This window comes from Heliconius melpomene, chromosome 10, assembly GCF_056956725.1.
Source record: "Heliconius melpomene rosina isolate 202511_hmr_F chromosome 10, ASM5695672v1, whole genome shotgun sequence".
Lineage (NCBI taxonomy): Eukaryota > Metazoa > Arthropoda > Insecta > Lepidoptera > Nymphalidae > Heliconius > Heliconius melpomene.
Genome location: NC_140398.1, coordinates 14898630 through 15015564, shown reverse-complemented (window position 1 = coordinate 15015564; position 116935 = coordinate 14898630). Strand labels below are relative to the sequence as shown.

Here is a 116935-nt window from a genome sequence, read left to right as displayed (position 1 = left end):
GATTTAAATATTTTGTTTAAACTTTAATATTTACGTTACAGTATGTTGCTACAGTTGAACATTGATTTGCAAAAGGAATTATTATGTAACTTAATGATCGATTTTTTACCTATGACTACTTCTCAATACTTTACAATTTCATAATATTTTTATGAAAATTGAGGATAAATTACACGCCGTATAAATATAAATACGGGCCGCATAAATATTTACAGGTTGAATATAATAAGATTAATTAATTAAAAATTTTAGTGGCTTTGTTTCGAACGATTAAATATATACGGCACAGTAGGGTAGGCATATAGAATATCAAGGAGGATCAGCATTACGTAATAATCCAGAGCGGGAAAATGAAAATCATAAATCCCTCAAGTGAATATCGAAGTGACAACCAACACGTTTACAGCCACATGTTATTGCACTGCACCACGCAGGCCTCCAGATACAAGAGAGTAGAAATAACATAACATTTTGAAAGTTAAAAATACATTTATTCCATAGCTTGAGCATATTCCTTATGAAAAGTAATACATTGTAATAATGTATAATTTAAAACGCATGATCATTATTACAAAAACATTATTTTTTCTAACATTTCTCTATGTTAATATTATTTTATTTAAAATTGATGTTGCTATTGAATTAGTTTTTAATTTATTTTATGAATAGCTTGATACCCTAACAGATATTATTTTTTTATATTAACCTATTGAAGAATTTAGGTTAATGAATATTGATCTTTCTATTAACAAAATAGTGAGAATCTTGCTTGCTGTTTTATATATCTGAATATAAACTATTCAGAAATCTTTTTTAGGTTTCTTTTTAAGGTTCTTTATAAACGCAATAAAACAGAAGTAAATCAGATCACATTCATATAAGACAGACAATAAACCAACCATTTTACTATTAAATACTCCTTAAGTCTAAGCTAATATTAAGCCTAGAGTGGTAACAGAGATTGAGAATGGAATTAAAAGTAGTTCATATGACATTTTTATCTATATGAAGTTTAAAATGAATGTTTTAAAATATGTGTAAGTAACACTAGTATGAAGTATATTTCGAATATATATTTTCTCTAAGGCTTCCAAATTAACAACACCCTCTTAAAAGAAAAGAAAATAATACTTATTACGAAAATAATAAGTATTAATATATTAATTAAACAACATTTTACTTTTAAATACATAATAGAAAAAAAAACTAAATATTTATTCTTTTTAAAATATCGATATACAATACAATATTCGTATTCAATCATATAATCAAACAAACGTCAATGGAAGTCTTAGCTGATAACAATAAGAGCAAGCAAGTGGAATGTTTAAACAATAATTTCATAGTAAACACTATTAACAACAGTCCTAGACAATAAGCTTTAAGATAACATTTTATATATTTTACTAGTTACTTTCCATATTGCTTGTGATGATTATTATTTTTATTTCTATAATATTTAAAGTAACGTAAAATATAATTCGATGATACAACAATAAATAATTAAACAAAAAATTGAGTAAATAAAAAAAAATTAAAAGATAAAAAGGTAGGAGGCAAGATAACAATATTCTCTTAGAAATTAATTTGTCATTTTCATTTCAATTGTAAAAAAATTGAGCTTTTTTTTATATGCTTGCGCTGTATTCCTCATATAGCAGAACTTAACTTACTCGCGCTATCTTCTGACCAGAACGAACCTACAACCGTATGTTTACAGTAAAACGCTGTGTCGCCGAGCCATGATGTCCTCTGTTATTAGATTCAATTCAATCATTAGTTTCTAATGCACGTTATAAAATAAATGCTAATTGTATGTTCGTTTCGATAATTTTAGTTTCATTCAATTTTAATAATCTGTTGCGTTACTAATCGCTTTGTTAATCAAATATGAAAATAAAACCGAAAATTATATGAAATAACTTATTAAAACATACATAGCTACAATCATTTTTATTTATCTAATAATGATATTAATAAAATAACAATTTAAAACAGTAAATCATTTCAGTCAGTTTCAAAATGTTATTTACTAATTCGCTAGTTGAGTGCAAAATAAATAAATAATATTTAATGTGAATTTTAAGCGCATAGTATAGCACCAGAGCCTCTTTAAAATGGAGTCCACAACTGTTAATAATTTTCTTATAAACTAATTATACATCTTTAAATATAATAACATGTATGAAATTATATATTATAGAAAAAATAATAATCTCCTTTAAAATTTGAATCCTAGTTCTCGCACTGTGAAACTAGTATCTAAATTCTAATATCATCAGTCATTGTAAAAACTTTGTTTGAAAAACTCATTTTTTCATAAATTGATTTAAAAGTTATTTGTGTAATTTTTTTAGAGTTCCATATCTCAAACCTGGAACCCTTATAAGATTACCTTGTTGTCTTTTTTCAAAAGCTCGTCAAAGTATCAAAATTTAATTTATTTTTCTCGAAAATGATATTTTTAAAAACATTAGTAACATAACATGACATAACCATACCATATATATAATATCTTATTGATATTTAAAATTTAAATAAAACAGCCATGGAGTCCAGTAAATAAAATACGATAATATTAATATAATTAATTAAATAATATTCGCTAATATCATCAGTCATCTTTATTTTTAAGGGGTTCAATTTCATCGGGATATTCATCCATGCTGGCCGCTGTGTCTGTTCGAGTTTTATCCACTGGATATAACCTGGAAATAATAATAAATCATTCAATTTGTATAACTTGTTACGATAAACATGACTTAATTACAATATTATATTGTTAGTTATCGCGGCACATCTGTTATTGTTATAGATTCACCTTCATCCCATGTATAGCAGGATAGGTTGAGGGAAGATAGTGTTAGGACACTGTATGTTTAGTGGCAATACACAATGCTGCGCTTTATCTTGTTACCAGAACGAGAAAATGACAATAAATCATTTCTTTGAGTCGGAATCGAACCTTCAACATGTTTACAGTCACACGCTATGTAGATGCGCCGCGACAGCCGCTATATCTATAGAAGTATATAAAAATTGTCTAATATAAAAATTATAGAAAATAGAATATCACTAATAATCATCAAATTTCTCACACTGACTAATATACAGTATTATTTCAAAGCTTTTTACATCTATTATTTTCTACCAACAAATAAACATAAAAATTAAAAAAAACTAACCATCTCTGATACAAGTACACAAGGAAGACCAAATCATCTCGGAAGCAGGCGACACGGTGGGCAGTCGGCATGGTGATGACAAATGCAAATATATCATCTATGAATGTATTAAATGCTTTATACATAAAAGCCCGCCACGGCAACGCCGCTACTGATCTCAGACGGTAGTTCACGAATAGTTGTGGCAGCATGAAGAGAAAACCGAACGCGTACACGCCGTTGACTATACTGTGTAACGCCCATGAGTACCAACTGTAAAGATTAATATGAGTTACTTATATAGATTTTATTCCCAAATTTATTTTATTTACTATAAAATATACATTTATTAGTCACACCTTGTGCCTCTGCACCACAACTGGCCTCAGCATAATATTGTTTAAAATAATAAGCTATTGAAAAATATTAGCGTTCTACACTTCTATATATAAACTATAAGTGTGCCAAATTTTATACTCCACCGTCCGTGAAATTTTCAGAAAATTTTTTTTTTTTTTTTTTGAGTATTAAAAAAATCTGCAATCAGTCGCAAGACTATAAGCAGATGGCCTGGGTGTAAATGGCGTTTAGGCGACGAGGCCAGCGACTCGTCTGCCTTTTTATAGCACACCCTTCCTTTTCAGCCTTCTAGGTAAGGGTTTTAAAAGATCATTTGCCAGGACATTTGGATGGATCGAGAGACGGTATGCGTACTTCTTCCTGTGTTTTTCAATTTCAGCCTGAACTGTGGGGACATTAAGATATTCGTGGATCTCGTCGTTTTTTGAGAACCACGGGGCATTTGCTATGTTACGCAGAATGTTATTTTGAACTCGTTGGATGCACATGATGTTACTTTTGCTAGCAGTGCCCCATAGGGGAATTCCATAGGTCCAGATAGGTTTTAGGATGGAGTTGTAAATCAGCAGCTTATTATCAACAGATAGGACAGAGTTTCTACCCATGAGCCAATATAGACCTCGGAACTTGTGGTTAATTTCATCACGTTTCTTCTTAATGTGATAATTCCAGGTGAGCCTTCTATCCAAGTTAAAACCCAGGTATTTTACCTGATCGCATTCCGGCAGTGTAACATCTCCAAAACTGACAGGAGGGCAGTTTTCCCTTCTCAAAGTGAACGTAATGTGGTTCGATTTTTGAGCACTAGCCCGGATGCGCCACTTTCTCATCCATCTATGAGTGCAATCAAGTACGCGTTGAAGTTTGTTGCTGGCCGTTGAAGGGAGATCATCACTAGCGAGGTAAGCTACATCATCGGCGTATGTCGCAATGGTTACATCTTTGTCTGTTGGTAAGTCTGATGTAAATATGTTGTAAAGTACAGGGCCAAGTACCGAACCCTGAGGAACACCGGCTTTTATAGGTCGAAGTGTAGATCTGGCATCTCTCTGCTTTACTTGAAAAAGCCTGTCTTCGAGGTAGGATTTGATAATTAGAAAGAGCGAGTGCGGAAGTTTGTCTTTTATTTTGTACAGGAGTCCCTTATGCCAAACTCGGTCGAAGGCCTGCTGAACATCAAGGAATGCCGCCGAGCAGTACAATTTCATCTCAAAGCAGCGTCTGATTTCGTTGTGGACTCGGTGTATTTGTTCTATTGTGGAGTGATGCTTCCGAAATCCAAACTGATGCTGGGGGATAATGTTGTAGTGGTCTATGTTTTCTTTCAGACGGGTTAAGAAAATCTTCTCCCATAATTTTGAAAGCACTGGAGTGAGACTAATGGGACGATAAGATGAGGCCTCATGGGGTGATTTCCCGGGTTTGTGGATCATAAGGATTTCCGACACTTTCCACATTTTTGGAAAATATGACAATCTTAGAGTTGCATTGAAGATTGAGGTAAGTAGTGTAATGCATTTTCGAGGTAGCTTTTTAACTATAGTGGGTGTAATTAAGTCAAATCCAGGGGCCTTATTTGAATTCAACCGCCTAATTTCGCTGGCGATTTCCTTTGGTGATGTAGGTTTGAGTGGCAAGCACAGCTGGAGATCCCGGCGGAGTAGATCATCAACGTCGTAGTCTTCGATACCATCATTAGGTTTAAACACATTCTCCAGATGATTCGCAAACACTTCTACTTTTTCAGCGTCCGTTCTCGCCCATGAATTTAAATATTTAAGAGGGTGAATATGTTCTTGGGGCTTTTTTAGGCTTTTAGTAGCTTTCCAGAGTGAAGTTTCACCTTTTCCCTGAGATGACACTTTTTCAAGGGTGTAACGGAGTGAAGAGTTAGCAATTTCTGGTAGTAGCAACTTGAGTTCTTTTGCAGCTTTGTTAAAGGCTGTTTTGTCTTTAGAGTGCTGAGATTGGTGCCAAACTCTACGTAGTCGTCTCTTTTCGACGATCTTCGCCTTGACATCTGCAGATTGGACACTCATAGCTGTTGAATGAGGTAAGTAAGGTGAATTTTTCCACGCAGACACTTGAATCAAATTTGTGAGGGACTCACAGGTTTTGTCAACATCTTCGGGGGTTTTCAAAGGAACATTTAGTTGAATATTTTCCTCTAGGTAGTTACGAAACCCTTGCCAGTCTGTTTTTCGATTACATAGCATGTCAGCTGGTTCAACATAAGCAATAGAGGTGCTCAACGTGAGGATTACCGGTGTATGATCAGATGATCCATCTAGGCTTGATTCAACGGTAGAATAGAGATGACTGATTCCTTTGGTAATAAAGAAGTCTAGTAAATCTGGAGACCGCTTTTGATCCGTTGGCCAAATCGTTGGTTCGCCAGTAGATATTGGAGTAAGGTGAAGAGCATCGAGACAGCTTTTAAGAGATCGGCCTCTTGGTAGAGTAATACGCGAACCCCAGAAAGTGTGCTTCGCATTCCAATCACCTCCAGATATGAATTTATTTCCAAGTTGAGAAAAGAAGTCGCAGAACAATTCGGAAGATATTTTGTGTTTAGGTGGGCAGTAGACGGCAGAGAATGTGATAGAGCCAGTACGGTCGTCTAATCTAATTGTAGTAGCCTGTATGTGCTGGGTAGCGTAGTTCTCCAATACAGTGTGCTTGAGATTTGATCTTATGATTATTGCAGTACCTGCATGAGCTTTGCCATCACCAGGATGGGGAGTAAAGTAAATGTTACAACCTTTTATGCGATACAAACTGTTCTTGGTAGCGTGGGACTCAGAAATCAGAACAATATCTAATTTATTACTGATAATCAATGCTTCAAGTTCCAATATGTTAGATGATAGTCCATTTATGTTCCAGGTTGCAATGCGTAAGGGAACTAAGAATGTAACTTGGCAACGACTGAGGTCAATAGGTTTAAGAGAGTACCTATCTGTTGAATGAGTTGATCTATCTTTTCAGATTGTTTTGTTAAGATAACTTCGATGCGGCTTTGTTCAAAATTGCTTTGAAATTCAGTGCTGGAGTTGTTTTGGTATCTATTTGCTGTGATATCAGAGTAGCTGGGTTTGTCACGTGGTTGAGTGTCAGGTTTTATAGAGGTCTTGGTGGCTAGCCTTTGTGTTTGACTTGCATTAATGTTTTCGTTCTTTGGAGGACCAGTGAGAGGATTTTTAGCGCGATTTCCCCTTCTGGATGAGATTTCCAAGTACACCTGGCAGCCTTTATAGTTTGCTGGGTGGTCGCGTGAGCACAGTGCGCATTTAGCAGGACTGTTGCGATCTTTCTTTGAACAGTCTGCAGTCTTGTGTCCTTCTCCACATTTGACACATCTAAAAGGCCTCATGCAGTTGTTCTTGGAGTGACCATACTGTTGGCAGCGCTGACATTGGACAATTGTTGTTGATTTACGAGGGTCTTCTACTTTGACTCTCTGGTGATAAATATACTGTATATCCTTAACTGCTTTGTTATTTACATTAGGTTCCAAATTAACGAAGAATGTAAAAGATGGAATTTTGTCTGGGCCATATCGGGCATTAATAATTTCCCCACGGACTTTATTTCCTGAAGATTCTATCGCATTGATGATTTCGCTGTGTGGAGTTGAGTAGTGCAATTTTTTAATTACTACACGATAGGCCTTCTTATCTTTTGGCGTGAAGGTGTGACCTATCAATCCTTTACTTCTTATTGTCGAGATAACATCTTTATAGGTTTCAGAGCAATCCACAAGGACTCGGAGTAAATTTTTGTTTACTATTCTTATTTTAAATAGCTTGGGATCGCATACTGATTCTATAAGTTTTGAGAGTTCATTAACATCTTCTATTCCATAAAGAACAATAGGAGGGGGCTTATTTGGCTTTGGGCTTGCAGAGTCATTATTTTGGTCTTCAGCTTGATCCAGTGGTAGAGATCTAAATCTGTTTGATACTGTTACAGAAGCAGCATTAGGTGGAGAGTCGCTAGTTCTTTTACGCTTATTGGTGTGTGGTACGCGTTGCCAAGGTGGTGGTGATTGCTGGATAGACACAACTTCAGTTGGTTCCACTGTGTCACTTGATTTTTCATCCCTTTGTTTGGTTTCGGGTTTGGGCATATCGCTTAAGGAAACCGATCGTGGCCTATTGAAAAGTGCTGGGTGGAACACTTGTTGGGTTAGTGTTTTTCGACTTGTTTTGGTTGAGGTGTTTTGAAAGGGTTCATTCATATTTGTTCCCACGAGTAGGGTCGATCTAAACGGTCGCTTATAGGGTGACGCCCATCCCTATAAGAAGGCACAATTCAACGATGTTGGCCTGTCACATCGAGGTTGGTGCTAGAAACTGGAATCCCTCCAGCCATTCGTCCTGTCGGCGCAGTCCTCACCTTAGGATTAGGGTAATTATTTTATTGAGGTTTTCTTCCTCTTGGTCCAGGCGATGAAGCCAAGACCCCCAGCCTCACGAAACATGACCGCAAGGACCGGGTTGTTGAGGCCATTTCCTACCATCAACAAGGACAAGCTTGTTAGGCTTGTTGGTTCAGGTTTATTACCGCCGCCCGAAACTCGGCGTTTTGCTCATTTGGCACCACCCAGGGGACACGTGTAGGGTGGGTCTTGAATGGACTAGATGGTAAGTCCTACGGACGCGAGCAAATTTTGTCCCCCTTTTCAGAAAATGGGGTCCAAAGTTTTTGCTTCACGTATTATTACATAGAACACTTTAATTACCTCTTGTGTGGCTCATAAATCAAGGAGTACACTGCACCAGCGACACAAAGCGGATACAGCAACATAGACAAGTATCTCATGGCCTCTGCGTCCGCGTGCGCCGTGCAGCGCTCAGCGGCGCCACTCGGGGGCTCCCCGCGGACCGCTCGTATGCGCCATACACGCCAGCTGGCCCATTTTATTTCAACATGGAGGATTTTTGTTACTTTCCATAGCTATAATGTAATAAATGCGAAAAGATTATTAATATTTTTAAATATGTGAATTTTTTTCATACTGAGGAATGCAGGACTCAAACCAGAACTTCTTTGCGGAGTTTTTCAAGAAATAATAAGTAAAAAAATGTATATATCTATATATATAAAAATCAATTGCTGCGAACAGCTGAACCGATTTGGTTAATTTTGGTTTTGAATTAATTGTGGAAGTCCAGGGAAAAAGGTTTAAAAGGTGAAAAAAATATGGAAAAAATGAGTGAAGGAGTATGAAGTGAGGAAGATAGGAAAAAACCAATTAAATTTTCCCATATAACCTGTTCTACCAATGTTCATATCAAACATTTGTCATTCATCCCTTCAGAACAATAGACAACAGGCACAATGGATTATATCAAAACGATTAAACTATGTAATATAGCCAACAGCCCATTTCTCAAGCAAGGCTATAGTCATCCACCATAAAAATAATTTATCAATTAGAACTACTAATTCCCAAGACACCTTCAACCAAACAAGATTTTCAGTTTTATAATATTAGTATAGAAGTTTTAATTACCTCAATCACAGCACTAACACCAGCTGGGATTAGAACTAAAAGTGACGTCTGTTGATCCATTAAATAGAAAAATATTACTGATTGGGAGAAAGCACGCCAAAATATAGTCCTAGCTGAGAGACCCGCGAGAGACTTCTTACGCCGCCAGAAGGACACGTCGTTTTTGAATGCCAAGAAATCAAATAGTAACTGAAATAATATTTATAATTATCTTAAGATGTATCAGCTTCACACTGTATCCCGCACACAGCAGGGTAGGCCGAGGGAACCTAGTGTTAAGACACTCAGTTCCCCACATTCTGCCAAACGAATACATCTTATTCGTTATATCAATTATCAATTTGTTAAAATCTTAATGTGCTATGTAAAATCAGTTTACTTATGTCGTGGTAATATCATTGTAATAAACGATTTAATTTAATCATAGACTATATAATTAAATCATCAACATTTTATAATGTCATCAGCATATGGTCATAATGTACAATAAGCAAAGGTGACTGGTAAGAAAAACTGGGTATACAAAAAGTATACTAATATTTATATTTGTCTATAGCATACTTTAAAAGAAAAAAATCTTAGCTTTACACAATCTAAGAGAGAACCCCACTTTTGCTTGTGCTTGGTCTTGTTATCAGAGCAATGAAATGAAAATAATTCACTTCTGCTACATGACACAAATTTTGATTATTTGATCCTGTTCTTCTCAAAACTAGCTATATTTGTGACTTCACTTGCCTAATATGACATCACATATTGCAATCTTACATATCATGAAATTTAGAACCCTACTCCTACTCAAATGATGTCTCTCTTGTCATGCGCCTCCCACATTTAATGTGTGATATAATTTACAGATGGCTTACAAAAAAAATACTTACATGACAACTAGCAATGAGCACAGTCGCAGACAACAAATATAAATTAGTATCAGCAAAAATTCCTTTGACATCATCAATATCCTTGTATGTGAATCCCAATGAGTACAATTGCTGTAAGGCTAACCGCACATGTAATGCCAACCGCAATGATCCATAAGATGCTGGTGATACATTTACAGTAACATTGATTTCAGTAGTACCACTATTCAATAATTGTAGATTAGCCAAACGTGATTTTAATACATTATGTTGTAGAATTGGCAGAAATTTTTCATCACGGATTCTGTAAACAGAAAATTATATATAGATTTGTTAATATAAGTGCTGCCACTAACCCATAACTAACAGTAAAAACAATTATTGGTGATTAGACTTCTTTACTCTTGCAACAAGACAAAGAGTGGTGTGTTCTACAAATCAGTGGGTTCTACAAATCGACACAATATTTCATAAATTTGTAAGTCCATGAGGAAAGGACTGTCTTAAGACTAGGCTCCCTCTGTAAGCCCTATATTTATGCTGAATATAGCATTAAGCAAAAAAAATGTAGACTTTTTTATAATATTACCTCATGTACGGATATAGCTCTCCAGGAATCTTATGCAATGGTATGTTTAAATTGTCTATTAAAATAGACAATGGTGCATTTGTAGATATATGAGCATATGGCTTTATATGTTTCTTTTTACTCATATCATCATTTTTATTCTGCAAAAGTGGAACATAAAAAGACATAAGTTTAATTATAAATTAAATACCTTCAATATTTACTAAGTATCATTATTTTGATGAAATACATACATTAGATTGAAGTAGGTTAAAAGTAGCTGCCTGAGGTTCAATATGAGTTACTAAGCTAAATGAATGGACAGCTTCGTTACGGAAAATATCAATAAAGTTATCATAGAGTCGCTTTTCATCAAGTAAAACAGCATGCATAAACAATGTTCCATTGTTACGAGTCGTTCTTGGAATTGTTAATGTCACAACTCTGAAATATAGTAAATATAACATAACTTTTCAATTACAAAAATTAAATGTATGCAAGCTGACTGTTAGACTTACATAGTTGCCGGATTCTTGTAATCGAAGTTCAATAATGTATGTACTTTATTTACAGAACCTTCATACATTCCATTTCGATAAGGATGTTCTTTAACTGAAGTATATAAAACTAGGTGCTGTTTTGGATTTGTGGATAAATAATTTGCAAAGCATCGATCGCCACGATTGCATTCCGGTGGTATAAAAATTTCAGCTAAAGTCCAAATTGTATTTATAATGTATCCAGCAAAAATTAAAGTTAATATTAAACTAAATGATATATATCTCATATTTGGGTATAATTTTTAGATGTTATTTAAAATTTAGTAAATATCGACGTACAGATTTAAAACAGAAATTGACAATTGACATTTGACATTGATTATAGAATAAAGATGCACGTCGGTGAAATGTTAATTGACATTGACATATATATGCTCCAATCCAGATAATCATAATGTATATATGTATAAATATTTTTTTACTTTAAAACAAAATAATAAGAACTTTTTATTTTTCTTTTATTTTATTTATTTGACAACTATCACATTCTAAAATATATATAAAATTTTACATATTAATTAAACTACTTGCCTTATCACACATTATCTATACTTATTTTTTTATATAGACAACACTTACACCTCAGGAAGTCGACGGTGTAGGAACGTAATAAATCGGTGTCTCCAAGGAAATAATATTGATGTTTTTGGTTTTTTAATATATACTGCGGGTAAGTTTGTTACAAATCCTATCCAAAAAAACGTTTTAGTGAGATATTTATTTTTCAATAACATATGGTCTATGTGGCACAGTGTTTTGACAGTTGTCACCTCTGATGTTTGATATTTTGTTTATATTTCAGAATGGGCGCTGTATTGGGTTCTTGGAGGTTCACCTATTATGAGATACAACAAAATACTTAAAAAATGAAACCAAAACAGCTTATAACTTATTCAAAAATAGTTAAATATGGATCCTAAAGAATTAAGAAATTCGTCTCTGACTGTAAACGTTAATGATGACAACTCAAAATATGCCCACAGCAGTTCAACGCTATCAGAAGGTAAAAATAAATCATATAACGATATTGGACCGAGTTCCATTGGCAAAGTGGATGCGTCGATCATACGGCCGTGTGCTATCATTGGCCCTGATAGAGTGCTGTCACATGCAACGGGAGAGTTCCACTTGAAAAAACCGTCAGTGGAACCTTGGCCGTATCCAGAAAATGTTTACCGTCAACCGCCTGATTACCCGACGAAACCAAATGAGTACCACCCCACCAGAAACATATCACCAAGACAAACATTCCAAGAAAATATGCAGCGGATCATGGTTTCACCTATATACAGTTCTGTGAAAAATAGTGATGATTCTAATCTAAAAAACTCTAAATTAAACATGCCTCAAGAGGCTAAATACTGTGATGTGCCTTATAATTTAAATACTGTGAATAATGATCAAAAAAGTGTCAGGAATTCAGACATTCCCATGTCTAGTGTTAATCCCTCTTTTAATAGAAGTGTTCCACCTTATGGTTGGCCTACACCTGTTAACATTCGGCCTCCAAAACCTTATGGTGCTTCTGAGTATTACCAATATTCAGAATATACTAATTGTGGTCCCAGGCCTATGATGCTGACAAGGCCTCTTAGGAGTCACCATGAAGATGCAACTCAAGCATATCCAGAGCGATTATATCAAGAAGCCAACATCAGGTTTAAACCATATCCTCCAATTAAAGATAAGCATCAACAGATGAGGTATGACTATATTAATAATTACCAAAATACATTTCATCCACCTGTCCCACCTATCCCACCACATAAATTTGATTTACAAAAGCCATTACATGGTCATCCTTATCCTGTTTATCCTCAGCTAAAATACTTAGAGAGAAGAATTCATGATCCTTTTGCAGAAAGTTATCAAAGACCTAATCATAATAATTTGAATGCACCATTTCGTAATCAAATAGTTCCGCCCCCATATGGCCCTCTATCGAGGAACTGTGTGCAAAACAAACCTTTTACTGATATTGCTTCAAAGCCAATGACAGTAAATAAACATTTAACATTTGATTCTAATAACAAAATATACCTTGATTTAGAACCTACTCGTAAAACTTATCCTGCACCAGAGAATATGTATTATAATGACATGAACCATATAAGAAGTGAAATGGTTTTACCTAATCATTCTACATTAAACATGCATACAATGCCTCAACACCAAATGTATCGGAGGGATAACCCTCACATCAAACCGTATGAGTATAATATTCACTATAGAAATGTAGATCAATCAATGAATTTAAACTATTCACTACAGAGGCTTCCCTTACAATTTTCACCAAATGCCATAGCTATTTCTCCTTCTGATTCAAACACTAGTATTGACACAATACATACCATGAATATGTCTCAAGAAGATTGTGGATACGTAAGCCAGTCCTCTACAACTAGTGTAAGGAGTTTAGATTCTGGTCATGTTCCACTACCTAATGACTTTTACAGAAGGCGGGAGAATTATGGAGCTTTAAATAAATCATTTCATACAAATGATCATATATCTCAGAATCAGAAAAATAAATTTAATACTTCAAACAAGAAGAATCTTGATGTTAGACAGTTTTTACAAATGTGGAATGAAGGCGAAGATGAAATAAATGAACCAACTAAAGATGTTTCACAAATTCAGATTAATAATAATAATTTGGTGGTTCCATCTGAGCAAGTTAACAATCAAGAGCAACTTTATGTTCTCGGATTAGTTAATGTTCCTAGTGAAGAATTAAGTAAATATGAACATATTCAAAAAATTTCAAAGCTACCAGAAAATATTAAAGGATATAACAGTATTGAAATACTTAACCAATATGAGAAGCTTGTAGAATCTTCTAACACAAATAACCATTTTACTCAAAACAAACATTCGGTACCTAAAGAACACAACTTTATATCAAAAAGATTTGACAAAGAGAATGCTAAATTGCCCCGGCCGTTATCACCTCTTGATGTTGAGGCAAAAATAAGCCAATCTGTAATTCATAAAGAAGTTGGTTGTAATTTTGAAATAAAGCCTTGTAGTCCAGAAATGTTAAATGTTGAAGTTGCGACTCCAGTGCACAATATATTGGGAGAGCGAATAATAGAAAAAGTTACTAATCCAACAGTATGTAAATCTCCAATGTTATCAACCAGCAATGGAAATAAAACACCAAATTCTTTGAATGATCATAATAAAATTACCAATTATAATATGGTTAATAATCAATACTCACTTAATAGTTACCCAAATTTAAGTAAACCTAATCATTATAATGCACAAGATTTTAATACTACTTCTGGCATTTCTTTAGCATCGTTGCCTCGTTTGGACAATGATATAGAGCTTAACTTTCCCGAAATTAATCAACAATTTATGACTGCTAACAAAATTGAATCTGAAACAGTACCTGCGAAAGATCTCCCACGGCTTGATATAGAAGTAAATACAGAACGTGATAACAATATCTTTCAACAGAATATTTTATCGCCTCCAATAGCTTTTTGTCATAATATTGAAAAAGAACCTTCTAAATTAAGTAAATATCGCAAAAATAAGAAATGTGAAATTATAACAAAAGAAGAAAATTTGAATGCAAGTGAATTAATAGATCCAGTCCATCAACGAATTGATAGTGTTATTATAAAAAATCCTGATAACATTAAATTACACGAAAATTTATCTGAAAATTGTGCTCCACACATTGTTGAAGAAAACTTTAATAATCGACAATGCCATGCCATGGAACAAAAATCACAAGACCGACCAGAAACAGAAAGCGATGTGTATAATTTGTCGTTCGAAACGGCTATTGACTTCAGTTTAAGTAAAAGTGATGAAACAAATGAAGCGTCTTGCGACCAAATAGTTGACACTAGTGAAAAGTCAAGAAAAATTGACTCTCAATTTGATTGCCAAGAGGCATTTGATCATAAAGATAATACAAAAAATGAACCTACTGTTACTATGTATAACAAAGAAAAAGAAACTGTGTTTAACTTTGTCGAAAAAGAAAGCTTACATAGAGAATCCTTGGAATGTCCATTCGAGGTAAATGAATATTTACAATCTAAATCAGTTGAAGAAAGTAATGTTCCTGTGATAAAGGAATTAACATCTGAATTAGATATTTTTAAAGCCGAAAATAGTAAAGAAAATGATACGTCTGTCATACGAGAAAATAAAGTCACTTCTCTGGAAAATAATCGAAAAGACTTCCTACAAGAGCAAATTCATCCAGAAAAAGAAATTGATGATAATGACGACTTGCTTAACTCTGATACTTATGTTAATAACGAAAGTAACATAAGTTCAGATAATGTAGAAAAAATAGACTTAGAATTAAAGACAATAGCAGAAAAGAAAATTGAAACTGATGATAAAATTGCAAAAAATAAACAAGTATGTAGTTACATTTCTCTTGAGGAAGAACACTTTTCAAGTAACAATATAAATCTTACAAGTTCGCATGAATTAGAAAATGATATTTTGGAAGAAATAAATTTGTCACACGATATTAATGAAATTTACGGTAAAGAAAGTACAATAAAAAACAAACTTGTATCTGATATCGATGCAACTAATGATACAATTGAAAATGACACTGTGTTGAGCGACAGTAGTAAACTTAATCAAGAAGACATGATACCAAAAGATGGAAATATAATAGATATATCAAAATCAGTTATCGACATTAATGAAGAAAAAATTGATATAAAAGATATCGTTTATACACAAAATTCAAATACGACATTTAATGATAACCAAATGAAACTGGATATTGTACCTGATAATAACATTAAAGTTATTGACCCTATTAGTAATAAGGACGAAGAAAATACCTCGCAAAAACAAAGTGATATTTTTGTCATTGGAAACGAATCAAATTTAGAAAGTAATGGCAATGCTGACAATGTATCATGCAGTATACAAGATGCAGTCCAAAACGATAAATACATGTTTATTACTCAAGATTTTCTAGCGAAAGAAATATTTAATGAAGAAATTTTAAAAAATACTGATGACACTTTTAATGCAACAAAAAGTCATCAAATAGAAATTAAGAAAACCAAGGAAGAAATCATTAATGAATTTACTGACACAAACGTATCATCATGTCCTCAACAATCTAAAGAGAATCTTGAATCTTTTGATATCAATATGGAGAATAGTTCAAGTTTGATGCTACGCGTTGCTGCTAATAAAATTACCCCTACCTTACGTGTTTATAAAGAACATTACTCCCCATGGATACAAAAATTACATTTATTCAATGAAGGGTATTGTAGAAGTACACCCTTCATACAAAAAGAAATACCAACTGAAGTGAATTTAATGCCATCTACAGTTGAAGAAAATAATGTCGAACATACAAATAACGAGACTAGTGTTGACAGCAATATTTTACTTTCTTACGACAATAATGTAAGTGAAAAACAAGACACATTTACCAAAAACGCCGCTGAGTCTAAAAGTAATCCTATGACTGTCGATTTAACTCATGATCCTGAAAGCACTGAGAAAGACAATTATATTAATTTGCTATGTAATAATTGTCCCTCTATTTTTCGAAGAAATACTCTAAAACGTTGTGTATCAGAATCTGCCATATATGATTATAAAGATGATGAAGAATTAAAAACAACACCAAACAAGCGCAAAAAAGGCGCAGATGATTTTATAGAACCTCATATTATTTCAGAAGATATTTGTAATATAATTCAAAATAATCGAAGGAATTCTGTATCAACATTTTATAACGATAATAGTTTGTATATCGTCATAGATAATGATTTAATAATAGCTGAAGGTAACGCAGAATCTGATAAAATATATATATCTGAAATGTCAGAAGACTTAAATATAACGAAAAGTGAAACTATAGATCGAACGGATGTTACAATAACAAATGATCTAGATTCAAATGAACATATCGAATGTGTATATTCCGATTCCATATATTCTACAGAAAAATCCTTAGAAGAGTCATGGGTAGAAGATGTGGCATGTATAGAAACAGTAGTTTCAGAAGAGGTTATAGAAGACTTTGAGATGAATGAAGAATCTCGAAAAGAGTACGATTTATCAAGTGAAATTGTTAACGATGAACCACTTTTACATTTTGATAGCGATAGTTTAAATAAAGTTAAAAATATCTACGGTACTACAATGTGCAACAATGTCCTTGAAACATTGCGTAGAACACCACAGATGGATGTTAACAAAACTCTTTTGTTTAATGAATCTCGTAATAACGATGAAGACGGATCACCAAAGCAGTTGGATAATGATGTTGAAACAGATTGTATATCTGCAGAATTAAATCTCAATGTACCATCTTATGACAGTTCTGAAATAATGGACGAAAAAGAAAATATAGCAGAAAATGTAGAATTAGATGATGTTTATGTTAGCCGAAACATTTATTCCGGTACTGATGAAAATCATGAGTATAGAAAATTACTCAATGAAGAAAGTGAGGGAGAAAAAAAATACACAACGCTTTCATGCCAATCACCAGATGAAAATTTATTAATCGATATGAAAAAAGATAATTCTAATTATTCCTACTCGAGTTCACCAGAGGTATCTTCTACGACTTCAGAAGAAAAAAATTCCAGCATTTTACTAAAAATTACTAATTATAATGGCTCTAGAATGTCGCAAATTAATGAATTTACCACTGGGAATGTGAACAAATTGAGTTATAAACTAACTGAAAAAAAAGAATATCGAAACTATAATTCCAATTTTAGATCATCACGAACTTTAATTACGAAAGCGGCTCAAAAGTATATACCACCACTAAAAAACACTATACGTGATCTTAAAATTAAGCTTCCTTTACCAGAACATCGCCTTAATTCTCTAAAGCATCTGAAAACGTCCAAAGTAGTACCAAAGATAGATGATATTGTGATTAAGATTAATGAGAAAAATCATAAAGAGACGATGTTAAAAAAGCAAAAGCCAAAATTTGAAGATGTTCTTAAAAGTATAGACGAAATCCAATTTAAAAAGCATAAAAACAAAATTAAAAAAAGTAAAAACGTGATACCTAAAGTTATTATTAAAAAAAATGAAAACGGGGCACACTACGCTAGCACCAATAACTTCAGTAATACTGAAGCGTATAACCCAGATTTGACTGGTAGAAAATGGCAGCCGTGGGTATTTATAGAGAAAAATAATTTTATTGATAGAATGGCCGTTAAAAACAAAATTAAAGCTGTCTATTGTCACAGAAAAAAAATGTATGTATTAGCTGAAAAATTTAAAAAATATAAATCGATATATAACGCGAATTTTGTAATTTCTCAGCCAAATTCGAGCAGTTGTAATAATGGTAACCTAAAGTATACAATAAGACTAAAGCATAATTAGTTTTAAAATTAAGATTCATGCAGTTCCTTGGTACAGGCGTCACTCAGGCGACTTTGTTTGTAGTTTTCCTTCAAAACCCACCATGTAATGGTCTCATGCTCCTTTATAGATAACATTCCTTTATTAGCATCAAAGACTATATTTATAGTTACCTTTGTAAGTTAACTACTTAGTTTTATTTAATATTATGTAAAAGTTAACATTAAAATATATCGAAGCCAAAATTGAATACAAAGTGATAAGTTATATATTGTTATTATATTATAGTTACAAGTACGCAAAATACGCAATCTTAGTAGATCTGTGTATTGTTAACTTGTTTAAAAATTCTATTATTGTTATTTAATACTGTGTCATTCCAGATTTATTTATCATTTTAAAAAATAAATTCATTTAGTTTATTTTATTAATTTCATTGTTACGTTAATAAAATATGTATCTTAGTAGTTAACGCACTTACTAGGCAGCCATAAAGAGTATTAATTTTGTTTATTTTTAAAATCTTATCGTGTAGTATGTATTTTCAAATTGTAAATAGATAAGACAAATTGTATTTACGTTAGATAATTTATATATTATATTTTGTATGTATATGTCATTGAAAACCTGTTCCATGCTTTGTGACATTCGCGGAGAGTTTTGTTGTTGGATTATTGAAAGCGTTATTGTCCATTCCATGTATATATAATCATTGTTTATGGTGTTTTCTATTGCTCACGTAACTTTAAGCACGTTATTGTAATCAGTTAAAAGTACAAACATCCGCACGGGTCCAAATTGGTTATAGCTATTTCGTTCATTTTATTAAAGATGACGATTTTAGCCTTTGACAGTGTGGTATAAACTTTTGAGAAATATGATATTTAAAACATACACAAAATATATACATTTTAGGAATAACCTATATTTATGATGATATTGGAACCGTTTACAAGCGATATATAACATTATAAAGAAACACAAGTGCCTCTGTTTGATGATATTAAATAAATATACAAAAATATTATTAAAGTGTCGGCAGGTTGGAGGACATAAAATCATTAGCGGTGTTAGTGCCTTTGAACACTAAAACTTCCAATCTTTTTTTAGCACCTTTACTAATAATAGATATTTACATTTTATTTGTTTTCGAAAGTGAATATTTAAATGATGAAATTGCTCATTGAATATTATATTTATAGCTTGTTAATGTGTAGGAATAATAGAAATAAAATTTGCACTTCTTTATTTAGCAGTGTAAAATTTCAACATAAAGTCCTGAAAGTCTAGTGATCTCAAGATGACCTGTTAACAGCCTTGGTGCAATCGCGCCGTGACCATGTTTCTATTAAATACTATTTTTATATTGTATACAGGGTGTTATTTAAATATACCAAAAATGTGCTTTTATGTGCAAGTGTTGCCTTCATAGCGTACCAAATAAGCGTAAAATAGCTCTTAGTTAAGTATAGATTTATTTCAAAAATATTTGTATATTAATAAATAATTGGACTGTTTAATTTATGTTAGATTTTATATAATAATAAGATGGGTGTTTATAAGCGAAGTTATTTTGATGTACAAAGATAACTAACTATCGGTGACGTAAAACATATTTTATTAGTGTTGATATATTATATTTATATTTAGAACGTGTATTGTAATAATATGCAAATCGTCACATTTGTTCGTACTCGGAGTACTCTAAAGATTATTTTTTGTTTACGTTACGTTTACGTTAGGGCCGATGTCTCCAATCATACAAGTGATGATATTTTTGTTTAATTTGTATGATTGAAACGCACCTCGAGTGGATTGTTGTTTCGCACATGTTGGAATTTTGTTATTGTATAAATATTTTACTGTGGTTAAAGCACTTTTAATTAAGGGTTACGGTTAAACCTAGTTTTAATTAAAACTAAGTATTTGTTTTGTCGTTAAAGTTATGCATATCGTATTATGCCAGTAACGCACGTGAGTGTTTAACGCGGTCCTACATTGTGTGCGGAAGTTGATTTTAAAGGGAAAATTTTGAGTGGTACCTAGTTTTGACAATTGTTTTAAAATTGACCAAATAAATGTGTTCTAAAGAAAAGTCTTTTGTTTAAAATTTAACCTTTTATTTATTTCAACTTATACAGGTATGTTCACTTTGACCGCTTCTTGTCTGATGGCGCTGATCAAGTCTTGATTTATCAAAAATACGAAGCGAAGTCCCGCAATCTGTACAGACAGAAATGTTATAAATCAGCCACACTATGTAAACCACCGCAACCGACAAACAGCTATCTTGATTGAGTTTTCTATATAAATATACGAGAAAGTCTTTTGAATTATATGTCTGGCGGGAGCTTTGATATATAAATGCGACGAGCATTAATAAAGTAAAATTACTACACAAAACTGTTAATAAAGTAAAATTACTACATATCTACTTAATTGAAAAAAACTTAAATATTTTCTTTTGCTTCCTTCAAATATCGTCTACTTTAAGCCACATATAGTTTAAAGAACTGTGTAATTTTTCAAACTCTATAATCACTAACAAACTAGGTAGTTATACGAATAGTTTTTGATAAATAAAATATTAAAATAATTTCACTTTACTATCAAAGTAAAGGACGTTTACGTATAAACGTGACGTTAAGTAATATACTTGTATCTTTATCGACGTGGGTGCTAACGTTAACATGACATTTTAAGCATATCTCTATAGATGAAATTATAGTACAGTCCGCAACCTAAATATTTTTTTGTATTAATCACCCAACTCGAATTGATAAGTAGAATAATAAAAATAATATCCTACACATGAAAAGGTAGAGTGAAAATGTAACAAAACGGGGAACGAAGCATCTTAGCCCTAGGCTTCCACTTCCCGTGTGCGGAATACAGTATGAAATTGAAAATATTTCTTAACGTCAGGTCCTAACAAAATGTATTAATGTAAAAAAAATATTTCAATAAAAAATTAATGTTTCAATACCTCGATAACACTGTTATGATTGAGTTTCACTTTATTCCCTTGAAGTATTGGACGTCCATCCACAAATATGGGCCGTTTGCCCTCCGATGACATGAAGAAATCCCCGCTATTCCGAAGACGGATTGTGGCTTGCTTCCTTGACACTTTAGCCGCAGGACCCTCTAAAGTCAGGTCTACGTCAATTGTGTGGTCCCTCGTACTACGACCGACGGCGATCTGAAACAAAAAAAAATTAACACGTTTTATGTAGAGTTTTTATAAAGGCTATTAATTTTAAATTAAAAAAAAAATCGTAACGCGAATTATAAATTAAAATCGACCGAATAATAATTCCATATTCAAGTTTTATTTATATTCAACTGCTAATTATTATTTCCTTCATTTACACAAGTGTTAATTATAATACTTAATGAATACCACATTGAACCGACGCAAATACACGACAAATTCCTTTATCGTACACAATATATTCAATGCAAGGTCGAGGAAAGATCACCACTGTATCGATAGACGGTGCTGACAGCTCTTATTGATTGTTATTATAATAAAAATACCATTCAGTTCGAAATATGTTTACATATGCAAGAAAAACAGGTCAATTGTTTAACAGACAACACAAATAATATTGACCGAGTATATAATATAGCATCACGTATCCTGCACACAGCAGGGTAGGCAGAGAGAACTAGGTGTGAACTTCGTTTCTCATTTTCAGGGGAATTGAACGCGAAGGAAACGTAAATATTTCCGTTCGTCAAGTGGAAATCGAACCCACGACCTGTGGCGAATACGTTGCTTTCACATTTTGTGACCTGCTGCCACGCCTGGCCTCAATAGTATATATAACAATGCCTCTTAATTACCTATACAATGTTATGATTTTCGACTGTTAACGTGCAAGTCATACCTTTTTTGTATAGATGAATAATATAATACTGATTCTCAGACACACATAAAAAAATTCTTTTGTCATTAATTTGTACAAATAGCTTTTTGTCATTTATTTGTACAACATGAATTATTAAAGTGTTCGTGAGAAAAAACATCAACAAGAAAAAACAAGAGTAAAGATAATGTAAATAAACAAACCGAATAAAAAATAATACATTTAGAATTTTCTTGCTGACAGTACCTCTTTATAATTCACATTTATAATTTGCATTTATTAAACAAACATGATAAGTTGTCAACGCCAATAGCGTTGATAACGTTATCAGCAGATACATATTGCGAGTTGTAGAGCTTGTACTTTTAGAATATCATACGTTTATTTTAATTTTGTGTCGACTCTTTCATATAGGTACAACATAATATTTATTGTATTTTAAAATGTGACGTGAACGTTTAAAGTTTTAACATGCCGTATAAGTGAAGTACAGTAAAAGAAAAAAAGAAAGTATAAAGAAATTTAATATAGGTACCTACGTATATTTACTTAATTTTAAATTAAAGGAACATAAATAAAACAGTGTGCCCAATCTTATCTCCTTTACGAAGTAACCTTTTAGTATGTAAGTCATAACCTGGCAGAAGAGATCTCAGTTAAATATAAAGTAAGAAGTCAAAAGGAAAAATATGTTAATTTGGGTTTTTTTAAGTATAACAAAATATATCATACATGTCGGTCTTACAAGAGTGAAGATAAAGAATGTAATATTTGCACTTTCAAATTTGTAGCACCGGATAGCACTTAGTTTTGAACGTTAAACCATAATATTTCGTTGATGCCTTTATAAAAGTGTAATTAGTAGAAAACAAATAAATTCTATAGAAATGTTTCAAAAAACGCATTTTTACAGATATCAGTTAGAAATGAAGACAACCCAACAAGTAGGTACAATTGCTTATATACAATATCATTTTGTCAAATGAGGTGAATGAGGGTAATTTCGTAAACTACTACAGATATCGGATATCGTAAGAGGCAAAGTAACAAATACCTAAACGTCACTTATCAACTCGTAACTACTTCCTATAGTTTTTTTAAATTTTTTCCAAAAAAGAAACTAAATTTACTTACAACTTATGTCATATGTGACGATTTCTGTCATACTCTAGCCACATTGCCATCTGGTTAGAAATATCACATTTTTGTGAATGAATTAAGTCTTATTATTACGACGATGATTATTATGTTGTACGACATCGCTGTGCTAACGTTTAATTATTCTGAAAAGCATTTTATCGTATTTTCCATACAATAATTTTAATTGTGGCGATAATACTTGCACGTTTTATGCATTAAAAAAAGGCATTATAATTTGCCAATTGGTCAAACTAATGCTTTTAAATTTATCATCATTTATATGACATAAGCTGAGATTAAAGAAGCACTAAAATTTTTGGATTAAGCAGAGCATCCACTCTCAACCTCCTGGAGGGTGACATTATACTTATCACCACCTCGTATCCAAACCAGGTAACATATCTTGAAAAACTTATTGTTCAAAATCCTCTAAGAATATTTTTTTTCTTCATAAACTAACAAATTGTTATATGACAAATGTATTTTGCGTGTTCTATATAATGTAAAGTATTGAGAATATTTTCTGTATTGAGAGTATTGTAAAGTATTATTACGTGGATAGCCTCACTAAACGAGACTCGCAAGTAGATACACTACTGGACTGCTTATAAATATTTACAAGAAAAACAACTTAAAATAAATGCCTTACCCAATATGCAAAGAAACCGATAAACCTAAAAAATTATATAAAAATAATAAAATTATTTAAAAGTGAAAAGAAAAATATAATATGGCATCCAACAGAAACATTGTTGTTACTTATTTAAATAAGATCTTATCATTTGGATGACGTCAAATATTTTTAAAAGAATTATTATCAAATTGTGTAATTGTTAATAATTCTGTATAAACAGGCATTATAATCAAGGTGAACGCGCTTACAAAATGAACGAATAACGACTTTAATACCTCAAGTAGGATGGATATCCTTAGAAAATTAAGTAGAATTTTTTATAGATCTTACAATTTTTGTTTCACAAACTTTTCGATTAAATATTTTTTTTGTAACGACGTACCAAGGTCTCTACCAAAGTTTGTAGAGCTCTATATAATACATTTTTTACGATATTTTGTTATTATTTCACTAACTTGACCAGAATATATTTGTTCTTATGAACGATTTTCATTTATTATTATTGCATATTTAATTTTCATAATAAGATATATTTAAAAAAAATAGTTTATTATAAAAATATTTTATAAAAACGTTTCATATTCATTAGAATATATTTTGATTGTTACAATGCAAATAAAATAAATTAGTTATTACTGTGTAAAAAAAACTATAAAGAATATGTAAAAATAGTAGGTATTAGGTAGTAGTATCCGATCGTTAGAGCTACAGAATCTAGGAAACTAATGTATAAGACACTTCCGTGCCCCAATATCCGCTTTTCCGGAGGTATTGCGTGTTGAAGGTGACATAGGTGACGGAGCGCAACAAATGAAAATATTAAATATTTAATACCCTCGAATGGGAATCGAACCCACAATCAACGCAAGTACAATCCGATACTAGTGCGCCTGCGCCACGACGGCCTCAAAAAACAGTAAAAATAATATATAATTTAACATAGCAATTTGGCAAAGTGAAGGCTATGTGTTAGGAAATTTATAAACAATTTATATTCATAAAAGTGTATATATATGGCAGGACGTTAACTTAGACGCTAATCGATTTTAAGCATATGAACAATATCCAAGAAAACTTGTCAAATCTACCACATTCAGAGTTTTCATACAAAATATTACTAATATGTGGGACTTGGTAATAATCCTTAGACTGTGCTGACTCTATGCATTACCAGATTACATTCTCTTCCCATGCGATTCACATTACGTGTAACATTATTGTGCATCAAATATAATAAATTTAGCTTCACATGGTATGCTTCATATAGCAGGATAGGCAAATTGAACTTAGTGTTAAAACACTAATTTCCCCACTTTCGGTGCAATATTTCCGTGACATTGCGGAACTCAACGTCGCTCTTAGTATTCCTACCATTGCAAGGAAATTAAATAGCAAGGTAAAACTACTAACAAAAAAGTAATGTTTTTGTTAGTAGGACCGTCCTTGTGTATATATTTCTTAAATAAACTCAGTTTTTCCAATCACACCAAAACGTAAATTATTCATATTAAACGCAAATTTCGCGGGTGGGTTCTATTCTCGCTCGGGGGAACGAATTAATATTTATTAATATTTTAATTTCCAATACCAGTCAACAAGCAATGCCTCAAAAATCGGCGGAGAGTGGTGAACGGAGTGCCTTAATATCCAGATTCCCTCTAACTACCCTTCTATATACGGGTAACTATACTTCTAAATAAACGTAAACACCTAATTAAAACAATTAACATTTACATAATATTCTTCAATCAAACAAGACGTCGACGCTGGAATAAGAAATGAAACGTGCGTAGTAGAGTGCCTACTTACGGAATAGCGTATTAATTGAATTAGACTCGCATTAGTCGAGGGCAAAAGTAAGCCCATTTTAAGCAAAGTAAAGGATAAATCCGGATGTTTGGTATGATATTTATAATTTAAATATTTTGTAAGATACTTGTAAGATATTTGTAAGTAAAATCAAATTTAAGCAAAGTAATTTGATTTTACTCTTAAATTTATAAAAAAAAACTTTTTGTAACAGAAGTATAATCCGTGATAGAGTTCAGTAGCTCTATATCAAAACGATCTAGAAATTATAATAACAAAATTATTATATGGATAAAGCATAGTTAATAGATATATTTAAATAAATTTTAATATTTATCAACAATACAGCAAGTAAATGAGGTAGTCAATTAGGTACACCAGCAGACCATAAAATTTTAACTACAAGCGTAATAAAATAATAAATTTTGACATGAGATTTTTGATAAAATCTACCAAAAATTATCATAACATAATATATCGTACTAAAACTCTAGTCGGTACTATAAAGTCAACTTTAAGGAAGAAAACTTTAATCGTATTATTTGTTGTTTTATTATAATTTTGGAATTTGGACTACCTGATTCTCAGCTATTATGAGGTCAATAGTGGAGCAGGGGCACAAGGTTATGGGTACAATTCCCATTAGATTTAATATTTTCATCTCGCTCTAGTTTCGAGGCAAAGCGCGGCGTTGAATTACACCACTCAACTATGCTTTGTCTCCAGTATGCGGCTGAAAGTGAGGAACGGAGATGCCTAAATGAGAACGGAGACTAATATTAGATTGCCAGGATTCCTTCCTGCGTATAAAAATACATTAAATTAAAACTCAAATTCCACGTCTACCTTCATATTTGGCTTACCATTATAAATAACAAACTTGAACTGAAATAAATGTTATCTCAACATAACGGGTTATCAGGGGAACATTCGTGAATTAGAAGCAACATCATAATAGATACTACAGTTACTGCCTAGTATTTGTACGTCTGTCAACCGTCACTTAGCGTTCTTGTGGTCTCAGATACGTGCTAATGAGTAAATGTTATTTTACCCGTTAGACACTAGGAAATATTTCTTTATAATAATTTATAGACAAAGTAATATTTATATTCATATATATAAATATAAACGGTGTAAGATGAGGTACTCTTGGATGAATTGGATAAAGACTTTATGTCAAAATAAGATGAGGAAAATGAAAGTAATTTCAAACGATTTTTTTACTGGATGGAGTTTCAATCTACCGACATTAAAATACAAAAGATTTCGATTAACTCCCTATTGGGCTAATTTGGTGTTAATAAAAATAGTATTTATTTAATACTAGAAATATTTTTATGATGCTCTTTACTTAAAGTCAAATATATAAAATGTTTTTCTTAATAAATATAAAAATTATCTAATAACCTTGTACAGTTTGTATACCTACTTGTAGATTTAGTATGTGTTAATAAAAAAAATATAAAATTTTATGGCAATTACGTTTACCTACGCTGGACTATATCCGTTTAATGAATTTAAAATTCACTTTTTACTCAATCTATCTCACCCCTGAAATAAGCGAAAAGAATATGATAATAATACATTCGGTTACTCAACTTTTAACATCCACATGTTGAATGACAGAGCCCAAAAGCTATGGTTTGAATAACTACGTAAGGAAAACGAAAATTGAAAATGAACTTAAATGTAAAGTAAAGTACATTTGGTAAATTGACAAATTACCTATTAATAAAAAATTACCTATTAAATTTTTTAATATTTTTAAATTCATATTACTGTAAAACTAATCTCCAATTTCAACAATTACTAAGAAAACAAAAATACTTAATTAATGAAGTAAAAGTTAATGAAGTAATATTCCAAAAAAAAAGTTAATGAAGTAATATTCCAAAACATGTAAAATTTTACTTCAATTCTTGATATCGTATATATCTACATTGTCAGCCGTTATCGGCTTAACCATATCCCCGAGTATAATAGGCTTGAAACATTTAATATTAAGTAGCAAGTACCTATCTATTAACGTCACGGTGTCGAAAATATCTGTTTTTAATTTAAAGAATTGAAAATAATTGATTTATTTACATTACAATACATCTAAATACAAAAGATAGATGGGGCCAAGTGTTAAAACACTTCAATCCTGACTTTGCCTCCAGGCATTGTGTTGAGTGGTGGAATTCAACGCCGCGCTTTGCTTCGATACCAGAGCAAAGTAATGAAAATATTCATTTACTCGAGTGGGAATCGAACCCACCACCTGTGCCACTGCGCCAGTACTGGCCTAAAAAATTAAACACCAAAGTGTATTGTACCTTGACGTCTGTTGGAGGCACATTGAATAAGTTATGGCTATGACAATATAACCTATTGATTTACTATTTAATGAATTCAAATTTATTTCTTATTAATTATATTCTGTAAAATTGGGCTTTGAAGAATAGTAATATACAAATTGTATTTGTCAAGGCGATATTATTTGTACCTTAGTTATGTATATTGAATCTAATAGGATAAGTGTGCGCAAAGATTTACTATAACAATTCAAGAATTACACAGTTCTAAAAATCTCTCGCTTCTAAAATAAATAAAGCTTCTCTAAAAAAAAGTCCATCCATTTATTTTCATATCCAATTCGAGCTGTGGACAAATTCTATAGAAAAAAATTATCATCCTTTATCTTTACCATTACAACGCCAATAGCTGGCCTTCTGTTGCAACGCATTATTCTTTATCAAAGTCATAAAATATTTTACAACACGATTTCGACAATTTCAATTTCATGAAATATGCACTGCGTCGAATATAACTTCAGTAGGTAGGTAGGTACACGGAACTGTTAGGATTGAAAATTTTAAATATTTTTCAAAACGAACCACAGAATTGTTTGGTTTTTAGAATTTTAGATTAGTTATGTATGGAATTAATGTCTATTGAATGTAATGCAGGATAGCTGCCAACTAATGTAATAGATTGTACCATTGATTTTGAAAAGAGCAACTGTTGAGTTTCTTGCCGGCTCTTCTCAGCAGAACTGCCTTCCGAACCGGTGGTAGCTTTTTCTTCATATGTTCATTCGACGATTCAAAAGTGCTTATTATAAGTTTATTTGAATAAAGAATATTTTGAATTTGAATTTTGAATTTGAGTTATAGCATAGTATATATAGTGCTCATTACGTATTCATAACTACTGAATATTTAACAGTTAAAATTTTAGATATTACCATATTAGTAAGGCCGATTGCGTATATGCAAAATCTTTTTAAAAATGAATGATAGGTTTTTATATGGTACGCAGCGGGAACTTGGGAACTTAGTAACAAGACAATCCCCACTTTCTGCCGGACCTTTAATTCTGGAGGCGTGACGGGCAGAGTGGCGGAACCGCCGCGCTTTGCCTCTTAAACAGAGCCAGGAAATGAAAGAATTTAATTATCTTATTTCCTCGAGTGGGAATCGAACCCACAAACTATTTTGTCTTCTGTCACACGCATGTGGCCCTCTTCTTAATAATTAAAATTGAATTAAAATTTGACTTTAAAAATTACATAATTTTTAAAGTAACATTTATGAAAATCATCAGATACACTACGTAAAATAACAAATCGAGCAAATAGCATACGGCTCAAAGCTCTAAACACGTTGAAGTACCGCATAAAATAAGAACTAAAGTTTGTTGAAGACATGGCCCAAATTCAATATTCTTTTTTCGTATAGTATAGTCATTTATACAATAGGTACACTGTACGATCAACGATTAAAACTTAATGTCAAAATTGCACACATGCATTTTAAAGAAATGATTACATAAAAAAATCGAATATAATTGCATATTCTAAAAGAAATACATAAAAATAACACTCAAAAATAGCACAAAACTAAATTAAGACAACCACTAAGACAATACTTCTAAAAATAAGATAATTCAAAATATATATACAGATATGTAGAAACAAAAAGACGTGGCCCATATAACTAAATGATTCACCGGACATTGACAAAGTTCCATCTTAGTTGCATTCAATGCAGTCGGTGTGCAATATTTTGCCGATACCGCCGAAACAATGACTTTGTTTGAAAACGTTTTGTAAACAATTTGAAACACAACGTTTCGTGACGAAAACCAATACACGACCACACCAAGATCGACATCATTTAGTGCTGAATACGGCAGGAATTTTACTTAGATTATTGTAATCTAAAGGAAAATTGCTTAACTATACCCGATTCACGACTGTAAAAGTTTAGAAACGTAAAGGTTTATTTTTCACGCTGTATTAGCTACGCATGTAGCAGAGTAGGCCGAGTGAGCCTAGAGTTAAGACACTCTACTCTACACTTTCCGCATCTAATTCAACATCGCACTTTGCCTCGCGTAAAAAAATATTAAACATTTAACTTATTAAAACATAAAAACTTATGTCACGTTATGTATGTACAAATGTATGCATATATCGATTTGCCCGAAAAAACATGCAATGAGTTTTTATCTACTGGACTTATCTTATCTACAGTTTATATTAGAGATACAGCGATATTTTTCTTAAGTTCTTGTAAAGCTTTTTAAATTGAATTTCAGAAGCGGCTTTGATAAACTACAATAAAAAAGATGTAATATACTAATATTACTACTAAGTACAATAAAATAATTGAAATTAACTGATACTTAACCAATTAATTAAGTAATAAGTGTTATGTTTCCTGTATAATTGTGATTAATAAAACTCTATATATTGTATGACCTGTTTTCTGCTATCACTAGCAATTGTCTTATTATCTAGGTAAAATTATAAAGAATCGTTTCTTATTTATTTACTCAGAAAAATGGAATGTAAATTTATCAATTGTAATTTTTTATTTAAAAATACAGTCGAATTGATAACCTCCTTTTCTTACAGAAGTCGGTTAAAAAAGGAAAATAAACGATTCATGTTACGAAATTCATGGTACAAATACAAAATTCTATATTTCTATTCATATAAAGATGTGTGTGAATTCAAAACAATAAATATTACAAAATGATAGTGAAATATTTTTTATTTCAAAATAAAAAATATTTTTAAAAAACATATAATAACTATGCATAAAAACACAACAGTTACGATTTCGTGTAACACAAAATTAAATTTCTGTATAGCTCCTATCACACAAATAAAACAATGACGTGATAATTTAACATTAACACGCGATATAGGGATATCATTATCTATTCAATACGGGAAGTGTTTGTAATATTGCATATACTTAATATATATAATATTATATAATACGTACGTTTTTTGTTCCGGATAGGCAAAAATGTTCTTTACAGTCTTAAATTTAATTAAGTTCAATAGGTTCATCTTAATACCGCGTATTATATATTATACAATACATACATAACACCATAGATTATATATAACTATGGAGTTCGCAGTTAGATAAACTCAAAGCAGTATTAGGACAAAAATAAACCAAGGATAAGGAAAGCAGCGAACATTTTTAAATATCTCGAACTAAAACGGATCTATGCATAAAAAAAAAAAATTATATAAAACCACAAGTTAATTTTATGGACCAGTTACATTTTAAATTCTTGCTGTGTCAAATATATAAAACTATTCAACAATCATCTAAAGAGCAATTATTATTATATATTTATACGGTAATTCATCATCGTAAAAGTCTGTTAGGCCAAACATGTCAACGATCGACTTGTCATAAAAAACACATAGATTATATATAATTATTATTACCTTTTACCAGTAAATGAGAGAGATAACTAATTTATAAAATTAACAAAACATTATTATGTACTAGTTTAAAAAAAAAACTATATATTTTCTTATGAAGAAAAATACAATATAAGTATATCAAAAAGTTTCGATAAGAAACTACCACGCTGCGATGCAAAATAAGCAATTCGAAAGACTATTTCCAAATGCAATCTTTGTAAAAGAATTTTAAACTACAAATATTTCAATTTCATTCAACAACAATACAAAGTTAATTTTTAAAAAACAAATCTGACCCGTGTCCTTGATACTCTATCGGACCGTGACACACATGTGAGCCATTCCATATCGATCCTCAATCAAATTGATTTTACCCACTGCACGTTTACAATCAAACGTTTCATCACAGCTACCGGTTGGAAAAGTGAAAACAGGCGTTGTTTACGCATACATTCGCAGTTTTAAATCATTCTTTATTTTTTTTTAATTATTAATTTCAATAAAGGTCGTCATGGCGCAGCGGCACAAGGCTATGTGACTGTAACGCCAAGGTTAGTGCGATCCCTACTCGAGGAAGTGAAATATTTATTTACGTTTATATTTAAATTACTTCGCTCGAGGCAAAGCGCGGCGTTGAGTACTGCCACTCAACACGCAATGTCTCCAGAATTCGGCAGGAATGGAGTGTCTCAACACTAGGTTCTCTCTGCTTACCCCACTGTGTGTGTGCAGCGTGAAGCTGATAAATTACAATGTAAATATTGAACAATTACGAACATTTTCTTTTAAAGTAAATGAACTGTTGCAACAACCGTTATCATTGTTATCATCAAAAGCTATATTAATAGAACAATGAAATGGACAAAGTCAATAATAACAATATAATATAATATATTGAAGTACTGGAAAGTTATTGGAGTGCTTAGATATTAAGATAACGTATTATATTTAGATATGTGTCACATGTGTTCAAAGTTTACAGTCACCATAACTACGAGATCACAACAGTGACAATGACACAAAAACAAAATACACTGCCCCAGTTATTAATCGCCATGTCGGTTATTAGAAAACAGACGACGTATGAGTAATAAATAAATATACAAATACATACACTATTATATTAAATGTGGTTTAACGAAATAATAAATTACAATAATTTAGGCAACAGACAGCCATGAAATTTTTATAGATTTTTTTCGACTTTGCAAAAACTACATTCATTCGTTACATATGGTATTAAAATAATATTTATTTTATATAGCTATAGCCTTGATTCTTACTTCACTTACTATAATTTTTAAATCTATATATATAAAATCGAAAAGTCACTCACTCATCACGAAATCTCAGAAATTACATGTTCTAGGAATTTCAAATTTTGCATAGGAGTTATATATAGGACGTAGGTGCTCGCTAAGACGGGAATTTGCAATATTCGACTTCTAAAGGGTTGTTTTTGGGGTCGAAAGTTTGCATGAAACTTCGTTACTACAAATGCTATGAGTCTCAAATTTTGCATAGACGTCACTAGGACGTAGCCATGGAGACAGAAAATAATAACATAATTCACGCGGGTGAAACCGCGAGCGGGCCGCTAGTAACAATATATACCAAATTCAATTTTTCATATTCATAAATAAATATTTGAATTATAAAATAATCAAGGACAGAACGTGGTGGTGCAGGGACACAAGCATGCAACTATAAACTGATGATTGTGGGTTCAAATCCAACTTAGGGGAACAAAATATTTAATATTTTCATTTCCTCACGTTACGTTACTCAACACACAATGTCTCAAGAATTCAGTGGTAGTGGCGAACGCAAGTGTCGTAATGGAAATAATGCAATAGTGTTAGGGCACTGGGCACCTATATCCCAGTGCCCTCCGCCTACCCAGCTAAGTATGTTCGAAATAAAAAGTGAAGGTAAAATAAATACTCTTCATTATTTAAGTATTATTAGAGTATTGTAAATTACCTTACAAATAAAAAAAGTAACAATTTTTTTTTTAAATTAGCAGAAAATTACTTTTTGCATGGCAATATTTTTTATAAAATAATGTAAAGCGTGTAAATGTTACACATATTCATAATATTTACATATGTATATTACGCATATTAATTAATGCCACCGTTAAACAATCGTGTACAAGCACGGAATGGTTGTAAACTTAATTCAAACTCGATGGAATATCTATAGGCCGCAGTCATGGTGTTTTATAAATGAAATATTTGCTTATCGTATTTTTTAAGTAAACTATATATTAAAGTAAATTTATTCTTTTATCTAATTAATAACACAAAGCCTGTAAAATTGTGTGACACAAACTGAGGTTGCCATCATTTGAATTCATTTTTCCAATTGCAGATGACTGCAAGCAAAGTGGTAGGCAAAACGTATGACTGAAAGCGCGACAGGTAGTGGGTTCGATTACCACTTGAGAAAATTAAATATTTAATATTTTCATTTCCTGGCTCTGGTAACGAAGCAAAGCACGGCGTAGTCCCGCCATTCAGCACGCAATGCCTCCAAAAGTCTGGGGAAAGTGGCAAAGGAAAAGTTGTAAAAGGAACAGTGTATCTTAGCACTAGGTTCCCAGGGTCCCTATACCTACTCTCCTACACACGTAAGTGTTAGTTACTGCCTACCCAGCAATATACAGGAGATGAGTAAATCTATACTAATATAATAAAGCGGAAGAGTTTGTTTGTTTGTTTGTTTGTGTTTGTTTGAACGCTAAGATCTCTGGATCTACTGGATCGATTTACTTTGTTTTTGTTTTGTATGAAAACTGCATTCTTCAGAAGTGCTATAGGCTATATAACATTACATTACACGTATAAACTAATAAATTAGAATACTTTCTAATTTGACATGCAATTTATTCTGCCATGTTAATAACAACCGTCATCGCTACGCGACCGCGTTCGTTACCGCGTCATTTTGATATTCATCCTTATGAAAATAAATATAAAAGTCACTTTTAGCATTTCATCTAGATTGAAATTATATTTCTATAGAAATTATATTCTTATATTTCAAGCAGGCATAGCCGCGTCCGGGTCCGCTAGTCTAAAATAAACATGACCTAATTAATTTGAAATATTAAAGTTTAATATTTAAACTTTCAAATACAATTATTAAGAAAAATCTATTCTTCAGAATAACAAACACAACAAACAAACAAAACATATAAGTCCTTTTAACCATAAGTAAATTGAAATTTTAATATTTTGTTTAGTAGGTTTTAATTTATATATTTACTTAAATTCACTTATGCAGTTATGTAAATCAATTGTTTATCAATAGTCTGGTTGTCATATGTGTATTGGTTTGAGGTCAGAGCCTTGTCAGATATTTTCAAAGATATTAGTAGTATTTTATGTTGTTGCCTTTGTGGCGCAGGAGCACAAGGGTGTGACTGTAACGCGACGGTTGTGAGTGCAAATCCCACTCAGTGATTTTTTTTTCTCTTTGGTATCAAGTTAAAGCGCGACGTTCAGTTTCACCACATGACACGCAATATGTACCCTCCTACATGAGATGTGATTATCAAAGCACCCACCTCCCTCGACCGCATCAGGTACCGCACGTGGCGGCCGCGCAACACCGCCAGCGTGTTCTTGTCGAGCTCCACGCCGCCGCCTACCACCGACTGCACCAGCACCTGCCAGCGCGACAGAGAGTTCTCCAGCAGACGAATGTCTTTTTTCTCTATCCTGGATAATAGTTTTTAATGAAATAAAAATTTAATAGATCTGTCTTTAGTATGTTTAAACAAAGCGCATTCATTCTTTTCAAAAAATAGGCATTTGCAAAAATAGATACACATGTCTTAACACTAAATTCTCATATTCCTTCTGTCAACTCTGCTATGTGCGGGATACAGCATAAAGCAAAAGTGAAAAAAATATTGAATTAGACATTTAAAACTGTTTATAAAATTTGGCATAATTTCTGAGAGCAGTTGTCGAAACACAAGTGTTAAGATTTGTCAAATAAGTTGGCCAAATTCGATGACTACATAATTAATTGCATTTACACACAAACTGCATTTAAATAGTATTTTAGCTAAACATTCGCATTATATTTATAAATAATTATATATTATCTATTTTTATTCTCATGACAAGCCAAGAGAAGAATGCATAAATGCAACATCCAAGTATTATATTACATCACATTTAACAGTAATATTATAATATATGATTTATATTATTATTTTAATGAATACCTGTCAGCAAACTGCAGTTCTCTTTCAATATCATCATCCTTAAAATCATTTAGTTCTGAATCAACCATTGTGTCTTCAGCGTCAGAAAAGGTGGTGACATCATCTTTGGCTTAAAATAAAAAAAAAATCCTTTAGCTTCACACTGTATTCTGCACATTACATATATTTTCAAGCTAGTAAGTAAGATAAATAGAATGAATTTTATTTCAAGACACTCTGTTCCCCACTCATCGCCCAATTTTACGAGACATTGCGTGTTATATGTGGCGCAACTAAACGCCGCAATTTGTCTTGTTACCAGAAAGAAGAAATAAAAAATGACTATAAAGGTACACAACCATATTACTTGCCAGCAGTATTATAATTTTAACTTTTAGTATTCTTCTCTCTATTAATTTTCTTCTTATCCCACTAACAGTTTAATTATGATAATATTACTTAGGTGGTAAAGTAATAAAAATTATGCAAATAAATGTAATTTTACTAAGTAATATGGAGAGTTGTATGTTTACATTATATAACAAAACTTTATTTCTTTGTAAATTATTCAATTATTGTTATTGTCAAATATGAAGGATATATGTTATGTTTTAATTATGCAAAGAAATATATTATAATTATTAACATATAAAGATGCACACCTTTAGGCAATGGCTGTACAGTTTGATCTGGTAACAATTGATATTGCTTCATTAGTTGCCAGTGTGCCATCAGAGATTTAGCAGTTCTTGTTGCATAAAACACATGTGGGTTCTGCTCCAATAATTCTTGAAACTTTTCTGGAGCCGGAAGTGAGTTCTGAGAAATAAAATTAATATGTATATATGTTTGGTTACAAGAACAAGATTTTCATCAAATAACCTATTCATGATATTTTTCAAGTAAATATTTTGTATTTATTAATTTAAGTAAAATAAATTTTATTTGTGGCGCAATGACACAGCATCTGACTGTAGAGGTAGGCACAACCGTTATGAGTTCTATTTCCACTTAGGGGTATGAATTATTTTAATTTTGTCTCCCTTATAACAAGACAAAGAAAAATGTAATGTTCTGCCACTAAAAATATAATGTTTTGATAACTAGGCGGTACACAGAGAATGAAATGTCTTAGCACTTGGCTTCCTCTGGGTATCCATATATGTAGATGGATAAAGCTGAAATTGTATAAAATTTTGATCAAGAAGATATTCTTATCTTCTTCATCAATATTCATGCTGATAATACTATATTTCATCTAAGCACAATATGATCTAAATTTACAACTATTTAACAATTACTTACACTAGGTAATGTGCCAAGCAAATCTTCTTCAGCAGTAGAATATAATGCTTGTTGTTGTACAGCAGCTACTAAATCCGGATGTAAGTTGCGCATTGCAGCTATAGCCACTCTTGACACCTCAGCATTGTATAGCAAAGCATACCATCGAGACTGTAGTTCTCCAACAGTGAATCGACAGGAAAACTTCACTCCTCTGTGCACTATACGTAAGTCATTGGTCTGAAAATACATACAGTACCCTTTGTAATAAATAAAATTATCTCTATTCTGCCTAATAAATTATTATTTTTAATTTACAATCCATTTCACAATCAAACTTGTTTCTTGTTACTGTGATATACTCTAAAAAGCATCATATTCACTCTCAATAACAACATTGTGTCATTATTGAGTCAAAAATAGGGCTTTCTACATTGTCATAATTAGTAATTAAAAACTGCAGCTATATATGTTATTACTTCAATTGGCAGCAGAAAAGTTTATGATGATTTTTATAAGATAAGTAACAAGTTTAAAAAAAAAACCTGTTGCACTCCCAATATGAGAGCTAAGTCATCTGTTGGTTTCCATCTTCCCAAATCCTTCGTGGATAATTGACTAAGTTGCCCCTTACGCCTTGGTTTTCGTCCTATACTCCCCCCACCCGATATTTTGCTGGAAGCTCTACGTTTTTCTGGTGCAGGTGTAACAGGTGTCGTTGGTGGAGCAGCAACAATAGGAAATTCTGGTAGGTGACTTGTATAGGACTGCGTTCTTATTCGTTTTTCATTTTTACCAAAGGATGCTCCAGGCAAACCTAAGCTGTACTCCACTAGTTCATCATCAAAACGCCTCCTTTTTATAGATCTTGACGAACTGAAAACAGTTAAAATTACTATAGCAAAAATTTTACGTTACAATAATTGCGATTTGTTAATATATCTACCTTCGCCTCTTTGTGTTACTGTCTTGCGTTGCATCAAACTGCATAGGTGTTGCTCCAGCATAATCATTGCTATCAGATGCATTGGATGGTGTGGCAGGGAAATCCATGCCCACAAAAAAAAATATTAATATAATAAGCGAAAACAACAAATTCAACAAAATATTTTGAAGTGTCAACTATGAAGTTGTAAACCACGCACAGATAATATAGTATGATTCACAGACTAATAAAACGGAATAAAACATTTTTCAGGCTCACGCTGATCCCGGGGGAACGACAGTTGTAAGTTCGATAAAATCTGGAGGGATCACGATTGCACTCGCTCTTGTGCCCTATGGCATGATGCCGCATAAAATTCATAAAATCATAATAATATACGATAAATATTTTATGGACGCTATTTATTTAATAAATATACATTATATAAAAATATTTATAATATTAATGTTATCTTTTCTATCGATCTTTCGTATTAATTTTAATATATTAAAAAAGATAATTCGATTTTAAAACTTAATTTTACCTTTATTTTTCAACACAATGACATTTAGCATTTGTCAGATTTTTTATTTTGACATTGGATTTCATAATTTAGTTAGGTTCGTCTTTTAGGTTATTTGTTGTACTTATCATCTAATATTTGACTTAATCACCGTTTAAAAACGATGTCGTACTTGCTCCGTAATTTCGCATGCAAACCAAAAGATATTTTTATTCGAAGCTACAATAAAATAGTTATTACCGACGATGGTTCTACGATAGTCGCACTACATCAAGAAAAAGAGTTTCCTTATGAGCTTTCCAGGCCTCTACCAGAACAACCGAGAGAAGATGATGGTGTACTTAGAATGAGCGATTATAATGAAGTCAAACGAGTATTCAAAGATATGAAACCAGAGATGGCAAGGCAGCAGCTTGCTTCTCTCACACTAACAACGACCCATCGATGGTTCCCTAGAGCACGAGATAAGAAAGCAAAAAAGACTGAAATGAACCGACCATTCTTATAAAGTAAATAAATATCACATGTAGCTTAATAATAAGGGAATAAATTAGTCATTACTCATTCATAGTGTTTTTTTTTAAAATTTAATCTGGGGTAAATGAGTAATAAGCATTATTTATTTAATTCACTTCCATTTTGGCCTACCTAAATGTCGGTCATTATTTTTATAATTTCTTTTACAATTCAATATATGAGATAAACAGGTCTTTATAAATTGTTGAGGCTCATGATAGGATACTTAATTTTCAATTTTAATTTTTAATTTTTAAATTAATTTTCATTCTTATTCTTATATGGCTAATGGGATATTAAAAATAAATAATTTGTTTCCTGATGCGTGTGAGGTATGTAGGGTATGTTAAATGAATGCATCATATATGTATGTTAAAAGAAAAAACACAAGTCATATAAATAATTTTATTTCAATAAATAGTAATATAATAGATTTACATTTTTAACATGCTATGTACCTAACACTAGATGTATTTGTGATCATTAATTATGAAGACTAAAAATAATCTAAGGTTTTTTATCTAATATGTGGCAACAGTAACAATTATATTGGACTCATTTCATCCCCTTGCATTTAAAAGATTGTCTACAATATTTATCACAGTAACAAACAAATTATATGTAAATAAAAATATATTTCTTTAAATTAAAATATTTAAATTTTTGACAGTACCACTAAGTTCTAACAAATTATAATGCTACATAAGGCAACAGATATAAGATTTTAAATACACAAGCTACGACAACTATTTTACAAAGTATCTTTTAATAACATTAAAAATATATTTCAAAAAATAAAGAAAGAATAACTCTTATAAAATACACATTCCATTTTTAATATCACAACATTTGCCTCCTCTGGTACTTGAATATTGCCCCTGATAACTTTAAAAACTACCTCAAGTCACAAATTTTAATATAGTAATAGTGTAATATTAAATTATTAAAATAAAATATTTCCCATTTCAATAAACTTTACAATACAATCTACAATTTTTATAAATTATTATATTTATTAGCTAAATCAATAAAAATATTTCACTCTTGCAAAAATTTAATGTATTTGGAGATAATGGAATCTATAAATAAATCATACAGAAGCAAGTGAACTATCACCATATGGATCATTATTTGGAAAATTCAATAAACCATATTATCGTAATAATACCTATAAATTTTGATAAAAAATAACATATTATAAAAGTACATAGTTAGAACCACTTTATTATACACAAAAGCTATTAAAGTCCTTTTTGAAAAAAAATAAAATATTGCTATACTTGATTTCATATGATTCAAATAACCTATTTATATTAAATACATGTATGTATATACAAATCATAAAAGCCTCATTGCTAGTCAATGTTGGACCCAACCTAATGTGCACTTTTAATTACCATTAATGCTCATGAAGGTATAGAGACACTCAAAGACATCAATTAGCATATAAGTGGTGTTAAATGAAATAAAGTTAAATGCCATCATTGAGTATAGCCATTAATTACAAAATTAAAATGGTAATTGTATATATTTATTACTTTATGTATATAAGCATGATTTATATATTTCATAAACTAAGCTGTTAAATATATTATTATTTAATGTCATGGTCTAAGCTGTTAATTATATTATTATATCTTAAAGAAAAGTGAAAGCAATTTTAATAGTCAATGAAATAACGACATCAGAAATAGAAATAAGAACATTACAAATGTTGTATGTAGCCAAAATTTCAAATTGGCATCAAAATGTCAATCAATAGGTGTTAAAAGTATTTGTGAATCATTGCTTTAAGGTCTGCCAACAACTTAAATATATCTTTTATTATTATCGTCCAATAAATTAACTTTTACTATCTTCTTTGAGACAATCATACACTTGCCATATTAACCAGTCTTGAAAAAGGTTTAAATGAAATAATTTTGAAAATATTTATAGTTCAAAATATATTTGTGGAGATCATCATTGCTTTTGTTTTCTATCTTGTAATTTTATTATACAATTCGTTGATTTATTGATATGTCTAAAATTAAATGTATAAAGTTTTCCTTACAGTTTTCATTTAATGAATATAACAATTATTGATCTATTTTAATATTGTTGTTTCACAACTATAAGGCTAAATTGTTGTACTATAGTAGAACTTATATAATTTGTTCATTGGAAGCAAACATCTTAGGTTAGAATGGCCACTTTACAGTGTATTTCATGTTTAGTCTATCATTACACAAATAACATACATTACAAAAATAACAATAGTTTTATCTATCCATAGAAAATAAAATTGATGGCACACGAGATTAACAATCCATAACAAGTACTACATTTGAAAAATACATTACGTATATTTTTTTTGTCTATTGGAAGAATTTACCGATTGCGTACAGTCGCAATAAATTTATATTCATAACAAATAAAAGCCAAAACACCCAAAATGTAACAAATAAGTGTAGAGTTTTAAAACTGTCTCTAAAATGTCGAAATGCCGTTCAGTTTGTACCGAGAGTGTTAGTATCGGCTAGTGTAAGCTCGGTCAAGGCTGCGCACGCGCAAGCGCGGGTGGCCGATCTCGAGGGCCAGGCTGTAAAGGGGCGCGGCGGCGGGGGTTGTATGTCAGCGCACGCGGGAGAGGCGCAGCTCGCGGTCCAGCTCCTGCAGCTGGCGGATAAATCCGTCGTTGGGGTGGATGTCGCGCCGCGAACGCACCAGCGCCAGCGCCTCGGGCAGCGTCATACCCCGCTTAATCATCAGGAAGGCGATCGCGCACGTCGCCGACCTTGACACGCCCATCATACAGTGCACAAGCACGCGACCTGTAATATTAACCTACATTTATATTTGATTTATTATTATTTTATTGTATGTATATAGATAAAACCTCAGTTTTCCATTTCCTGCTCAATTTCAAGACATTGACATTGCATCTTTAGTGGCGGAAATTAACGCTCAAAGCTCAATGTCAGTCGTGGCGACTGTAAACAGGACTGGTTGTGGGTTTGAACCCACTCGAGGTAATGCAACACAAACTGCGGCGTTGAGTTCCGCCACTCAACACGCACTTCCTCCAGAATTCGGCATAAAATGAAGAAAAGTTTCTTAAATCTACGCTCCGCTAAATTAATTTACATATTTCATATAAATTTCTTTACTAATAGTGTAGCAATAGCATTGAAGTTTAATTTTTCAGTAGCATTGAAGTTTAATTTTTTTAATATTATGTTTTCCAATTGTTAAAGTTCATTTATTTCTCCTATACATAAAGTTATAGGGTTTCAATAATATTATGATTTTAGAATGATCCGCGTGACACATTTTATCATGTTTACTTTGAACTTTCGTAATTAACAGCAGCTAATTACTGAATTAGTAAATTCAGTTAAATATTTACATTACAGATTCACTATTTATAAAATACTAGCGGACGCGCGCAGCTTCGCTTGCGCATTTAGGGGTGAATTCTAAAAAACCATGAAACACATGTTCAATTAAATATTTTTAAGAGTCTAAATTTCAAATTTTATAATAGTCGGTGGCGTTTTAAAGATTTTTCCATACAAACTTTCAACCCCTTATTTGCACCCTTAGGGGGTGAATTCTAGAAAACTATGAAACATGTGTTCAATTGAATACTTTTAAGAGTCTGAATTTCAAATTTTATAAAAATTGGTGCCGATTTAAAACAATCTATACAAACTTTCAACCCCTTAGTTGCACCCTTAGGGGGAGAAATCTAGAAAACGATGAAACACGTGTTCAATTAAATACTTTTAAAAATCTAAATTTCAAATTTTATAAAAATCGGTGCCGATTTAATTTTTTTTCCATACAAACTTTCAACCCCTATTTCGCCCCTTTAGGGTTAAAATTTTTCAAAATCCCTTCTTAGTAGATGTCCAGATTACAAAAGCAAACATCTGTCCAAATTTCACGTTTCTACTTTCAGCGGTTACGGCTGTGCGTGCGTCTTACCTCAGTCAGTGAGGACAAGTCCTTTTATATATATAGATAAATTTAATAATGTTATATTATTTATAGTCTTATAATTGTTCGAAACATAATATTCATATAAAGCTCCACCCTACGTAGTTGTACAAAGCACGATCGCATCGCGAGCCTTGACCTAAATCAGAATACATGCAAGGCACGCAAAAGCCATTTTATGCATGACACAGTTTTATATACATCAAAAATAGACTTAATCGTGTGTCATTTGGAAACTTAAATATATGGAAAAACCTGAAACTATCACAGTAATAACATACTGTGATAGTTGTACATCACAAACAATGATACGCAATATGCTACATATGCTACGCAATATGTACGTAGATAAAAATCAGTATACGCAATATGCTACATATTGCGTAGCATATGTAGCATATTGCGTATACGGTATGTAAAATTCCAGGTTTGATTTCCAGTCGTAAGATTAATAATTATATTTAAATTAAATTAATTTTCACCTATGAGTTCATAGCACTGGATTTTCTCCATCCACTTTGCGATATAGGGCACATATATAAAGAAAAATAAAATCTTAATAGAGAAGTAAAAAATTACCTCCTCTAGAAATTCCCTCATCAATAAAATTGGCTGCAATATTAAAATATTTCGATATATCCGTAGTAGGCAGATCCATCAACTGGAAACCCCTGTAACGGATTCCTGGACAGTCCCGATAATAAAGATGGTCGGTATCTACTTGTGTGTAACGTTTACCCTCTGCGGTGTTTAAAACATAGTTGATACTCATACGACGGAGGAACGCTTTGTCTTTTGCTGCAACCCTATGCGAAATAATTGATATTAGAGATATTCTACTCTTAAACTACACTTACAAACACAAACAAATAAGTCACTTATCACTCAGTCAGCAATAAGAAGAATATAACAAATAATTAATAATTTTAAATCAACATCAAACTATTTTTATTTGTTTGTTCTTAGAACTGTATCCTTCAATAAAAATGTTTCAAGTTACATACAGAATATAATACTCATATAGACAATAGTATTTTTTCTCTTATGCACTTACAATAACTTAAACTTTAAAAAATATTTAGTAATAGAGGCCAATTTATATTTTCATTTCTTTGCTCTGGCGTCGAGGCAAAGCGCAAAGTGGGGAATATTGTATCGGTTTTAGGGAACACTAGGTTTCTTCTGCCTACCCTGCTGTATACAGCTTGAAGCTAAAAAGAATTAAAAAAAACTTACGCATCTCCAACATATAGTCCAGGATAAACTTCATTCACATCAGGAGTGGGACTGTAAGTGACCCCAACACTAGTGTAGGGTCGGGAACGGAAAGATGACAGAGAACTAAGCACTGAAGACTGTGGTGACCCATAACTCTGCACATGACATTTATATTTAATACATGCACACAAAACTTGACCCATTGCAATTAGTAAAAACACTCAGTGTAAAATAAATTGCTTTGCATGTTATTATGTTTAGTTCAATTGTTTATAATATTATTATCACTGCCACAGTATGTAAATAATGTACCACAGGATATATACAAGTAATGATAATATTATATGCAAACATATATAAAACTTAATGGATATTGAAATTACTTTTTTATACTTTTACATTTTAACATATAAAAAAATTGCCATCTATTAAAATATACCCATATATTAGTATTATATGCTTAAGTAGTTTTTTTGGACAGGAATAAATATGCAAAGTTGACTGCCAACCTTCACTAGTTGGAGAGGCACTTTAAGAAAGAGAAATAGTTTTTTAATTTTAGCAAAATAATGAAAATGTTTAAGCTTTACTATAACATTTTATTATAATTAAGCAAATAATAAGCTATTATATAATAGATCACAGCACAAACATTTCAAACAACTTCAATAAAAAAAATATTTTATTAATTTCACTGAAGTTTATAATTATTAAAATTATGTACAGGTTTATCAAGGAACTCATCAGAAGTTAAAAAATAAATACCATTAATGTCCTTAGGTTGGGTTCTAGTCGTTTTTCTTTAGCCACAGAGTATGAATGATATCTCGGATAAAGTGCATACTGTCAATAAATTATATTAGTTCCAATAAAAAGCCTATTATGTATTTTAAAGTAAAAATATAATATTAGTGAAGCTTTTCAGATTATCTTTAAAAAGTTACTAATAAAGCATATAACAACAAATTCATTATAAGTTCTGGTTTTTTAATTGACATAGTGTAGCAAAATTTATTGTTTTATAAGACATGTGTGTGAGAAGTTAAATAATGAGTAATGTAATAGTATATTTATACTAGACAACATATAAATAAAAATATTGTGACTTATTTACATTATATACAGAAACTAATTATTGTATATGTAATAAAATTGTATATGTATAAGTTACTTATAAAATAATTTTAAGACGCAATAGTAGTAAACAAAAATAATCAATATAAAAATTTTACAATGTATAAAATAATAATAATCTATGGGCAGTTAGATAAAAATCAGTAATGGATTTAAAACGTATATATGGTCTTTAGTATTAAAAAAACGATACTAGAGTATTAAATTACGTCTCAGAAAGACGATATGCTTCCTTTAAATGGACCACACCGGTAACCTTGAATGAATGACTATTATGATTCAAAAATAGCTACCGTCAGATAGGTAAATTCTATTTATAAGTTATTTTAAAAATATTCTTATACCTCAAATGTTTTACAACACACGAAAATCAATATAGTTATAAATAGAAAAAAATACAATTTACTTACAGAATCCCTGTAGTTCATTTTAATAAATCTGTCAACACAGTGTACGTTTAATTAAATTATTGCGCAAGTAATGTTTAACGTAATTGCAATAAAGTTTATACTTTACGCAATTAGACTTAACAGCCGGAGCATAGATGAATGAGGGTACACAACAATGAACTGGTTTTAGCAATATGAAATATATAAAAATCGGTAATCTGTAATTCGGTGTAGCTGTCACAACTGCCAAAATAAAATGACAATTAATTAAAATAAAGTCAAAATATAAGCAACAGACAAACAATAATTTCTCAAAATAAGAACAGGTTACATACGATATGTTTTATTTATTTATAACAGTATGTACCTACGTACGAATGGGATTATATTTTTTTATAATTTCATAAAAATAAGATAATGAATAGGATACACTGCTTATAATAAATTAAGGAGTTCTCACGTTTCTTTGTTGTCTGTGTATTGATTATTACTGTCGTTTTATTGTAATGTCTTTCAATAATAGACACAACGGAAAACAGTCTGAAATTAATCATGACATTATATAAATTAATTTACGTTTAGCTTTTAGTAAGCTATTGAGACCAGCCGTAAGAGTTTTTAATAAATATGGAGAAAAGTTTATCCTGGGCGATAATCATTTAAAATTTTGAATAGAATTGAATTGAATTCTTGGTGTAAGGCGTTTTGATTTAAAATTTTGTCTCTAAACTTTCATCTCTTGACAGATTGCCGGTCCATTTTAAGAATGGTTCTATTGACCCCACTTAATTACAATTATCACATTACTACAACTTATAAAGATTTATTGAAATATTCAATAAATTCATTAGGAAAATAAATCTAATTGTTTAGAATGTAGTGTATTCTAAACAATTAATAAAATTACGGTACAGCTACGGTACGGTAAATACTACAAAACTTTAAGTACAGTTTTATCTGTGGTCGACACAGAGATGAAAGAATAAAGTTCTGACTGATTGTTTAGTTGACAATTTAATATGAATAAAATACTTGTGAAACTGTTGTTTTATTATCTAAGTGAATAGTAATAAGTTTAAATAAATAATAATTTATGTAGTTTGAGGTGTTCTGTATGTAAATAAAATTTTATTACGAAGATGGATGAGAAGGAGGAGTTGCATCTAACCTCACAAGAGTTGCAAGTTTTATCGGAACTTGACAGGTGAGTGTAACAAACAATTTATTATTGTGTTATTTTTCTCATATAAAAATTAAACGAACACATAAACATATTAATCCCAAGCAGTTTAAAACACATTTCTTTTCACTTGTTAAAATTATAATTGACATTCCCTATTACCGCCTTTATTATTTACATTTACTTAACTTGAACGGCTTTAGCATAATTATTAATATTTCCATTTCACATTTAAATATTTTATTCAGATAAAAAAATATTTATAAAGTGTAAATCTATGTTTGTAAATTTCAGTCGCCAGTTTGGCTTTCTAAAGCTTCGGGGTACTGAACATGGAAGAACTCGTGCCTTGGTCCTTAAAGCAGTTAAATATTTGGAAGGCATGCTGGTACAAGTTAAGGTTAGTTTAAAGTTTTAGTAATAATTTAATTCATATATTATTAGTTGACATTAGTACAATGAGTGACATAGTGTCTGACTGTACATACAGTGGTTCAAATGATTTGAAATGAAAAAAATATTGGAACATTTTCTAACCGACTTCTGTAAGTAAAGGAGGTTATCAATTCGACTGTATTTTTCATTTTACTGATTTGGTAAGTTAAATTTTTGATTTGGGTTCTTCCAAAGACAAATCAATATCTCTAAAATAGGTGAAAAGTTAATGTTCTAATAGTAGTTACACTCTGCTTTATGTGCAAAAAATGTATAGAATATAGATAAAGAAAATAGAATATAATTTAAATATTATTTTATTATTATTGTAACCCATAGTGGCCTAATGTTGTGTTTGACTGTAACTATGATGGTTATGGGTTTGATCCCAACACATGGTGTTTCAAATTCAGGTGGATAGGGTAAAATATAGTGACTTAATATTAGGTTTTATAACCTGTTACAATACAGGTTAAAGTTAAAGAAGTTTTTTTCTTCTTTCTTTCTTTTTCTTTTTCTTCATAATTACTCTACATTATACTAAGTAAGAAACTAATAGTATGTCATTTTATCTTTACCTATTTGGAGGCATTGTGTTTATAATATTATTATTTACTGAATTTTAATTTAAAGTTATATTTAGGTATTCTCAGTGATGTCAGTGTGATAATCTTAAAATTCCAATTTGAATTAATTACTTATATTAATAGAATATATATGTTTTAGGAAGAAGAAAGAGCTTGTTCTCCTGGAGCTAGAAGAGACATTTGTATTGATCCTAAAACTTACTGTAAATTAGGACATTTTCATTTACTCCTTGAAGATTATGCAAAAGGTAATTTATTAAGTTTTTTTGAAATATTCAAACTATATCTTGAAATGTTCCCTCTGCCTGCCATAGCATGGCATCTAGTGTTAAGATAATTCAGTATTCATTTTTTCAAATTTTTGAGGCATTCATGTTGTGACAAAGTGACAGTGACAAGTGACAAATATTAACCCTCTCCTTGCCCCTTCTCTTTTTACTCGAACAAGAAATTCCAACCAACCAACCCATAAATGTTGGATTTTTCATCAGATCATGTGTTAATGAGGTCAAAATTGTGCAGTGGGACAGTATAGGCAGACTGTAGAGTGTAAACAAATGATTGTTTGTTTGTTTCCTTTTCTGGAGAAATTATTAATATAATTTTTCCTCTTGTGTAAGTCAAAAAGGTGCAATAAGTTCTGAATGTGGATAATTGACTATGTTGATGCTTCTCCTGCTACATGCACAGTACTGACAAAAAAAATGTTTATTATAATTTCTACTACACACTTGAGTGTTACAACAAGATTTACAAGGGATTTTTGACTTAAAGTGATAATTATGTTCTATTTTCATAGGAAATCTTGAATACTACTTTATTTCCAATTCTTTTCCAGTATTTTAGAGTATTCTTAAAGAATTGTAATATAAAAAGTTTTGTTTCAGCAATGTCAGCTTATCAGAAATTCTATGCCTTAGAACAAGATAATTGGAAAGATCCTCTTTTCCTTTATGGGCTGGGCCTCTGCTATTATCACTACAATGCGTTTGACTGGTTAGTACATTTCATATCATTTTTAAATCAGCTTTACGCTGCATCCTGGACACAGTAGGGTAGGCAGAGGGAAGCTAGTAGTAAGTGGAACACACAGTAGCTACAAAAAGTGGAGAATGGCCCCACTACAAGTAGTATTCATGGCAGAACTCAACGCCGTGTTTTGCCTCGACACTAGAGTGAAGAAATGGAAATATAAACTTTATCTTCACTTCCTGGAGTAGGGATCGAACCCAATCGTCGCATTACAGTCACACACTTGTGCCGCTGCGCCACGGCGGCCTCAACAAAGCGGCGCCGTTCAAATTTAACAAAAAATAAAGTTTATTTTTCTGTCGCTATTTATTTATAAACAATTTTATAAGAGAACTTTAACTCTACCTCTGCCAACTCTCCTGTTTTGGAAAGGTTAGAGGATGTTTGTAAAATGCTTGATCATTGTTATTTGGTATAAAATTTTGAGAAACATTAGATCAAAAAATAAAATAAATTTACCGTATTTGCCTTCTTTGTCATCCAATGAACAAAACACTACAATATTTAGGCATCTCTATGATACATGAGTAAACGGGTCATACACCAGAAAAACACAAAACTACCAATATTCGGTCGATAAACACGCTAAATACTCATTTTTCAAGCATTTTATTGCTCGCGTGATTGATGTTGATGATAGAAAAAGCTAAAATTGCAAATGTATGAGATAAAAATAGTTTGAAATTACCTCCTAAACCAGTCTTCTTCATTATAATAATTAAATAAGGACAAATATGTATTACTTTAAACTAGTATTTTTTTGAATAAACTGTTTGAAATATATCAAATTGAATTTTGAAGTTGTTTTTTAGGGATACATAATACACAATGAAATTATCAAGTAATATACTTTTTTAGTCTTTTACTTGCTTTTATAATAAAAAATAAACTTTCTCATTAATTTATTATTAATTTATTTCCAACGAAACTTTCATATTACTATTAAAACTAATTGTAAATTAAAATATTTGTCAAATTTGCTGTGTTCTCGTACATTTTGATGCAGAGTTTTCCTAAATGATAATATTATAATGTGTATTATTTTTTATATATCATTATAAATTTTAATCATGATACAAATTGTAACAAGAATGATTTGGCATTAAATACCTAGCAGATGATTAAATTAATTGAAACTATTATTATAAAAAAACAAATTTATGTTATATTACAATACTAAAAATATTATTTGCAATGCAAACTAACTTGGACTTATCTCAGTAAACTTAGTTCTAAAGTAAATAAAGTAGATTTCTTCTATTTAATGGACCGGATGGGTTGGTACGTCAAACATATTATTTCGGGGACCAAAAAAAAAGGATGTCGTGTAGATGTCGGGTCTCCGCGAGCGCGACTACGCGGACGCGATAATGCTCGTACTTGGTACTTTGTGAATTCGTGATTCACCGGACGTGTAGGACTCGCGCGGGGTGGTAGGGCCCGCGCGGGCGGCGGGCGGCGCGGGGCGGTAGGGCGCCCGCGGGTCGGGCGCGCGGGGGGCGGTGCACGCTGCAGCGCGAGGTCGTCGCTCGCTCGCGCCGCGGACAGCCAGTCAGCCAGTCGGGAGCGGGATGCGGTGACGTAAACTGCACTGGCGCGGGCCGCTAACGTAGTGTAGGACGGGACGTGTCGTAGTCGTGTTTTTATTTACCGAGTGCGTGCCTTCTTACCACCCTTAGTGATAGTGCTTGTGCTGATCATCCGACGACCTCCCCGCTCTTCACTACGTGGGCCGCTGCGGCCGTAACGATTCGACCGCCCTGGATCCGAGGATCCCCGAAATGGTAAGTACGGTCGTAGCTCCCGAGCGCGTTTGTTTACGTCGGCCCTCGTGCCGCTTCTCTCTTTCTCTCTACCTGCCGCCCGTATCCCCACGTCGCGTTCGCACGCGATTTATTCTATTTTGTTTTGTTACCGAAATGTAGACACCTACGTCGAGGCTCCGGAGCTGGTCCCGACGTGAGGTCATGTTTTTGTTTGTGTGCATGGTTCGTGTATTTTTTTGCAGTATTTTCGCAGGTAGTCGAGAGATTCCCTAATTTTAGATCCAGTTGCGAAAACGATAGGGGCAAGAGCGCAAGGGGGGTGGGCAATTTGCGAGGGCGAGCTGTGCGTGTGTGGCTGAGCAGTCGCATCTAGTAAATAACAACTAGCCCGCTTCGCATAAAATGTAGGTCGGTGAAGTGTGGCCGTTAGTTGCAAGTCGCAGCACCGCCGCACGCGACGCCGAACCTCAGCTCTCCCTATTCTAGTCACTCGCTGCAATGTTATTGCATCCGCTTCGTGCTTCATTGTTAAACCAACACACGTCGATGGGTAGGTATTATGTTGCTATGCATATTCACATTTATTTGTTTAACTGTACTTAAATTACTATATTTAAATATACGAAATATATATTCATTACAAAATATATATATATTAATATCTCACACACAATAAAAGATCTAATATGTCATGTAAAAAAAATAAAATAAAAATTTGATAATAATAGTACAGTACATATTTGTAGACTTTACTAGTACTACTTAATCGAGTAGAGCAATGAATGGTGTCATAATTGTTACGTACTACATGTTCAGGAAAGTGACTCATGTATTATAGACAGTAAGTAGTTTCGCGCACTTTTGTCAGCACGTCATTGGACACTGGACCGGTAGTGCTAGCTAGTGCGATGGTATGCTCTGAAATTTAATGAGATACTCGAATATAATATATTTTATTTATAGTTACTATATTTGAATCTCTGGAAAAACCTATTATTGTTTAAATTTGTTATAATAGTTATTTTAGTTCAAATTAATTGATTATAATGTAAATATCTTTAGAAATTATTATCTATTTCCGTGAAACATTGTATGTTCAAAATTTGAGATTGTTTTATTATGTTGACTAGAATATTTCTTATGAAATTTAAATTATAATTTCTAAATTGTTTATAAATATTGTAACTCCATGTATGACAAAGTTGACCTCGGGATTGCGTTACAAGTATAATTGATATACATTACATAATATGCGTATCTTTCATATCGCACATTCTATCTGCGGATCAACTTATTGTAATCGTGAACTATGCTGACCAAATGGCTAAAACCGCTTGTATTTCTACATACATTTTCTATACTTGTTCAACAACGGTAAAAAATATTTTCCAAGTTTGACTTACAACTTAAACGCGTCAATAGTTTGAAAAAACTTCAGGTCAACATGTAAATTTCTAATTTTTTATTCAACATTCACCATAAACGCGATAAATAGGAATGGAATAATTGGGTTTTATTTATTATTCAACGATGTTAACATTCATTAATTCATAGTAACAGAGGTTTTACGTGTTTCAGTGAATCGGTCCCACTAGAAAACAAACGTATGTAGATATTTCGAGGAAATATAAACATAATGGGGTAATATTACTATTCAAGGTGTGTCGTCCGCAAGTTTCTTCTAGTAATTGTCATTTATTTACGACGTTTGCGTCAGGAACGGGACGTCCCAACGTATTGCGTAACTGGTTTGGCATTTGCAAGTCAGCTGCTGGTCGTATCGTAATGATGTATAAGCCGTTGTGTGGATTGTGCGTTAGTAATGGATGTTATAGTAAATATGCAGCTTGCGGTCAGCACGTGCCAGGCGGGCAGGTGTGTGCCGGCTGCCGCAGCACCTGTCACCACATCAGCTGCTTCTCGCTAAGATTCTAGCACTTATGCCACTTCTTGCTTAGCTCACGACACCATAATATTCCTTATATGCTTCAAATGACATTCATTTATTTTATTAAATCATCATTTAAAAGTAAAAAAGTAGAACTGTAAATTTATGGCTTAAATGAAGTTATCGTCTTGTCAATGTTATTGTAGTAGCGTAGTAGTTCTACGTAATATTGTATAATATCTATTCATAGATATCAAGTGTCGCTCATAGTAACAGCTTTATTAGATTAGATACTCATACTTACAACACAAGTATCAACCGAGAAATATTGATATTTTAAATAATTCTTCGTATCATTCTAATGCAAAGTAAGGCCCAAATTTATAAATCGCTCTCAAGTCTGAGATCGATCTTGAGATGCTGCTTTCATTCATAGATATTAGATACATAATTTATGAATGAAAACGGCGCTTCAAGATCGATCTCAGACTTGAGAGCGGTTTATAATTACTGCTCTCAAATGTTATACAAACTGGAATCACAATACGCATATTATAAAAAGTCTGGTTGCATCTTCATTATTACGTATATATTTATTTACTTCTCGGAGTAGTCGGTCTGGTGTCAAAAAGCTAAAAAGATGTTTTTGTGTTGTTTTCGCGAACTGCCTGTTTTACGACGACCGGTTATTTAAGCCGCCCTCGACGCGTGCCGTGTTCTTTTTATGTGGGCGTGCAATTAACTCACAGATGCAATGGCGCTGACCTTGCACCATTTACCTTTTTAAAATTGTTTCATTTTATCCACTTATTACTGAAAAAAAGGTAAATAATGTTTCAATTACATTTACTTTGGAATTTTAATTTTTGATATGATAAAAACGTGTAAATGTCTTTCGTTTCCAAGTTAACGTTGTACTTTCATACTGTTTTGTTAAGCGTATTATGAGAGAACATTATACTAGATTACATCACATGACGTTGATAGCTTATACGTATGCGAGCTTGTTGTGGGAACGGTTCCACGACATGCGCATGGCAACAAAATAGCGGGTCTAACCGGATTCTTCGAAAATTTAGGCATAGATAATAGATAGTCAGGTGAAGTTCTCTTTTATGTAAATAAGTATATATTATGTTCGAGTGTTCCCAGTGCGCTGTGCGTATTAGGCGCGGTCCTCGACCCTACCCAAAGAGTGCATCTAAGTTAAGCAAGATGAGCGCGGGGGGACAGGGGGGAGGTGCACCACTCTCCCCCCCCTGCCCCTCCCAGCGTGCGCCGCGTCACGTACGCACGGGCCCTTCGCGTTTGCATGCAGGGTAGTGACAGCAAAGGGCAGCGCGCGCAACGCTCTGCCTCTATCGAATTTGTGGGCGAAGGGAGTACGCGTTGTAAGCTATGCGATCTCCCACCCCATACCATCTTCGCCCTTTATCCCGATTTTGGTGCTGTGCGTCCCGGTCGCGGTGCCACTCACCCCTCGGCGGGGGGGTGACTTTGTACTATGCTGCCTTCGTTCGGGCTAAAATCGTTATATTTTGTAATAGAAATAGGTCATAATTTAAAAACACGAAACAGGATGGTGTCGCGATGATGGCCGGCCGCGGTCGTCGACACTAACGGATCACTATTTATACCTGCGTTAGTGCACCGGAACTCGCCCGCTGCACTCGATGCAACCGTCTTGTCTCTGTCAATGACCCCCTAAGCATTTGAACATTTGTTTCCTGGATCATATAACACCCAATTCTAATTATAATTTAAATTTAAAATGTATTATTCTTAGAGTAGGTATATATTAACTTAATTTTATTTCATGAGTATAATGTGGCAATACTTTCGTGATTGTTTGTGCCCTTCGTTCGTATTGCGTCAAACGCCTACATGACGAGTAGGGCAGTCACCTACGTACCTAAAACATGAACTGTGTCAAGCAGCTGTCCTAGTTTTTGTGCTATCTGTGCTTTATATGCTACAACACTTGTTTATTTGACGAAAGATAGGCCAAGCTTTGTTTATAAAGCGCCATCTCACAATTCAATGCCATCTTATCATGCGCTTATAATATTTTTGTTTGTTATTTAAAGATTGTGTCATAAGCCTATAGTTGTTGTTTTCGATATTTCTTTATTCAGCTTCACACTATCCTGCACACACTAGTGTAGGCAGGGGGGTAACCTGTTAAGAAACCCCGTTCTCCATTTTCCGATTTCTGGAAACATAGCGTGTTGAGCGGCGGAACTCAACGCCGCCACGAACCTCCACACCAGTGCGAAGAAATGAAAATATTAAATATTTATTTTTTTCCATGGAACCCACAACTAATTGCGCACATACTTGTGTCCCTAAGCCACGAAATTATATTTTCAAAAAATAGATTCCAAATGACTTGAAAATTTACGTAAAAAATAAAGGAGTAAGTTTAAATAAAGGAGTAGGTACCTAGTAATTACATCATAGCTTACAGTCATCTAGATATCATCAGATGTAGTACCTACGTACAGTTGAACACGAGCTAGTGGCGAGCGATGGCCGCTCAGGAATTTCCGCGAAAAAAGCCGCACGTCACACGCGTCACCATCACTACGTCACAGTACAAGGCCGAGCTCGTTGCTCGCAGGATGATAATTAGACATACAATGTTAGAATTTTCTATAAAAATAATCTAGCCAATAATTGATAACTTAAATATAATAAAAATATATCGAAAATATAAAAAATATATTATATTAAAATAAATAAGGATGTTTAAACTAGTAAACTCTAATTTTATTATGTGACGTTACTTGTATATCTAATATTTTAGTATAATTATACCTAAAGATTTTGACAAATATTCGGCAAAAATACACGAGTGATTCGATTTTGTCACGTTTATCGAATTATCGGATATGACGTGCAAATCAAACAAGACAATGGCAGTCATTTTCTGGCATTTCCCAACTCTTTTGGCTTTTCCGAATCTCTTGGATAATTCTAAGAATGTTAATTTATTAGTCATATAGGTTATTCTCGTTTTCCTGCAAGCGTAATTATTTAATGACTCAGTAGTGTTGTGGCATGTAACGGATTCTACGTAATTCCACATTCTTTTAATATATAGCATCGAGTGATTTCTCACGGATGTAGAACCGTACTGATGTAGTTTCCATCATCTACAATAGGCATTAGAAAGCGACTGGTGACCGCAAACCGGCGCCGTGGAAGGGCTCCACACTGTATACAAATTTTACGAAATAGTGTTGCGTCACTGGTACACGCTGGTAACTCTCCCATGGCCCTTTGTATTGCCCAAAAATATGCATACTATGCATATTTAAAACGCAGTAATACTCACGTATGTGCTAGTACCGTGGCCATTGTTTGATATAAAATCTATGACATTGATGGGTTTAAAATTTCTCATAGAGGGTTCAACCCTTCTAAATTGCAATATTAGGGATGGGGCAGGCTTTTAATACAACTGGATAAAAATAGGTATTGGACTTGTTACGACACTTGTATGTTGTGAATTGTTAGGGAACTTCTCAAGGGCACTCCGACGTTTGTAATGTAATAATAGCACAGACTGTTCAGCTTTTTTGTGACATGAGGGGAACTTCATTTTGCATAATCCTATGCGTGGTCTGGTGGACGTTGAAAAGCTTTAAAAAGTCTCTTAAGCTCTAAGTTTACGTAATGCCTTATCAATTTATATATTTTTTATCTAATTTTGTCTGCATGTGATAATTATTACATAAAATAATTCATATGTGTAAATTATTCTCAACTTATTTCGCGTCATAGACAACTTGTATAGTTTATTTAATAATTAGATTCTTGTTGCTAAGAGCCATTAATGGACGATACTAACAGATTTAATGTAGAAAATAGTAACTACTAAAGTATTTATATTTCTTTATAATATTTAACTTTTCATGTAAATATTCAATAAATTATAATATATAGTGTGCATTCGTAGCATTCTAAAATGCAGTAACGATGAGCACGTTGCTTCCTTATTACACGACCTCGATTTCATTTATACTTTGCGTCTTATATACGGCAATGCACAATAATTGTTCCAGTACCTTGTAAACTTCAAAGAAGACATAAATGATCCAAACATGTTTTTACCACTTTTAGAGTATAAGTTAGTGTAACTTTAAAAATATAATGGTAAATTGAAGAAATAAGTCACATATTGCAAAAAAAACTATAAATTGCATTATAAACAAACAGGTAGATAGATCGATTTCAAATTATATTTTCACATCGTAATGTTAAGGAATGATAAGCGAAACTCAATCGGGAAATCTATATTAGTATAATTAATTCAACTAAAAGTAATTTCCAACCAAATGCTATGAGCCCTTGCCTCTCCTTTCCCCATAACTGTTTATATTCTAGAAATGCGCGAAATAGATATTCTATAGATGGTAATGTTATGGTTATATAGCTATCTGTTTACAACAGGTCCAAAGTACCGTAACTATGGCCTCTACGTGCTTGGCTGCAGTTCTCGGTGACTTTTAAACCGGATAAACGGGCTTATTTCTAATATTTTATTACTTAGTTCCTTGTTTGTGTTTGAATTTAACTATTTGAAATAATAACTAATAAATTTAGAGCTTCTAATATACCTATTTAAAAAGCTAGATTACCTATCCAAGCGAGCTAGCCAAATTCTTTTCGTCTATTTATGTATTAGAATAAACATCACAAGTAGGTCATGGAAAGATAATATTCCAAGCATTTCGTACGTTATCGAAGTACATGTATAATTCCAATATAAACAACAGCAAACGTTATGTTAGAGTTAGCCGATTCTGGCAGCGAGATAGGGAAATGGAAGCAACAGTCGACCATAGCGAGTAGGCGTAGGGTATTAGTGGTGGTTATCGAATGAGCAAATGTAGGTCAACTGGTATGACGGCGGCGATAAACGAGCCCTCGACTGTTCATTATCAATATGTGCAATACGCGCTAGCTGAACGTATTCCAAATTTAATAACATTACAGAAAATTATTATACAAAATATTTCTTTTCGTTGACGTAATCGAATGAAACCTGTAACAGAAAAGAAGCAATCCAAGTTTTCCATAAATAACTTTTTAATTATTTAAGAAGCTACAAAAGTTTAATAGTAAGAGGAGGAAATATAAACTGTAATGTAACATAGAACTGAATTAGCATATGGCTGTGTAAATGTTTCTTTGTGTTAATGCAGCTGCATTCTGTTGCCGTGGCACCAAGGCCGTGATGTAATGTAGGTACGCGTACGCTAGGTGAGTTATAGGTAGGTGTTCAGTGCATCGTGTGATTGCATCACGATGCACTTGGATGCGGACATTAGACAGTAAGCCGATGTATTCTTGTATACAATATTAATATATATTTTTCAATAATGTTTACAAACATATAGCTCATTTAGCATTGCAAATTTTTGACCTACGACTATAACTGCACTTGGTCAGACTTTAGCCTTGTGCCTCCGCGTTAATGAGGAAGTGGGTTATTATAACAATTAAGTAACAATTTCCCCTTCGCAGTACGACGGGCGGCGCGTCGTCGTCGTCGCTGTGGGAAAGTCTCGAGTGTTCGCGGTGGCCCAGTGGTCATGTAGCGGGATCACGTGCAGCGCATGGGGCGACCCTAGCGACAGCCATGTTACTCGTGTTATGTAAAGTGAATGCGCGGTGCGATACTATGACGAATACCAATTGAACTCTATAAATAGCGGTCGATCCGTCCTTGAGCTGCCGCGAGTGCTTTAAACTAGGTCAGGCCGAACTGCCTCATGGCGTTGCCCTACCTCTCGCCCCTCCCCGCACCACCTCGCCCACACCTCCTCATCTATTGCTTGATAGGTATTAAATTGTCGCATTCCTCACGCATATACGCTTTATATACAATTTTCACCTTTCTATTATTTCATAAATAGATAAAGCAAATGGACTCAGCTGATGCTGTAAGTTTTTTTTTCATTCATCATGTTGGCCAGATGTTCATTCATTGTTGTGGTACAATGTTGTTTTTTACACAAGCTGGTTTACAGTATTTTTTATATGTATTATATAAGCTCTGAATACATTTTGTTGTTGTTGCTACCTGCTTGCATTGATAACAATGCTGGGGCAGGTAGGTAGATTAAAATTGTGCGCCCCCCCCCCCCCCCTCTCGCTCGGATCGTTTTGTTACGTTTATGGTTATTATTATACGTACGTATTTTGAAACTGCGAAGTATATTTAATAATTATTCGACCAAGTTCAATTTTTATTAAACCATTATTTTTCGATTACATATAACTTTTTAGGTTTGAATTAAGTTGTATTTATTTATTATCAATAAACATTTATAATAGTAGTTGCATTCCATTCGTGGATTTTTTTAAATATTCTCTACATGTAGCGAAATAATAGAACGAACCAATAATATTGAACGCTCGTGACAGTCGTCAAACATGATGGCTCACTGAAGAATAATGAATGCGAATGTCGAGCGTACGTATAATGGAGGATGAAGGTATCGCGAGCGCTGCGGGTGACCCAGTGGGAGAAAGCTTTCTTCGGGCCGCCACAACCTCTCGGTGTGCGTAATCGACGTTTAATTTTAATGTTCTGCATCGAAGTGAGCACGAGGTGGCGTGCCACCTGTCTCCCGCTCCTTTGTCTCGGCTCTCGGCCCGCAAATGTCGGCGGAGGTCATCTAAATAAAGGCGCTATACTGTACGCGTCCGATTTGGGCCGCGATCGCTGTCTAGACGTTGCGTTGCATCGTCCGATCGATTGCACGAACGAACCTCAGACGGTCGTCGACCCCGCGGCGCATCGGTGACGTTCCGCTCCGGTGGTTACGGATGTTACGGGCGTTACGGACGTCGAGATTCGTACTTGTATCGACGAACTCGGACCACATTCCGGAATAGGTGCCGGTGTCGTATGTCTTACGTTACCTACTGTACACCCCATAATATCTTTCATTTAAAACTTATAGTCGAATATCAACAATATCTTAAAATGTTAAGTTACGCTTGGGTTGATCGATTATATAGGTACTTATATTACTTGTAAGTTGAAATACAATCCACAGAATTCCCAAATGTTTTTGAAATACAATCCCTCTAAAAAAATGGTTCATATTTCAATGTAGTTCTACCGTAATAAAAAAATATATATGTAAACCGTCGGAAAAAAAATAAGCTTTAGTGTTGGCAAAGTTCTTTTAAGTTTATTTTATTTACTTAACGCAGTTAGTGTTTACGACCTTTCTTTGTACTCTCTAGTAGTTATACGATCGTTGCTTTATCTTACGCGTCCTAATGCGTCTACCGACCTTCACGAACGGTCAAATAAAGTATAAACGACAATGCCCTCATCGCACAATGTGAAATCGGAATTTTAAATAAATGCTAGCTTTTTATTTTACGGCCATTTCGAGGAATATTTTCATGGAATATTATAATGACTACTTAAATTTTATTTTTCTAATAAAATATCTTAGCATAATCAATGTACATATTTTATTACGCTTAGATGAGTTAATTTACTAAAGTACTTATATCATTTTTTAGTTTATATTAGTATCAAATGTTGACTTTCGGTGGTAATGGTTTTCCACACTAGGGCGACGAAGGCGCTGCAGATGGCTCTCTACGTGTCGCCGGGATTCTCCCGTGCGGCAGACGCGCACCTGCGCTTGGCTCTCATGTTCAAAGCCCGCCGGCATTGGGGTGCCGCTGCCATACACTTCAGGCGGGCGCGACTCGCTCCTCATCAGGACGCCACGTTCACACGTCTCGAACTGAGCTTCCACGCTGCACATCTCCTCGAAGCCAGAGGACTACGGAAAGCTGCGAGAGACGCGTACGAGAGGCTGCTAAAAGAGCCTCAATTATCATCCACTCTGAAAGCGGATGTCTGTCGCCAATTAGGTATGCCAATTATCTAAAATATTACACGTTAATGTTGAGTTAAAATGATTATGTATTCATAGTTATCATTTTAATTTAAAAATGTGAATATTGTATGAAAACTATCGTATCACTAATTTGTTCCTTAATTGATTTTTATTGTTCCTCTAAACAGTTACTGTGTAAGGCTAGACCAGTATATTAATATAAAACGTTTAAAGTATGGAAAAAGGCTCTATTTGATTAATATGATTGAGATAAATTTTAACAAATATTATTAAGATAAAACATGAACCGTAGGTTGGTTGTACCATCGGTGTGCGTCCCTCGGCGAGCCGGCAGCTCGCGCCAGAGCCGCTATCTGGTGCCTCCAGCGAGCTGTTGTTGCTGAACCGGAATCGGGCGCGGGACTTTATCTCCTAGGAAGATGTTTCGCAGCTCAGGGCAAAGTTCACGACGCGTTTATTGCCTATAGAAATTCTGTGGAGAAATCTGAAGGCAATGCTGACACATGGTGTTCTATTGGGTAAATATACATTCGAGTCATCCACGAATTTATGTAAAATTTAAATCACTATTAACATAACTATTTCAAGTCATAATGAAAATTTTGATCGTATTTCGTAGTATTATTTAAGTTTTACGTTGTATTTCGTATACCTGTAGCCGGGAAATGTGAAGAAACTTCTTTCCCCACGCTCTACCCGATATTTGAAATTGTGCGTTTTGAAGTAATAAACGCCACTGCCTTTGTTCTCGTTACCTAGAACTAAGAAATGTAAACAATGAATTCCCCTGATTATGGCGTGTGGCCCTCACAAGTCAGTAACGTGGTATGTTTGTCGTGCGACAGCGTGCTGTACCAGCAGCAGAACCAGCCGATGGACGCTCTGCAGGCGTATATTTGCGCAGTGCAGCTGGACAAGGGGCACTCGGCGGCGTGGACCAACCTGGGCAGCCTGTACGAGAGCTGCGCCATGGCGCGCGACGCCTTCGCCTGCTACAACAACGGAGGCGCGCGCGCCTGCCTCGCCGGACAGCGCCTCGCCTTCCTGCGCGCGCACCTCGCGCACGCGCCCATGCCCTCCGTCACCGGCAAGTGAGTGACCCATCACCACCACACACACTATTCATGTTTAGCTGAGCTAAGATGGCGACTGAAAACAAATTAATTAATTTATTAATATTATATTAATAAATTAATATTGTGTATGTCACTATTTTAGAATTAACTGGACTATAAAATGCAATTAGTACCATAGGTACCACTTTGTTTCTTTTTGTATCAAACTTGTCATTTAATTATAATATTTTAATTAATAATTATTCCGAGAATTTATTTATAAATTTAAACTTTAAATATGTCTATATTTTTCTCAAAATAATGAGTGTAATAACCTACGTAAGACATATGTCCTTGTTTATAGCAATCATATTCTGGAACAAAAAATATTTCATACGATATGTAAAATAACACGCTATAAATAACACCTTAATGAATCATAAAAAATAATTTTATCAAGCAGTGTCAAGCAACCTTTTATTATGACCTGAGAAGTCAGGTGCCTTCATTAACCTGTTACAATAACAAACAAAGACAGTTTTAACATTAAAATACTTTATGAATAAATATTTAATTAGAATATATGAGCATTTTTTATACAGTTCAGTTTTATGCCTTTGTTTGAGACGCGTTCAATATTCAATTTTATTCATATTTACCTAAGATTGTCTTTGAGCAGGAAACGTTTCAGTACTAATCTATAAAGTAATTATTAAATTCTTTAATTATTTGACGCTTATCTGTGACTTGTTTCAAAAACTGGTTTGTTTCTCGAGCGTAGCTCTCGAAGAGTACTACATTATCGTAGCGGTTTCTTTTAATTACTTCATTTCCATGCAAATGTATGATGAGTAAGTTCTTATAAAATATAATAAACTCAGATTATTTTGTCATTTAATTCCTAGCTGCGACTCGGGATGTAAATACGTATGTTCGATAACGGACGCATTTATAAAATTAATTTTATAGTTTGGTACAATATATTTCATTAGAAGTAAGAAGACAATATAAAATAATTATAATATTATGCAGTTTATTCCTTTTTTAAAAAAAGTTGAATTTTAATTGACTTAATAAACTTTTATCATAATTAACTAAACATTATTTAACTTGAATAAACTTAAAATTACTTAAATGAATTTAAATAAAAAAACTCGGTTTCCAAAAATTTTTATTATTTCCAGACGAAGGCCACTGCCATCTATCGAGGAGGCGTGGAACCTGCCCATTTCAGCTGAGATGTCGTCTCGAGCGCCTAAAGCCGCTCCTCCACCTTATCCCGGAGCTCCCGGGGCCACAACAGGTTCAGCGAGTACACCTAGTGGGGGTACAACGGGCACTGGGAGTACAACGGGTACTGGAGGTACAGCGGCCCCCAAGCGTGATGAGCCTGTACCCTTGACCAGTCACCAGCTACAAACACTACAGTATTTGCAGAGGAACTCGCATAATCTCTCCCCTCAACAACAAGTATATATGCTATGTATATGTATAACGAGCCCTTAAATTTAGTATTGTTGTTCTTTTTCACATTGCGTATTAAGAAATAGAGAACAATACCACGCTTTGTCTTTTGACTAGAACAAAATACAATAATCCTTTTCCCTGAGTGGGAATCAAACTCACAACTGTCGTGATTGCGGCAAGACTGCATTAATGTTGTAATAAAAAAGTTTTATCCATATTTTTTCTATGAATTCAATGTAAGTATTTAAAAAAGCGTTGAACTAGTTTAGTTTGTTTTATTCACACAAATTGGGTTTGTTGCAGGCGCAGATGCAGCAGTTGCTCTCTCAGTACCGGCTCTCTCAAGCGGCGAGAGCGCGTACGGTTTGTATTACTCCTATATTTAAATAAGGCGGCAGGTTTTAGGCTATTTTCCCAATATATTTTAAGTTTAAATGTTATTTTGTTATTGCTATATATTAATTATATTTTTTTACGTTAGGTGGCGAAAAGTGAATCCAGTGGCGACAGTGCCGAGTCGCTCGCAGAAGATTTGTTAAAGAAGTTCTCAGACTCACAGCCGGATATAAAGAAAGAGCCAGTTATTAGTGAGTATTAGTTTCGTTATTTTTTTAGAGAAATAATATAATGTATAAGTACTCTACCAAATTGTACATATATAACTGTAAAATTAATTTAATTCATACATATATGTAATTTGGTTACGTTAAAGTCTACAAGTAAGTTTAAATTTATTAATTATGCACGATAAAAATATAGTATTGTATTTAACTAAGTCTTTCAAAATATAAAAATGTCATATGGCATAAAAGTTGTATGTATAGCTAACAATAAGAAAATAGTGATCTATCTGACTTCAAGAAACATAGATCATACAAGAGCGAAATGTTGCGAAGTATTGTATACCTTCATTATTTATAGCCACCTATTGATCATATTTCAGTAATTATCGATTACACATACACAAATCCTGGTATAAAAAGTGTAAACCATAATATTGGTAAGTCCATTGCTGCTTATCCCCACAGACAAACTTATGATAATTTTAGAAATACCCAATACCCTGGGTTTTACAACTATATTATTCTAAATCACACTAGTAAAGCAATTTCCTTATTACTAGTCTTTTTAAGCATACTAGTAAGGAAATTGCTTAACGGAAACTACAGATTGAGTGGAAAAGTATATTTGTACTTTGTGAATATCAAGGCCAGTCACGGCGCAGGGCCACAAAGTGTGGGTGTAAACGCGACAGGTTATGGGTTCGATTCTCATACGAGAAAATGAAATATTTAATATTTCCATTTTCTTCGCTCTGGTTCGACACTAGGCAAAGCGCGGCGTTGAGTTCCGCCTTTCAACATAGTGTCTACCCTGCTGTGTGTTAACAAAATAATTATGCAAGTTTTCATAATCTTTCCATGTGATTTTGTATCGATTGGTCTATGCTCCCGTTTTTTATTGCATATTTCACGTATAATAGTATCTTATTTATACATAGTTTTATGTCAGGTGAAAGTATTATAAAGGTAGCATAAATGTTTTGAATTCATACGGTGAAAATGAGTTCTCCGAATGGACTGTTAATGTAATTTCTAAGTAAATGAACACATGACAGGATGTCCTTCCTGTTCGACGCCCAAACAAGTTGTAATCACTCGGTTTTACTAGTTTGGACATTTTGTGTAATTGCTTTAATTGTAATTTTTATAATTTTAACAAATAACGCAATTTGGATTTGCCTGAACCTGTTTTTTTTTTAATTTAAAACCTAGACTCTAGTAAATTAGATTTTGACTTAATTGTTTCGGTGGTTTCTGAGTAATGCCAGAAACACGAGAAGTACATAGTGTTTTTTTGTGTCACATTTATATCTCAAGAAAGCATCACAAGTTTATGTTTATATTAATCAACATAGAAAAATTATAATTTTAAATTATTTACTTTGTTCTTTTGTTATTAGTAACATTGTGTTTAAAACATGAAAGAAAAACTTTGTTTCTATAAAAACAAGCATTAATAATACTTTTATTTATAATAATATCGTTGACTACTATTGAATATTTATAAATAAAAAGATAATTAAGTATCCCAATTCAAACATGGTGAGCAAATAGAAGCCATTCATAAATAAATTCTATATAAAAACAAATCTAAAATAGCCTGATATAGCTTAGTTTATAAGCATTCTGACAATAGCTTATTTCGCATAAAAAGCAATTTTAATATTGATTTCAAAAATTTAAAAATTTTCATTTGTATTTTGTAATAAGCGAAACGGCAACCGATATGATATACGGTGTTGTAAATTGTAACTAGAAACAAAGTGTCCATTGATCAATGGAGTTTTTGTTCATAGATTATTCTTCTACGATATGAAACGTTTTATAGGACGTATACGTAAATAATACGTATTTTTTTAAACAACACCTGGAAATACAGTATTGTAAAAGGAGACAGCACAAACTTATTTGATGAAATTTTTTTTGACGTGATTCCCGAGTTAAGCACTGTTGTGTTACGGAATCTAATATATCTATGTAATTATATAGTCATTAAGGCTAAGTTCCAACTGGAACGTAACACCACTTACGTGATCTCCAAATACTTATCAAATCCGAAAAATATGACACTTTTATTTAGTACTTATTGTTAATAATATTTTATAAATTAAAATTCAATCTGCTTCACGCCGTATTCCGCGCACCGCAGGGTTGGAACCAGGGTTGCCCCTGCGTTACGACTGGCCTTAATGATATAATAATGATATTTTATATACATAATCATCATCAATGCTTAATAAAATCGTAACGGATAGGTGTCCCTCAAACGGGCGAAGCAGCTAGCGGGTCGTCTATATTGAATATTCTGCTTACATAGAAATGATCTTCATATATAAACGGGTTTCTTTAGACAATAGTTCTAATTTCTTCTCGAGTATGAATGAGTTTTTCTCATATTCATTTCAGTTGGCACTCGGAACTTGTTCCGTGTTTGAGTATTTTTTTGTTTCATTTTTACGTTTTATTACGTAGATTACGAGTCGAGTCGTCTATTTTTTTAGTGTATTTATAATACTATTTTTTTTTCTTAGAAAGGCAATCTTAAATTTACGAACATAATATCTAAAAATATAAAAATAAAATTGAGGACGTGTTGAGGTATTTTCACGTGAAAACAAATATGGGAGTCAAACTTTAACACCTTTTTAATCTTTTGGGAGCTTTTAGTACATAGTAAGACAGAAGGCGATGCTAAATTTGCAGCTACTAAAGCGTCATGGGGACCTATTGGATTGTGAAGATTATGTTCAAAAACGAATAACAGCTTACGTTATCTATTTATGTTTACCATTTTAGCGAACAAGAGCATGTACAAATTTTTAGAAATAGATTTTTTTTAGTTATCTGACGGGCTGCTCTCTACGCACGTCCTTATATGAAAGGTACATCTATGGTAGGGCTAAACAACAATTACTACAAGATTTTTCCCCATATGTTTTTCTGACGCGGTCAAATAACACGCCAAATCTCCGTTTCGGCTCTCTTACCATATAATTTCATGTTTTTATTTTGTTGAACCGATGTAGCATCTTTTTAAAACAATGACAGTTCTATTTTAAAAATCATCTTTCAATGTATTTTGACAATGTGTAAAATGTTAAAGTTAAAATGCATATATTATGTGAAAATTTAAATTGAAGCTCGTAATTTAGAGAAATAAACATTTATTATAATATATAATTTCACATTTAAGATTAATTCGGGACATCATAAGATTATACTTAATTAAAAACTATAGTGACATGACCGAATTTCGTTCAGCAGAAAGTCCAAATAATGGCAGCAGCAACGAGGTGGTGCTCGGCGGCCGCCAGCCCGTCGTGAAGCTCGAACCGCTTAAGACCGACCCTCTCAAGCCCGTCTCCTTTCACATTGCGCTCACCTCCAAGCAGATACTCGACGCATGCAAGTGAGTCTTTTTCTTTAGTGTCGTATTGTCGTCAAACTAGTGCTTTTATTTTGTTTCATTATCTAACTCGTGTATTATATTGTGTCCAGAGAGAACGCGGGTCCGCCGTCGTCGTGGTCGGTGCTGGGTGACGGCAGCGGGCCGCCCGAGCCGCCCGGTGTGCCACCCCCGCGCCTCTCCGCCGAGCAACTGGCGCCGCCCGCGCCGTTCGTGTACGTTGAGTCCAAGCGCGACGCCTTCAGCCCGCAGCTGCAGGACTTCTGCCTCAAGCACCCCATCGCCGTCGTGCGCGGCCTCACCGCCGCGCTCAAGCTGGACCTCGGCCTCTTCTCCACCAAGACGCTGGTGGAGGCCTGGCCAGACCACGCCGTGGAGGTGCGCACGCAGCTCATGCAGTCCGCCGACGAGAACTGGGACGCCAGCGGGCGCCGCCGCGTGTGGGCCTGCGCCTCGCACCGGTCCCACACAACCGTTCGCAAGTACGCGCAGTACCAGGCCGGCTCCTTCCAGGAGTCGCTGCGCGAGGAGCGTGCGGCGCCCGGCGCCCCTGGCGCGCCCGCTGCCGGCGCCGGTGCGCTGTCCGACTCGGACGGCCGCGAGTCGGGCTCCGGGCCCGCCAAGCGGCGCCGCGCCGCTCGCATGCTGCGCTTCGGTACCAACGTGGACCTTTCCGACGAGCGCAAGTGGCGCCCTCAGCTCACCGAGCTGCAGAAGCTGCCTGCGTTCGCGCGCGTGGCCTCCGCCGCCAACATGCTGTCGCACGTGGGCCACGTCATCCTCGGCATGAACACCGTACAGCTGTACATGAAGGTGCCCGGCAGCCGCACGCCCGGCCACCAGGAGAACAACAACTTCTGCTCTATCAACATCAACATCGGGCCCGGCGACTGCGAGTGGTTCGGAGTGCCCGACGCGTACTGGGGCGGCGTGCGCGAGCTGTGCGACCGCCACGGCCTGTCCTACCTACACGGATCGTGGTGGCCCGACCCTGACGAGCTACGCGCGCATGGCGTGCCCGTGTACCGCTTCACGCAGCGCCCCGGAGATCTGGTGTGGGTCAACGCGGGCTGCGTGCACTGGGTGCAGGCCACGGGCTGGTGCAACAACATCGCGTGGAACGTAGGCCCGCTCACGGCGCGCCAGTACTCGCTGGCGCTGGAGCGCTACGAGTGGAACAAGGTGCAAAACTTCAAGTCGATCGTGCCCATGGTGCACCTAACGTGGAACCTGGCGCGCAACATCCGCGTGTCGGACCCGCGTTTGCACCGCGCTATGCGCGCCTGCCTGCTGCAGACACTGCGCGCCGCCGCCGGCACGCTGCAGGCCGTGCGCGCGCGCGCCGTGCCTGTGCGCTTTCACGGACGTGCGCGCGGCGAGGCCTCTCACTACTGCGGCAACTGCGAGCGCGAGGTGTGGCACGCGCTGCTAGTGCGCGAGCACGAGCGCCGCCACGTGGTGCACTGCCTGGCATGCGCACGCCGCGCCTCGCCCGCGCTGCAGGGCTTCCTGTGCCTGGAGGAGCACCACATGGACGAGCTGTGCCAGGTGTACGACGCCTTTACGCTGCACCGGCCAGCGCCCGCCGCGCCGCCCGCGCCTCCCACACCCGCGCCCGCCGGCCCCGACTGATGGGGGCAGCCACTCTGTCTACTCTAATGCTTATTTTATTTATCGATAGGCGTCCGGGCGACGAATGCCGCGCCCGTCTCGCTATCGAGTTAGTCGCAAGCTAGATTTCTGTATATTTGTGACACACGAGTGATTGTGGTTGTCGTTTTTGACCAACTGTAAAAAAGTATAGTAAGTGATCACTAGAAAAATTGCTGTCTATTTTTAATACACGGCTCGTGAGTATAAAGACGTAGGACGAGACGAATATTTTCGTGAAGAAGCTAATTTTGTAAATCGATACATTTACAATTTACAAACTCCTCGATCACTTTTGTAATTGTGAGAGATAATGTTAAAAGCGATGTCAATTTTGGACGACTGCGGGTCGCCGCTAGCCGAGCGTAGTGTAGGGCGACGCCGACTCGAGCGAGGTTTCACCGGTAAATGTATTATTTTTGTATAGACTTATATTTATTTATTTTATGACACTGATTTAGTTTTGATTTCCTAGTATAATCGTCGTAGCGAATAGTAGTTCGTAAGTGAGAGGCACGGAGTGAGGCTCTGCGTTTTAGGAGGGTCCGGAGACAGTGCTGCTATGTCCCAAAGAGCGTACCGCGCAGGCGCCGTCTGGAAGCGGACGAATATATTATTCGCACTAGTTAATTGCATTTTAGTCTGTCGAAGGGACCGACTGTCGAGTTTATTTATTCAAATGAATGTTTAATATGAAATCGTTTCGTTGTATGACAAAATTAGATGTAATTATGTTTGGCTCGGAGTAATTAGACAATGTTGGCAGAGGTCGGCAGAGGGCGGTAGAGGCGGTCGGGGGAGGAGCTTTCGTTACTCAGTGTTGCCACCTTAGTGATTTTGTTGCCGGATATGGTTCACTTTGAAAGTAAGCAATGATATTTTGGAAATATAACGTCGGTAAAAATAAAGAACTAGTTCAACATTATGAAAAATTGCAGTTGCAAATTTTATTAAAAATATTTAAATATATTATAATAATAAAATATTATGGCTGTAAATAAAAAGTAAATATTATTTATGTGACAAAAAAAAGTAAAAGGACCTCTGTTCGTGTTTTTTTGTTAAATTATAGGCAAGGTGGCATCATTGTTGTTGCTTGTTCTGTATCTAAGTTTATTATACGTTATCACGCGGTAGTCCCCCTTCCCTCCTGCCGCCGCGCCCCGGAGGGGACTTTGGAATGGGATTGTGAATACTGATCTATTTTATAAGTAATGTAACATCACTGCCATTTACGACCTTAATGTTTATACTGTAATATTAAATTTTTATTAAACTTATAAAATATCGAAACTATTTTTTTAATTCCCTCTTCCTAGTCTATGGAAAAAAAATCGTACCAAAACATCAGCCATTATGTTATAAATGTAGAATAAAAGAATCTGTTTTTTGTTTACATTTATTACTATAATCACAATTATTTCGTAAAAATAACAAATGGACTATAATTTTATTTTAAGACACTCTAAAGTAGATTGTGAATATTTAAGGTCCATAATATATAACTGTGTATAACAACAGAACTGAATATTCGAACAATTAAAATTCCTTATAGGACAGAAAATGACACAATGATTAAGCGTTTCTTTCAAATTTTTCATCATCGCCACCTGGAGGTGTATTTAGAATCAATTTCCCCTTTCCATGTTTTTTTCAAATGTTTAGTCTGATTGTGAAAATTTAATTCCAAATACACCTGCCCAAAGAAAGCAAAGTCGATTTTTTTAGAATTATTAGATTTTATAAAAGTTTCTTTATAAAATCTAATAATTTCGATAATGCTTCTTTCCATTTCTAATATAAAACGTTTACAAACAGTCTTTTAAAAGTAAATATACTTTTTCGATGATACTTATTCATATATTCATTCTTTAACATATTTAAGTAAGCTTTATAGCACCTATTGTTGTATATATCTTATTTTAATGTAATATATCATATTAACTACTTTATACAAGAAAAATAAAATAAAAAAATAATCATTTAATATATGTTATCCCAACGTCACTGTAGTCCAAATTAATATTCAGTTTTTGCTTTAACAAAAATGTCTTACTAGAAATCAATTTACTCCGCATATAGCAAGGGAGGCAGGAGTCTAAAATACTTTGTTTTTCACGCAACGCAACGTCTAATTCTAGTTGAGTGCTAGAACTTAACACCTTGCTTATCGCCGTACTTGGATGAAATGAAAATATTTTATTCCCAAACGGAAATTGAACCCACAACGTTGCTGTGCCATGATGATATAGTAATTGCAATGAACTTCTGCTCATATTATTTAACAACAGTGACATTGGTCTGCAAATATTACAATAAATCTATAGCAGAGAGCTAAATCAAAATCAATTAAAAGGTACAAATAATATGAAAGAAAGTTACAGTAAAAATATTTCTCAAATACAAAAAAAAACCTTTTGGTAGTACATTGCACGTATGTCGTATAACAACTCATTGTCTAAATTATCTAAGGTGTCTTCACATTTAACTAACGTTTTGGTGATAACTAGTATCTAACTAACACATCCATGCATACCGTCTTTCACAATAGGAAGATCTTTTGGTCAAAGGCAAATTAATTTTCAAAATGTAGTTTTAATATAAAATTATCCTAATAATAAAAATTATTTGATATTCCGATCAGCTAATAGTCCAAGCTCAATTTAATAGTAATAATAAAATAAGATATCGCCATTAATTTCATAATTAAATATATATATAATAATAATTACGTATATTGCGATTATTTTAGAATAAAATGTATAAAAATAGGCCGAAATATCTTTCCACATACTTCATTCAACGCCTAGAACACGTTAAAGCCTTCATTACTTATATCAATTCCATCGCTTACACATACATACATTATAGGAATGGTAAGAGGTTAGTTTAAGAAAATTTTAAGCAAGTTAAGACAAGTTTACATTTACAACGAAGCAGTTAAATATAATTTGGTCTTTTCATATAAAAATATTTAATTAACATATATAGTAATTTCACTTAAGATATTTTGTTTGGAAACTTATACATACATAATTTCACGCACATTCATTACTCAAAGTGTGTACTATAATATTTATATGCTAATTATTACATGTAAGAAAAAAACTTAGGCCTAGTAATTTGAATTAATATAAATTTTACAGTGACATTTTTTAAAATAGATTCGCAAAACACTTGACTAGTTTGTGCTCGAGCTCTTCTAACTTTGCATAACTACATTCCTATATATAATCTATAGTGTGACATGAATTATAAAATATTTGGGATATGAAAATTCTAAAGGCACATCTACAGGTCATCGACAGAAATGAAAATGAATATCTAAGACTAATAAATATTTCATTATTTTGCATAAAAAACATTTATAAGGTAAAGCAACAAAAATATGTATATAAAAAAAATACTTATAATCTATCAAGAATAAAACTTGGAAGACTACATACACTAAATGCTAAGAATTAGAAAAAAATTGCATTGTAATATAAAATTTTCTTTTTTGTTTAATACTTACTTGTATAGGGTTTTATAACTTGGAAGTATGATTACCAGTCCTAGAACAGTCGATGAGCCGTGAAGGCCTGAAGTTAGCTGTAGACTTGATGCTTTCTGCAGCATCATACTTGAGAGACTGACTGATACTTGATTTTAGTATTTTTTTTACTTTGATTATTCTAGTCCTGAGTAAAAAATGTACATAACTCATAAGTCTCTAACCACCTATAGTTAGATTAAAAAACCTTACTTTGTGCAATCACAACTCCTGGACTGCACTAAACTAAAATTACACTACACTTCTTAACGTTTTACTATTGAAATAGTTTCAAAGTATTTACTATTTTCAACAAAACAGCTCAAATAGCTGTTTGGAATAGTGTAATAAATTTAATTTCCTTCTTCATTTTAATCCACATAATGTGTTTTCTATAATAGTAATTAATGTTATTATATCCAAAATAATTCAATTTAATAAAATATATGTTATAACAGTACATTTATAATATAAACTATATTTAAATATGTTATAAGATCTTTCATATTTCAGGACACGCGTTTGATTTTATAAAACTCTATACAACACCACTCGAATTTATGAGAAATTCCCAGAAGTTTCGAAATCCCTTTTTTAACCAACTTCTGTAAAAGGAGGAGGTTCTCAATACGACTGTATTTTTCACAGCACCTCTCAATCGTCCGTATGTACTAAAACGGTTAAGAATTCCTTCAGTTTGTATATTTTGCGCTTGACGATAAAATTCTGCAGTGCCTAACAACTTATAATAAAAAAAAAACGTCACAAAACACAGAAGTTTCTTCAGTGTTGCTCAAGTAGTATAGAGTTTATACTGTATTTCCAACCCATTATATGTTATATTATATTTTAACATAGAAAGCTTTTTATAGAAAATGTATATAAAGTATTAATATTTAAAGTCACCACATAGCGTAAAACCTTTGATAAACATAATTGAGAAATATGCTATATGCTCTGTATGAAAAACAGATTATGTATCATTAAAATAATGTTACATAATTGGAATATAGAATATTATAAAGTAGTTATTGAATATAAAATATTATATAGTAAAACTATTGAAAAGTAGCATACATAGAGATATACATATAAAAATTTTTCAAAGCAACAGGACTCGAATGGATTATCGTTAAACATGTTTATGCGTTTTCTAAAACATTTTTCTATGCTCAGTGTGAAATAACACTTTAAAAATGTTAAAAGTAGCATAATATATATTTTCAATATAACATTGAAATTGTTATAACCATTTGTAAGAAGCACATTGTATGGGAAGACTGAATGTAATAAAATGTAAATTCATATTACTAATACAAAAAGTGATCAAGCACTATTAGTGCGTCGCAATTCTAGAATAAAAGAGATGTAAGTCGAATATTCTTATTTTCCTAGTAAAGAGATTTCTTTGCATTTGCTTTATTTATATTAGAGGAAATATTATATTGATTATTTTGGTTAAAGCAAAAAAAAAAAATAATTCCATATCTCATTATTTGAGTTACATCCCTTTATTCTAAAGATGCAATATAAATTTTATATATCCAATAAATGAAGATTATATATATCAATATAGTCTTCCTGCACGATTATATAACACTCAGTTGTTGTTGGATCGATAGGTAAATATATACCTTGGTTTTGGTTGCCCGGGATTGGCGGGTCGAGATGGCCGGGTTTGAGGGTCGGGTCTGATGGTTTGGGGGTCGGGTCTAGGGGGTTGGGGGTCGAGTCTGGGAGGCCGGGGGTCGGGTCTGCGTGGCGGGGGGTCGGGTCTAGGGTGTCGGGTCGTGTCTCAGGAACGCGGCACGGGTCGGCGGAGAAGTAGCGCGGAGTCAGCCGAGACTATAGGTAGTTCGTTGCTGCAGTGATACTTGATAAGATGTGGAACGCTTTCGAATACTCGGTCTTTTGTGCGTACCTGAAATTTTCGAGGGAAAATAATTATTTGTTGGTATGCTTGTGTTGTTTATCTTTTTTTTGTTTACGCTGTATCCTGTATGTAGCAAGGTAGGTAGAGGGAATTTTGGAAGACACTCACAACTCTCCTCAATTTTCGAGACATTGCGTGTCGCCGACTCTTTGTTTTGTTACCAGAGCGAAGAATAATGAGAAAATTTAACAAAAAAATGAAAATATTAAATATTTCATTTTCCCGAGTGAAAATGGAACCCACAGCCGTCGCATTTACAGTTACAAGCTCCTGTCCCTGCGGCATGACGGTCTCTATCTTTTTCCGTCTACACAAGAAATAAATTTATAAAAAAAAGCTAACCACGCCATTAGGGTCGACAAGTAATAAGTGTTTGTGTGTTCCGCGTCTCGCCCCCGTCAGCACGAACTGTCCGGGGCAGGCGGTAGACTGTCGCACTAGGAACTCCCCGTCTTCTGTTACTAGCTGCAAAACAGAAACGGGTGGTTTAATTTTAGATTGATATTATTTGGACACAAGATGATATCTACTTACTTATATTTTTATAATAATAGGGTAAGCTTTGTTGTATAGAGACTTTTTGGTAATGTTATTTTTTTCTATATTGATTATTCCAAAAATTACCATAATTACCTCATTATTTTGTATCATATATAATATGTACAGAAATACAGTATGGTCGGCAAATCATGGCAGCTTCGAAGTTAGGCTTTATGAACTTATGCACTCGGGGAAAAACACCATGAAAAGTAGGAAAAAACTTATAAGAAAATCTGCAGTCAAATATAGCTCACCCGCTCGGCGGCGCCGCGCGAGATGGGTCCGTGGTACCAGGGCTCGCGCGCCAGAAGCGCCGCCTGCGCCGCCGCCGGCAGCGCGCCCGCCTCCGACGACGACGGCGACGCACTGCTGGACGCTGCCCCCGCCCCTGCCCCCGCACCCGCCGCCGCCGGCGCCAGCGTGAACGGCTGCATATCGAATATATCAGTGTTGTGGGCGGGCAGCAGCGCGGTGGGCGGGGTGCGCGGCGGCGGCGTCTGGTTCACGTAGTGTCGGACGCTCTCTTCACACCTAGCGTTAAAAATATTTTCGTTTTATGACCTAGAATATTCTTTACAGTGTTATCGGGCAGAAAAGAGTTTATATCGGTGTATACTCACGATGATATAGGTGCGAGTGTGGCCAGCGGGGGCGGCGGCGGGTGCCTGTGGGTGGGCTCCGGGGGCGGGATCTTGTCCGGCATGTCGTTGTAGTACTCGCGCTCCTCGCCCGCCGCGGCTAGTGTTCGAGCACCGTTTATGTTTAACCTATAAAATTTATAATAGAAAATGTAAAATTTCCTTATGCACTAATTATTTTTGTTTCGAGACAATTGATGTTATATAAGCGACGAGAACTCCGTGACGGCGTGGAACAGACTTTAAGAGCGATGGTTGTGGGATCGATCCCCATTCGAGTGAAATAATTTTATTAAAATCATACATCATGTTTAAAAAATTTTGCGGAAAGTTCGGAAACAGAGTGTGTTAGTCTCGCCTGTCTACCCTGCTATGCGGGAAAAAGCATAAAACTGTTTAAAATGTTTATGTAAAATGAAGCAAGATTTTCTAATCCACCTCTATGACACCTCTTAGAATTAGTTTCTTTAGGAATTTCTATATAATTTTTATAATTTTCGCTTTTAACATCAATTTTTTTTTGTCAAGTCATATCTTTCTACTCATAATTTTGTTACCATAGTATATTTGGTATTTATAATATTCTAAATGTTGCATAATTTCTAGAAATTGTAAATAAACATTGCTACACATAATGACTATATTAATAATAGAGCAGTTGAAGTAATTGTAATATAGTGTTAATTATTTATATCTATCTGCTGTGCTTACTGTGTTATAATTAATAATCTATTATTTATTAAAAAGAGTATATTACATGTTTTTTCTCTTAATCATTTAACACTACATTGTGTAGTTTAAAATTGAAATTAAATTAAATGTAAATAAAATTACTCAAAAGTGTACTAATTCATAAAAAATGTAATATGCACCGAGTACAAAAATACATGTCAATACATTGTACTACTTATAATAAAAGCAATAGAAAATAAACTAGTGACCCAATTGCTAGGAATCAAAATAATTCCTGCTTCATACTGTGACTCACTGATAAAGTTTTCATGCTAATAGTATAAGTATAGCATAAATCTAGATGATATTTTTAGGTCACACATTTGGTACATTTACTTAATTTTATATCTAAATGCTGTGTAAGGTTCTGCCACATTATTATGCAGTTTCTTTAAAACTATGCTTTATGGAAAATTAAGAGAACAAATTTATGTAAGATATTATATATTTACTGTTTAGTCTAAAATTTAACTAAGTTCCGACAAAATATCATTATCGTTTTCGCATACCCGTGACTCATATGAGGATAAATAAATTGATTAATACTTATACTAGAATGGAAGTGACAATAAATAAAAGATGATTCACACTTACGATGAGGGTTTAGTAAGGAATTCCTTGAAACGTAACTCAAAGGCTTGTCCAATGGTCGCTATAACGTCTTGGGCAAGTCGTCCCCCACACTCTAGTACGTAGCAGGCCCTCCATTCTGAAGGAGGTGCTGATTTTGCTACATATGCCACAAAATCTAAGGAATCCTGTAAATTATTGTTTTATTTGTCTTTTCGTCCTTTTTTCAAATTCACAGTGTATTATGCATATAGCAGGGTAGGCAGAAGGAACCTGGAGTTGAGACTCCTTCCTCAGACTACACCAAATTATGTGAAAATAATTCATTCTCTACACTGGGAATCAAACTCAAAACTGTTGCGTTTAAAATCAGATGTTCTTCTGATGCGGCACAATAATTTCTATATACTCAATTATAATACACTAATAATACTACATGCAATGTGAAGAGGAAATTTAGTATGTTTAATGTCCTGTTAGTTAGAGTAATACATGTAAATTTTATTAAAAATATTGAGTGTAATAAATAAACACCATAACATATATTGCATATAAACAACATTATCCTTTGTACAATCATTTTAGATATAAAAGGCACTGTTATTTTATCATTAAATGTGATAAGCTTTATTATGGTTAGAACATGAAAATTTCACAGTAATTTCCAAGTAATAATACTAAGTAGTTACTATTTACTTTTATTAAAACATAAGAAATAACAATAAATGAGGTCATTGTAGCCCATTGGGACATCCTATGATTGAAAACGCTTTAATACCCCACACAGAAATTATATTTTTTCTCATTTTATTTTTCTATCAATGCAAAATGCAGCATTGGGTTCCCTCATTTACCAGTAGTGTCTGAAACTCAGGGAGAAATCAGAGACATTAAGTGTCAACAGTAGGTTTTCTATTCTAGCACCCTGCTAGATTAGTTAGTTCCTTACCTTACCCTGCTACGGGGCAAAAGCAAGAAGTTGTGTTTCTATTTAAAAGAATATTAACATAACATTACAAAAAAATACTAAATTACCTGATCACCTCCAGAAGCAAACGAGACTCTAGGCATATCATGTCTTGCAATAGTTTCCCCTCCCTCTAAAGCAGCAAGTGTGATAGCTCGCGAGGAAACAGTAAGAGCTACATTGGAACCAGAGTGGGACATTCTGGGTTTTGCTGCCAATGCATTGGCAGCTGCTTGGCATACTCGTCTCTTTTTATCTGCGGATCTTAGCCCAGCTGCTGCACATACTCTGGCTATACATTCTCTGTAATTTATGATTAGTATTATTAGTACCAACTTATGATCTTTACAAATATGTATTTACAGTAATATTATAAAGCTGAAGAGTTTGTTTGATTGACCACACTAATTTGAGGAACCACTGCTTTGAATATAAAAAATGTTTTGGATAGTCCTTTTCCTTGTCATAGATATGTATAGATATGTCCTTGTCATAGATATGTATATATCAACTAAAATATCAATTATAGTAAACTTTATGATTGAATAAATTAATTATATGAAGCAGTGGCAGTTATAACATTTAAAACATAATAAAGTCAACACAATATAAACGAACACTTACTTTGCTACTTGTGATCTTGTCTCAAAATCCAATTTTTTCATAGAAGTTAGGACTTCCATACACCCAATGTACTGAAAGAAGAGTAAATGTAACTGTTTAAATTGATTTAACAATGATTTAAGTAGAGTATTTAAATGCTATATCATATATGGCTCATAAAATTTATTGTGGTTCTAATTTCTTTAATGAAGATAATATAAGAATTTCGTAAACTACTTACCCGAACTGCATAAGTTATTCCATCGGTAGCTAGTACAGAGTCAGGATGGAGCCAGCCTCTAGCTGGTTTAGAAATAAATGCTCCGTTTTCGGTCATTTCTTTAATTGTAGGAGTGTCTTGAGATTATAAATCTTTATCTGTTATTCTTCATCCACTATTAGTTATTCAAATACTTTCATTGTGATTCAAATTTCGATTCACTGCTTCCCGACTAGTAACTATTACAAGGGAAAGAAAACAACTTACACGCAGTTGTTTTGTTTAATTAAATAACTGATTTATCTAACAAATCAATATGGAATTTAAGATTAATGGTATTATATTGCTATTTATTAAAAAAGTATAACTTTTTGACAATATCACAGAAGATCCATAGACTAATGATCAATGAGCCGTAGACAAGACTTTGGTTTCTGTTTACATTATAAACGTCAATGGCTATTTGACTTATGTTAAAAGTTAAAAACTTAAAAAGTTAAAATATATGAGTAAACTTATCTAGCAATAAAATTTATAGTATTATAGTAAAACTAAAAATTATTACCATATTTAAAGCTTTACAAGAAAGAATATCCTTATAAATAAAAAAATATGAAAAGAAAAAATGTTTAAACAAAATATGTAGATGAATACGTAATAAGGATATATTTTCGTATTCATTGAAAAACCAGCCAATTATATTATATGATTTTTATATTGTATATATTATTGTTATTTTTTTTAAAAACGCCTCACTCCTGTCGTGTTCCTAAGATAGATAGAAGACATAGCTAACTCCAAAGTGTAAATTCAAAAATAATTAAGAATCAATTCTGATAATCTATCACTGATTCTATTTATTATCTCAAATGATAATAGAAATCGCACTTTTTTAATTATCAAAAATAAATCTAATCAAGTTAAGAATAGGTGGATTAAAAACTGAGACGAAAACGCTTTCCTAAAAAGAATATACAAAGCTTAAATCTATTCAAAGTACGCACTCGACTAGCGGTTGATATACTTATTTAAATTGTATAATAATATAGTGCTTTTTAAAATAAACAGTTAATAAAAATGTAAATTTATCTGAAAGAGGTCGCAGAACCGAACTTCATTCCATTCCATTTGTTAAATTAATAAATAAATTACGCCCCATAGTCTAATTCTCACAAAATAGGGTCTGTAAGTACAAAGTGAAATCGTGGTCAAGTGGTGGCAGTGCTTGTTCGCGCTTCACATTATTACACCAGTCATTAACAACATAAGTATCCTCTTAGAGGAGGTCACAGCCCAGTTAAAGGAAAGGTGCTCGTTCAAAAGATGGAGCCCGTCCGCTACTTATTAAAGTCACCTTGTTAGTCGCTGGTATTGTGTATTTTTGCGGCTCGTACTATAAAAAAAATGTATCTATAGAAATTTAAATCATTATACGTTGTGGTATTTTTAAAGATAATTTAATATTTTATTTGTCTTTTTATAATTGTGTTATAATTTTATTTAAATTAAAATTAGTTTGCAATATTATAAATCGCATGTAATCAGTTGATAAGAAATTGAAAAGGAAAGAATATGTCTTTTAGGTGCAGTAGTGAGTAAGGCATCTTACTCACATAATGAAATATGTCTAACTAGATCTTTCGGGAACAGTTTGTTTTTATTTCCAGGATGTGAGGTTTTGCTAATTGATGTAATTTCATTTTTTAAACCTTCATATCCTCTATTATGTTGATAGATTAATGTCGTTTGAGACTCGTGTCGAGTCAGCGTGGATAAACGTTTATTTTTATTGCCAAATCTTCCCCCGGACATTACCGTAATCGTCGCCACGAGACCTCACACGCTCCCGCTGTTCACACCATATAGTAATCTACTTGCTTTACATTTTTTTAGTTACAGTTATCTACAACTATGCTAAAACAAAAACTTTACAAAAAAAAAAAATTCTATTACAGATTCTCTTTTATATTCTTCATTTATAATTTCCCTATGTATATTCTATATTAAAATATCTATTAACTATATAATAAATTCATAGAAGTATAATAATGACGAGAATTAAATAGTAGATATCGGTGTAAAAGCGTCCTTCGTAGCGGCGTAGCGCGTGGCGTCGTAGCGGCAGGGCGGGCGGACGCGCGTGCGTGCGTCAGTGCTGAGCCGGCGGCCGTCGTGAGTCGCCGCCCATCGCGCTCGGCATGCGCTATCCAACCCGCTTGCACCCACCAAACAGACTGTACCGGGCGCCCCTGTAAGTAACCATTAAATTAAACAATAAAATACGAAACTTATATAAATAAAAACAAGAATTTAATTCATCAATTTCATATTGAAACTTATTCTTGGTTAACACGTGTATCCATATTCGGCGTTAAGGCTTCTGACGCGGTAACAAATGTGCGGCTCGTTCAATAGCCCACTGCCCCTGTGAGATATTTCTGAGCCGTTCCGAAGGGTTGTACTAAATTTAGACGTAATGCTCTTTGAAAAGGATGTTTTATAATTCATTAGTGATGCGTAAATACCACCATGTTCTAGTAACTCTAGCTTTTTTTAATCATCGCTGTTGTCTACTGGAGCATTCATCTTGTTTTTGCTGTATATAGCATAGAATTTCAAGAACGAATTTTATATTAAGTAAATTATAATGATTTAAATTGTTATGTGTTCATTTCAACTTTTATAATAAATATAAATTACGAACAACAAACTACGTATTTCATAAAATATGTTTACAAATCCAATTACAATTTAATATTTCTATTCTGCGTACCCCTAAACGCCGGCAGCTAGCCTTTTCTGCCTTTTTACTTCTTTCATAAATCTACTGGGTGATTATAAGCGGGTTCCTCATGAATCGTCAGCAATTAGCCACGGGCACCGTGGCGACGTGTTTGTCGTCGTTAAAAATATGAAAAGCCTTCTAAAAAGCAAATAACTGACTATATAACACTATCATTTATTATTAATACTAATAATCACCTAAGTAAGATAAAATTGTATGTATTAATAGTCTTAAGAAAAATAAATGATATCTTAATGTATTTTAAAAGTAATATTTTTATTTCCAAAACGTTCTTTTAAAATTGAGCTGAGCGTGTTTCATATTCTTTTTCCTTTTATCACAACAGTAAGATGTCTGCGACAACGGAGCGAGCATTGACAATCGGCTTTCCTTTACTCGGCTCAAATGTATTTTTTAATACATTTTAAAGTTATAAATTGTGATATTTATTTTTAACAAACGCTATAATTACATTTATTACTTAGTATAAGAACCTAGTATTCTATCGTATAATCTTTCTTATGAGATGTATTTATATTTGGCTGAATTTACTTATAAGTATAGAACCAAACTTTAATTAAAAACAGATTATATTCTAAAATCTTATAAAATACTTTTAATTATAAAGGTAAAATGTATACATTTTCAATATGAAAATTATTTAATCAGGATTCATTAATGAGATTAAAGGAACTATTATCAAGTAATATCGTGGGGCGTGTCTTTCATATTAACTTACATATGATGCAACTGAATTTCTTATCTTATATCAACGTGGATAAAGCTTAAATCTCTACCAATCACTAACTACAGTCTAAAATCTTAGAACTTGCAGGTAGTTTGGCTGTTATCCAAGAACGGAAATAATTAAGACGTTCAGCTTTATTGTGAAATGCCTGCCGATACAACCTAATTTTATACTCCTATAACTTTATTATATTGAGCCTGAACGGATTCAATTTCAAAGTTAGCAACTAGTAATTAAATCAGTTATAGTTAGTGTAAGTATAGTTTGGAGGGTATTTATTTAAAACTTGGTGACAAAATTTGCTTATAAAGCTTAATAGGTAATATTTTAGAAAGTGTAGGAAATAAATATGATTGCTAGAGTGACAGCACCTAATAGAAATCTTATATTATACTAGCTATCCAAACGTGGCTTCGCCCTCTTATTATATTATAGCCAAATTATTAAATCTGCACATTATTTGTAGCGTATATGTTATTCTGATAAATAAGTAATATTACTGTAAAGTTTCATCCAAATCCGTTCAGTAGTTTTTGCGTGAAAGTGGAACAAACACCGATCCTCACCAACTTTCACATTTATAATATTAGTAGGACTTACATAGAAATATTATGTAGCTTAGCTGAAGCTGAAATATATTATACTAAAATGTATCATATTTACGTGAAAAATTAATAAATATTTAATACGAGAAAAGAGTGGTACTAGGTTCCTTTTTTAATTTCCAAAGCATTGGAAAATATAACCGAGGGTTTCGTCAACGTGCAGACATGATTATAATGATTACTTGTAGTAATAATAATATATTATGGTATCGATCGAATTTATACAAACTAAATTAACTTGTTTCACAATAAAGGGTAAACGGCTTTTAATGTGTAAGCTTATCTTTGCGAAACATACTACAGATTCTTTACTACTGGCAGGGGTTGTTTTAATTAAGGCTTAACCACTCGTGAGCATTCATTCTCATGTAGGTATGTGAAATTGGAATTTAAAATGGTGTTGTTTTCCTTTTGTGACATAAATTGAAAACTGCAGAAGCACAAGCGTGTAACGACGGTTATGGCTTCGATTTCCACTTAGAGGAATAAATTATTATTTAATTACCAAAGCTAAAAGCGCGGCATTCAGTTCGACCTCTCAACACGCTATGCTTCGAAAATTTGATCGGAAAGTTGAGATCTGTTCCCGTTGTCTTAAGCTTAACACAAGGTTCCCTCTGCCTACCTTATCTTATTTAATTAAAAATATTTTATATTTTACTTTAGTTCTGATATAGAAATAGATAAATAAGGGCTTTCTATTACTATAAAATTTTGGATTCCGATTATGTAAATAAAATCTACAAACAATTTTATTTAAACACTACTTATATAAAACGCAAAAGCTATTAGTAGAACTATTTACATATTTTTCATTTACTTTTGTATAAAAGTAGAAATAATTTATTCCACGTAGAGACCTCCCATATTAATTATTTCTTAGATGAAAACTAAATTTACAGTTGCAGTAATATCACTCTAGGGCACTGGCGGTAGTAAAAAGCTAACTTAACCTATATCATTTTATATGGGTTAAAAGTGTTTACGTAGAGCGACCATATGACCGCCGGCACTTTGGGAAACCATGGCCGAAGCTTGATATTGAAATAACTTTAGCTAGAAAACAACTTTTATGTTTTTATTGTCAATTGTTTTTGATTTCATATTTTATTTAGAGTTTTAAAGGAGGTCTTATATTAATAATTTCGTTCATAAAGGTGAAGGTGAAGGATAGGGGAAGTAGAGAAATAATAGATGCTAGTCTATTTGTTAGTAACATAATGTAAGGTCCTGAATAAACTATTAATATTTAAATAAAAACATATTAAAAAATTTTAGAATTTTATATATTTCAACAGAGTTAGTTTAATATTTAAAAATCGTGTGCAGTTAACTGTTAACAAACTTTTAATTAGATTCCCTTGTATTATATTTTTTGATAAACTCTAGAAACTTCTCTATTTTTTGAACCACCACTGTTCTATATCACTCTTAAATCTTATTCTTAAATGCAATCTGACAACACTAGTCTCGTAATCCCCACATAAAGTTTTACTGCCGATGTTTATTGGCTGACACAAGTGTGTTTATTTTGGATTCGTTTAAGAGAGACAATCTTATCAGGGAAAATCGAAATTCAGCATTTATCTAAAAGCGGGTATCCAATTTTCTGAGTTTTCTTTCCCTGTAAAATGAAGCCTTATTTTATCTAACATTGGTAATGTTTATATTTTATTTAACATAATGAAAAAAATATAAAAAATAAGAAGATATAAAATTTTAGATAAAATAGAAATTTTATATATCCATTAATGTACCTCGTGTGGAAGGTAATGCCGTAGAACACACATCTATATTAAATGGTATGGTATGGTAAAATCTATATAAAATCTAATTATAATCAAAATAAGCAAATGGATGGGTATAAGCACCATTAACGTTGTCAACAATGCCAGTCGTCCATCAATTCATTCCATCGGCTGTAAATGAGAGCGCAGCTAAGTGGGGCCTTTTACGATCGCCGGTTTCTCTTGTAACGCGACACTGCAGGGACAATGCGCTGTTTATCTACTCGTATATTCTATAGGTATATGCTGCAACCCAGACTTCTATTTGGCAGATGGATATTATCTTTCTATATCTTTGTTTATCTTTTTATAATGGAGATATTATTGTATGAAGAGGGCATCAGTAATTTAATCGCTATATCAATTTTTGTAATTTACTTCTTAGTTCTCCCCTTCCTCGACTTATGGTGAAGGGATGTAAGAAATACTTGTATACGTTTTATATTAAAACAATCAGTTTCAAATGTGATACTAAATCATTTTATCCAACGAAAGACGAGTTTCGCGTAAACATAATGGAATTGAGCATCAATAGTTGAAAGAAAAACGACAATAGCACTTCAGCGTAAGGGTTGTGGAAAATGTAGGTACCCCGGCCTCTTAGCGACAAGCATCTTTCCGCAATGAAATGACGAAGAGACGATAAAACATTTTATGTCACTATTTTTGTTTACTTCAAAAAGAGGGTTTCGCTGATAGGGAGATGTCGGGTGGCGCGAAACAATCGCACGGCCTCCGTGTTGTGTTTAACATAACAGTTTTGTGAAATCCTTTGTTGTATATAAATGCGCTCGGCTGTGCGAATATGAAAATAAATTTCCCCTTTTGCGCTTTTAGACTGCTAGCACACCATATTTTATACATCTTAAGAAATAATTTTTCAATATGTGTTTCGCCGAAATATTTTACCAATGTCAAGAATAAAGTCGTCTACTTTATTTAGAAAACTTAACAATTTCATATAGAAAATTTAAAAACCACTATAAACTACTTATAACAACAGTTTGCCTGTTACTGATACTTGGTCCTTTGTGAAGGTTTTCATTTTCAAAACAAGTTTGTATAAGTACAATACATTTGGAATTCATTGTTAGTCGTTCGCGTCGTCCGCAGGTGCCGGCGGCGGCATGCTGGGCGCGCGGCTCAAGTCATGGATGGAGGCGCAGCTGGGGCGGGCGAAGAAGCGTAAGCAGAAGCAGGCGCGACAAGCGGTGCCGCAGACGGAGCCCCTGCCCCCGCCCCACCTGTCCTCCCCCGAGAGCGCATACAGCACCGGGTACTCCACGGACGGCACGTCCCCCGGCGCGCCGCCCGCCCCGCTCGCCGCTCCGCTCGTGTCGCCGCCGCCGCCGCCCACGCCACCGACCACACACCTCTATCATGAGCCCGCAAAGGTATTTCATCCTAGTATAGCATGTCAGATAGAATTGCGCTTTTTATTTTTGAGCGAATGTTAAATATTTTCAGTATATATTGTTTTTATAGTCGTACAAAAATAACTTTTGGAGAGCTATCGTGAACGTTCCTATATTTTGTACAAATAATATTCATAACGAAGACTTGTTGAAATAAAAAATGTTTTAACTTTTATGATAATACATTTTGTATTTTTGCATATATCTCATAGCTATGTTGGAAATGTCATTATAATTTTATAATCCAATCAGTAAACATTGATTTTATACAATTTATATTAATAAGTACCGGCGTGTCTGGGTTTGCCTTATTAATTAACTAGACCGGATGGATTGATGGGGGAGCGTTTTATCCTGGCTATATAAAGCTTAGCGTCCATTAGCAAAGCTCGTACTGACGAGTTACGTCATTTATCATCAAACAACGAACATATTTACTTTTAAAATAATATTTTGTAATTATTAATTACTTAAGGGTAGCGCAATTATATCATTGTAAGGATAGTCCTTAATAATTTTACATTTATTTATACAGTTTTATTCTTTTCTTATCTTTTTTAAAATAAGGTTTGTTTTGATAATTTTAGCAAGATTAGCTAGATTAGCTATTAGTTTTGCTTTTGTGACAAGTTCTGTTTTAATAGCAATCTTGTAAATAGCAAAAATATCCCTCTAAAATAAAGCCGTTGGATTAAATATAACTATTTTATAATATGTTTACTCTAAAAATAAAAGAAAAAAAAACAAACATTTTGAAAATTGAAAATTAAACAATTCAGTATATTATAATATGGACCGTTTATTTTGAGAGTGGTGTAAGTCCATTTTCTTTTGTTTCGAGAAAATTAAAGGTTAGTATGTCGATGATTATGCAATTTCATTTACCGACCGATTTTAAGTTGTTCAAAACATGGGTTTTTTTTGAGAAATTAAACACGGACTAGTTATATATAAAAAAACTAGTGGGCCCGGACGCAGCTACGCCCGCTTCAACTATACGAATATTTATTAAATATATTTATGAAATTATTTTCAGTTCTTAATAGAGAGATGCGTTAAGCGAGCTCATTTTAGGTGACGTTTTCTAACAACAAACTTTGCAAATCGTTGCTTAGCAACGACAGTTGTTATTAACATGGCGGAATAAATTGCATGTCAAATTAACAAGTATTTTAATATATTGTATATCGAAAAATTACAAATATGAGAAAAAAAAGTATCCTATATTCATCCCGAGACCCTCAAGTACCTCTGTATGAGTATTTTATCACAATTAAATTAGCGGTTTGGCCCTGATTGCGTAAAAGACAGACAGACAGACAGACAGAGTTACTTTCGAATTTATAATATAGGTATGGATGACATTAAATTAAGCATGAATTACGTGAAAGCTCATTTTTCTCAAAAATGGACTTACACCACTTTCAAAATAAACGGTCCATATGTTTATGTTACCTACTCACTGGACAATACGATTACTGTTTTGTTCTATATTCACCCGACTCCAACATTTTCCTAGGATGGAAAAAACCTAAGATGATAAATACACTACGTACTTTACTCTTCTCTAACGTAGAGATACAGTTTTTTTCTTGCAAGTCCATCGAGATTTATATTATAGGTACCTATAATATAAATACATACTTGTATTCTCTACACTAAGGGCCACTAATAAAACTTTAAGCCAAGGCGACATTGCTTCATATACGAGTACGTCCATTTCATGTCATCCGTCATCAGGCACCCGGCACATTTTGTTATCCATCATTCATCTAGGTGCCAATCGAAGGATTATATCGATAATTTGTCGTTTGCCCTTTAAGCATCCATGGATACTTGTGCGTTTAGTTACGATCAGATACAAGGACCACTCAATCATGGATTCACACTATCTCATATTCTTGTATGAGAAATATTCTTTTTGCATTACTTAAACGTTTTTAAGGGTTCGGTTTCTCATAGATATTTTTATGGTACACCTATTGTGCAAAAGTTACCTCATTCAAAATCCCATAATACAGTTTACTAAAACAATGTGAGATGGCGTTTTAAATTTAATTTCATAATAAAGCGGTTCTTTTCGGTTTATCAAACCGATAAGAGATGGCGATACTTGTATCCTGAATCGCGCTAACGTCCATCTATAAACAATACGCAAGAAGCGGACGAGCGTTGAACCTGAACTTCCTTGTCTTGGGGAGCATAGTGCGCAGTGATCGTAAAGTGAGAGCACTGATGCTGACACCCACATGTTATCTTGTATAACAGACCCGCGCCCGGCTGCTGAAAGGGAGTCCGAGCGCAATTTTTGAAAGGCCCTTTTACTTCATAAGGGGCTATAAAAGCCTATAAATAGTATAAACTTATAAATTATAAACTCGAAATCGATAAGCGATTATTAAGATCTTTGTTCAGCTTCAGCTGTGGCCCGCATGTGTAGGCTGTAGGACATTCCACTCGCCGCTGACTTCTCGAGGCATTACTTGTTGAGTGACAGAACTCTACGCTACGTTTTTACGTCGACACCAAAGAAAGGAAATGAAAATATTTTATTTCTCTACTCGAAGTCGAACAAATGTTGTGCCGCTGCGCCATGACTGGCCTTAACACTACAATATCCTAAAGTCTGTCGACAGGCAGTTGATGAAGAGTTCACGGAAAATTATATTTAATATTGTTATTTTTTTTTTAAATAGTTCTATTTGTATAGAAATGGTTCTTTGTTTTATTTATTTGACCGTTCATTTTGGTAGGTGGTTGAACTTAATAGTACATTATATGTAGATACAACTATAAATATGTATGAATATTCTAATAGTAGCATAAACTATTAGTATCTTATTATTATATTAAAACAATGTATAATATACTTAATTAAAGTTATTTATGCCTTTATCGCTTATATAAAATAAAAAATTTAACATTCTCATTTATGAGTGTTTCATATTGTTGTTGTATCGAGCGCTTTAAACATTATGTTAATTATTTGCTGAGGTACGTATTTAAGTATTTTCTTATTTCAGAACATTATATAGACATTAATTAACAATTTATAGTGTGTTGTTTTAAAACCATTCCGTTTATTTTTTTCGTTTATATAATTTTTATGAAATTAAATATGAAATATGAAAGATTAAAGACGGCAATTAATGTATGAACAATGGAGGGTTCACATTGAATGCTCCAATTTCAATAAAACAGCTACATGTGCTTCACCGCGCACGTTTCATTTATTAATAAACATGATTTATTAAAGATCTGAAAATTTTAATAGTTTTTTAATAAGGCAATTTCATATAATTAGCTACTTTAATTTCCTTTTATGTAGATATATTTAAAACATAATATATACGTACGTCAGTAATGACGGGAATACTTTCTATTAAAAAGCGTTTTTAGGTCTCCGATGTAAGAATTGTACTTTTAAATTTTAATTTATGAGCTAAATTAAATTAATCTAAAATATATTTTCTCAAATTACAGCGTCGTTCAAGTACAACGGTCCGACGTTGCGTACCAGAGCCAGTTCCAATAATATGTGCCACACCCTCGCCTCGACCAAGATGCAGGATCAGAACTAATCCATGGCTGGGCAGTACATCTCCAAATGTAAGGAAGAGGGGATCACATCTGTTACATCAGCATTCTTTGCAATGCCCGCCGCCACCTCAGCTGCATCATGCTCCTTTTTCTTTGGACTCTCACCCAAAATATACTTCCAGGTACGTAGATGTTTATTTACTAATTAACTTGGGAAAATGTTCTGGTATATACAATACTCACCTATTCGAAAATACAATATTTTATTAATATGTTAGAAATTTAAAAAAAATGTGTAATTTGTATCTTTATTCTTATTTCTACAATTTATTTTTTCAATATTGAATATTATTTTAGTAGTTCAAACCATGCATAGTCGATAAAAAGTTGGCCTTCGCCTATATTCCGACTTTTTTTGTGTTCTATCATTAGGAAGACTTACAAAGGTTAACCTTAATACTTACAATGCCTAATTGCCCTTCAGTCTTCTTTTTTATTTGACACCGAGTCAAATAACAAACGCACAGCTTATCCTATTATGTATTTAAATATGATATCTATTTCAATAAGGCCGTCGTAGCGGAGAGGTTGTGACTGTAACGCGGCGGTCAGGGGTTCGATTCCCACTCGATGAAATAAATTATTATTCTTCTGTAATGTATGATTTCTTGGCTCTGGTACCAAGGCAAAAGCGTAGGTACCTTGAAAATTTGGCGGGAAGTAGGGAACAGAGTTCACTAAGTAACACTAGGTTCCCTCTGCCTACAGGAGGATGAGGATACTATTTGTTTTTGATTTTAATCATAAATATAGCTGTTAGCGGCATAGGCAGTGACAGTGAAGCTGCTATCTGAAGTATTTTATTTTAATATTAATAGCGATTATTATTAGGATTTTTTTTATTTAATGCAATCCCTACAACTCAAATCTTTAAGTTACGTGTAATATTTTTTTGTAATAATGATTGTATTTCATATATTATTATTTATAATAACAATCACGAAATTTCAGGTCACCACATTTGTCACCGCATCTATCTCCTCATCTGTCGCCGCATCTATCTCCGCATATGTCCCCGCGTTTATCTCCGCATTTATCTCCACGTTACTCACCCCACCTATCACCAGAGCCTTACAGGACTCCTTATTATAAAGGAGGGGCATCAAGTGATGAAGAGTGTCGTAATGTAAGGACAAGAGGTAGAGAAACTGCAATATTGTCAGATGCTGACGTTGATTCTGATGGAGATACTGGTTTGGATGGAGGAGATGAAGATGAACCGGATAGAAACGCATCCCCCGGTCGACGGAGAGCTAGAAGAAGGCGGAATCCACGAAGAACACCTCGTTCTGCAGGTAAAATGATGATTTCCTGCAAATTATGCTTCTATTAGTGGCATCTACGGTTTGATGGAATTAAAATGATCATCAGCTATTAGTGTAACTGTGTAGTTTTTTGATTATAATATAAATCTATGAGTAACTAATTATGATATAATCTTAATATTTCAGGAGCAACTCCACCCCGAATGCGCCGTCGGTGTCACGCGCCATCAGCTCCACCTGTCAGAGAACGTGATCCGCTACTGGAAGCTGATCGTGAAGCAGAAAGGAAATATCGTGAATTGATACGAGAAGCTGAGAAACTTTTAGTCACAGTGTCTAGAGCACCCATTGAACCTCCCCATAATCCTAGAGTTAGGGAGTTGAGGGCAACTGAGGTTAGGAAATATTTATATACCTATATTAAAAACAAGTAATGACATACTTAATTGAATTAAAATAATCATTCATTATCCCAATAAAATCAGAACATTCCCAGTCCAAGCACTTCTCACTAGACTTACCCCGTGTTCAAAGGTGGAACCCCCACGACGGAGTCCAGAGAGAACCCACCTGACGAACTTCATCCGCGCCAACTCGCCCGAGCCGCGCCGGCCCCCGCCCCCCGCGCGCCGATCCCCCCTCGCGGACCCCCCGGCGCCGCCGCCCGACCCCGCGCCCGCATTCCGCCCTCACTCTGAACCTCCCAAAAGGAAAGCGTATGCCAGAGATGAGGTAATTATGCACTTTACTCCACATTTATTTACACTCTCATGTTATAGTATGGTCGACGAGTCTTGGCCGCTCTGAAGTTAGCTGTTTTTGGATTCGTCGAATTGATTTTAGAATTTACTTAGATTATTTTCTTCCCGAGTGGGATATAGCGCAAAAGTTAAGAAAATCTTACATTAGGAGGACCACGACTTGTCAAGTGTTTCTACTATAGGTACATTAATATTTTTTTATAATTCTAAATATGGTAAATATGATATTCTAAATATGGTAAAAATAACAATTTAACAACAAGAACAACAAAATTTGTCTAAAATAAAGTTATTTAGCACTTTTTTGCGGTAACAATCTGAGAAAATGAACAATAAAAATAATGATTACAGACAACTTATATGATTTTAATGATTGAGAAAATTCCAAGCGTTGTTAATTCCCGTTACAAGTACAAATAGGTAAACAGGTTTCTTAGAAATCATTTGCTTGATGGCCATCTTATGAGATAGGTCAGCATTAAATACAGTATAAGTATAATAAGATTGCTTCATTCATTTGCAAAATGTGGATAATGCAAAAACATAATTGATGCTGTAATTAAGGAAATTGTTGTAAAGTACTTTGTTGCATTCGTTTACTTTTGTATTGATTTTATTAGTAGCGTATAATTTTTTCTGATAAATTGCTTATGCCGAATCAAGTTATTAAAAAAAATATTGAAGTATCTGTGGTGCACAGAATGTTTTTTTAATTAAAATTAGATCTATCAAAATTTATTTTTGAGAGCAGTCGTGGCGGGGAGTACAAGCTTGTTTGTAGACGCGATTTTGTTCGATTCCTACTCTAGGAAATATGTATTTTATATTTTCATTGAGGCGGCGTTGAATTTCGCCACTTTAAACACAATGCCTCCATAACTTTGCAAAAAATGGATAACGGAAGTGTTTTAATGAGAATGTAGTGTCGTAACATAAGGTTCCCAATATTTATCACTAAATTACCACCAGCTAAAAAAAAATTATTTTGTTGTTTTACACTTCAAGTTCATTTGCTACACAATGTAGTATTTTAGATAACAACATTTACAACATATTCTTTCTTAGTCTTTGTCGCTGAGTTAAATTTATATGATTGTTTTTATACACTTCTCACTTATATATTTATATTTTTAGATAAATTAAATTTTTATATAATTTCAGGTCCTACAGACGTTAGAAGGGTTGCGCAAGAGTCTCCAACAGCAGTCCGCTCTCCTAGCGGTGCAGCGCACGCGCCTCGACTCGCTGTAGACATTTATTTGTAGATAATTGTTTACGGGTTTTCTTTACATATCTTTCCTTATAGCTGTTTTTAGATTATACTTGCGATTACTATTTAACCATCTGACTATGTATTTCTTTCGTGCTTAGTGAATATATATTTTTAGTATGGCATTTGTTAAAGTTACGTCGGTAACCATATTGTTATAACGCATATACTCGTATGTTAGTAAATATTATGTCGATATTATACTATAAATATAATAATAACATGTATTTAACAAAAGAAAATAATATTCTCACAACAATCTTTTATCTTATGTTTTGACGTTCTTGTTGTTAATAATTACAAAACCATATACAGAAGACAGCTAGTCGCAAGTTAATCTGTTAGTTCTTCCACATTTCCTAGATAATCCCTCCAGAGATCTAGTCTAGTGGTAGTCAGTGGTAGTGTAGCGTTGTTATTGTTTCATATAGGCGAGGCCATTATTAACAAAATACTCCTAGTGTCATTTTATTCGTAGTTCTTATAAAAAACTGTTGTTTTTACATAACTGAGGATAACAATATAATTTTTATCAGTATATTTAAATATGCAAAAAATATACATATATATGAACTGAATTTTAATTTGCTTTTTGCAGAATTAATTTCAATATTTCTGCACTTTCGAAATACAAATTATTTTTTAATACTTAGAAAATGTTTGTTTCTAAAGCTTTTTGCAACATTTACATTGAATTAATATTTTGATAATAATATCCATATAAAACTATTATAATATAATAGGGTCCAATTTAATAGATAAAGCAACTTAGAAAATACGTCCTGTACGACCATTCTAGCTTTATATTTTAATACAATTTTGTAATTTTAAACTCGCAAATTAAACACATTTACATTAAATAAAACTCAAGAAAAAGAACTACGTACTGTAATATTTTTTATATGTTAAAATAACTTTTGACATTAAATTGTTTTAAGAATTATAAATCATCATTTACCTAGGTAGATGGCGACAATATGTAACATGCTTTTGATAAATGTAGAACTAAATAAAACGTGTTAAAGCGATGTCTATTGCTGGCAAGGTCAAAGAAAATTAGCTTTTTTAAGAGATAAAAGAAAAACGATGATGATGAATTGTAAATTACTTAAAAAATGCAAGATTTACCAGATATAGTAAAAAAAGAAAAAAATAAAAGTATTTTCTGGTTGAAACCATATATATTTGCTTATATATTCTGGATGATAAAATATCCTCAGTTATTATAAATCAACAGTTTTTCAGGTTAGACGTTTATTAGCAATATATTTGGTAGCCGTAGAGTAGCAATAGGGCGGTCTCGCTAGGATAAGCTTAAAAGCTGAACACACACAAACTATAAATTTACATTTACTTATCTTTACCTCATTCTTACTAAATAATATCAATAAATACAAATCAATTTCAAGTAATTATTTCATACTTTTTAAATGAATTTCATATATATTTGTATTTAATATTTTAATCTGTTTTTATGTACCTACTATAAAGAAAATGGCGGTTTATAGTTTGCGTAGTTTCAGCAAAGCAACCGTGGCCACGGCGTAAGACTGCATTTATACAATGTTTACTCGTTATATTATGTGCAATCGACTGATGTATGTTGTATTATAGTAAAGTTATTCTAATTGTTACTATGACATTGTGAGTGTTTTATTACAATAATTCATTCGTAACTATTGGAAAAATATAATTCTTTGTATAACCAGTTCGTTTATCTTAAAAAGGATAAAAGAAGAAATAATATTTCGCCAATTGACGTCAATAATAGCTATAAATATTTTATAGTCTTTAGTTAAACAAAATTATTCTGATAAATAATTAATTTAAATAACATGACGTCCATCTTGAATATTTCAGAACGCGCGCTACTACCTTAATAAATGTTTTTGTATTTTATATAGTTTCTGAACCAAGACGGACGTTTAATGAAAAACAAAATGGAATAATTGAGGGTCTTTTTATAGATTTAAAAATGTTTATCAAAAGAAAATAATTATCACGTGTTAAAAATATTTCAATCTAACGTTATTCCTACAAATTTTACTACATTTTATTTATTTTATGTGAAAAAAATCGCAGGAATATGGCATCTGTACCTATTAAATACTTATATGAAATTAACGAGACTTCAGCAGTGTTTATTGCAAATATTAATCACTTATGTTAATATACAGGTATAAAGATTAATATTATGCCTACATAATTAATTATATTACCATATAAATTGTTAATTTATTGAAATATTATTATAACAAATATCAGTCGATTGAAGGACGTCCGTATATCGGAGTTCTATATTTTGTTAGCGCAATTTTGGATGAGACGTGCGTGCTACGCGCGTTCTCGCCATGTATGTAAATACCCATGTACTTGTTTATTGTAAGTATAAATAAGATTTATACGTTTAGTTGAATTTTCATTAAAATATTAAATAAATAATGGTTTTTTGTTATTTAATTCCTATTGATTTTTATTGTTTAGTAAGTAGATTAGAGTATATGCTGCTGATAGCATATAAAGCAAATTATCAGGAGAGAAAAAATTGTGTCTATTATAAGAAAGAAGATTTTTACAATTGCTAAAATTGATTCTCGACTATAATGAAATAAAATAATTTTTTTTTTAAATTTTTAACACTTTCGAACGGTGTTAAAATGTACAAAAAAAAACAAAAATAATTGCTGATTTACAATCTAAGCCGACGATATGCAATTCGAAGAAAAAATTATAAGATTTCCTGAATTTTAAAATCGTAAAAAGAAAGATAATTATTTAATATTGAAGCCCTGCGGCTTAATAATGAATAACACTTAAACATTTTAGGTATAATATATTAAGTGATAATAATATGAATAAAGATTATTTCGGATATTAATTAAAATTAAATTTATAACAATTTTTTTGCTCACTTGTGTTTTGTTTACATTAAAATATTTTTTATAACTAATTTAAATATATTTAATAGAAAAATGTGAGCCTGAAGTTTAACAAAGGTATTTGAACTTTTATTAGTCATTTTGTACTGCGAAATTATCCTACAATAAGCCTAATATGTCTTTAGACCTAGTAGTTAGTTATTGTATCTACAATAATATAAGTGTTAACTACGACTCACAGATGGCGCTGTATGTAAAGATCCTAAAGCTCTACTATAAAACTCTATTAAAACATAGATGACGCTGCTCTGCACATTAAATTAAAAAACAAAGTTCTAGAAAAATCTTAAATTAACAATTAAAATTCATTGCACATAGCAACAACACAATGTTAACCGATTACGCAAGGGTCATTCTAATATTTTTACACACCATAAATAGAAATAAAATATTCAAAAAGAGAACTTGGAGGAGCTGGGATTTGAACCCAGGACTTTCAGCATGCGAAGCAGACACTCTACCACTGAGTTACACCCCCGATGACAATTATAACCAATTTTTACAATAAAACAAACCAACACGTAAAAAAACACGTAGCACATTGTTATCTCGTGATCGACGATGACGTAAAGAATTAGAATTGCATTCTAATGATTGCTCTTTAAATATGCGGACGGCGCACGAGATCAGGTTAAGATGTTATATCGGCTATAAAATATAAGTGAATGAGTAATACTATATTATACTATAGTATATTATGGTACAGTATACAGTTGTTGCGTCTCCTCCTGTTCTTACTTCAATTTGGTCTTTTTTCTTTAAATACATTTTTTTTATTAGATATCGGCTTAAATATATTTTAACACTACATATTGATTATAGAGTAGTTTCGTTAGAAAAGCGTTATATTTGTTCGAGTAATATTTTTTAATTAAAAAACTAATAAAACATTTACCTACAATGGGCTATTAATACTAAGATAGAGAGAATATTAATGGCATTCTTCCGTAGGAATGTTATATTAATTAAGATTTGCATTAATGATAGGTATATTATGGAGTAAAGGATATGAATGGACATTAGAATTCTATCATTCCACAGTGACTGGCCGATTGATTGTGGGTTCGATCCCCACTCGAGAAAATGAAATATTTTTTTAAAATTAACGGCGTTAAGTACCTACTCAGCTCAGGTGCCCAGTCCAGAAATTTTGCTTAAAAAAAATCACCCAAAACAAAAAAAACATTTACACCCATCAAAAAAAATATGTAGATAAATGTAAAGTAGGGAATGTTTATATAAATTAAAATAAACATTTATATTTATTTAAAACAAAAGATGCGATTACCAGAACACTGTGGTATCAGATGATGTAATTGCATATCAGGTGATGCTCAATGACACCACAGTTCGCTAGATAGTGTTCACGGTCGTAGCAATTGTAATACATTTTTTTGTTAAAACACTAAGTTTTTAACTAAACTTGCTTTTCCGGTTAGGTTTACATATTTTTTAATTATTCATTTAAATATCAATTGCCAATTTATTGTCTCTTCTGAAATAAACTCAGTTTATATAATTGAGTTATTTTTTATAGAGATATTTTTCTTATAAAAGAATTGGAGTAATGATGAGACTAGTTCTATCATTTTAGTATTATACTGTATAAGCAATATAATGAGTGTTACATATTTACATGTACTTAACTCACTTTATTCCTATACTTCTTACACAAGATTGTATAAAAATACCTAGATTATAAAGAAATCTACATAGCTAACATACCAATTTTATTTATATGAAGACTTTTATTAATATAATAAATTAAATTATTTTTTGTTTTAAGCGCTTAAATTATATTTTTTCTGAACAATTCCTAATTTTCATATATCGTCACTTAAACGATCAAATAGGATGCATCGTTTCCTTCATAATATGTAGAAATGGCGGGCATTTCGTTGCAGCAAAATATATTACAAAACCATGCGCAAATTTACAGCGATTCCAATTGTTGATATTATTAAATAAGTACTTTATTAATTTTGATAGAATATCTACTATTGGTAATGAATACTAGAAGAAAATCCTTCGCAATCCATGGATTCACCGTGTGGGTGCCGGACCCATCGCGTTGCAGAGAGAGAAGTTTGGAGAGTGCTTGGGACTTACGACCCAAGTGTTGGTTTAAGGGGCCCCTTTAAAATGGGCATTTACGTTCACCTCCACTGTTCGCGCTTCCCTCTCTACCTAATCAAATTTGAAAAGATCCTACTAATGCCGCCTTCGAAATACGTGCTAAAAATGAACTGATAATCGTTCTAGAAAGTCCGAGATCTTTTAATAAATTATAGAGAGACATCGCTATGAGATCTATGTAAATAACATCGAAGTATAGATAGATATTATAAAAAATATGAAATGTTTATTTCTTTGAAATTATATTTCATGCAAAACGAATAAAAATATTTTTATTTTTCTTATAATAGTCATCTCGATGTACATATATGTACATATGTTCATACAAAATGTGTTAAACAATATATCTTTAAAGATAAAAATAAGTAAAAATCACGTTGCATATTTAAATTTGCTATTATCACGTAGATGCATATTTGATTAGTAAATAATTAGATATCAGTATATAAATAGTAAGTGTTCTCTTTTCATTAGTTGTTAATTATTGACTCTGTCTTGTTGAATTTGAATCATATTTAACTTTCGATCGTGAGTTCAATCCCCAGTACAAGCAATGATTGCTAGAGCTTCATGAAAGAAGAGAAAAGCGAAAAACGGAATTTTTACTTCTAAAATTTTTATGTTCCGCTGATGCTTATAAGCAAAAAACTGGGCAATATTCAGATATTTCAATTATTGTGGTTTATATTTTGATGATTAAAATTAAATATATATATATATAATGATGAAGTATACCAAGAGACTTGTGGCACAAGTGAGTACAAGTCAACAAGGGGTACAAGTGAGTGATTGTAAATGCGACTGGTTGTTTGGTCTCCATTCGAGGAAATGAAAATTTAATATTTTCATTTCTTCGCTCTGGTGTCAGGGCAAAGCGCGTTCCGCCACTCAAAATGCAATGCCTCCAGAATTCGACGTAAAATAGAGAGCAAGGTGTCTTTATACCAGGATCCCTCTGCCTACTCTGCTGTTTGCGGAATACAGAGCGAAGCTGAAAAAAAAAAGAAAAAGTATAATTTCTTTGCCGACAGTCCTTAAGAACGATTGAGGGTAAAATCATTTCTTTCGCCTATTCTACGCTAATCCAGACCTTCTGACCCGTTTCCTTTGTTATGTTAAATAGGATTATAATGCTGAACTTTGTCCTACGGTAAATAGTTAACATGCTTAACATAAAAAAACACATATTAATTAAACATTATGTACATTCTTTCTTTCTTAATGTATATTTATATAATGGTATTTAAAACATAATTTGTGTGAAACGTATTACGCTTAGTGCTTTTAGAGAGCTGAATTATTTCTAGTTTCTCACGACTCTTACAATTATAATTTAAGTTTCATCTAAACAACACATATTTAAGCATTATATAACAAAAATAATAGTCTGAAAGTATCAATACGATTTTTTGGCTTCGCGCGCCTGTCAGTCGTGTAATGCCAACGATCGTAAATATTTCTATTTTTCTCATTAAAAACTATTTAGGACCATACTCAAAGGAAAACTATAAAAAACAAGCATTTTATTAATTAAAACTTTTATTATTTATTCTTTGTTATGTATAGAATAATTTTAACTACAGTACATTTCACAGTTGCTACGAATAAGTCATTCAAACACAATTTAAATAAGTCGAATGAAATGCTTTCCTAAGAAATAATTTTCACATAGGTATTTATTTAAAGTAGCTCATTAGTAATATTACTCGTGTATTTGCTAATTCGAATGGAAAAGCTGTTTTTGTTCAATAAAAATTGCTGTATTCTGCAGTGTAGGCAGAGGATGTACAGTTACGACACTCCGTTCACTATTTTCAGCAGAAGAAGAAACAGACATATCAAATATTTCATTTCCTCGAGTTGGGATCGAACCCGTCCAATCGAGTTTACAGTCACTTAATTGTGCTTCTGCGCCAGCACTGGCCTTTTTGTTCAATATATGTATGTTATTATAATAAAATATATTAAGTAAGTAGGTAGCCTATATACTATTTAGGTAAAACTAATTAAAAAAACGTTTATTAAAATCGGATTTCCGGAAACGATTTTAAGATAATTAGGTAGAATATCCTTTACAGAAATAGTTGAAATCGTTAGTTAACCTTTAGTTTTAAGCAAACATTTTTTTATAAGGAAGCTCTAAAGTATTTATTAAATGTATGTGTATTAAACACTTATGGTAATACTTACCATATATAAAACAATATAACGATCTATTTATGTCTAATTTGAAGGTATCTGAATTAGCATTGATTCGCAATAGATAAAAGGTTATTCGTGAATGACGTAGTAAGTATATAATCTAGTTATAAAAAAGATATACCTAAAAAAAATAATTTAATTTAACAAACAAATTCTAATTAAATAAATATAACTGTATATATTTTAAAATATATATAATATATACATACTATAATACATTTTATTACACTTTAAATTTTATTGTCTTAAACAATTTGCAACTGAAATTTGTTTGTATGAATTTCCCATAGTTGACGTAAGTCAAAATAATATGACGCATTAACATAGACGGAAAAACAATTATTCAATCACGACAGTTTTTAGTTATTTGATATTTACATGCACTATTCGTAAGCTTTTATAGATCCTTTTTGCTGCATTTTGTATTGCAGGACCTTCAAATACCAGTAAAATGAGTGCGTATGCTTGCAAACTCAAGTTTGTAAAATTTTATAAATAAATCGGCTTCATTCACACTGTTTCCTGCACGCAGCAGGGTAGGCAGAGGAAACTTAGTGTTAAGACACTCCCTACTATTTTTCGAAGCACTTTTTTGTGTATTGATTGGTGGAATACAACGCCGCGCTTTTTGCTTTGATACCAGGGCGAAGAAATGTTTTTTTATTTACGCCATTAAACGCGGGAAATGCATAAAAATAAAGCAATTGAATATATTTTTTTATTTATTAATTTTAATGTAAATTTTGTATTTTAATTATATTTTTTTACTCTTACTATTGTTATATATTTTTCACGTTTTACGATTTTGCATATTTATACTTATTGATACATGATATTTAAGCGTTTATGTGATAAAACATAGCGATTTTAAAATAAATATATTCTATCAAAGTTATTTACACGATATGAAAACACAAACAAATCTAAACAATCAATCTGGCATTAACAATTTTTTTCGCCGGCTATAGGAGGTTGTGGATGAAAATATAGGATCCTTTTTATTTCTGATATCCCATGTCATCGGTATTTACCCAGGAAAAACCAGTCCATTCCGCCAACTTAGATATGAAATAAGTAAGTGACCAAACATTTCTCATATACGATAATTTTTCCGACAAATACAAATAAAATAGCAAATTACAATTTATTTAGCGTATTAATAACCATACTATTATAATTTTGACCAATTTTTCCTAAATACCCTTAAATTATATTAAATATATGATCGTATAAGTCAAGCGGGTAAATCCCGGTCCGACCGCTAGTTTAACATGCACCTGTGTTTGCCACGCAAAGTTATGCTAATTATATATTTAAAAAATATATATTGGCAGTATAATTTAATGTGAGATCAGAAAAGATTATCTCAAGATACAATTACAACGATAGTTAAATAAACAGTCACGTTGACAGAAATAATAAGCTTTAGGTAATCATAATACAAAGTGATGTTTATTTATTTAATATTAATATAGTATTTTTCTAATTGCTATAATTATGTGAGTACATATTTGTTATTTAAATATTATAACAATACAATATTGTTAATTTTTTTACTGAAGAAAAATATAATATAACTAGAGGACCTGAGCGGCTACGCTCGCCACGCTTGACCTATACGAATATTTACTAACAATATTTATGAAATAATTTTCAGTTTAGGCGGTAATTCTCATAAACCACGAAATACGTGTTCAATTAAATATTTTTAAGAGTCTAAATTTCAAATTTTATAAAAATCGGTGCCGATTTATAGATTCTTCCATACAAACTTTCAATCCCTATTTCATCCCTTTAGGGTTAAAATTTTTCAAAATCCCTTCTCAGTAGATGTCCAGATTACGAAAATAAACATCTGTCCAAATTTCACGTTTCTACGCTCAGCGGTTACAATATTATGCACATAATTTTCCCTTTCACCTTTGAGTAATAGGAGAAATAGACTAACACGGACATTATGAGTTCGATTCTTACTTAACAGCGATATCTTTATTTTTAAAAAAATAATACACTCGTAGCTTAGTTTACCATTGCGGTGAGGTTTTAAGCTCTAAGTTTCACTACACTTCTCATGCATTGGAAAAAATATATATTAAAAAAAATATTATTCTATTTTCTAGTTCAATAAATAAAATTTAAATAAAATTATCTATTATAGTAACATACAGGATAACCGCAAACAATGATGGATGGAATAACGTCATGTGGTCCTGCACATGTTCTCTCACATGTCTTAAGCTTAAAACCCAATGAAGGATAATTCAAGTTTCCTTCTATTCATTGAGAGGTATTTTAAGCGATCTAGACATAGAACACTAAGTATTAGAGAATTGATATCATTATTAATATTTAATTTTATATTCTTAAAGAGACGAGAAATAAAAAAATATATTTAATTATCTGTGAATTCTATCCCAATTTAATTATCTGTGAATTCTGTACCAAGATGTCATTTATTGTAATAAATTTTAAGGATAACATATTTTAAATAGTCTTAAAAACATGTTTAGCACGAGTCAATGTTAAAGTTTGCCATTTTTCATTTGTTTCTTTTTTTTTCGTTTTTGTTTAATTTAATTTATGCTTGTTTCTCGTGTGTGTTATTAGTTAATTCATATTTTGGTGTAATAAAGTATTAAATAAATAAAGTTATTGTTTAATAGTGGATCGTTTTGATAATTACTTTGCATATTTTTCATATATATCTCTATGAGATCTTAATTTATACAGGTCTTTGTATTGTACCAGTAAGTAATCAAAATTCACAAAATATTTGTTTTTGCTATGTATCAAAACCGTTATGTAATGTTAGTTACACTGGCAACACTGACTAATAAAATAATGTTAATTGACATTAAACAAGACTTGTGAAGACTTTTTAATTAAGAAAAAATATTTTGATTTAATTATCATATTTACTGTTCGCATTTGTATATAATGGAGTTGTTTTTGTTACTACATGCCCTATGCATTAGCTTTATGTTCTTAGACCTAGAAGAATGTAAACAATAATAAGTCCTCACAGCAAAATTACCGCGCTCTATAGTTGCTATAATAAAGTATTACCCATAGAAACACACATTTCAAAACAATGCGGTTTTCCGTTTGATATTTATGTTATTTTTCTATTCTTTTCTTCAACTTCACACTGTAGTCTACGTGGAGCCTAGTGTTAAGACCATCCACTCTCCACTTTCCGCTGAATTCTGGAGGTATTGCCTTAAATTAACATTTTTAAAATTTCTTTTTTAGTTTCACGCTCTATCCCGCACCTTGTCTTGTTACCAAAGCGATTATTTTTTTTGTTTATTCGTTTGGAAATAGACCTTATAACCGTCGCGTCAAACGCCGCACTACGCCCATACGTCTTCAATATAAATAATGCCATTAAAAATATTCTTCTAAAATAATTTGAAAAGCTATATTAATGTACATTTTTATGTGTTCTTGAGATGATTAACTAAATACGCGGAAATAATTTTCTACAAGTAATAAATAAATAATAGAAGTCAAGGAATTTATTGAGTTTATGACATGTTATTAATCAATTTATTTAAAATATTTTTAGGCTTTCGTATCTCAGAATAAAGAAACGGAACCCTATATAACCCTAGGATTACTTTTTTTGTCCGTCTATCCGTCTGTCAAGAGAATCAGTCCCGTGGAAGTATCAACGTATGGTCCCTTGGAGCACAGAAAAGATTTTAAGTTAATACAATCAAGTACAAATAAATACATTGTTTTTGCTGCACTTTGTGTGAACTTCGCCGCGTTATCAAAACCTATAGGGTACTTACTTCCCTTATGAAATTTAGTAAAATTATAATGTAAACATGAATGCAATGTGATGTACGAGTATAATTGTAACCCAAAAAAATTAAATCAATTTAGTTTAATAATTAATAATTTTTAGCATTATATTATCTTTATTTACATTATATCTTTTTACCTTTATTATAAATTTATAACGACATCTTAATATAATTTTCAATGAATATCTCCCAATAGGTACAAGCAGATCTCGACTACTAACAGTTTTATATATAAATGCATTGATATATATGTAGATATCAGTCTTTCATATTTAAACAATAAACGATTATTTCATTTCTGCGATGCCATAGGCACTGAAGTGTTATCGTGATAGCTGTTTCGCGAATTGCAAAGATAACAATGACAAGTGGTTATCCAAAGAGCTCACTTAGCACCAGCGTCCTGTGTCCAGTGAACACCAGATAGTAACCACTTGAAATTGAATATTTTTAATCTTACTCATTAGAAAGTACGTAGAGTACAGGTAATATATTTATTTGAATAAGCCAGCTTCATGGTGTATTACGATACAGAAGGGTAGACAGAGAGTGTTTCTACAGAAGGGTTTCTGTAGACACTTCGTTTCTCCGAATTTTATCCGAATTAGCGGATTTCAATGCAACTCTTTGTTTTGTTGTCAGGGCGAGGATATAAAAATAATTAATTCTATCGAGTAGAAATCCAACCCACGACCATCATGTTTACAGTCACATACATCTCTATATTTAATATACATATTAGTCAATTATAACGATACATTGTAGATATTAGTATTTTGAGTAGAAATTATCAATAATAGGTTAAATAATTGAAAAAAAAATACTGGTTTGGAAACAAGTGGATTTGGCTTTTTAGTTCACACGCGTTAAAATAAACAGAAATCTTCATTTATGTAATTTTCTATAGGAAACATTACCTACACGAAGAAAAATTTTAACATTATTTTAAAAATAACTTACACCTAAACCAGTATATCAAATATAAAATAAAGGATTTTGTTTAGCATATCTATGAAAATCACAACTTAATTATATACTCAATACTAACCGAGACATAATAAAAACTTAAAACTAAAAACTAAATTTCCCGCCATAATACCATATTAGTTAAAAAGATTTTTGAACCGCGATATAATAAAAAAAAAGTGCTAAATCTTCACTGGAAGGTTAGCGTCGGCCAGTGATGTAACGTCCGTCGACATCGTACGATCGTATGATGCGGTTCTAGATGGTTCCACTTCCACTGCAACAATTTAACGATTCGGTGTCGTACTTGTAACGGCTAATAGGGATGTAGAGTGTAGAGACGCTATTGTGTTCAAAACGATGTCTGACATTTGACTAAATAATGATTGACATTGTAGTTTCAACAAAATCAAATCAAATCAGCTTCACGCTGTATCCCGCACACAGCAGAATAGGCAGAGAGAAACTGGTGTTAAGACATTAGACACCACCGCGAACCAGACGACACCAGAGCGAAGAAATGGAAATATAAACGTTAATAAATATTTCGCTTCCTCCAGTGGGATCGAACCCACAACCGTCGCGTTACAGTCACACCCTTTTGCCGCTGCGCAACGACGGCTTGTATTATAGATAATATATATAAAAGGACTTGTCCTCACTGACTGAGGTAAGACGCACGCACAGCCGTAACCGCTGTGCGTAGAAACGTGGAATTTGGACAAAAGTTTACTTTCGTAATCTGGACATCCTCTAAGAAGGGATTTTGAAAAATTTTAACCCTAAAGGGAGAAATAGGGGTTGAAAGTTTGTATGGAAAAAAATTTAAATCGGCACCGATTTTTATAAAATTTGAAATTTAGATTTTTAAAAGTATTTAATTGAATACGTGTTTCATCGTTTTCTAGAATTCTTCCCCTAAGGGTGCAAATAAGGGGTTGTAAGTTTGTATAGGTTTTTTTTAAATCGTCACCAATTTTTATAAAATTTAAAATTCATACTCTTAAACGTATATAATTAAACATATGTTTCATTGTTTTCTAGAATTCTTCCCCTAAGGGTGCAAATAAGGGGTTAAAAGTTTGTATAGGAAAATTCTTAAATCGCCACCGATTTTTATAAAATTTGATATTTAGATTCTTAAAAATATTTAATTGAACATATATTTTATGGTTTTCTAGAATTCACCCTTAAATACGCAAGCGAAGCTGCGCACGTCCGCTAGTAGATAATAAATATGTAATTAGTCTTTTGATTTAACGGAAATATTAGATAGACAGAGATATTTATGATACATATAATGCTATAACTGTTGGTTGTTGAAGCATTTGTAAATGAATTTATATTATTGACTGATAATTTATTATATTATTTACCTTTTATATCGACTATTAATTATAGTGTATATCTTATAATATTCATTTTGATACTTTAAAGAGATGTTTGGCACAGGTAACATATTGATTAAAAATATTTAACTCTATGTGTTACGTCAATTGAAGCGTAAACCGGATGTGATGGATATTGTTAAATTTTACAAAAGCAATATAATCCATGTCATGTGGTCATCACAGAACGACTAATTTGAAATAGAATAACGAAAATTATATATCTAGATATCCTGAAGAAATTATATAAGTAAATATAAAAGCAAAAAATAAAATAACAATTCTGGAAGACTAAGAAGATTCTGCTATCAAAGTATTCACTATACATTATTGTTTCATAGTAAAAGAAGGTTGTATTAATATTATTTAATAGGTTGTTTTTATTTATTATCAAAATTATAAAAAGAACAATTGTAAAAAATCTTATATAGGTACTTAATGCTGAAATAAATTTTAATTTATAATACACGCATGCCATAGTGTGCAGTTTCTTAAATTTATAACCTACATACAGTCTCATATAATGTATATATAACATTTTTAATTATTGTCATTGAAGTATCACGCGGTATATATTTTACATTTGTTATAGGCAGGCATATTATTTGCTCCAAGGTGCCATCCTGCTTGCCTTGTAGCCTAGTTAACATAAAGAAACCTATCTTTACTTTCTATATTTTAATAATGAAAATATTTATTAAAAATTTAACAGAGAAAGAGGTTGGCCTCAGCTTGGTTAACACTTTCTATCTACGAGACTAGGACTAATATGAAGTAAAAAGGAAAATTCCTAGTGGCTGATGTTTGTAGAGGTCTAAGAGGCAAAAGAACTTTCTCTGCTAACTCCGATAGCGATAATTTTAAATGAGTACAAACTATGTGCTTACTTCATTACAGCTTTAATAGTATTTATAAGATAATTCTAAAAAAAAACATTTAGAAATATTAAATATATATTTATATTTGTGCCAGAAAACGCACTACTTTTCCGTGTTTGCACATTTTACCTATATACTTTACATACGAGTTTATATGTTTTGCTCAAATGTTTACCTAAAATTATAACTAATTTAAATAATTGGCGTTTATACTTGACGTCATATCTCGTGTCATTTGGTAGTGCAAGCATTTTACAATAAAAATAGTTAAAAAATACACTATTTAAAACATTTTCTATTTACTATAATATATAAATCTAAATGTAATATATATATTTTTCATTAGAATAGAGGGGCGCAGCCTTGATGTGAGGACGACGCACGTCCCTAACGTTGCGACATGGACCTCGAGTGTACGACACGCATAGACAGGTATTTACTGACATATAAAGAATTAGATATATAATAAATAGCACTATTATGTGCCAATTAATAAAATAAAAAAATCTGCTACACACTGTATTTCACATTTAAGGCAGAGATAACCTAGTGTTAAGACACTCTGTATTCTGTGCCCAACTTTACGCTGAATTTTTAAAGGCATTGCGTGTTGAGTCGCAGAACTCAACGCTGGGTTTTTGTTTTGGTGCCAAAATATTAATTAATAAATAATAATTCATTCCCCCTGGTGGGTATCGTCTTATTTTATATACTCTAAATATATTATAACAATAATGAAACATATTAATAAAATATAATAAAAGGAGAATACTCCTTTTAATTTGCAAATAATAATTTGCAAACCACAAAAGAAGTAACGTTTGAGTTTGCCGCAAAAACAAAAAAGAATGAATTTATTTTGTTCTTATACAACAGAGAAAAATACATAAATATGAAATATGTTAATATTTATTGCTATATTACATTACAAAACATTAACTTCATTATACCTTCCAAGGTAGGTGATATCTAATTAACTGTATAAGAGAAATTAAGAGAATAGGGATATTTTTTGCATCTGTCTCTTCTTAGTTCTTCTTTGTTCTTCTTACTTCTTTCAAAGTTAATAGATCCTTTATGGGTCTGAGTATACGTGTATATAATAAAATTCCGCAGTGTATTCTTAATTTGCCACTTCCAAAATTTAAAATATCTGTAAAAAAAATTCTAACAAGTAAAGCTTATTACACTGTTCAAGAATATTTAGAGGATAAGCATGTATGGAATTAATGTCTATTGAATGTCAGGCAGGACAGCTGCCAGCTAATGTAATAGTAAAATATACCATTGACTTTAAAAAGAGCAACTGTTGAGTTTCTTGCCGGCTCTTCTCAGCAGAACTGCCTTCCGAATCGGTGGTAGCTTTTTGTTGACATGTACATTCGACGATTCAAAAGTGCTTATAAAGTTTATTTGAATAAAGAATATTTTGAATTTGAATTTGAATTTAGCCTTTTAAAGGTATTCGATATTTTTGTTATTTCAAAGTAATAATAAGTAATATACTTTTTAGATTTAAAGAATAAATAAAGAAAATTATTAATAAGAAGAATTCCAGGCCTTTTGTGAGACAACACGCAATGCCTCCGGAATTCGGCGGAAGGTGGGAAATAGAAGTCGGTGTCTAAAGGTTCCCAGTTTTCCTTTGCCTACACCTCTACGTGCGGGATAGAGCGTGAATCTGAAAAAATACCGCTAATAAGAAGAAGCATGTTAATTAATTTTATTTAAATCATCAAACAGTATGATTAGACCAAACATAAATAACATTGTTTATATTAAATATGTTAATTTTAAGAAGAAATTTCTAGTAGAAATATATAATTCTGACCGGTCTTAGTTGTGACGCACGTATTTTTTGTTACATCTCAAAATGTTGTTGTGTTAGTTAAAGCATTTATTAGAGTCCTTTGCTAGTTTAATAGTTTGAAACTATGAGGTATCAATATTATATATGTTTTTAATTCAGCATATAGCTGTGTAGGCAGAGGGAACCTAGTGTTAAGACACTCCGTTCGACACTCCGCAAATTTTTGAGCCATTGCTTCTTGTTACTTTACCAGAGCGAAGAAATGAAAATATTAATTTATAATAACTCATTCCCCCAATGGGACCGAACCAATAACCGTCGAGTTAACAATCGCTCCTTCAATAGCCTAAATTAATTAATACACATACATGTTGCAGTTTTTTTTAATTGAACCCGTTTTGACGTAAGCATAAGTATCTACTTGGTGTAATATGACCATTACTGTTTGATTTTTTTTTAACCTCGGACTGGTATTCATCAAAATATACTGCGCACAATTCAAAGTCCAAGTTTTACTTTTATTACTACATATTTTCATTAAAATTATAATATAAAAATATTTTTTTATAAATTTAAATCCATTATTTTTTATATTATAACAATAATAATATTTTTTTATCGTACACCCAAGAAAAGACAGAAAATACATAAATAAAAACATATTGTGAATGTTTAAAACCGACCTTTTGTTTCTTTTTTATTTCTTAAAAGCAATCTCAGCCAGGTATATTTCTTACTTTAAAAATGATTGTATAAAAATATGACAGTAATTATTATCTATGTGTTGAAATTTAACTGTCATATGTCACGAATTACACGCAACATGGCCGTCAAGTAAAGTAGCTGTTTAAAATAACTTTGTTTACTTTATATCTATTGATATTCTTATCATGCTTTTCTAAGTAATTTAGAATTTTGCGCACTTGTTATTTGGTAACACAAAAAATATTATTTTAGTTATTTCCTCATTTACAATTCACTTTATACGAGTATACCTATTGACGTTGTTAAATTAAAATATTAACATTAAACGTAATATGTAATTAAAATTCTTATTTAAATAATTAAAGCCACGTTCAAAATGAAAACTTGTTTTATATTGTTGCATTTTAAATTTGTAAAGGTAAAATTAACATAATAATTGAAATGATATTACAATTTATAAGGAACAAATAATAATTTTTGTACCTATAGTACCTTAAAGATCTACTAATTATTATCAGACCTGGTTTTACCCAGGTCTTAAAATAGAGCCTGTGGAATGTTAAAATTTTTCTTAACAATTATTTTAAGAAATCCTGTTTATTCGTTTCTTTTTAATCTTTATAAAACTAGAACGCACTTACTATAGTCTAAAGAGATACATAATTTAAAAAAATATGACGTTATTTAGTATTTGCTACCTTCGTGTGAAAATTGATTTATCGAAACTTTTTAGTACTAGGTATACTATTTTTCTTCGTCTAGTTTTGTATTTTAACATATTTTTTCTTGCCTGTCGTTACGCTGGGGCCCAAGTGTGCGACTGTAAAGGCGACGGGCTGCGGGTTCGATTGCCACTTAACTATTTTCATTTCTTCGATCTGGTATCGAAGCAAAACGTGGCATTGAGTTCCGCCACTTAACACGCAATGCCTTAAGAGGGCAACAAAAATGTCTTAATGTAGAACGGAGTGTATTAACACTAGGTTCCCAGGTTCCTTCTGCCTACCTTGCAATGTGCATGTTACGATGTATAGCTAAAAAGGCAGTTCTCATATAACATATAAAGAAGAAAACTATGATCGTATCTCCTCCAATGGCAATTATTGTCCATATTTATAAAGTAATAATCGCATAATAACGATTATGCTAAATGATCTAGACAACACGAGCTTTTCAATGAGGAAAATTTTCTTGTTTAACATAAAATTACAACAGTAAATATAGGTGTCACACAATTTCAATATTTAAAGTAAATGTTTAACAATGATATAATCATTAACAATATGTCAATAGAAAATATATTATTTATTAAAAATGTCAGTAGACAGTGTACAGTTAGAACATATTAGAAGATTTTAAGCGATGACATCTAAAAAGAAAAAGAAAAATTCTAATGCTAATTATGCAAGTTGGCATATTTCTTATTTTCGTCTGAGTTTAAATATCGACTGCCAAATATGAAAAATGTGTGAATAAAAGTATTTAAAGTATACGTTGTAAATACAGCGGTTTTGGGTTCCATTCGGAAGAAAAAGTGTGCCTTTTCATTGAGCTTTGCCATTCGAGATCCAGTGTGTCGAATTTTTGCGAAAAACGAAGAAGGCTTTATAGCAACTTAAAGATGAAAATTTAATAAATATTTTTTCTTTCTTTTAATATACGATCAGTTAAGAAATATATGTCATATGAGTATATGACCGATGGGGAAGAAAGGTCCTCGAATGGCGACCCCGTCTCGGCAAAAGGAGCACAGGCCGCCCTCCAACCAGGTGGACCGACGACCTTAAGAAGACAGCCGCGACCGGACGGAGTGACGAGAATTAGGGGAGGCTTATGTCCAGCAGTGGACGTTGAAAGGCTGATGGATGGATGGATGGATGAGTATATACAGTTTTCTGAAAGCCACCACGTGCTGAAATATATATGTAAATCTAGTTTAATATGTGATAAAGCTAGCATATCTAGTTAGCGCGAATATAATAAACAGGTCGTTTACTTTGACAGATTGTATGCAAAAAACATATGATTTTGTTGATTGTAGGTCAATATTTGTCAATGGACGTGAGCCACTGTACACGAGTATTGCTTTATATCGTCATTTGTATATATAAAAGTACATAACAAAGATTTATTTTTTTAATACGTATTTTGCGCAGGTACATTTTTTTGTATTTATTTCTTAAGTAAAAAAATAATAAATAAGAGCAAAAATATTTTGAAGTACTTTTTTAATTTATCTCTATTAATGGCTAACTTGGAAATCGTTAAATCGATTACGTAACCTACGAACAATGGCACATTTGCTTGAATGAAATTTTCTCAACTCAAACTGTCCACAGTTTGGGAACTTGGGAACAGAATATTTCATTTTCATTTATTACATTGATTACAATATTTTCTAGTTTACGGTCGAATTAAATAAAAATCTCTGCTAATTTCCGCCATCTAGAATGTTAAAATACTCAGCAAGAGAACAAGGAAGCCTTATATTATCACTAGATCTTTAAAAATAATTCTCAGTTTCTACAAAAATAACAATAAATAACTATAATATAAAAAAATTATAATAAATATATTGTGATAAAGCTTATGCAAGTTTGTCTCGGTTTGAATATTTAACATATTATAATATATGTATATATTTTATTGAGATTATTAAACAAGATATTAGTGAGAATCATATAGTCAGTTTTTTGGTATAAATCTACGAATATATTGCGTCTGTGAGATTACGGAATAACTACGCAGATTGCGGTCGTCATCTATGTTTGATCTACATACGTATGACCAAACAGTTTTTATTATTCATCTCCGTACATAGAACACAATGGACTTTATACTATAAACTTTAATCAAATAGCGTGTATTAGGAAAATATCTACTTTTAATAAAAGTTCGACAGATTCGGTTAATACACAGAATATTACTAATTTACTGAGGAAGTAACTATTCCTGTCATTCCTTGTGGTCATATGGTCATCCTTTTCCGAATATTATGCAGAGTGAAATTCAATTTCACAATAATTTTTCTTATCATTCCACAGCGGAGTCTTTGCTTGTTATAATTTAATATTTAATAATATATTGTTTCTCCGAAGAAAATATTCAGTGAACTAAAGTATATCGAGTTAAGTCAATATTTGTGTTATTCATACGTACATATATACCTATATATGTATTAAATTTGTAATTATTCTTAAAGGGTTACATAGCTTCTATTTACATTGTTATATAATATTATTTACAGCGCTATCAGCGTATTACTTTAATACTTATTTTTATAATATTTATTAACTCCAATAACACATCCTCTGTGATCTACAAAGTAACCTTTTATGGTTTGTTTACCTTTTATCTCACGGCTCCTGTATAGATTATAGTATTTTACAACTTTATGTTTTGTCCGACCGATTTCCTACTGTTTTTTATTTTTTAGGATCCAAGCCACAAACTCATGACATACGATCCCACTGAGCTGCTATGGTGTCAGTATTATATTTAATTGACAAGCTAACAATTGTGACGCGACCGGTCACTCACTACTAAGTAAATATTAATTTCTTTTGTATTAAAATATTGAAATCAATCCATTAATTTGAATGGTATACTAGTTTCTGAGTGTCAAAGACCTTGTAATAGCGTGTGTGTAAAGTAAGCTGTAATTCAAATAAGTAACTTTTCTATTGATAATATTTGAAAAACGTTGTTTCAACCTAATATTTTAACTATTAGAAAGTCATTGACACGAAAACATTTTAATTATTATAATGTTAATTTTGAAACCATTTAAGAATAAATTATTATTTAAAAATTGATTAGGTTTCAAATAATATGTGTGATACGAGAACAATAAAAAAAGTAACAAAAATTTTTAATTATTTGCTAATTATTTTTGGAATTATATTATTAATTTTAATATTATTTTATTATTTCATCCATAATGACTGAAAGTAATGAAATTGATATACACAGTAATACTGAACCGAACATATTGTAATTTTTTTGATATATGTACGTATTATATTTAACTTATATATTTATTTAAATCTAAAATGTATTTATATTACTCTACGCATATGATTTCACTTCCTTATTAGTTCCGGCGATGTGTCGGTACCCATTATGCTGGACGGCTTGCAACAGGATACCCTAAAGGGTATGGGAATCCCAATCTTATTTCACTATTAATACGATATAAAATCGTATTTGTATTTTATACGACTCGTATGTTTACACACTTGCCATCCGAATCTTTGTTGTTAGAAAATCACAGCTAAACAAAGAATCTAGTAAGTATAATCAATAAAGCAATCTTTAATGCAGATAGAGATAGAGAGGTGGTAGTTTTATTGATGGTGGTATTAATCTGCCTGATTGAAGAAATACGGCGTTAAGTTCCGCTATTCAACAATGCAATTCAACAAAGCAATGTGTCAGAATTATAACACAAAATTTCAATAATAATGGGTAGAAAACGTAAGTAGTATGGATATAGTCATAAAATGCACTCTATCGAAGTCGTCAATATTTATTTACGTTTATATTTTCATTTCTTCGCTCTGGTGTCGAGGCAAAGCGCGGCGTTGAGTTCTGCCACTCAACACGCAAAGCCTCCAGAATTCGGCAGAAAGTGGAGAACGGAGTGTCGTGGAGGTTTCCTCTGCCTACCCTGCTGCTGTGTGCGGGATACAGCGTGAAGCTGATTTTAACGTACTCGTAAGTGTAGATCAGACAGCGAAAGTAAATAAATACTAAAGATATTTTAAGAATTTAAATTTGTTGTTCGTTTTTTAAACAAGTTATTTATTTCAGTTCAATAATGTTTTTTATTACACAAGTATTATCTTAAGGTGATTGTTTATTTTTAAGTTATAAGTACGAGTATTTTTAAATTAATTTCCTTGTATCTGTATACAAAGAATGTTGCGGTTTATGGTAATAAAATATGGAACTTAAAGAGCTATAAAATAAATCTTATATTTCCCTATATGGAAAGTAGAAAGAGTAGTGACTTATCACTAATAACCTATGCTTATCTAGAAATAAAGATTTAAAAAAATAAACATTGTTATTTAGATAATAATTTCTCATAATTATTGAGAAATCATGACAGTACATTGACAAGTCGCTCTAGTTCTCGAGCTTTGACTTTTCATAGTAGTTTTCTAGCACGTGCCATATGTATGTAATACAGTTTTATAAGTGCATACCAGTGCATTACCGCGTGCATACTAACAACAATGAAATTAAGAAAAAATATCTTTATTACCTAATTAAAAGTTTTTATAATTTAATATAAATAATACTGAACCATTTTCGTTGGTACTACGCATACGTGACCATATAAAACAACTTATTTATTTTATTTTATTTTATTTTAAGGCTTATTGGCTTTCGCTACGAGTACTTGAAAAATAAATTAAATTTTATTATATTTTTTAAATGTTATTTATGACGGACGTTAATTATTTTAAATTATTCCGTTTCCCTAATAGAATTAAAAATGTATAGAAACTCCGCTCGGCTCGATATGGAAAAAAATATATTCTTACACGAAACCAAATAAAAAGCCAATGAACTAGTTCTTCTATAACCAATTAATTTTATGTAATATCTAGATTCATTATCTCGAATGTAAAAAAGTATGCGGAGTTAGGAACTTGTTTAAATCTAGGCCTGTTAGAAACAACGGTATCTCTTTTATGAAGTACAGTCAGCCTGGCGACTAGCAAACCTGTTTCTTATACCTGTCCAGAATAGCAAAATATTTTAATTTTTCTTATTTAATTAACAAACAAATTATGAAAACATGAATTATCTACAATTTCAATTTTATTTTTTAATACTGGAGGACTGGACGATTGAATGAAGAGGACCTAATAAATAAAGCTTTAGTATTTTCATTTTTCAATGATAAGGTAATATGTTTACAACATCTATAACATAAGATATACTTACATGTAGTTTATTTGTATTAATATTTCAATAGATTCTACGTTATCTAGAACAGTGCCCTACTTGGTAAGCAACAGGCTGTATTGGTTTGGCACTTGTACTGAGTGTTCTATATGGCTATTGATTTTTTAGAAGTAGAAGCGACGCGACTTATAATGACTGGGTTTGTCCAAGGCATATACGTACGTATGCCTTTTATATCGGATTTGTGGACAATGACTTCAAAATATGGGAAGTTGAGAATATTATTAATAAAATCATTTCTCAATTTAGTTTTTATTTATTCAACGCAAAATGGTGTATGAAAAGATTTTTTTTTATATTAGAATTACTAAGGTATCATTAATTTTGCAGGCATTAGAGATTTGAAACATGATTAGATACTTATAAATATTCAAATCGTAAATCTTTAATATATTTTTCTTATTCTGATAATGATGAAATACCATATACATATTGCCTATTGCTTAAAACAACTAAGTCATTCAAAGATAATAAATCATCACCATAGATGTTCCAATTGTAAAATAATTGCAAAATTTATCATTTTATTTGTCATTTATTTAAAAAAATAAATTATTTATGTCATGTAATTATAAAAAAACGATGCGACGATTAAAAGATATAAAAATTCAAAGAATTGTAAAAACCGATTGAACTTAGCTCAATTTATTTTAAATAATAACAACAGATAATAAAATATACAGATTATATTTTTTTTATCAGTCATTACATATCAAAGTTCATAATATGTAGTTATCGACCGGAATTAAGAACGTGTTGGAGGCGTGCAGTCACTACGTAGCGCACTCAACACGTCTGAATGACATCGATTGTAATTTTTATAATAACTTTGGGTATTTACCTCTTGTGGATTATTTCATTTATTTATATGACTAATTTAGATAATTAAGTAAATAAGATTTATATAAATGTGTAGTGTGTAAATTTAATAATATTGTAATTAAAGGTGATAAATAAATAAAATTAGAAATAAAAATATACTTATTTTATAGTAGTAGTATTTTATTTTGCAGACACATTCTTGGAATTTTAAATATTTGCATACTTAAGTATCTAATTAGATATGATGTATATAAATATTAGTTTTTTATTGCCATCTCTTATGTAAGACGGTAAATTAAAGAGTTAATTGCAAAAGACTTTAAATAAATGTCATAATTACGTGTACTGTACAAGATAAAAAGTATTTACTTTCTACTATACAGTGTTAAGACACTCCGTTCTCCATTTCCGCCGATTTTTTGAGGCATTGTATGTTAAGTGACGCTTGTGCCACTCCGCCACGACCACCTCAAAGAAATAAAAAGCAATCATTGAAATAATGTTGATATAATAATATAGAAACAAAAATATATATTTTTATTATTTAAAATGAGGGAATATGACGTAGGCCAATGACAAATAGAGTAATTAATATGTTTATTGTTTTTCAAAGATTATTGGATAAAGAGATTATTTTGTCACTTGTATCTT

General features: G+C 32.6%; 8 protein-coding genes, 1 long non-coding RNA gene and 2 other non-coding genes across 16 annotated transcripts; 6 read left to right on the top strand and 5 right to left on the bottom strand.

The window, feature by feature from the left end:
* Positions 1-2554: 2554 nt before the first annotated feature.
* LOC146535871 (lipid scramblase CLPTM1L) lies at positions 2555-11354 on the bottom strand. Its single transcript, XM_085190617.1, has 8 exons — positions 10989-11354; positions 10725-10914; positions 10492-10631; positions 9924-10206; positions 9043-9231; positions 8269-8483; positions 3186-3437; positions 2555-2708 (listed from the first exon to the last, which is right to left on the bottom strand). The coding sequence occupies exons 1-8, from the start codon at positions 11255-11257 to the stop codon at positions 2615-2617; spliced, it is 1632 nt and encodes a 543-aa protein (XP_085046743.1). The 5' UTR covers positions 11258-11354; the 3' UTR covers positions 2555-2614.
* Positions 11355-11604: 250 nt separating this feature from the next.
* LOC146535870 (uncharacterized) lies at positions 11605-20475 on the top strand. The gene is made up of 2 exons (XM_085190614.1): positions 11605-11700; positions 11833-20475. Exon 2 carries the CDS (start codon positions 11940-11942, stop codon positions 18399-18401), a length of 6462 nt encoding a protein of 2153 aa, XP_085046740.1. The 5' UTR covers positions 11605-11700; positions 11833-11939; the 3' UTR covers positions 18402-20475.
* Positions 20476-20478: 3 nt separating this feature from the next.
* On the bottom strand, positions 20479-38209 carry Rcd5 (microspherule protein Rcd5). The gene is made up of 8 exons (XM_085190615.1): positions 38007-38209; positions 37606-37936; positions 37082-37300; positions 36439-36595; positions 35798-35906; positions 35129-35282; positions 21367-21582; positions 20479-20603 (listed from the first exon to the last, which is right to left on the bottom strand). The coding sequence occupies exons 1-8, from the start codon at positions 38111-38113 to the stop codon at positions 20514-20516; spliced, it is 1383 nt and encodes a 460-aa protein (XP_085046741.1). The 5' UTR covers positions 38114-38209; the 3' UTR covers positions 20479-20513.
* A 462-nt stretch (positions 38210-38671) lies between these two features.
* mRpL42 (mitochondrial ribosomal protein L42) lies at positions 38672-39072 on the top strand. The gene has a single exon (XM_085190613.1). The coding sequence runs from the start codon at positions 38672-38674 to the stop codon at positions 39014-39016; it is 345 nt and encodes a 114-aa protein (XP_085046739.1). The 3' UTR covers positions 39017-39072.
* A 343-nt stretch (positions 39073-39415) lies between these two features.
* LOC146535866 (dual specificity protein phosphatase 3-like) lies at positions 39416-46066 on the bottom strand. 2 transcript variants are annotated; one of them, XM_085190611.1, is made up of 5 exons: positions 45768-46020; positions 44989-45066; positions 44242-44378; positions 43585-43811; positions 39416-41837 (listed from the first exon to the last, which is right to left on the bottom strand). In XM_085190611.1, exons 1-5 carry the CDS (start codon positions 45783-45785, stop codon positions 41638-41640), a joined length of 660 nt encoding a protein of 219 aa, XP_085046737.1. In that variant the 5' UTR covers positions 45786-46020; the 3' UTR covers positions 39416-41637. The 2 variants fall into 2 exon arrangements, with proteins under 2 accessions (XP_085046737.1, XP_085046738.1); XM_085190612.1 differs by lacking the exon at positions 44989-45066 and having other exon boundaries at positions 45768-46066.
* Positions 43076-46003, top strand: LOC146535867 (uncharacterized). The gene is made up of 2 exons (XR_014878289.1): positions 43076-43349; positions 43402-46003. It is a non-coding gene; the product is annotated as an uncharacterized LOC146535867 (long non-coding RNA).
* A 629-nt stretch (positions 46067-46695) lies between the features above and the next one.
* Positions 46696-69969, top strand: Utx (Utx histone demethylase). Of its 4 annotated transcripts, none has more exons than XM_085190605.1 (12): positions 46696-46950; positions 47221-47326; positions 48088-48196; positions 48836-48944; positions 60241-60548; positions 60828-61053; positions 61381-61626; positions 62775-63060; positions 63361-63420; positions 63539-63644; positions 66882-67029; positions 67119-69969. In XM_085190605.1, the coding sequence occupies exons 1-12, from the start codon at positions 46886-46888 to the stop codon at positions 68656-68658; spliced, it is 3309 nt and encodes a 1102-aa protein (XP_085046731.1). In that variant the 5' UTR covers positions 46696-46885; the 3' UTR covers positions 68659-69969. The 4 variants fall into 4 exon arrangements, with proteins under 4 accessions (XP_085046731.1, XP_085046732.1, XP_085046733.1 ...); XM_085190606.1 differs by having other exon boundaries at positions 46697-46950; positions 66885-67029; XM_085190607.1 differs by lacking the exons at positions 46696-46950; positions 47221-47326; positions 48088-48196; positions 48836-48944 and adding an exon at positions 50499-50764.
* A 73-nt stretch (positions 69970-70042) lies between these two features.
* Shc (SHC-adaptor protein) lies at positions 70043-78821 on the bottom strand. Its single transcript, XM_085190610.1, has 8 exons — positions 78433-78821; positions 78213-78283; positions 77657-77891; positions 76646-76809; positions 75302-75448; positions 74936-75212; positions 74484-74606; positions 70043-74129 (listed from the first exon to the last, which is right to left on the bottom strand). Exons 1-8 carry the CDS (start codon positions 78526-78528, stop codon positions 74004-74006), a joined length of 1239 nt encoding a protein of 412 aa, XP_085046736.1. The 5' UTR covers positions 78529-78821; the 3' UTR covers positions 70043-74003.
* Positions 78822-80529: 1708 nt separating this feature from the next.
* Positions 80530-95086, top strand: LOC146535862 (uncharacterized). 2 transcript variants are annotated; one of them, XM_085191779.1, is made up of 7 exons: positions 80530-80662; positions 85450-85730; positions 89235-89473; positions 90303-90646; positions 90803-91011; positions 91151-91348; positions 92539-95086. In XM_085191779.1, exons 2-7 carry the CDS (start codon positions 85464-85466, stop codon positions 92626-92628), a joined length of 1347 nt encoding a protein of 448 aa, XP_085047905.1. In that variant the 5' UTR covers positions 80530-80662; positions 85450-85463; the 3' UTR covers positions 92629-95086. The 2 variants fall into 2 exon arrangements, with proteins under 2 accessions (XP_085047905.1, XP_085047906.1); XM_085191780.1 differs by lacking the exon at positions 91151-91348.
* LOC146535863 (U4atac minor spliceosomal RNA) lies at positions 87933-88067 on the top strand. Its single transcript, XR_014878395.1, has one exon. It is a non-coding gene; the product is annotated as a U4atac minor spliceosomal RNA (small nuclear RNA).
* A 906-nt stretch (positions 95087-95992) lies between the features above and the next one.
* On the bottom strand, positions 95993-96064 carry TRNAA-CGC (transfer RNA alanine (anticodon CGC)). The gene has a single exon. It is a non-coding gene; the product is annotated as a tRNA-Ala (tRNA).
* Between the last annotated feature and the right edge of the window lie 20871 nt (positions 96065-116935).

What these genes read in the sequence shown, in the direction of transcription:
- LOC146535871 (XM_085190617.1), bottom strand. Translation starts at nt 11,257, where the DNA reads ATGAGATATATATCATTTAGTTTAATATTAACTTTAATTTTTGCTGGA. An exon ending in ATTTATGAGCCACACAAGAG is followed by an intron (nt 3,438 to 8,268) that starts GTAATTAAAGTG and finishes TAATCTTTACAG; the next exon opens with TTGGTACTCATGGGCGTTAC. An exon ending in GTGTACTTGTATCAGAGATG is followed by an intron (nt 2,709 to 3,185) that starts GTTAGTTTTTTT and finishes TATTATTTCCAG; the next exon opens with GTTATATCCAGTGGATAAAA.
- Rcd5 (XM_085190615.1), bottom strand. Translation starts at nt 38,113, where the DNA reads ATGGATTTCCCTGCCACACCATCCAATGCATCTGATAGCAATGATTAT. An exon ending in TGCTTGGCACATTACCTAGT is followed by an intron (nt 36,596 to 37,081) that starts GTAAGTAATTGT and finishes TTTATTTCTCAG; the next exon opens with AACTCACTTCCGGCTCCAGA. An exon ending in ATCATAACAGTGTTATCGAG is followed by an intron (nt 20,604 to 21,366) that starts GTATTGAAACAT and finishes CTGTCTGTACAG; the next exon opens with ATTGCGGGACTTCGCTTCGT.
- LOC146535862 (XM_085191779.1), top strand. Translation starts at nt 85,464, where the DNA reads ATGCTGGGCGCGCGGCTCAAGTCATGGATGGAGGCGCAGCTGGGGCGG. An exon ending in TCTATCATGAGCCCGCAAAG is followed by an intron (nt 85,731 to 89,234) that starts GTATTTCATCCT and finishes CTCAAATTACAG; the next exon opens with CGTCGTTCAAGTACAACGGT. An exon ending in CACCCAAAATATACTTCCAG is followed by an intron (nt 89,474 to 90,302) that starts GTACGTAGATGT and finishes ACGAAATTTCAG; the next exon opens with GTCACCACATTTGTCACCGC.
- LOC146535870 (XM_085190614.1), top strand. Translation starts at nt 11,940, where the DNA reads ATGGATCCTAAAGAATTAAGAAATTCGTCTCTGACTGTAAACGTTAAT.
- Shc (XM_085190610.1), bottom strand. Translation starts at nt 78,528, where the DNA reads ATGACCGAAAACGGAGCATTTATTTCTAAACCAGCTAGAGGCTGGCTC. An exon ending in GAATAACTTATGCAGTTCGG is followed by an intron (nt 78,284 to 78,432) that starts GTAAGTAGTTTA and finishes CTCTTCTTTCAG; the next exon opens with TACATTGGGTGTATGGAAGT. An exon ending in TTGTCGACCCTAATGGCGTG is followed by an intron (nt 74,130 to 74,483) that starts GTTAGCTTTTTT and finishes CGAAAATTTCAG; the next exon opens with GTACGCACAAAAGACCGAGT.
- Utx (XM_085190605.1), top strand. Translation starts at nt 46,886, where the DNA reads ATGGATGAGAAGGAGGAGTTGCATCTAACCTCACAAGAGTTGCAAGTT. An exon ending in ATGCCCTCCGTCACCGGCAA is followed by an intron (nt 61,627 to 62,774) that starts GTGAGTGACCCA and finishes TATTATTTCCAG; the next exon opens with ACGAAGGCCACTGCCATCTA. An exon ending in ATCTCTCCCCTCAACAACAA is followed by an intron (nt 63,061 to 63,360) that starts GTATATATGCTA and finishes GGTTTGTTGCAG; the next exon opens with GCGCAGATGCAGCAGTTGCT.
- mRpL42 (XM_085190613.1), top strand. Translation starts at nt 38,672, where the DNA reads ATGTCGTACTTGCTCCGTAATTTCGCATGCAAACCAAAAGATATTTTT.
- LOC146535866 (XM_085190611.1), bottom strand. An exon ending in CCAACCTAAGGACATTAATG is followed by an intron (nt 44,379 to 44,988) that starts GTATTTATTTTT and finishes TGTCATGTGCAG; the next exon opens with AGTTATGGGTCACCACAGTC. An exon ending in GGACTATATGTTGGAGATGC is followed by an intron (nt 43,812 to 44,241) that starts GTAAGTTTTTTT and finishes TATTTCGCATAG; the next exon opens with GGTTGCAGCAAAAGACAAAG.